Source organism: Drosophila simulans, chromosome 4, assembly GCF_016746395.2.
Source record: "Drosophila simulans strain w501 chromosome 4, Prin_Dsim_3.1, whole genome shotgun sequence".
NCBI classification, from domain to species: Eukaryota; Metazoa; Arthropoda; class Insecta; order Diptera; family Drosophilidae; genus Drosophila; species Drosophila simulans.
Window position 1 is genome coordinate 784,763 of NC_052524.2, and position 119,246 is coordinate 904,008.

At 35.4% G+C, this 119,246-nt stretch overlaps 6 protein-coding genes and 2 long non-coding RNA genes across 39 annotated transcripts; 3 read left to right on the forward strand and 5 right to left on the reverse strand.

The window, feature by feature from the left end:
- Positions 1–1,408: 1,408 nt before the first annotated feature.
- On the reverse strand, positions 1,409–10,855 carry LOC6724730 (GIGYF family protein Gyf). 3 transcript variants are annotated; one of them, XM_039296189.2, is made up of 9 exons: positions 10,766–10,855; positions 9,701–10,064; positions 9,472–9,642; positions 9,117–9,411; positions 4,803–7,406; positions 3,505–4,458; positions 3,372–3,446; positions 1,676–1,830; positions 1,409–1,625 (listed from the first exon to the last, which is right to left on the reverse strand). In XM_039296189.2, exons 2-9 carry the CDS (start codon positions 10,040–10,042, stop codon positions 1,500–1,502), a joined length of 4,722 nt encoding a protein of 1,573 aa, XP_039152123.1. In that variant the 5' UTR covers positions 10,043–10,064; positions 10,766–10,855; the 3' UTR covers positions 1,409–1,499. The 3 variants fall into 3 exon arrangements, with proteins under 3 accessions (XP_039152123.1, XP_039152124.1, XP_039152122.1); XM_039296190.2 differs by having other exon boundaries at positions 10,760–10,840; XM_039296188.2 differs by having other exon boundaries at positions 10,306–10,821.
- A 3,170-nt stretch (positions 10,856–14,025) lies between these two features.
- LOC6724731 (protein unc-13 homolog A) lies at positions 14,026–46,901 on the reverse strand. Of its 12 annotated transcripts, none has more exons than XM_016180553.3 (25): positions 46,658–46,867; positions 45,636–45,770; positions 45,122–45,581; positions 40,731–44,878; positions 30,085–30,216; positions 29,777–29,785; positions 27,871–27,945; positions 27,477–27,696; positions 27,295–27,415; positions 26,950–27,056; positions 23,035–23,176; positions 21,601–21,925; positions 21,245–21,517; positions 21,024–21,182; positions 20,846–20,971; positions 20,128–20,295; positions 19,788–20,069; positions 17,291–17,512; positions 17,039–17,205; positions 16,680–16,971; positions 16,261–16,618; positions 15,245–15,343; positions 15,016–15,178; positions 14,823–14,949; positions 14,026–14,757 (listed from the first exon to the last, which is right to left on the reverse strand). In XM_016180553.3, the coding sequence occupies exons 2-25, from the start codon at positions 45,639–45,641 to the stop codon at positions 14,596–14,598; spliced, it is 8,343 nt and encodes a 2,780-aa protein (XP_016037371.1). In that variant the 5' UTR covers positions 45,642–45,770; positions 46,658–46,867; the 3' UTR covers positions 14,026–14,595. The 12 variants fall into 12 exon arrangements, 11 of the variants coding, with proteins under 11 accessions (XP_016037371.1, XP_016037376.1, XP_016037380.1 ...); XM_016180558.3 differs by having other exon boundaries at positions 40,731–44,542; positions 44,603–45,581; XM_016180562.3 differs by having other exon boundaries at positions 40,731–45,581.
- A 6,187-nt stretch (positions 46,902–53,088) lies between these two features.
- Positions 53,089–68,454, reverse strand: LOC27207557 (eukaryotic translation initiation factor 4 gamma 3). 7 transcript variants are annotated; one of them, XM_039296178.2, is made up of 18 exons: positions 68,224–68,454; positions 67,796–67,847; positions 67,538–67,739; positions 65,101–65,862; positions 63,672–64,322; positions 63,574–63,609; positions 63,429–63,513; positions 63,252–63,363; positions 62,703–62,758; positions 57,040–59,333; positions 56,668–56,908; positions 56,455–56,612; positions 55,297–55,765; positions 54,881–55,104; positions 54,095–54,241; positions 53,811–54,033; positions 53,604–53,705; positions 53,089–53,540 (listed from the first exon to the last, which is right to left on the reverse strand). In XM_039296178.2, the coding sequence occupies exons 3-18, from the start codon at positions 67,613–67,615 to the stop codon at positions 53,479–53,481; spliced, it is 5,700 nt and encodes a 1,899-aa protein (XP_039152112.1). In that variant the 5' UTR covers positions 67,616–67,739; positions 67,796–67,847; positions 68,224–68,454; the 3' UTR covers positions 53,089–53,478. The 7 variants fall into 7 exon arrangements, with proteins under 7 accessions (XP_039152112.1, XP_016037386.1, XP_039152111.1 ...); XM_016183243.3 differs by having other exon boundaries at positions 63,429–63,609; positions 67,796–67,832; XM_039296177.2 differs by lacking the exon at positions 63,574–63,609 and having other exon boundaries at positions 63,429–63,573.
- Positions 68,455–70,123: 1,669 nt separating this feature from the next.
- Positions 70,124–83,998, forward strand: LOC27208170 (metabotropic glutamate receptor). 2 transcript variants are annotated; one of them, XM_016183782.3, is made up of 9 exons: positions 70,151–70,349; positions 71,452–72,231; positions 73,328–73,871; positions 77,849–78,102; positions 78,188–78,294; positions 78,614–78,739; positions 78,800–79,319; positions 79,372–79,667; positions 80,852–83,998. In XM_016183782.3, the coding sequence occupies exons 2-9, from the start codon at positions 71,547–71,549 to the stop codon at positions 81,245–81,247; spliced, it is 2,928 nt and encodes a 975-aa protein (XP_016037388.1). In that variant the 5' UTR covers positions 70,151–70,349; positions 71,452–71,546; the 3' UTR covers positions 81,248–83,998. The 2 variants fall into 2 exon arrangements, 1 of the variants encoding a protein (XP_016037388.1); XR_005544463.2 differs by lacking the exons at positions 78,614–78,739; positions 78,800–79,319; positions 79,372–79,667; positions 80,852–83,998 and having other exon boundaries at positions 70,124–70,349; positions 77,832–78,102.
- Positions 83,999–85,847: 1,849 nt separating this feature from the next.
- Positions 85,848–91,494, reverse strand: LOC6724732 (eukaryotic translation initiation factor 4E transporter). 4 transcript variants are annotated; one of them, XM_039296180.2, is made up of 9 exons: positions 91,366–91,494; positions 91,068–91,206; positions 89,611–90,952; positions 88,687–88,816; positions 88,255–88,629; positions 87,744–87,944; positions 87,237–87,623; positions 86,349–86,672; positions 85,848–86,288 (listed from the first exon to the last, which is right to left on the reverse strand). In XM_039296180.2, exons 2-9 carry the CDS (start codon positions 91,091–91,093, stop codon positions 86,050–86,052), a joined length of 3,024 nt encoding a protein of 1,007 aa, XP_039152114.1. In that variant the 5' UTR covers positions 91,094–91,206; positions 91,366–91,494; the 3' UTR covers positions 85,848–86,049. The 4 variants fall into 4 exon arrangements, with proteins under 4 accessions (XP_039152114.1, XP_044779451.1, XP_016037389.1 ...); XM_044923516.1 differs by having other exon boundaries at positions 91,274–91,466; XM_016180549.3 differs by having other exon boundaries at positions 89,611–89,996; positions 90,060–90,952; positions 91,068–91,466.
- Positions 91,495–91,672: 178 nt separating this feature from the next.
- Positions 91,673–94,391, forward strand: LOC27209365. 3 transcript variants are annotated; one of them, XR_001601337.3, is made up of 2 exons: positions 91,673–92,839; positions 93,887–94,391. It is a non-coding gene; the product is annotated as an uncharacterized LOC27209365 (long non-coding RNA). The 3 variants fall into 3 exon arrangements; XR_001601336.3 differs by having other exon boundaries at positions 93,904–94,391; XR_005544467.2 differs by having other exon boundaries at positions 93,907–94,391.
- On the reverse strand, positions 93,825–111,479 carry LOC27208511 (dentin sialophosphoprotein). Of its 7 annotated transcripts, none has more exons than XM_039296181.1 (6): positions 111,342–111,467; positions 106,026–106,084; positions 105,713–105,817; positions 95,550–97,017; positions 95,099–95,496; positions 93,825–94,231 (listed from the first exon to the last, which is right to left on the reverse strand). In XM_039296181.1, exons 3-6 carry the CDS (start codon positions 105,803–105,805, stop codon positions 93,872–93,874), a joined length of 2,319 nt encoding a protein of 772 aa, XP_039152115.1. In that variant the 5' UTR covers positions 105,806–105,817; positions 106,026–106,084; positions 111,342–111,467; the 3' UTR covers positions 93,825–93,871. The 7 variants fall into 7 exon arrangements, with proteins under 7 accessions (XP_039152115.1, XP_016037395.1, XP_016037396.1 ...); XM_016184068.2 differs by lacking the exon at positions 106,026–106,084 and having other exon boundaries at positions 94,098–94,231; positions 95,099–95,154; positions 95,220–95,496; positions 105,713–105,814; positions 111,342–111,479; XM_016184071.2 differs by lacking the exon at positions 106,026–106,084 and having other exon boundaries at positions 105,713–105,814; positions 111,342–111,479.
- Positions 111,392–112,292, forward strand: LOC27208843. Its single transcript, XR_001601072.3, has 3 exons — positions 111,392–111,481; positions 111,536–111,931; positions 111,998–112,292. It is a non-coding gene; the product is annotated as an uncharacterized LOC27208843 (long non-coding RNA).
- The last annotated feature ends 6,954 nt before the right edge of the window (positions 112,293–119,246 follow it).

Here is a 119,246-nt window from a genome sequence, read left to right on the forward strand (position 1 = left end):
TTTCTTACGATGCATGCACTTGGCGACTGAGAGCGTCGGCTTAGTAGTCGGCAAAAAATCAAATGGAAATTTTTTTTCCTGAAATATCATCGTTTATTCACAGCTATTTTTAAGCACATGAACAGCGCTTTTTCCTCGCTTTAAATTTTTGGGAAAAAGATCGCGCGCGAGGGAGTCGGTCTAATAGTCAGCTGTTCAGCCGAAGCAGTTAGCTCTGCTGGCGTAGAAGATGATTTGGTGACGGTTTTCGAGAGCGATGAATTGTGGAACTGCTGGTTGGAAATAATATTTAAAAATTAACTCCTTGACTATTATTTTTTAAAGTGTTTTTTAATTAATTAACTACCGTTCACATAGTTATATTTATAATTAATTATACGTAAAAATACTTAACAGGGGACTCTGAGCAGTATCTTTTTACAGTATTAAAATGAAGCATATCATTATTTCAACTAATAAATTAAACAAAGTTTCGATCTTGAATTGTTTTTATAACTTTTCTAATTTAAAACATAAATTTATCAAAAAAGGAGATTAAAAAAAAATAAATAGGGCGAATTTCTTGTTTGCATTTCCAGAAGCTGCATGACGGTTATCAGATCTCCAGAAAGCTCAACTCGAGCGCTCTCTCCGGCTTTTAATTTAAATATTATTACCGAATCTGGCTCCAATTCTTGTTAATTATTATCAACTTTTGTAAACAAAAAGCTTCCCACCACCCTGCCCTACCCTGGCGACGCCTTGAATTATAGAAAAAAACCAACATATGAAAAAGTCTCCCCTATTTTATAAAATTCTTGTTTAGTTAATTATAAAGATATGGTGACATTAGCTCTTAGGACCGATCAGCTTTGAATGAAGAAAAAAAATCAGCTATTTTATTTAAGTTGGCGCAATGAAAACTTTCAGCACGAACCAATTGCAGCTTGTTTTTTGTCTTGCACATAAAATTACAAATGTATTAAACGAAATAAAAGAAAATCGTGCCAAAGTGGTTAAAAAACAACAGAATTTGAAAACTTTACTATTTTGTATTATTTTGCGCTCAAGTGGAAAAAGACAAAAGTCGTTAATTTCTTTGATTTCGCACTGTATACCTTTTTGAGTGCACAAATTTTATACAACAACGAACAAATATTAAGCCCAATGACAAAGCCGGGAAAGGCGGAAATGGAACCAACAGGATGGTGCAACAAATGTGTATTTCTCAGTGCTCACCCTTGTGCTGTTGTTTTTTGCCGGAGGGTTCCAATACAACCCTGACGAGTATAATAGATATTGCTTCGACTGCTAAATAATATATTTGTAAGAATGATTGAGTTCAAGTAATTAGTATGTGGATATATATATATATATAATATATATATTTATTTATTTAGGTATATCAATCAGAATTTAACGCACATAATATTGTGACCTAAGTTTATTTCAATTCTGCAGTTCATAACATGTCAAATTTTATAGAAAATTTTAAGTTTTTGATCGCATTTTCGGAGTGGTTATGGTCCTTCGACATAGTCTCGAATGCCAACATTTATGCGACCCTCGGCAGCTGTTACTGAAAACCCAAGAATGCGGGCGTCCATCTTAGTCATCTTATTCTTTTTAATCTTCTTTTGCTTGCTCTTAAAAATGGTTAAATTAATACGATGTTAAATAAATATTCTTAAAGTACCTTGCTGTCGGCATAGTCATTCGCAGATGGCGTAATGGCAGGAGCCGGTTTGCACATATCGTCATTGTGTGCATTTTGGGCACGTTGCAAGCTTTTGTATTTGCTACGTCGCTCCAAAAACTGCTTTGCGAAATCCAAAGAATCTTTCCCATCACCTAAAAGATTATACTTGGTTATTAAGGCCAATATATTGTAGAAGGCTAAAATAAATGTTTGATTTTGTATAACGTAACTTTTTTATTTAGTCAATATACTTGTTAACTGAACAAAAATTGATTTATAGGCTTTAAAGGGGGTGTTGCCAAAATGATTTTGGCATTGAGAAAACAAATAATAGGGCATGCTCCGGTAATCAAATTCGTAAGAATTTTACGATTTCGACATGAAATCGCATAGTCGGTGATCCGGTTTTCGAATTCGTAGGAGTTTTGCGATTTTTAAAGCGGGCACTTTTGTCTGCCCGAAATTAAAAGTAAATGCCTTTTTATACTCGTTACTCATAGAGTAAAAGGGTATACTCGATTATATTCTTGATCAGGGTCAATAACCGAGATTTTTTTTGCCACGCCCACTCTAACGTCCTAAGGCCGCAAAACCGGTCACGCCCGGACTTTTAAACAAGCTTTAAATTGAAATCTCATTTTCTTCCCAATATCCATTGACATTGGGATCTGATATTCGGGGAACTCGATCGTAGCATTCTCTCTGTTTTATATCATTTCAGATCTTATTTACTAAGGGGAAAAAATAGTTCACTTAGTGGTCTAATTGATGTTTATTCCAATTCACCACACGATCATACAGCAACTTAGTTATTTTATAAAAAATATATTTCTGACAACAAAAAGATTCAATTTGGCAAGGGGTCGATAAGTACATTGTCAAAAGTTATCGCGAAGGTTACCATAATGTTGGTGAAACGAAATAGGCTACCTGCCTGTCTTATACTACTTATAAGATATAAAAGAAAAATTTACGATTACCGGAGCATGCCTGAGTAAAATTAAAAATATCAAAACGTTTTCAGTACGGGCGTGAAAACCTTTCGAAGCCAACTTCATTAGAATCTGCATGCTCAATAGAACCATTTCGCCGGACGCAGACAAAATGTCTAAATCGACTCGTCTAGTAATCCGAATCAAGGACTTGACGTTGCTTAAATTTGCAGAAATCTAGTTTACCAATTTACTCTACGAGAAACAGGTTAAAAAATTATCGTCCTTAACTTAACAATGCCTTTTTTTAGCTCTTGTATTAACCAAGATTTATTTATAATAATAAAAATATGAAAAAATATGAAAACGCTTTTCAAAAGTGTGGGCGTATCAATTTTGGTCGATTTGTGGGCGTGGTAAGAAGTTTTTGGCAAATCGATAGAAATTTACAAAACTAATATAAATATGAAATTATATCAAAACATTTTGCAGAAGTGTGGGAGTGGTAGTTTTGTGCGGTTTGTGAGCGTGGTAGCATGGGTCAACAAACTTCCGTTACGTCTACGTCTCTAGAATCTTTATGCTTAATCTCAACCTTCTAGCTATTATAGTTCCTAAGATCCTGACGTTCACACAGACGGACTTGGCCAGATCGACTCGGCTATTGGTCCTTTCTTCTGTCTGTAACATACTTCTTAAGGGATCTAGTATACCCTTTTACTCTACGAGTAACGGGTATAAATATGTTTTTTATTACTTACCAAGGTATATTCGGACATAGTCCTTTACCTCATATGGCGCTTCCAAGTCCTGCAAGAATGCAACGAACGTGGGTACTAAAAATATAATGAAAATGAATACAGCTAAAATGATAACAATTATGCAAAGATTTACCATCAACTTTGGCGGACATATTATCTAGGCTCTTTATGCACCAGCTAGTGAACTCGTTTTCATACTCATTAACCTTGCTAATGGCTTGGTCGGTGCTGCTTTGCTGAACATGGCTTTTTGCATTCGATTTTCTTTCTCTATCCTTTTCTTCAACTGAGACAGGTCCAACTTTTGAACGAGTTTGAGCCAATTTTTGTTTTTCTGGCCGTTGTCCTGGTCCATTTTTATTTGACTTTTCTGGGTTACTAAGGGCTGGCAATGTTTGACTCTTGCGCAAATTTCGAGGCGATGCAAATAAAGCCGACGACTTGTTTTGAGCTTGTAGAATGGTTTTATTAGCTGAGTTTAATCCTCCTGCCAAGACTGTCGCCGCAGTTACGGATATGGTACCGCTTGTTCCAGATCCATTAGAACCTAATGCGTTCGGTTCGTCCCACAGTCCAGTTCCAGGACTTGTTTTTAATGAAAGTGATTGAGCAGCGGACGAACTCCATGCTTTATTGGCGTTACCCCAGATGTTGGAAGTTGCACTCGCAACCAAAACCGCTGATGACAAAGGAGCTTGTTGGTGATGTTCCAGTTCTCGTCGACGCTGCTGATCCACAAGGTCATTGGCCAACCGCCTTGCCTCTTCTGCTTGAATCTCGGCGAGACTCATTACGGGGCCCGACGCTGGTGTTGACTGCCATTTAAGCAAAGCATCGTTGGCTTCAGCCGCAGCTGCGGCATTGGCACGCAATTGCTTATCTAATAGCTCTTGATGCCGCTGTTGGTCTGCGCGACGCTCTCGACGTTCTGCCTTTTGTATTTCTGCCAGACCAGGCGCCGATCTAATAGAATTTTGCGACTGAAAAGACCAAGGTGCTACGGATGTAGACGGCAAGCGCGAGGATACTGGGGGTTCTGCTGTTTTGACATCGTCGTTCTTCTTGCCTTGTGCAGACGCTAATGTTCCTATAAATAAAGCATCGGTTCAGTGGCAATAAGAATTTGAAATCTTACGTTTTAAAAACAAATATCAAGCATCTCGCTCGCAAAAAGACCAAAATTTAAATCTACCTCACGGTAAACGTTCTTTATAAAGCTTTTAGCTTTACTTTTTTTAAACCATTTTTCCGTCAAATAAAACTATCATTGGCATTTTTGGAGCAGATTTTCCGTTTTTTTTAATTTACCAGCTTAAAACCACTTGTTTAAAGTAGAATAACAGTTTGAATTCTAGTCATTCTATGTCAAATTAAATGGCGGGTATAAATTGCATATATATGTTAGTTTATAATTCAATTTCAAGTACTAACCTGACATCCCATTTTGAACTGATAGAGAATGAGCATTGCCCAACAATGCCTTTCGACGTTGGGCTTGTATTTGCTGTTGCCTCTCCTTTTCCTCTTGCATTTGACGGGTCTGTTCTTCAGATTCATTTAACGCCCGACGTTTATCATCTTCCAATTGCTGGCGCTTGCGTTCCTCTCGTTGCCTTTTTTTTTCTTCTGTCTGCTCTCGTTTGCGATCATTTTCGTTATTAATTGGCTTTAGGGCTGGCTGTGCCGCATTCTGTTTTGAATTCAGATTCTGCTTGTTAGCCTGCTTTGCCTGGTGCTGATGTGAATTTGGTTCCTTATTATGATTCTGTTGAATATCGGAAACAAGGGATTTGACTATTTTTTGATTATGTGAATCTTTTAAATTTTCAGGGGTCTGATCTAATTCGCCTGATGTGCTGTGGCTAACAACATTTCCTGATTGAACTTGAAATAATTGTGAAATTTTGACATCTTTTTCTGTATCTGCAAAGCACGCTTCAGAAGAATTTGGCATTAATAGTTGCTGATCTTCATTTCGCTCTTCATTTAAGTTGCCCACTTCCCATAAGGATGCTTCCGCATTAGACATTTCAGTCCATTGTTGGTCGGTTTGTTGTTGCTTATTAGGGGGTAACCAGATGGGAATCATCAAGTTTTGCCGCTCTAACAATTGTGTTTCAGTTAAGAAATCAACTCCAGGGTTATTTTCGTTAGCAGAGTTCTGCAGCGCAGGTGGTTGCTGTTGAGTACTTGTTGGTTGGCCACGCAACAGCATTCGTAAGTTGTATTCATTAATTAAGTCTAACTCATTCCTCGGCATTTCAATAGGCTTATTTAGGTCAGCTGCAGTTCCACCTTGCATAATGCAATCCACGGATGATACCAAGGGACCTACCTCTTGCTGCGATTGCTGATTTATTATTTGGGCATTTAGAATGAAATTATTAGCATCAAGTAAATTGCCCACTGAACGTTGCTGCTCGCTGTTGTTTGCAAAAATATGTTGCTGATCCTTCTTGACTTGCTCTACCACTGCACTGTATAACTGTCTACCGGCAACGGGGTTTAGTACGGACAAAGAATTGCTTAATCCGTTTAAGCTGATCAAATACTCAGGAAGACCCAGCAATTGAACTTTCCCACGAACAACTGTTTCTTGCTCGACAGCAGAAAGGCGTTGAAAGCATTCATTTTTGGATAGCTCAGCTAATATTTGGTATTCCTGGTGCTGTATGTACTGATCCTGGAGCATTTGAAACCGCATTGTGAGCAAATGAGACGTATTAGTAATGCTATTTCCGCCAAAACTTCCTTTTATTGCAGCACTTAAGGATTCAGCTGTTGCTGTTACATTTGCCTTTAGTTGTTCATCTCTTTGTTGCTGCAACTGCTGTTCAACAACAGAAAGTGCGATAGGAATCGGTGATGGCTTATGGGGTGTAATTGAAAGTGACGCCGTTAGAGGGGCTGGTATTTGTCCAACAGGAATGTTCTCTAGTTCTATCGGAGAAGGAAGTAGGTGACTGTGCGTAAATGGCATGTTACCATGACAAAATTTTATAAGCTCTCCCAGCGGTCTAAACCTATTATCAGAGTACCGGCGTACAAACAGGTTCTCATTAAAGTAGCCAGCGCGATACCATTCCGTCATCTCAACGGCACTGAACGGCCCCTGTACATTTGACTGCGGATCCCGATAAAACCATAATTCGTTTAGATTTGGAGTAATCATATGCGGTGTAGGTATCATTGGAAATTGTGGCAGGTGGTGCACGTTATGGTGTTGCAGAGTCTCATGATCCGAAAACGGCACAACTGGATGCTGATGGGATGGAGGAGCGACATCTGTAATTGTAGTGGCAATTTGTATAGGCATGGTGGAAGGTGCTTGCCGTTGCACTCCTGTAACACTCGGTTTCACGTTTAGTGCAGCTGTAAACCCGTCATGATTTTGATGTTGGCTTCGATTCGACGAGATTTTATGATCATCATCCATTATAAGTTTTTCTACTTCATCGGCGACCTCTTTAATCCGATCTGAAATATCTCCATGGATCACTTCCTTTGTCGTTGTTGAGCTTATTGGGGATAAACTGCTTTCAACTTCATCTTGCACAGCTATTGTATTGGAATCTTTCGTTAATGAGGTTTCTGAAGTTATATCGTTACCACTATCTGCATCAGACAGGTCTTTACTTTTCGGTCTTTTCACATCGTCATAGGAGTCTAAGCTTTTGGTTTTTAAAGTATTATGCGAACTTTTGTTAGGTTTTAGATCGGTATCTCCATGAAAGGCTCCACTAGCATCAAAACTGCCACCCAATTTTGATGGATTTTCCATTGCCCATTCGGGTAGATTTTCGTCGACATCAACACCGACTGCATTATTAACAGTCCATAATTGGGATATTTTAGAACTCGACAACCGTGGGTGTGATATACTCCCTCCTGCCTCTGCAGCTCCCATCCCAGATCCTTTACTGTTTCCAGTCCGGTCTCGATCTGTACCTAAAGTCCCAACTGTTGAAATTGAGCGTTGTAAACTCGCTGCATTGTCGACGCTAGGATCTTCATCACGCCAGCTTGTAGATCTTCCTAAAAAAAATTTAAAAAAGTTCTATACTGTTGATCAAAAATTTTGAGTATTTAAATTTTAACTTGGTTCATCTTCCTAGCAAATGTGTTAACTACTAAACAGAAAACCGTTATAGTCGAGCTATCGCAAAACGATTACCCATTTAGTTAGATAGTAGAAATGCAAACGATATTCAGATATGCAATTAGGAAAGCGAATATGTCAAAGATTGTACACCTGATCCACATAGCGGCAGTGACACTATCTCTTAATCACTGTACACGACAGAAACTTTATAAATACATTATATATACAATTTATTATAGTATCCAAGCTTCGATAGAAGATTACCGGGTGAAGAAGTATATTTTATCAAAGCGTGAAAGTTTGTTCATAAAATAATTATGTGGTTCGGACATAGGGTCGGGAATGCACCCTTAACATGTTCATACATTTATTTCGATCGTCTGTTGACATCAGTATCTAACTGTTCACTTCACTCCCAAAATGAAAAAGACCAATTTTAAATAACTTAAAAATAGAATTTAAATTAAATTCCGAAAGCCTAACAAAATTCGTACAAACAAAGAAACGAAAGACTGTTCACGTAAGTAGCAAGAAACTTGAATGTTGGCTTCCTAATCTGATTTCACACATTTTGAATACATTTTTAAGTTACACGTACATATCCGTTAATCTAAATGTTTACAGTTTCGGAATTATCACTTTTTTAGACTTGGTATACATATGTAATATTTTGACATCTTCGACGTTGCGAAATAAGCAATCCGATTGGCTGCTGTGTTGATTTTTTATGTTTTTTTTAATTTTCTCTTTGGTAAACCAACATAGTAAAAAAGTGGACAAGCAAATATAATTAGACATATCCTTATTCAAGTTTCACAATACCCACAAAGATTGTTTCCGGGTTTTTGTTACTTAAGCTTATCATTGGCCAAAGGTGTTTCTGTTTTCTCAGCTTATCTCTCTTTTCTCTTTACATTTTTCAGATAAAAAAATTAATAATATTCATTTACGTTTTTCTAGTCATGAACTATTATTTTAACCTTGCTTGTTTACCGTACTCCTACTTAAATACTTATTTGAAATCAGGAATACGCCCAGAGTCTATACCGACCTCAAATCATCGACCATTTCAAATTGTCAAAAGTATATTTTGTTAGATTTGGGAAACTTGAAATTTCCAAAACGTTCCGCAAGCACATATTTAAATAGTTTAAACTGTTAGTTAGTTAGACTTTGATACATAACACTTATAATGGGCTCGTTTTTTATTTTTCAACTTTGATAAATCAAGTCTATTCTGGAAAAAAAAATATTTATTCTTTAAAAACATACTAAAGCTACCAGCGATGTACGTTAAGAATTAAATAAAAAAAGGCCTGACGCATTGCATAGAAATTAGCATAAACTAGAGATTTTTAGCTTGTCTGTTGGCATATTTGTTCAAATATTCTCATATACAATACTTCTATAACTAAAATATTTGTTGTTAAATTGAATATATTTATGAAAATGTTTTTTAAAATACGTTTTAAAGAAACACAAACCTTACAACAGAGTGTTGCATTGTAGCAACTATATAGGCTGGGTAAAGTTTTGGAAAGTCAAATTTACATGACAGAGATGAGATATCAGTACATGTATTATTGTGTTTATATGTGTAGAAGTGAAAATGAAAAATAATAATATAAAGGTAATTGACTGACCCCAGCGATGGCTATTGGTACCAAAACTTGCGTTTGTACTTCCACCGACGACACCGCTCCGCCAACCAGCAATTTCGGGTCCGCCGATGGAACCGCTGGAAGCTGGACCATCTCCGGATCCATCTTCGTTACGTGTTCGTCGCCAATTTTCCAAGTTGCGATGATTATTAGAATAATCTTTTCGAGGACTTGAGCTTGGCGTTTCATTCCAATCTAGAGCACCAGAAACACTAGTGGAGGTGGTGGTCGCCGCAGAATCTCCAGTTCCGTTGCGGTCGCTCCATGTGCGTTCGGCCTGCCATAAAATAATCAGCAACGAATCGTACTACCTTATTTAAACCGTATTTTCAATTACCTTTGATATAACCGATAAGCTCTCATCATATAGACCGCTTGGGCGTTGGTATATTGGATGATAGGCCGATTTTCCGCGCATTCGTCCCCGGTCGACTGTTCCACCACGTCCAGAGCCTCGGGAGGCATTACCAAATCCACTGGGCGAGCGCTGCAACCAGGCAGGACGAGACTAGTTTCAAAGTAAATAAAATTATGTTCTGAAAATCATGTCAAGTTACTTCACATACGTTATTGCCAAGCGAGTTTTGGTTGATGTCCTCCTCGGAGCTCGGTGTCAGTGCAAGAGGGTACTGAACCTTTTCCACGAAGAGCTTTTTGAACGATGGCAGGATCTGCGGCAGTAGGCAGTTCCGATCGAACAAGGACAGCATTTCCTCGCGTCCGTACCGGTATTCTGGAAATAGATTACGGGAAGCGGATGCTGCCGTGTTGTTTCCCAGGTTGTGCCCTCCAATCGAATTGTTTTGAGCTCCATTACCAACGTTGTAGGTACTGATAGAGCTCGAAGGCTCGGCTGACATATTGCGCAACCATTCCGGGCCAAATTTCATTGAATCTGTCATTTTCATTTGCCTCTTGTTTAATGTTATGCTGACAATAAGTTCAAAAAAAAGTTTTTGTTTGATTTATTTGTAAGAAAGCCAATGAAATCAAATTTTTGTGGTTCTTGTTAAACTCCCAATGGCTTTATGATTCGCTGGACAATTGTTTATTTTTCAAACAGTTCAAGTTCTATAAATAAAGCAAACTGAAGTCTTTTTTAAAAGCAAACAGTACAACTAAGGATTTGTTTTAAAGCTTACTTCAGAACTAATGATATAAATAAACTTACCAGTGCTTTACCGAATGGATAGTAAAAGAAAAATATTATAATATAAAAAATAAAGCAACACAGAAACCTAACCTAAAATATCAAACTGATTGTCACACACGACCGCGAAATACACATGCACACACATCACACATAATTTTAATAATTAACATGTTTATAGAATTGGAATGTCTGATTCGAGCTATTTCATGTTTAAAATATAGTCTTTTCAAAATCACATCTGAAAATCAGAGAACTAAAAAGTCAAAAAAAATTAAGTATCTGGACGCATACAGACACACAGTTATGTATGTAGAAATGTTTCATTTTTGTGACTTTAGCGCACTGGGCGGGTAAGTTCGAGTTTAAAGATTGTTTAGTTAATTCTTCTGGTAATCTTAATAAAATCGACCCACTATAACTGCACACCCTCAAACCAATTTTTAACTGAATTTCGTATAAATATTCAACTTACACGTACCACCGAGATATCTTAAAATACCAACGCCAACATAAGATAGAGCAGGCCAGCGTGGCCGTTTTGCGAAATGTCAAGTAACCAATTTAATTTAAAATAGGGGTATTCTTGCTCTTTATGCTCCTTATACACTAACTCCACTATTACTAGCTGACACATACATCACCCTTTTTTTCACATTGGAACATCAAACACCTCTATTTAGGGAATACATGAGTGTCAATCCGTCTGTCTGTAAGAACATCTCGGTCTCAGGATTTGGTTTTAACCAAGCTGTCACGCATCCCTTTTGTCTTTTGTATAACTGTCTGTGCGTACGTATGAACGCCGAGATATTGGAAAGGAAAAGAGCTAATAAGGCATGATGCTCACGTTCTGAAGGTTTTCCTAAAAGAGTGTGGTGTTTTTGATAAGCCTAATTATATTTATCAAGTAAAAAAATAAAAGAAACATATTACTATTGCAAGAAACACATTAAAATGGTACCTTTACCTTTTACGCTCTTCCATTTGCTGAATATACCGTTTTTTCTTTTCACGTTTCACTCTCTTAGTAACGATCACTAAACTTTTTTCGCGCTATCATCATGTTTTGCTTATTTTCGGTTCCTTCAACCTGTGCAATACTTTTCAACGAATGTCGTGTACCCATTTACTCTTCGAGTATTGGAATAATATGGTTAAAAAACTATTAGTAAAACCTAAGAAGGGGAAAGGCCAAAAATCTGACAATCTAAAAAGTACATCAAAAACGAATCCGAATAATTTCGTTTTATTCTTTTATGGTAGAACTACACTTAAATATAATACTTATGAGTAACGTTTGCTGTGATATTTAACTATTGTATTTAAACTCTACGGAATGTTAGATTGTCCTATTACCGTTATGTTTTATGACATGAAATTTCGACTTCTTCCTGGTGCCTTCGGTGTGGATACTGAGCAGTCTCCTGCTCGGATGCCTCGAGAATTTGCTATGAAAATCATTTAAACCAATAAATAAATATTTTTTGTCTGGTGCAGTTTTGCGGAATAGAAATCGTTAGTTAAGTTTTGTATTGGGTCAGATGATTTCGAAATAATTGCTACACTTAAATAGTGTTGTAAAATACTCCGTTGTAGCTGCTGGCAAAAATTTTTGTTTTCAAATTGATAGAAATTAGAAATTCAAATCGTGGCAACACTCTTGCGCTTTGTCTTTAGAATCTGTATGCTTAATCTCAACCTTCTAGCTTTTATAATTCCTGAGATGTCGACGTTCATACGGACAGACGGACAATTGATCCTGATCAAGAATATATATACTTCATATAGTCGGAAAAGCTTTCTTCCGCCTCTTACATACTTTTCAACGAATCTACGAGTAACGGGTATAACTATACATATAAATATTTGCTACTATTTTTGCTTAAGCATTTCATTACTCTAAAGTTGTTTTTAAACAATGACACTGCATGTCATTACTCATTCCCCGTGGGAACGCGCCTATTATTTTCCTATCTTTTATAGGTAAAGAATGCAAGTTATTAAGTTACCAGTGGTCCTAGAACTAATTATTAATGACTTGCCACTTACTGATATCTTCGCTTGCTTTGACATAAAGAAAATCAATTGGAAAAAGTTTTCCCTCTTCTATAATAGATCTCATATTGATCCAAATACTTTATCCACCCCACATGATATTGATGCTATGATAAATGTCTTTTGCGAAGTCTTCCGCGATGCTCAAGATTTTAGTATTCCTAAAAAACGAATTAAATTCTCCCCTAAACCATTGCCTCAGAATATCCTTAGCCTCATAATAAGCAGAAATGTTCGGAGGCGAAACTGGCTAAGATATAGACAGTATACAGATCTTATACTCTTCAAGTGGCTTAACAAACTAGTTACAAAAGCGTTACTCGACTTTCGAAATAAGTCCTGGAATATCGCTCTCTCATCCCTAGATAAAGGTTTTTCCCCCATTTGTAAACTTTCCAAAATCATCAGGAAGAAACAGAGGAACATTGCAACCTTAATATCAAACAACAATACGATATAGAAATGGCTGAGGCCCTAGCTCAATCTTTTCGTATAAATCACAGCTTATCTGCAGGCCTTCGTGACCCTTTAACTAAAAATGCCGTAGATGCGTCAACGTGCATTAACACAGTTGCCAACTTCGTACCAAAATGACACCCATGTCAGTTATGGCGTCATAAAAGAATTCATTAAAAAGCTAATAAATAATAACTCCCCGGGTAGTGATAGGATTGATAATAATGGTCTGAAAGCACTTCCCTTAAAAGGAGTAAAATTTCTGACCTGTGTGACTTATAAATGCTTGGACCTTTGCTATTTTCCGTTTACTTGGAAATGTGCAAAAGTTATCCCAATTTAAAAGCTAAACAGGCCGGCAGATTCTTTGTGCACATATAGACCTATTAGCCTACTTTCCCAAATAAGGTAAATACGAGAAAGTAATAAAAGAAAAGCTAACCCTATTCATTGAATCCCATAATATTTTTGGTTTCCGTAGCGAGCACAACACACTAATTAGAATTAAAAAAATTATCAAAAACAACTTTCTTCGTTCCAACTAAACTGGTATGGTCCTGTTAGACATTAAAGACGCCTTTGACTCATAATCCATAAAATGTTATGTTTAAATTTTCACCCAGCGGTCATCAAAATTGTACCCAATTTCCTAGAAAACAGATCCTTTGTTGTCCATTTATGAAAAGCCACATCCACGACAGTAAATATTCCCGCCGGTTGTCCCCAAGGCTCATGCTTATCCTCAATATTGTATAATATCTATACCTCCGATTTCCCAACTTTAATCCATTGCACAACATCGATCTCTGTTGATGACACAGCTGTTATCTGCTCTGGATCATCATTCTCACACTCATTGGGTTAGCATTTACCCTCAGCAAGGATAAAACCAAGACTTCTTCAAGTATTATGTGCCAATGTGCCATACGATTTATGAGACTTCTCGTCCTTTTGGATAAGCTACCGGCTCTACCAAATCTAAGCTAGTGTCTGCATCTATTATTATACTATTATACGCCACCAGAGCTAGTTAAGAAGGTTTATATGTAATTATTTAGCCTCTGCCGAGATCAGGATCACTAGAAACGAATGCTTGAAGTCTTTAAATTTTGTGAGTCAACAAATTGGAAAATTTAATTTATTGATGTAAAAAAAAAGAGATTACTTTCATACTGTGAAGACCATCCACATGTAGAGGTTTGGTTAAGGGTCATCTTAACATGTTGATTATTATTTCCACGATTTACGTAATATACTTTATTTTATTGCAATAGAAAAAAATAAAGATTCACATGGACTTCTGTGAAGAATCTTTAACAAATGTTTTCAAGAATTACCAATTAATTATTATACAGGTACTTATTTACATAAATAGGAATGTGCGTGTTGTGAGTTTAGAATGTACAGATGATAATGAATTTAAAAATAACAAATTCAGTGTCTGCCCTGCATTATGTACAAATGTACAAGCGCCTAAAGACAGAAATAGTAGAATATTTTTTGAAAGTGTGTGAGTGCGCATTTTAAAATTGCTTAAAACATACATTTTTAACGTAATAAACGTATTATTTTTGTATACCTGACCAGACATACATATTATTTATCATACTTTAGGTTTTTAGATATATATTTATATTCATATGATTTCTTCTATTTGCATTGTTGCCTAGGATTTCTTGTAATAAAAACCTCTATAAAAAATAAATTCAAATAAAGTTGTTTTGTCAAATTAAACAATGTTATGTTGTATTTAATATTGTAGGAGTTTTGAGGATTTTGTAGTACGAGGTGCCCGATTTATGTGCCCATGGTTGGCTCCTGCCGTATTTCCGATTTCAGCTTGACAAATTCCTTGGCCACTTCATCATTATTTCGCTGTGACAAAATTCTTAAAATGGTCCAGCCTGTTTCGTCCATTTCAATTCGTCTCATTAAGGGTAGCCAGCATGCGACGGATCCCTATTATTTATAATAGAGATAAATGTACATTATTACTTTCGTAAGATTTTATTAGAACTGCATACCTTTTCCGATATATCTTTTAATGGAATTACAGCCACGCCTACAAGTCGGTCATCACGAGCAAAACAATAGTCCTTAACGCAAATGTGCAATTCAAAGAAGTCCAGCTGCTCCTCATTTCCAATGGTACTGGTATAAGTAAAATATATTATGAAAATTATGTTTTACTTTTTAACTTTTGATAAAGGGTCTTACAAGCTGAAAGATTCGTTGTATTTAGGCGACCAGTTGTTAGACTTCGACTTTGTAGCGAACTTTCTTTTTTTTTCTTGCAGGTGCGGTCCTATTAAATTAATGTCAACAAATGGTCTGAACATACCCGATGGTATTTGCCATTTAAGGTCATTAGCCGCAACAACTAAAGGTAAAAATGTAATGTCATATATGTGTATATGTATATATAATGACAATATTTTGAACTCACCTTTCACGTTTACTTTATGTTCACCGGTGCCTGGATGGGAAAATAAGTCTATTTGTACGGATATTTCCCCGACACTTTCCTCTGAGTTTTCTAGATCGACTACATATAAGTAATGAAAACAAAATAGAATTAACAAGATATATGAGTTCCTAGACATTCAGATACCCGATAATCAGCTTTTGCGAATGAGAGGGTGAAATTATAAATTTCTTTTGAAATATCGACACAAATTTTCATTTAAATACTATTTATTAAACATCAAAGCGTGACAGAATTTTTAGGGTTAAGAAATTAAAGCATTTTTAAAAGTATGGAACAATAAATCCCTAAGGTGAGTACGGGCGAAGTAAGCATGATTTTTGGCTCCCTCAGATGCAAAACCAATGTTTATAAAATTACATATAATGCGGTGGCATTCCTGAAGTATATATTGATCAGTCAATTTGTATGAAAGCCAGCGAAATTTATAAAGCGGATTATCCTGCGATTTATCACTAAGACAAGCATTTAAACATCATCTCATACGTTCATACACACAAAAACTAAATCGCACATGAATCCGCAAAAAGAGGCCGTGTCTCTCAGAAAAAAATCGTTGGCAAATGCCCCTTCCCCTTGACTAGGTTTCTTTTGGGATCTGCTGTGTAGAGAAGTCGCCGATGCAGCGATGCATTGTGAAATGGTTTAGAGTACGCTTGATCACAAATACGCTTGTGAGTTTGCAAAAAATGGTAATGTCTTTGGTATGACAGCTGGCGGCGGATTATGAGCCAAAGGGTAGACGTGGTCAAAATATCTTTGTTTACCCATAAAAAAAGGCAAAATACATTCTCAAATAAAAAATAAAATAAGAATCCTAAACTTTCTTAACCCTAACGTGGAAGTTGATGACGCATTCCCAGAATTAACAACGTAATTAATGTATTACCAAAAATTGTAAAAATTTTAAAAATAAAAGAGTTTTAGAAAAAAAATGCCAACAGTCATTATGCAGGATCACTTAATGTTTCACTTACCTTCGTGAACTTGGCTAGATATAAAGGTTTTGATTAGTGTGTCGGTCATTTGTGTATATAAACTGAGTGCGTAACGTAAACTCTGAAGCTCGGGCGACTTTTCGAGAAATGTCTTTTTCAGTCCATTGCCACCCGCGTGAAAGTATTGTTTTATTGTATCTAATGCAACGTCAAGCACTGCGCATTGCTTGGGTGACAAGTTTTTTTCAACTTCTTTTGATATGTCCATTACCCCGCTCAGAGCACTCTTAACATCCTGTTTTCCTGCCATATGTGACTTGAACAAACGACCCATGTCTTCAATTTTTGCATTGGATGCCAAGTTTTTTGCATTGTCAGTAAGGTGTTTAAACATCATCTATTTAAAAAAGTAGATATTAGTTACATTACATTAAATTCCATAGAGTTATATAACGAACAGTTTTATCAGTCATAGGTGGTAAAACAATTGTTTTCTCTAATATTCGCATTACGATCTTCCATAACTCCTTTAGTAACCTCTTTAGCACGGTTTTTTCACATGATTGCGCATAGAGAGTTAAAGAGCCATCAAGTAAATCCATAAGCGGCCTTAAAACTTCATCGGCCTCAACGGCGACCGCGTTCCTTTGAGCTGCAAGATTACCAGCAGCAAGGGTTCCACTGCCTCCCTTAATAGAAAGCAGCATGTCTCCAAGTTCTCGCACTGATTGAGTTATTCGTGGCTCCAAACTAAAAATGTTTAATTTAAAAATATATTTTGTTCTGTATTGTAACCTTGATGTCCAGTGAAACTAACCTGATAGCGAATTGTGAAGCTAAGTCGTCCAACGCAGAGTTAAGATTTTGCTGTAGTTCTTTCAAAATATTGGCTGCATCTTCCTCTAGCTTATCCCCACCCATAGACTCAAACATTTTTTCTAGCTGCACCCTTAGTTGCTGAATGTTGTTCATAAGTATGCAAGCCTATTACCGCAGAGGGGAAAAATGGGGGCATAATCGTAATGGATACATGTCATCTAAATAAAACTGGAATTATTTTTCAACTCACAATTCTTTCATCCTTCATATGCTCTGGAAACTCAAGTTTCACAATATCCGCATAGGCTATTAGCACTTTTACGATTGTTTTAGCAAAACGCCTCATGTAACGTTTCCAAATTTCTGGATCAGGACACTCGAGTTTGCTAACAACATCGAAACATTGCGTCAATTGCGTAAAAACGTCGACTACAGAATTTGAAAAAAGCGCGTGCTCGCTGCTCTTTTGAAACTACAATACAATGTAAATAGTTTTAATTTCGGAACTGTTTATAATATGCATTTTATTATTCAAAGACCTGCTTAAGTAAACAAAATATTCATGCGCTGAAAATACTAGTTAGTAAAGTAAGTAAAGTAAGTAAAGTAAGTAAAGTAAGTAAAGTAAGTAAAGTAAGTAAAGTAAGTAAAGTAAGTAAAGTAAGTAAAGTAAGTAAAGTAAGTAAAGTAAGTAAAGTAAGTAAAGTAAGTAAAGTAAGTAAAGTAAGTAAAGTAAGTAAAAAAAAAAAAAGTAAGTAAAGTAAGTAAAGTAAGTAAAGTAAGTAAAGTAAGTAAAGTAAGTAAAGTAAGTAAAGTAAGTAAAGTAAGTAAAGTAAGTAAAGTAAGTAAAGTAAGTAAAGTAAGTAAAGTAAGTAAAGTAAGTAAAGTAAGTAAAGTAAGTAAAGTAAGTAAAGTAAGTAAAGTAAGTAAAGTAAGTAAAGTAAGTAAAGTAAGTAAAGTAAGTAAAGTAAGTAAAGTAAGTAAAGTAAGTAAAGTAAGTAAAGTAAGTAAAGTAAGTAAAGTAAGTAAAGTAAGTAAAGTAAGTAAAGTAAGTAAAGTAAGTAAAGTAAGTAAAGTAAGTAAAGTAAGTAAAGTAAGTAAAGTAAGTAAAGTAAGTAAAGTAAGTAAAGTAAAGTAAGTAAAGTAAGTAAAGTAAGTAAAGTAAGTAAAGTAAGTAAAGTAAGTAAAGTAAGTAAAGTAAGTAAAGTAAGTAAAGTAAGTAAAGTAAGTAAAGTAAGTAAAGTAAGTAAAGTAAGTAAAGTAAGTAAAGTAAGTAAAGTAAGTAAAGTAAGTAAAGTAAGTAAAGTAAGTAAAGTAAGTAAAGTAAGTAAAGTAAAGTAAGTAAAGTAAGTAAAGTAAGTAAAGTAAGTAAAGTAAGTAAAGTAAGTAAAGTAAGTAAGGTAAGTAAAGTAAGTAAAGTAAGTAAGGTAAGTAAAGTAAGTAAAGTAAGTAAAGTAAGTAAAGTAAGTAAAGTAAGTAAAGTAAGTAAAGTAAGTAAAGTAAGTAAAGTAAGTAAAGTAAGTAAGGTAAGTAAAGTAAGTAAAGTAAGTAAAGTAAGTAAGGTAAGTAAAGTAAGTAAAGTAAGTAAAGTAAGTAAAGTAAGTAAGGTAAGTAAAGTAAGTAAAGTAAGTAAGGTAAGTAAAGTAAGTAAAGTAATAAGTTAAGTAAGTAAATTAAGTAAAGTAAGTAAAGTGAACTAAGAAAAAGCAAGTGTATAGGTGATATCCTCATCGGTTGAGGGATTTCCTACCAGCTGTTAGATCAGCCAATTTGAAAATATTAAAATAATTATAATTATATAATTATTATATTATAATTATATATTATATTATAATTATATAACTATCAGATACCCGTTACTCAAATAGTGGAAATAAGAACGCGAAATTTCATAAATAAAATAAATAAAATGAGAAAAAATAGTTTCAAATTGTTCAGAAGTGTGGGCGTGTTCGTTTTGGGCATTTTTTAGGTGTAAAGGGGGCGTGTAGTGTTTTTGGTATACCGACAGAAATTGGCAAGACGAACAATAAAACGAAGAAATTTCAAAACACATTTTAAAAGTATGGGCGTGGCAGTTTTCGGCGGTTTGTGGTTGTTAGTGTGGGCGTTTTAAGCATTTTTTGGCAAATCGATATAAATGAAGACCAAAAAAACTATCAAACAAATTTCAAAAGTGTGGGTGTAGCAGTTTTGGGTGGCGTTAGAGTGGGCGTGGCAACCTTTGGAAACAAACTAGCGCTGCGTCTATATCTCTGGAAGCGGCTCTTTTATAGTTCCTGAGATCGAGGCGTTTATACGGACAGACGGACATGGCCATTTTGACTCGGCTATTGATCCTGGTCCGAAACGCTTCCATATGCCTGTTGCATACTTTTTAACGAAACTAATATACCCTTTTACTCTACGAGTAACATCGTGTATGTGCAAGACCTAAGCTTTTGACTTGACTTGACTTGCATCAATATAGTTATATATCAGGCTTAGGCACTTAGGAAATCATATCTCGCACTCAGAAAACTCAAAAATTAAACTTTTTTTCCATGATGGTGAATGAAAGAGATATGGTTATAATTAACATAAAACGTAACAAGTAAATTATTGGGAGATTCTGCACAAATAGCACCCAACTATTCCCCAAATGATAAAAGAACTTAAAATTAAGTAATAAATAAATCTCATATCTTTATGAGATGCGTTCTCGAGCAGGTCTCTTTAACGTAACGAAAGATTTTTATCAGTCTTACCCCGTCTTTTTTATCCCTCTTAAATGCGCCATGAAGGTATTCCAATGACACATCGTCATTTTCATTCAGCCACTGCATCACAAAAGGCTCGAACCATGCTGGGTAATCGGGAACCGCTCCTTTGTAGGGAGGCACCTCTTTGACGTAGTTACTATATAGCCACTTAACTCGAAAATGAAGGTTCATATAAGCCGATGACTTGCACAGACGATGCTGCTCATGCTCCTCGAGGGCGTACTTCATGTCCACAGCAAAGAGATGCCACATTGAAGATGCTGATAACTGCATACGTGCATTAAGGTAAAATTTGTATTCTCACTAGCAACAAAAATAAGTTTACCTGTCCAATATTTAGCTCTTGGGGAAATTGATTTAAAACCGTTCCGTAACTGTTTTTGTCTTCATCTATTACCGATACGATTAAAGCTATTAGCTTATGCCAAAAGTCGACGCTATCAAGCTTGGGTTCATGATCATCTGGGGCACGTTTTGCTTCGTTGGGATCAACCTATGTTTTGTAAGACAACAAGTTGTTTAATAAATAATACGTTTTTTTTTAAGGGAAGGATTATATCTACCTGCAAATAATAGTTATCATAGCATTATAGGTACATAATGTACAATCTTCACCTAGCTAAACGTTCCCTAACGCCCCAACTTTTCTATGCTCTATTTTTGATTTAAATATGTTTTAGAAAAAGACCGAAAACAAAAAACAATATATTTATATTAGTTAAAATATTAACTTAATTCTAAACCGCTCCATGCTATGTTTTATAAGTACACTATTTAATGGCCTGTTTTTTCAAATTACAGATTTTATTAGTGTTCTTACCAATTTCTATACCCAAAATATTTTGAAATTTGGTGTGATAGGCGAAACACTCGACTATGGCGTTATTAAATTATTCGAAAATAATAACCGTTTTATATTCTGGCCATTACTACGGACCACATACGAAAGGCCTACGAACGGCATTGTCTGCACTTTTAAAATTATTTAAATTTTTAAATTATATTATATTTTATGCTTACCGACATATTTTATAAATTTTTACCTGAAATTCTCTGTTGTAGAGTTCATAACAATTTTCAAATAAAAATTGATAAGTGGATCTAAGGCATGCTTTAACACAATCCTTGACTACTGTACTTGCTCTCGGCGGGCTGGATAGCTCTTGTACCTAGGTTGGTAAATATATAATTAATTAGTATATATTTTTTATATTAAATTACCTTCATGCGGAAAAATGTTATGCTGGTCAATAAATCGACTGTAGATTTTAGATCCATTAGCTTTTCTGGACTCGATGCAGGAAAGTTATTTCTGTACATTGACAAATCGATCCTCAGTGAGTTGTGCAACTGGTCCAGCAACTTAACAAATTTTTCTTTCTAAGAAACAATAGGTTACCGTTTTAAATTAGTATAATTACTAATATTAATTCATTGATTACCCCAAAATTGCTGGCAGCAAATCTATCACTGGCCGATACAGCTGACGAAGCAGTCGTATGAGCATAATAAGCATTTATGTTTGCCAATAGGGTACTCATTACAGCGGGCACCCCAGGACATAGGTATTTAGCGGATAAGCAGTGGAAATGTGTCATAGCTTGATAAATATTCTCAATTCCATAACGCATAGAAAACTCGTCGACAATCTCTTCGGGTATTTCATCAAAATACAACTTCCAAGCATCGTCCCCTTTTTGAGTTGGCAACTTGACCTTTAATTTCGATTCAATTTGCATTACATGTGGTAGACAAAAACTTTATAATTAATAGATTACTCTAATAGATTATTACTTACCATTCCAGTATTTTCTTCACAAAGATAATGAAAGAGGTTCTCGTGTAAACAGGTATATTGTACATGGTAAGGAGCTACTTTTTCCTCGCCCTTTATTTCAACAGATATGTGAAGCCGTATCGCGCCTGACACGGCCGATTTATCTGTGCGCTTCTCCAAGTTGTACCATACATCCATTTCACCGGAAAGAGTACGAACCTCGATAATTGTTTGTCCCAAAAAGTCGTCCGACTCTCGAGTTAACTTCTGACGCAGCTTCGACTTTAGGTCATTGTCTTCGTCCCAAACACGAACTTTAATGCGGTCAGAGGAGTTGTGACACTCGCTACATCCCAATAAACAATAATTTATTTATTATAGTAATACAACATTTGGAAACACCTTATTATAATTTGAATATTTGCAATAATTTGGTAAAATGTATATTATAAATTCAAGAAAATTGTAAAACGGTGACCGGCTTGTAATTCCTTGGCATTTAATTAATTGCGCTTACAGAGCTGTCTGATAGGGACAGACGTGTTATATATCGTTGTCGCAAGTTATTCGTGTTCGAAATTCACTTACTGGACCTATGCTTCGTAACACGTGTTTTCTTTTCTAGAGTAGCACCTTTTACTCATCCCAAAGATCCATATCATCTTACTTTAAAATCATAGGGTAAGAATCTTGGATCTTCTTGTAAGTCTTCCTAATGGTAATTTTTCAAAAGTTGTGTAAAATTTCAACGATTTAATTTTCTATATTGTAAACATTAACTACATCTAAAAAGTTGTCAGAAAGTTTGTTTTATTTGTTTTTTAACTGACTTTCAAGAGTCCCTTTTTATTACAGAAATTTGTTAGGAAATTTCTTTCGAAACACCTTCGGTTTCTTCTTTTTGTTAAATGTTTTTCACCCTTCCACCACCTAACAGTATCGGTTATAACGATAAAAAAAATTGCTACGCTATGGTTTTGCCCTATTCAAAAAACAAATCAGGGTTCCACTTAATAGACATACATATGTATATTAAGACAGCTCTATATGAAACAAAGTATTTGTAGTGTTTGCTGAATGAATAATTTATACTGAGCCTTCAATTGGTATTTTATGTATTAATTCGAAAAAAAGGTTATGTATACTTTCACGTTTTTGGGCAATGTCAAGCCAAAGACGTTAGATACTATTCGTTATTCAAATATCTTTTTTGAAACTATACTCTTGATAGTAAACTTTTCACAATGTCAAAAATATTGATCATTACAATGTCGCCCTTGACTAGATTAATTCTTAATGTGAATTCAGCCATAAAAAACAATAGTGATCCTAATTTTAAAATATTTAGTATACATAAGTGAGAGTGCATTTTGGGTGTAATTATTGTATATAAGCATACACAATTCATATTGCGGAGTTTAAGGAAAGGATTCAATTTAGGGCACAAGTACTCACAAGTGAAACTTCTCGTTCCACACAGGGTTAAGTTCCTGCGGCATTGTTCGCGTTCGTTTTTTCACCTTGCTAACCTGCACCGTCACATATGGATCACTGGTACCGCTTTTATCCTTCGCTATCAGGCCTTGAGCACAAATCACTGCATCAAACCAGGTCAAATATAGTGGGTTCAACAATTCATCAGTTCATCGTTTCCAAAACCATAATCCGAAAACCAACAATTTGAAGTGTGGTTATCGAATATTGCATTACGATTAAAATTATGTTCCAGATTTTAGAGATTATCATTTTCATATAATTGTCGCCATTTTTGATTTGATGTTTGTGTTGATTGTAAAATAGTTACAATTTAAGATTTTGAAATTTTTTAATTTAATTTCAATGCGATTTTGGGGGTTGAAACGAAGAAGTATTATTATGTGCATTTTAACAATGATTAAATTTTGTTGGTTTTTATTTTCAGTGTTAGAAATTGATTTTCAAGGGAGAAAGAAGAAGAGAGAAAAACGGAGTCTTTTTAATAATGATCTTTAATAGCAGCTCAGCAGAAACAGTGCAGTGCTGCTGACTGGATTGCTCTGTCACATATACACATATGTATGTACATATACAAAATCACTAAGATAATATAAGTATATACATTTATGTACACATGATTGCTAGTCAGAAAGATGCAAGTGACATATGTACATAGGTAAGTGTTTAAGCTATGTACGTTGTATCGACAATATGCATGGTTATCAAACAAAAAACACTCAGTTCTGTACAAATACAAAAAATGAATTATATTAAAAGCACAATAGTTTAAAGCAATATGTATATCAAGTTAATTAATAATATTAGGTTCAAAAGATATAACTATTTAACATACACATGTAAAAAAAAGATACACCAACTTGCATTGAAACAGTGTACTATATGTATGTTTTAATATGTATGCTTTAGCAAAAACATACATACAAAAATGTAAATAACTGGGAACTGCACTGCGCTTATATGTACATATATATGTACGTCAAAAAAGGGTAGAAAAAATGGTTTATAATCTTAAAGTCAAAAAAGGAGAATATAACAAATTCAATAAATATTTAGCAATCCCTGTCTTATTTGCATATTAATTTACATATACATATATGTTTAGTAATCGAACAACAAAATAAATGGGACGACTAATTCCTAGTAATAAATAAAATAATAAAATAATTATATTTTCGTTGCTCTTGATCAGGAATGTTCCTATTCGGATTTGATTAAAAACGCATTATTTAATCAAAATCGTATTACAGCATGGACATATAAGTTTCGGTTTGCCGAAGCAAGGTTTATTTCTTGTTACATTAAAGAATGTATTATATTTTGTGCATTATTGTCCATTCTATTTTTCTCTAAAAATCCTATAATTATTAAATAGTTAGTAGAGTCAGGAGAGTTTTTTGCCAAATCATAGGGGATTCCTTTTTATGTCATTCCTATCCGCTTAGAAGAAAAAAACAAGAATTGGGCTGTGTCAGGAGCAAGTTTTTTTTTTACGCTTTCAAGAAATCATGGAATCTCATAGGATAAACGCAGTACAGAATAACATCAATCATTGAAATATTTATGGGCCAGTATCTAGTATAAATAATGCTTTAAAAATAATAACATAGATATTCTGACGCTTCTTTAATTTAAAAACACACAAAGCCGGAAGTGAAACCCGCTATAATTTTAAATACTTTAATACTTTTCCTATTCATTTAAAAATTTAGTTGTGAATAAAATATTACTATAGATATGAAAACATAACATCCAGTTTTTTTTAATTTTTTAAAAATCCATTTGCTTGTATGTTTTAATAATACATTTTATAGTAAAAGGAAAACCAATTCGAATATTAGTTTAAAAAGTTTGTGTGGAAAATGATAGCAACAGCAATTATGACTAAATGCCTTAAATGTGATTTGAAACAAAAATAATAAGCGTGTGAATAGACAATACATACATTTACAATTTTGCTGCGGGGTACAATAATACATAAAAGAATACGTATATTAATCAAATAAGCAGAAATTTATTTACAAAAAATATACGGAAAAGCATCAACCCAATACCTTTCTTTAGAAACCTTTAATTAAATATAGAAATGTAATGCCAATATCAGAAATAATATTTCAAGTAATGCACCGAATTTTTGGTTTTTATCTTGAAAACAATAAAACAATTTGGTCTTAATTGGCGTATCAAAAAGTTCTTTTACAAATCGACAGAAATTTTCAGACTAATAAGAAATTTAAAAAATATGAAATTATTTTCCAAAAGCATAGGTGTGGGTATCATGGGTGGTTTGTAGGCGTTAGAGTGAGCGCGGCAACATTAAGAAACAAAGGCTACTCCTATGTAGAGTAAAAGAGTATACTAGATTCGTTGAAAAGTATGTAACAGGCAGTAGGAAGCGTTTCCGACCATATAAAGTATATATATTCTTGATCAGGATCAATAGCCGAGTCGATTTGGCCATGTCCGTATGAACGTCGAGATCTCAGGAACTATAAAAGCTAGAAGGTTGAGATTCAGCATACAGATTCTAGAGATCCATATTGTCACGTCACAAACCGACCAAAATTTAGTCTTGTAAAGATAAACTTTTTGGCACGCCCACTCGAACGCCCTAAAACCGCCCAACACTGCCACGCCCACATTTATGAAACACAGTCGAGTAAATTTCCATCGATTTGCCAAAAAAATTTTTGCCACGCCCACTCTAAAGCCGCCAAACCGGTCAATATTCCCCAATATCTATCGATATCCCAGAAAAATTATAAAAATTTCGCGTTCGCACTTACACTAGCTGAGTAACGGGTATCTGATAGTCGGAGAACTCGAATGAAAGAAATTGTAAAAAATAATACAATTTAAATATCGTTTTCGAAAAGTACAGTAAGCTAGGTTTACCCTGTTTTCCCGTATCACGTAAAAATTATGCATTTATTTATTTTAATCTCAAGACCAAGAAAACAGACCCTTTGATTTAAAGTAATTGGTAGGAATTCAGTTTGTAGTGGTAAAATTGGAAAAAATTTAAGATGAAATAAAAGAATAAAATTATAAGACAACATAAAAATGAGGTAAGCAATGCCAAATGGCTTTGTTTGTGTACCTGTAATTGTTAGTTTGCATGACCACTTAGATGTTCCCTCAACTGTTGCGTGCTCAGCCTGCTCTAATGAATCTATATGTGTATCGGGATCCACACCGAATGTCATCCTTAAATTAAATTAGTTACATATATTTTTGATTTGGGTTTTTAGACTTTGCAAGAAAAATGTTTAAATATCAAAAATTTGTATTTGCCAGACGGTCCGCACACTTATTTACCCTGTACCCAGTATTAGACGTTAATGGAAGTCTAAATTATTATATCATAACACTAAAGAGGACTGTTCAATTTATATCTTAGTGACTCGATTTATGTGTTTACCTTAGCAAAAGCTGAAAAACTGAATCTTACATGTTAGGGCGAGCCCATACATAAAATTAGGCCGCGAGGCTAATAAAATACTGGCGCCATTTATAACCAAATTACAAGCTTTTGTTCTTTGCCACATACGATTATCGACTACTGAATAATAAATAAAATTGTACAATTTTTGAATAGAAATAAACTCGCAGCTTATTTTATATATGGATTCATGTATACATGTATGTAATGCGTACATGCATGTCACACACTTTTAAAATACAAAGGTTAAATACAGTTACACAAAATCGCACATTCCTTATTGTAAACCAATGTTGTATTTTTATATACATACCAATATAATAATAATGAATACAGCGTGTCATTCCAATGCGAATTGCAAATACATTCACATACATCCAACTTAAATTAAACCGACAACAGAAAACTAGGACGGTGAGAGGGAACTTTCAAACCTGTGATTGCTATTTTGGCCGACCACTTGCTTGTACCATCCAGGACGCTTTGCTTCACAGCCTTCATATGACCGGTATGACTCTTCTCCTCAACGCTGAATACGGCTCTAGTGAATGAATGCCATTTTAAAGTTAACTTTCTTTTGTGTGTAATAGTTCTGGCCGCTTGCCAAACTAGCTTACTTATTTTAGTATGTAAGATTTGGAGTTTGCATAACATCAAGTATTTTTTCGTTTAGATTATCTTAACTACCCCCACTTAAGGTTTTGAAATTAAAATAATTAAAGGCTTTATCACTGTAATTATACGCTCTAGTCAACTTGTACTATTGAATGTAATATTACCTAATCAACTCAAAAATTTCCGGCTTCTCTCGTTCACGTTGCTTCATACGATCTTTCATCGCTGTAATAATCGAGTTAGCCTTGTCTTCCGCGCCGTGCTTTGAGCTCTTTTCAGCGGCACCTTTGGTTGTAGGATACAATTTATAGATTTTTAATTGTACACGTGTGTTTAATATACTTACGCTGCAGGCAGTCCGCATTCAGCAGGTCCTTACACTTTTCATGACACTTTACACCGCACTCAGTGCATCGCACCCCTTGTCGTGCTATTCCCCACAAAAGACCCTCACACTCGTAGCAGTACGTTGGTGACGTGGCAGTCCATAACAAAAAATTATGGGGAGTTGTTGAGGATATAGGGTATATCAGGGCTTGTAGAGCTTTTTTGTACACGTGCATTTTCTATGGATTGGAAACAGATAACGATGGATTACAAAAAAATCAAAAAACATATTTTATGTAGTTAAATATTGTTTGGGGAAAATGGTACATCACGGAATTTTATTAAATTCCTTGCAGTGGTAGTTTTGTTAAAAGTTCAGAAATACACTTCAAAAATTAACCAAAAGGCCTTACCAGATCTTCGTCATTCAGCGTTGCACGTGGAACAGCAGATGTGAGTCCAGCATTTCGTTTTGTAGCGGCCATGGTCTAAAGAGACGTAACGAGGAATTTGACATCAATGAGTTCATTTTAAGGACTTGGTAAATTTTTTTTTTTTATTAATTAAAAGATCTCTATTCAATCTCGGCGTTAAAATATAATAGCCAAATAAACGTTCTTTATCGCAGCTCTACTGAAGATACTTAAGTATATTTAATTACGCTTTAAGCTTCAAAATAATAAGTAAAAGCGTAACAGGCAGAATGCAAACACAAATCAATAAAATAATGAGAGTTTTGAGATAAATACAATTAAAAGTGCAGGGATTTTCATGTATGAGTATCATTATACTTTCTATAATATTATAATAATTGTAAACGACTGTAATTTAAGATTTTTGTATTTTTGTAATGATATTTCTATGCTTTATAATAGATATACTTTCAAACGTGTACGTGTTTTATCTACCAACCGTAGTCTCGACATTTTCTTGCAAACTTAGGAGATTACATTGATCCATTTTCGCGGGCGCATTTAGATAATTTGCCTGATAGCCGGTGACCAAAAGAATCAAACATTATTAATTACTCTCGAATTACGTAAGTTGCAGCATTAAACATATTAATTTTTTAAATAAACAACGTCGTCAATTACATTATTTTTAATTTAAAATTGGGATTTTACTTAAGCAATTTCAGCTTCTGGGACGACAGATGTATATTTTTGTATGCCATTTAGTTTACTGGCTTCCGCACGACATCGAATTTAGTTAATCCTGAATTATATTCTACGCTACAATCGATTGGAAAGTTTGCAATAGAAGAAATGAATGAGGCCAAATACATTGGTACATTTTCCTTTTTTTTACGAATACAACTATTTTGACATTTCGTCCCTATATAGCAATTACCAAGATTTTGATTAAATTCTAAGCGTTTTTTTGTTTTTTATTTTGTTGTTTAAAGTAAAAGAAGATTGTTTTCTAAATCTCATTTTTGTTTTTGCAGTTAACAAAAACTTTAGAGGGCCTTACTAGTGCGATGTTAAACAAAATTAGCAATTTTACGGTGTTATGATGACTACCAAACTATTGTCTGAAATCCTGAATAAGCTACAGTGTATTTTTATACTCATGCATGAAATTATATATTAAATACTAAAATTTAATATTATATTAATAAATATTATTATTAAAACATTATTTATTCCTTGGTTTATTTTTAAAATGTATTTTTTTAAATGTATTCATAACCATTTATAGTTGGCGTCCTTCTGTATTTCCTTTGTGCTTCAGAGTACGTCAATGAGGTAAACTAAAATCCTAGAGGTCCACTTAAACAAAAATATAATATATTCATACTTTTATTGTGCTCGGTTTGTCTTTGTGACAATCTTCTGAAATAATCTTGCTCAGCACAGGCATCATTAGTATCTGAATGCTTTATCTAGGTCTTATAGTTTGCGAGCTCCCGACGTTCTAGACGGGCGGACAGACGGACATGGCCGGATCGACTCTGCTACTGATCCTGCTCAAAAGCTTTCTATACTCAAAATTGAGTAAAGACGCAATTCACCCTTACATTATTAAATGTTAATTTGGACTATTTGATTGCTCTTTATAATGGATTATTAATAGATTTCGTTCCACAGCAGGGTTTTTTTTATTTTTCGTTCGCATACCACACGGATATTAGTGGCTAATTCTTAAATTTGTGTTTTATGGAGTCTAAAGTGCTAAACTACATTTAAAATAAAGACAACAATACAATATTGCATATTTCAGTGAATTTAAAAGGTTAATAGAAAATATGTTTAATATAAAATGGCTAGTTAACATTTTGTAATAACTTTTTTTTTATTAAAAATCTTCAGTCTATACCTTGAGAACCTGCCGTCCATAAAACCATCGACGTAAGATACAACATTTTCAAAAAAGTGTGATAGAGTAAGCAGAGTCGTAAATTATAGGATTAATATATTGTCCTTTATTTTTTTCAAACATTATTTGAAATCAGTGAATGACCCACGAAACTTCAAAAAAAAAAAGAATAAACAAACAATTTGATGGCAAATCCGCTGAACGTACTCCTGGATCTGCCACTGTCTTAGTAAAACCTCTTTTTACAATTTGGCTGTTTAAATCCTTGCATCAAGAGAAACAGTATGGAACACTTTTAAAGAACTTACCAACTCAGACACAAGAGGAATGGATTTTCTTCGAGGCCTTATGTCCGGCATACTGTCAATATTGCTATAGAATGGATTGTCACCGGGATGACCATTCGTACGTAATCCCACTTCTCCAGGACCACCTCCATTCTGGAAAAGGTATTATGTGTTACAGAAGGTTGCATATACACAAGGCGTTCCTTGCCAGTGAACAAATAAATTTTTATTATAATTTAGTATCGCATTAAAGATATACAAAGGTTATATGCCGAATGGTCCCCTTTGAGACCATTTTATGATTATAAGTAATATAAATATGTAAAGTTTTACTAAGATTTCTCTTGGATTTCAAGATTCTTCTATATGGCAGCAATACGCAATAAGCAATACGCGATAGTCGTCCGATAACGCTCATTTTGTAATTCTAACATTTTAAATAGTATATAATAAGAAACAATAGAGAATGTCATAGTCTAGTTGCCCGACTATCAGATACCCGTTACTCAGCTAATGTGAATACGAACGCGAAATTGAATCTTTTTTCTGCAATATCGATAGATATTGGGGAATAAAATGAGAAAAAAATTTAAAAATTGCCTAAAATTTTCGGCGTGACCAGTTTGGCGGCCTTAGGGCGTTAGAGTTTTTTTTGGCAAATCGATAGAAATTTACAAGACTAATGAAATTACGAAAAAATATCCAAAAGTTGTTCAAAAATGTGGGCGAGGTAGTTTTGAGCGGTTTTAGGGCGTTTGAGTGGGTCCACAAACTTGCGCTGCATCTTTGTTTCTAGAATCTGTAAGCTGAAACTTAACCTTCTAGCTTTTATAGTTCCTGACTCGGCTTTTGATCCTGATCAAGAATATATATACTTTATATAGTTGGAAACGCTTCCCTCTGTATGTTACATACTTTTCAACGAATCTGGCATACCCTACGAATAAGGGGTATATATATATATATATATATATATATATATATATTACAAACTGCCGCGCCCACACTCTTGAAAAATGTTTTCCAATTTCTTTGTTTTATTGTTTGCCTTGCCAATGTAATAATATATATATACCGTATATATATATATTTAAAATTTTTTTCGGTATACCAAAACACTTTGGCAACGCCCCTTCTTAAAATCCTTAAATCGGTTCGGAAGGGTTCTGCTTCCAAGCGGTTCACAGACCTGGTTGTTAACATGTTTGAATCTTTTATTATCTTTTATTTGGAAGATTTGTAATTGATTTAATTACGAACATTTTAAAGTATGCCTAAAATAAATTTATGTTTTTTATAATTACCTTGTCCCTGTCCTTTATCATTTCATCTTCTTTTATTTTATCTTGATTATTTTTCTCCTCGATCTTGCGCTCTTTTAAAGTTTTTAACAATTTCCACTTGCTACTGCTTAGACCTTCAGCTGTTTCATTGCCTACAGCTTGGGATCCATCCGCAAGTGAGCCTTGACTAATTAACGTTTTCGAGTCAATTTGGCTCTGCGATGGAATTGATGCACTTGTAACATTCTCCAACATGTTCGTATTATACTGAGATGTTTCCAGAGGCTGGTTTATTAAATTGTGGTCAACATCACATTGTAATAGGTACTTCCGATTCACCTTTAAAACAGGCCCTGAATTTAAATGCATGTTATTTATATTCTGGCCGTCGTCAGCCCTCAAACCGTTTTCAGTTTCGCTTATCTCAACATCGCTAAGCTCTGCCGGCGTATCTGGTCCTGATGTCTCGCTAGAAGCCTCAGATTTATTTGATATATAGTTTTCGTCTTTTTCTGCCACCGATTTCTGGGTACATTGTCCAAGGGGTGTATTACATTCATTTTCTGAATGGCATGAGGAACTAGAACTGGCTGCATTGTTAGATATATTTATTTTACGATCGCGTGTTCTTTTCTTTAACCGTCTCAATTTTCGCTGTTTGTTATAAAATAGTGTTTCCTTACCCTTATTTGCAACTAGATCTTCATTAGAATCGATTTCTGAAGCTGCAACCTGTAAATCACCATTCACATCCTGCCAAGCACTATGCATGTCGGAGACTGTCCCAAGTTTTTCATATGTTGGTTTTACAATAGAAGCACCCTCAAAAGTCGCGACAGACACTGCGTATACCTCCCTGTCTTTATTAACGCTTGGGCTTAAACTAACCACGCTTTTCAGTTCATTAAACACTTCAGACATTCGGAACTTTACACTTTCACTTGGAGAATAAATAATATCGTCTTCCCCATCATTACAGGCATCAGAATGGCGAAAACAGTCTCCTCCGTTAACATCATTTTGAAGAAGTTGTCCAATTTGTGAAAACAACGCATCATCATCGTTTTGTCCTTCGCAAGATGAAATTGCAGAAGTGTGCGCTCTTTGCTTTTCTTGCTCTTCTAACTGGCGAAGCTCATAATAAAAGTATTCATCGTCTGTATCAATGCTATCCTCCGTGCTTTGTCGACGAGAAGAAGAGAGAGTGCGAGCAGAATGCTGACTGCGGTTATCGTCATCTTCTCGCGACCCCCACCCGGGATAGTTTGGAAGGTCTAAGCACTGCTGCGTGACCCATAAAGCGCTTGTGCCATTGGCATTTAGACTGCTGTTTGTCGTTGTTGCCGTAAGGAGTGGTGTCATCGTTGGTTCGGAAGTATCTTCAATTGTCTCTAATATACTAAAGGTGGGGGCATTTACATAGTCTTTGACCGAGTTTCCCAGTAAGTTCTTATCAACATCGTCGTCAGAATGTGCTAAATTGAGTTCTTGATTGCATGCCATTTCTAAGAGAATCTTTGGCATTTCAATGGGTGAATTTTTGATATTTTCGGATTTATTGCTATTTTCATCCTCATAAGGTGGAATTTCTGTTGAGACAGCCAGTGGTAAGCGGCTTTGAATTTTTTTTAGGTCACCTACAATGGGAAATAGATTATTTGTTAGGTTGCCATTTAGCTTCTCAATTGAACCACCCAACACACTTTTAGAGTCAAAGTCACACCCATTTTTATAATTAAAATCTTCTTGTTCATCTTCTACCTCGATCGATTGATTCAACAAAATTTCTCTTGTCGATATTGAACTTTTATCGTTACCCGATGAAACGAAGTCCGGCACCTCTAATTCCGAATCCGACATGTTACAGCCGCGGCGCAGGACAAAGCTGTGCCGTTTGTACTTCTTTGCCTTTTGCATTAAACTATTCATCTTGGACGAAAGTGTTTCTTTTTTGAAACTTTTTTCGCTTGAGAAGCATTTATCGGCAGCGGAATCTAATGAAAGAGCTGAGTCCGGGCTTGATAAACGCCGCACGAATGGTGCTCCTCTCGCTCGTCCTATAAAACGTATGGGAAGCTTTTGAATTCTTTTCGATAACTGAACCGGGCTTCCGGCAAGATTGGATCGCTTGTGGGAAATAAACGGACACGAACCAGCCTGGCCACGAGGCTGTCTCTGGAGGCCTTGACTTTGCACATCACCGGGTAAAGACTGTGATCTATTAAACTTTGATACACGCTTGAGCTTTAGATTATCTGCTAACATGGTATTTAGCCTTTTCCATACCTTTGAAGGCTTTGCTGGAGATGTTCCTGGAACAATCTTTTGTTTACAATAGCTAGAAGTATTAGGAGAGTTGAACAGTGACTCTGATTCATGATCGAATTCCAGGTGACTTGAGTTCGTTTCGTGAGTAAGGACCTTTGGCTGCGCTTTAGAATAAGAACCAGAAGTATAATCAAGATAGTTCGTTGAATCTTGATTCAAAGGTGCAGATCCGAATTCCTTAATAATCCATGTTTGATCCTGTTGACCCAAACCATTGAAATCATGGCTGCTATTGTGATCGGAAATAGAGTTGGATGAGGGATAAAATACGAGTTTATCTGTCAAACAAGGACTGCACATTTGATTTTCCGATTTTCCGTTATAAATATTTCTATGATGTTCTGTGAGGCTACGCCTATCCATGCTTTTATTTTCTTTTTGTCTAACATATTCAATGTTCACACTTGTGTTTTTATTGTGTTTTGATGTGGAATTCGGTATTTGCGCAGTCAAGAGATCTGGCATAAGGTTGGATTTGAACCGTTTCGAAGAAATGTTTTGTTTATCCGGTTCATTTTGCTGGTCCCATTCCAGCATTTCGTCCACAGTGGATACTTCATTCGAATCGGAAATTTCATATTTCATATCGAAAATCGATTTATTTTCATATGCAGAGCAAATAGGTAAATTTTTAGAAAGCTCATAAATATAGTTCAGATTTTCTTCTAATATTACAAACTCAGTTTGATTAGTAGTTTGAGCTTGTTCATAACTGAGTGGGAAACTGTGAAAGTTAGAATTTTCAGCCAAAGGAAATGAATGGTATGTTTGCAATCTTTCGCTACAATTATCCAAAATATTATTACATGTAGGATCGAAGTTTTGAAGTCCAACCGACACTTGGGAGTTGGCTGACCAGCCACTCATCGACGATAGGCCCGAGTCTGATTTTCCATTTCGTTGTTGATATGTAATTTGATTAATTGCCTCATTTAAGTTAACTGTATCGGTTGGAGCTGGTGGTGGAGGACTGAGACTGGCTCGATTTGAATCCATTTGTGAATCACTTATATCAGCCAGCACTTTGTTTATTTCAGGATTTTGCAAATGGAGTAAAAAAATCATGCTATTGTGGCGTTCTAGACTCTTTTTTAAAGACTTTATATATTCATCTTCATTGTAAATATTTTTTGAGAAGCCTATAATATTATCAGTTGAGTTGGTACAACTATTATGTCTTTTATATTCAATATCTGGGTAAAAAGTTTCTCCGGAAAGTCCGCTCACAATTTCGTCTATTTTCTTTTTCCGATGTATTTCAATCTCTTGAGTTTCAAGAATTTTCAATTGTTCATCCAGATTGGAGTTATTTCTTAATAAATGTGCACTAAAACTACTATCATTAGAATTAAGAGATGGATCAAGGCTGTGAAATGTGGCCATATTTGCATGTGAATTATCTCTTTTAAAATCATCCAATGAGCTGCCAACTAATTTTTTTAGTGTGTCAATATTTTTGTTTAACTTCTTCATTACCAGAACAAACTTTTCATTCGTGTTTAAAATGCAAAGCCTTTGCAGTTCTTCAGTAACAGTTAACGGATTAAGTAAGAGCAAAGTCAACTTTTTATCAACCTGGCTAATTTTTTGAAAAAATTTTTCCTCCGACCATACAGCATTTTTTAACTGACTCATTTGCGTTGCACTCAATGATTGTAAGCCTTTAATTTTAGTTATTTCCCCCAATAAGGTCTGCATTACGTTGTTTAACATTTTTCTTATATCATCTTTTAAATAGCTGGTACTACTATAGTTGTCTGATTTATTTTGTAGAGTTTTATTTTCCGTTTCAGTTTGTTTAACACACGGATCTGAAAGATTCGAACCCAATTCTTCAATGTCTCCCTTAATCTGTGTTGATTGTGCTTGTGCAAGAATACACTTTAGTTTATTAATCATATCCATTTCGTTTGTATGATGTTTTTTTTTTCTATGCTTTCTTGATTCTTTGTTAAAATGTTGGTTTGGCTGCGTTACGATACACGTCTTTGCAGTCTGTAAAGGTTGTATATCTGTAATATCATTCTCCTTCTGATTATTTAAAACTGGGGAAGAAGTTGACTGGTTTCGGATAGATGAGATTTGGTCATGTGTGGCCTCAGACTGATGTAGCAATGCATCAACCTTAAATATCTCAGAGCTTAATTCATTGTCACGATAAGCCTCATTTAGATTTTTATAGAAAGATTCGTCTACTTCATTAATATTAGCTGGACTTTCTGTTCCTCCGGTGTCTTCAATGGGTAAAACCTGATTTCCACCCTCGCCTGTTCTAGAGGCTGCTATTCGAAAAAAACTATTACTACTAGGGCTTTCCAGTTCACAGGTTGGCCGTCTCATGTATTTATCATCTTTCTCAAAATGCGAGTTGTCACTTAAAAGTGGTTCTCTAGCCTTTACAAGATTTTTATCCTTCTTAGAACTTTTTGACAATGCACCCGAGGATGCCGAAATCTCATTTAAAACTCGACGTCCATTTAAAAATTCTTTCATTAATTCGGCACGAGCGCTATGTGCTAGAAACTGCTGCCTCTCATATAACATAAGGTCAGGGTCTGAGTAAAGTTTATTTCTTGATTCCTTGAGTGCTTCAAAATCCGATTGATTACTTTTTTGTTTTGGCTCGGAGCCTTTTTCAAACCCAAATTGTATTATCCCAATGTCTAAGCTTTTGCCATTGAATTCAATGTTTTCAAAATTTGGATGGGAATCTATTGCGCAAGCGGAATTCATAAACTCTTCGGATTCAGTAGCTTGCGTATGTTTTGTTATAAAAGTTTTTTTATGATTTTCAAAAGTAAGTTTCTTATCAAAGTCACGATTAGATGGTTGTATATCTATATCCAATGTGTCTTCCATTTCCAACGGTAGTAATTGAACTTCATCTTGATATAAGGGTACTTTCATTCTTTCGATATCTACTTCTTGCAGTTCTTGTTTTGATGCGCCGATAAGATCTACAAGATTTCCAACGACAGACTGCTGTTCTATTGATATGTTTTCAAGCTTCTCCAAACGAATCCAAATCTTTCCGTACTCCGTAGAAAGCAAATCCAATGCACGCCAAGCAAACTTTAGCTCTGTCTCGAGTAAACTGATCCTTGTTGCAATTTTATCCATATAATCGGAGATAATGTAGTCAGAGTGTTGCTCCGAATTGTAGATCTGACACAACTGTTGTTCACTTTTAATCGATATCATACTTTCATTAGTATTTGTGCTTGGATAACTTAAATAAGAGAAATCCAATCCAATGGGCGACTTACTCATCGGTGGTTGCATTTGCGGCATTTGAGTTTGGGCAAGGTTAAAATCCATGTTGTGTTGGATAGAATTAAGGTGCTTTTGGTTTGAGAGCGGAGCTTTTACTGATCCGGCAGCAGAAGAGCTCAATAGTGACGACGCATAAATCGTTGATTGTTGCTGAAGTCGTAACTGCTCCTTTATTTTAATCTGGCTTTTGAGGGCATTTTCTGCAAAGATAAGCTTTTCCTGGGTGTTTATCATTAGTTCCTTTTTAAGCAACTGACTTTTTTTTTCCGGATTCCCGGTCACTTGCAGCTGAGATGTGTTCATCATACCGTTGTTTAGGACCGATTTTAAATCGATGGATTAGTTTTATTTTTACCTAAATAATTTTGTTTTAAAATATGTTTTAATGCTCTGTGTGGAATACATACGTTTATTCCAATAGCCAATTTCGTCTGAAATACTGAATTTTTATATACATATGTACCTAAAGCAGCGTTAAGTGGTTGATGAAAAAAAAATAAATACACATAACTATTAAAATTAGGTTCTTGTGTATTTCAAAACGTATTTAGATAAAACACGATTTAAATTTAACTAAGCACACTCAAAGTAATTAAAAAGGCTTTTTAAACATTAAATATTAATGTTGTAACAAAAAAAAACATGTCTGTAATTACATGAAATTTACTTCAACTAGAAATTTTTGCAATAAAATAAGTAGCACCAAGGTTGCCTAAAAATTTGTATATTTTTCAATTATGTTTGTATCTTCTTAAAGGGGATCCTAAAATGGATTCGTTTACTAATTATTTGGTATCTGCGATTCCAGCTTTTTTTTCTTTTTTATAAAAACACAACTGTTTTATAGTCTTTCTTTGCACAAAATTATGTATATGCAATTTTTAAATAAAAAGGTCTAAGCTTTTTTAACTGCCTTTCTTGATATAGACTGTATAAAACCACTACGAACAATTATTTGTGCTCTGCTGAGAAGTAAAAAAACGTTGAAATGCACACTCCAATTTATTAAATTCTTTGTTGCGCCTAGCTCCGTTTTCATGAAGCTACCAGCAAGTAAGCTTTGCGCGGATGACAGTTACACACTTAGAACTTTAGTTTTTAGTACACCATTGAAAAGCTTATGTATACAGAAAAAAGTCAAGTGTGGGTAAGATAGGAAAAATGTAAGAGAATATTTTTTCTATCTATTGCGCATGCCCTAACAAACAGTTCACTGACAAACATGACAAACGCTCTTAAAGTTTTTGTAATGAACGGAATTTGAACCTTTTTTAATAATGTCACATTAATTGACCGCTTACAGAATTGTAAACGGTAAGCAGGTTTTCAGAATAATAACAACGAACGGTTTTGTTAAGAGTTGCCTTTAAATATGTGAAATAAAGACCATTCAAATTAAAAGCTTTAGTCGTACTCACTAATCAATGCGGGTCATGAAACAAACTTAAGCTGTACCACTTTAGCTTTAACTTAGCCAAAAACTTCAGAACACCTGAGACTATAAACTTTTGCTACATTGAACTTTTGTCATTGAAAAACAAGATCATTGGTCAGTACAATATATACTTATATTTTTGTACAAATACATTCGTAAAACCAAGCGGACTATTAACCGGAGAGCGAAATTATTTTGAAAATAAACCGGAAGGGGCCGCTTCAATAATTGCGGTGTTGTGTTTTTGTAATTACATATAGGGCGCGACTAGTTAGTAATACAGAACAAGCCTGCGTTTCGAGAATCGGCTTGCTTAACTTTAAAACTTATAAGTTCCCGTGATCTCAACGTTCATGGTACGGACGGACAAATACATGGTTAGACTCTGCTAGTTATCCTGATCAAGAATATATATATGGTCGAAAACATTTTCTTCTACATGTTACATACTCTTTAACGAATCTAGTAACCATTTGATACGGGGAAAATTGTTTTTTAAAAAACAAAATTTTCTTAATGAAACCTTTTCAACAAGCCAACCGTTTCGCACACTGTAACCTTAACAGTTGTTATGATTCGCCCTAGAACCGAACCAAAGGCAATAAGAATCCGTTTACAACCCTGAAGAAAATTAATTTTTTCCACAATTGTTCCCCACTGTACCATAGATGATTTCGCCCAAAAGTCAGAAAAACTAAAGTAATTAGTATTTTACAGCACAGACTTACATGAAGAGTCTTCTCCTGGCACTTTAAAAGGTTGCTTAGTTTACGGGTTCGATCGGTAATAGATTGAATTCTTTTATCAACATTATGTGGGTGTTTCTGACTCCATAAATTGGACATAAAAGATGACGGTTTACAGTTTAACTGCACATAAACAAAATGCATCGAACTTTTGATGTTAACCAGTCACTTAACTCAAGCGAAATATATATTCGCCGAGGGCCTCACGTAATAAGCGGACTTAAATTATTAGTCGAATACCAGAATACCTGGTACAGTAAAACTTTTTTTGAGGAAGACGTATCTATTTTTTTAATAATTTTGCGCAGACAGAATTCAATAGACTGTTTACAGTACTGACTTGAATCCAAATGCTGAATTTCACCCATCGTGTATTATCGTTAAAATTAAGTTTTTTTGTTCTACCGCGTAAGTACGCTAGCTCGTATTTCTACAAATGCGGGCAAAAACATTTATATTTCCCATTCAAGTATTGGTTGCCCGCATTTAAAACAATTTTACCCCTTAAAACAAACCATAGCTGATTACGGAGGTCGGCTCAGTCTGCTACCATCGGAACATGATAACATACATTATACACCCCCTTACAATTAAACCTTATTTTGTGTCAGTGACATGTTTTTAGAAAACCACTTGACAGACAACGAACTACTGATATTTTAAGAATATATTTCAACAATGCTTTCTAAGTGCTTTTTAAATTAGCTGAACGTTAAAAATATGTAACAGCGAGAGTTTGATATAAAGTATACATATTCTTGATCACAAATATCTTAAACGCCATATAAGCCAGATAGTTGAGATTTAGTATGCAGATTTTTCAGATGCCTAACTTTGCAAGATTGTTTTAACTATCAGATATCCGTTACTCAATTTCATAATTTTCTGGATATCGGTAGATATGGGGTAATAAAATCAGAAACAATTCGAAAGTGTGGGCGTGGCAGTCCTGGGCGGCTTGTGGGCGTCAGGATAGGCGTAACAACAAACTTGCGCTGCGTGTATGTCTCTAGAATCTGTATGCTTAATTTCAGCCTTCTAACTTGTATATTGCCTGAGATCTCGACGAACATACGAACGGACAGACGGATGGACAGGGCCTGATCGACTATTGATCCTATGGTCGGAAACGCTTCCTTTCCCACCCTAGAAAGTATATATATCATACAATTGCCAAAAACTGTTAAAAATATTAACATTTTTGTTACCTGTTTTGTAAATTCAGCGTCGTCTTTGGTTTCTATTCAATAATTTTATCATTATAAACTAGTATTTAAATTGTTACTACAATTTTTTTTTGAGAATTTACGAAAAACTCAAGCAAACCCACAAACTGATAAAACCTTCACGCCTATACTATTGAAAAATATGTTGAGTTTCATAAATTGCATCGTCCGTGCGTTAAATGCACATATCAAAAAAATTACATTACACTTAAATGATAATATGTTTATAGGTATGGATAATCGGACCGAAAGTTTTAAACGATAATTTATAATTTACGCTGCCCCTACTTTCATTAAGGGCAGGTATTTAATAGTCGAGACACTCAACAACAACTATATTATATTAAATATTAAAAAATGTTTATTACAAACTTACATTAAGCTGCATAATTATTTTATTGTACGCCCAATGCCATCGTTGCCGAGCTGTAATTTCCGTTTGGCGTAACACCTGCATGTGTCCACCTACGACTTCTTCAGTTTCTCCTCTTAAGAGTGTTTTTTTTTTTTGTGATATTAGTTTACTTAATTCAGTAAGATCAGAAAGGTGATCGTTTAAGTTTTCATCTTCTTCGTCTACGCCTGGGCACATTTTTTCTGTGCTAAGGCGCGTAAGTTTTTTGGTGGATTCACCAATAACAGTGTCAAGCTTTTGAAGGGAATTGTTATTCGGTGTAAAAAAGTCACTCTTCCTGTTGAGCGAAGAAAACGAAGCTTCTACATTCGAGTCCACCTTTATATTTGGACCTTCAATAGGACCAACGCTTCCACTGGAGCTTCCCTCTAGGTAATTTCCGCTATCGTCATCGCTGTGGTAGTTGTCGTACATAAAGTCATCGTCTTGTCCTACGTCAATGAAATCTAATGATGGTGGCTGTATTTTTGATATTTTGGCCTGCTTCAGATATTTCTTGTTTTTCGGCTGATTATGTTGCTCTTGCTCCCTCTGCTGCTCGAGATACTTATATTCATCCTCCTCGTTAAAGTAATCCTCTCGGTAGTCATAGCCATTATTGACTTGTTCATAAAAACCGTTTGGCTGAATCGACGGTGTCGTTTGCTGAAGATCCATGTAGTAATCTTCCTGCTCACTATAAATGCTATAGCTAGGTACTTTTCCGGTTGATGTACTGACATCTAATTCATCTGTATCTGATTCATCGTCATATACCTCCGTCGGCATCTGTTTAACAAGTAACGCCGATTTACCATTGACGGTAGGAAGTTTTTTGCCGGTCGCTAGCGTAACAATCGGGAGTATGTTTGAATCAATTACTTGAGGTTGCCCAGGAATCACCGCGTCTTCTTTAAATTGGCTTTGATTGCCATTCGTATGGTAATCTGCGTATGGCCTATGATCGGCATATGTACTAAATTCATGCATTTTCATATTACTATTATCATAAACACCGCCAGTATTTGCGTAATGGCTTGATAGAGGCTCTACATTGGGCAGTTGATATCCATATTCTGAATCAAATTCTACTGAACTTGAATTTCTTTTAATCTCATTAGGTGAGGATACACTAGGCAACACAAGGACGTTGTTCGTTGTCGGTACGATTGTTGGCTTTTGTGCAACGACCGATGCCACAGACGACGCACTTTGATTGACTGCTTGCGTTGCTGATTGCACGGCTGCAGCGGCTTTTCCAAAAATTGATCCAAACATGCCAACAGTACTTGCTTTTTTCGTCGCAGGGTCATGAAAAGGCACTGTTTTATTTTTTGTATTTGCCTTTTCTATGCCATTATTTGGTACCTTTTGGGTCTTATTATACGAGTTAACACTGTCGATTTGCTCATTGCTTGATACCTGACACGAATAAGAATTTTCTATTAAGCCAAACTCAGATTCACTGTAGAGCATCCCTATATTCACAATTTCGTCGGTTAAAATCATCTCATCAAAGCTATTATCGTAATTGTCACAAACATTTCTGACTAAAATCGAACTATTTTCTCCCATTTCATCATAGTATGAATTCGATTTCGTTGACTTGTTGTGGACTGTAGCCGAATATAAATTTTCCTCTCCATTTTTTTGAGTACAAGATGGAGATGTCGTAGGTATATAATTACTGTTATCACTAGAAACATTTTCAGGTGAAATCAATATTAAGGTAGGGTTCGTTTCTGATCCTGTTTGTTTGATAGAGGTTGAACTTGTACTAGTTAGCAATCCACCGACACTTGGTACAATCTTTGATGCTAAGTTAAAGCTAAAACCTCTTTTTGAACTGGGATTTGTTTGACTGACTTCAACTGTTGAACTGACACCACTAAAAACGCCGTCTAGCCCTTCTTTTAAGCCCTTTGAAATTCCGTCTAGAACACTACTTGCTGCGGATGCGACTACACTTGCTTTTTGTTGTGCCTGAGATGGCTTATAATAACCGCATTCTCCTGAGCTCAAATTCTGATTCATGTCTATTGTATCTACGGTCTTATTAAAACTGACTTCAATTAAAGTGTTATCGCTTGGGAAATTGTATAAACCGTCTTCTGGGGCAACATGGTCAACAAATGCCGTCAGTTCTTTTATGTCAACATTAAAGCTGTCGTAAAATGTATCATCGAACGCTACATCATTACTAACTATTGATTCCGTCCCTGGCAATAATTTTGAGCAATTCAATGGGTTTTCTGAACTTACTAAGGTTTTTGGTGAATCTACGGTTTCAACATTTGATAGACTGTCCAGCTTTTCGACCCTTTGATATTCCTTGTTCTCAATTGAAATACTAGGCACACTATATGGATCAAATGATTCACTGGAATAAGAAGGTAACGGTAGACTACTTTTACTTGCTACATCCACCTGGTTGTAGGAATTTAAATTGTCAGCGTTGGTAAGAGTATTATTGATTACATTAAAGGAGTCGCTTTGAGTAACAGTAACATTTTCAGAAATATCCATAATGAGTTGCGGCAATTCTGGTAACTCAAATTGTTTCATATAATCCGCGTAGGATAATATTGGAGCTATTGATGGCGGTGACTTTAAGTTAGACGGCGACGGTGAAGAAGTTTGTCTCTCAGATACTGACACCGTTTCAAAATTGTTGACGTTAACAGTAGTGGTGAACGCGCTGTCGGGAGGAGAGCTTTTCCTTAAATTTAAATTATCGGATGTGCCATTAGAACAAATGAAAAGAGGAGGAGTGGAACATTTTAATGGTGTCATTAATAATTCAGACTGATCCGTGCCAGCGTTGACATTAAGTAAAATATTTAAACTTGATTCAACGCTTAATGGTTGAATATTAACGCAAGTACTCGTCCAATTGTTAGAATATGATGCGAATTCGTCATCTGATGTTATATTCAATGGCGTTGTACTGGCAGCATTGGTGATATGGCTTTTTTTTTCTCCGGACCAAATAGGTTTATTTAATGTATAAGGCTTCAGATACTCAGATATGTTAAATAAGGCTGATTCGGGCCCGCTATATGGATCGGCTAAGTTTTCACTTTCTGGAATCGTTTCGATAAAAGAGTCATCTGGTTCTCGTTCAATATCGGATCGTGCTGGATCGATTTCAGGTAAGCTTGGAAGCGCCACAGGCGGACAGGGACTTTGTTTTGATTGTATTGGCGATAATGGGGTCCATTTTGGCGAGGGGTCTGCTCCGACAGACTTGTCCGAAAATACTATATTTGGTTCTTTACTATCATACACATAAAGGGCATTATGTCTGGCTCCAATAAAATCTGTTCTAACCAGATATGAGGTGGTTTCTGTATCTTTTGTTATTGCTGTTGGTGGCGTTGGAGAAGATGCCGATTTATGGTCCAACGAATCAAATGGTAATGCATCTGTGGCAGGAAGGGTCGCCCAATTCGAATTGAGACTTGTATGATCATTGGACTCAGATAATGATATTGGCAGCCTAGGTAGTTGCTTTGGGCGATGATTCTTCTCTGGTAAGGGATCTGAAGTATATGATGAACTTAATGCATCGGTGGCTATGGTGATTGGATGACGAGATGATTTATACAGTGGCGATGGTAAAACCTTTGGCAATTTTCTAGTCTTTGTTATTGCGGTCACAGCAGGTGATGGGAAACTTGTGACGCTACCAGAGTCACCTGTATTGACAATTACTCCACAAGGTTCCGTCGCCAAACATCTGTCTAAGTCTCTTGCAGCGGCATTGGTACTGACGGTGTTTCCTATTATAGAGTCTGTTTGGATTTCAGTAGATTTCTTAGATTGCTTTGAGTGAACTGGGATTCTAATCTCACCAGATGCTATCACAGAAGCTGTAGTCATCGCCATCATTAACGAAATTTTCCTCTGCATTTGCCTCTTTAGTTGTGTATTATTGCTCGGCGGTGTGTCGCTGTATGTTGAAAGATTGTCGGTATTGTAACAACATTCTTGGTAATTACTGTAATCTAACGGCAACATGGATGTGTATGGCCTTTGCATTTTTTCATAAACCTCATATGTACTAGATCCAGAACCCATCGCATCTGTTTGATCTGTGCTGAAGCCGCGTCCATCCCTCTGATCCGCGTCTGCATTAAATCCAATTATATTTTGACCTAAATAAAAGGTAGACCGCAGGGATTGCGGTAAAACCCGCAATGGTGCCGCTGACACAGCATTGTCTAGAAATGTCGGCGAGTAGGCACAACCAGCATATCCATTGAGATGATCGCCAAGGATATTCTGGTAGTCACTAGGCGAAAGATGACCGACGAAGTCGTGTGCTTTGGCCATGCAGACACCATAGCTGTGGTCTATTTTTATGCACATACCTTTTGTTTTAAACTTTACATCCATTTGAGGGGCCCATTCGTTTGAAGAACCCCTTCCATTTTTAATGTTTGGCAGCTTAGGCAATAATTTCGATGAGGTACAATTTAGATTATTATGTTTTAACCCATATTGATCTGCAACAACTGAAGTGTTTTCGTTCCAATTGTCAACAGAATCCTCTTCCGGATCACACTGGATATCAGCTCCATAACATTCTAAATAGTCGTAGTCATAACTATTGTTGCTGTTGTCTACGGTTGTAGGTACTGTATCACTGTTTAGGTGGCTCACACGACTGTATTCTTCTGGTCCTTGATTGCTTAAAGCATATGACTCACTGAAATATTCTCTGCTAGTCGTCTGTGTGTCGTAAGAAATTTGACTGTAAGATATTCGGCTGTTGTCGGAGGATAAGGCACCGTTTTGGGTGTTATGAAAGTAATCATGCCTTGCGTAGTGCTGAAAAATAAAGCATATTATATAAAACCAACTCCTTGTGAACTAAATACTCACCGTCATGTTTTACGGTGTTATTATCCCGCACTGCTATCTGAAAACTTTATCTTCTACGTGATAATCCTTAAAAGTCATGCAGTCATGCTGTGACATTGTAGCGTCGGCCGAGCATCACCAAACAGTCAAAAGTAGCTTAAATATTTAAAAAAATTTATTTTATTTATTATTCTCTTTCTTAATACATAATTAAATTAGAGATTATAATTTTTATTTCATATTGGCTTTGCACATTAATTTTGCGAAAGGCTACATTGATGGTCATTTTTTGATTCTAAAGGAAATCTTCATTATATTTCCAAATCAATACATAAAAGAAAGCTAATGTCAAGTACTTTGACCTTCTGCGAACTTGCACAAGTTATCAAATTCTCCGTAGGGAAAGGACTTCTTCGTATTATTTATTAAACATCCGTTAATTTATCTACAAAAACGTATTTTTAATACAACTACATCGTCACAAAACAACCGATTTTTTTACAACATATACATAAAAACGAACTCAGAAAAATGATTTCACCTGCATTTCAGTTTAAAAGCATAAACAATTGATGTTGAAAAACATGGATATTTTCCAGCTCTATTTAATACAATGAAACTGTTTGTTATTGAATAGATGTTAGCCAAAATGAAATGACAGATACTGAGAATAGCAGAAAGGCAGACAGGACCGAATATTTTTCCATCCGAACAATGATCCTGATAAACAATTTGTATGTACGTTTCATATAGTCAGATACAACGGTTATGAACTTATTTCATCCAAACAAAAAATCTCAATTTGCTATTGCCTACACGATAAATTTTTTGAAAGGTGTAATGTATGCTTTAGCAATTGTTAAATCATAAAATATAAACAACTCGGAAGGAGTAATTAGTTGAAGTTGAACCTTGGAACAATATGGCATTAATATGTATGCTCATTGCGCTCATTTCACACATTTAAGAATATAATGCTTTTAAATGTTTTTAGACCAACCACCATATGTTAACATTTTTAATAGCAAAAAATACTTTTTTACCAGTTAAAACTTTTTAGTTGATAGGTCACTTTATTTTGCTTTATTTATACACATATATTTCCTTCTAAGGTGCCCCACAGTAGTGCCACATTTTATTAAAGGTAAGTATGCAAAACTGCAGTATTTTAAACTATTCCAATTTCTTTTATTAGTCACTTAAAACGCCTCTAATTTAGTACGCAGTGAATGAAAAATGGTTATTTTGTATTGTATAATTCCAGTTCCATAAAATTCACAGAGCATGCGCAAATCAAAGAGAGGATAACACACCAAGGGAACCCATTCCCGTGGTGAAATATGTTAAACAAGATAAATATGTGAATATAATATATTATCGAAAAATATAAATTTAAAAATATATGTATTTTGCATCTTTTTTGATGTTTGATATATAAGATTATCCCAAATCTTCCTTGTTACACGTATCATTCTGTTAGAAATGAAAACTGCTTCTCCTGCATTAGATAAGGCCTGTGTAGGACCATGTATCCCCAATTTCCTGATGTGAGTTTACTCAAATGTACATACACTATACATACGCTATTAGCTAAGATCATTAGCTAATCACATTATTCAACAAGCTTTTATTATATTTAATGTCCTCCATAGAAAAACGACAAGTCGGTTTAAGTATAGCTTCAGAGCACGATAAGAATATAATCTTAAGAGTAATCAATTGTATCAATTGTATGCACTCTTTTTAAGTATTCCATTTGTGTTGTCACCATAAGTTAAAAAAATGTTTGGCATACCAATAGCAATAATATAATGAAAAAAATTCCAACACATGTTTCAAAACTGTGGGCACGTAATTTTTGGGCGGTTTGTTTGCGTTACAGTGAAGTGGAAACATGAACGAACAAACTCGCGCTGTACCTACTCTGGAATCTGCATACTTAATCTGAATATTGTAGCTGTCAGGCCACTTGCAATTCCTAATTCATTTTTTATATGCTGCCAACTTTGGAGACACAATTTAGTTATACGGCACGTCAGCTCCCGAGATCTCTCGTGTACCCCGCACCTACACCTTTGGCTCAGCGTTCAGCTGATGACTTGAGTCGCTCTTTAGCATTCGCTTTCGTTATCTTGGACAAATCGCATCGATTCAAAATCTCGTTTTCTAAAACCAATAAAAACATATCGTTAGAAATCTCTAATTAAACCTCGTCTTTTAATTGCTCAAAAACAGCTAATAAAAAAACTTATTTGCTCAACATTTGCTGATGACGACACAATAAATAGTGCAAATCTTGCAAACACTTCAATTTATTCGCTACTGTTGTTGAGTTGCGTTGATGAACAACACGACATTTCTGTCTGCAACATTCAGACAAATTAAACGCAGTGAACGTTGAAAATAACTTCGTTGGTTACGCAAGATTGCATGTACATAAACAGTTATAATTGTAAAAATACTAATAAAGGAAGCGGCCGCTAATTCTTCTTTGCACTTATCTTCCCGCTTAAGCCGAGTTCCGAGTCGCTGTTTCTTCCGTTTTGAAGTGCAGGGCTTCCGCAATGTATATTTCGTTTAATGAGAGAGAACTTAATTCGGATGAAATCGAAAGTGATTTTGCTGAGAGATTTGTTGACACTTTCGAAAATCCTATATTTGCGCAAAGATCTTAAAGCGCGCCTCGCAAATGCACTTCCAATCAACTTTTGCTAACGGCATTTCTTCGTATGATTGTGGCCACCAGCAGCGTTTACTCAGGAGTAGGGCACCGACGCTGCCCCCTCTTGAGCTTCCAAAATTCGATGGAGGCAATGCTAACCTGGTCAACATGGTTCCACCCGCCAGCACGCGGTCAGGGACAGGGTGCCAGTGACGCACTGTAAAGCGGTTAACGGGAGCAAATATCGCAGGTCAACAGAATAAGCTCCTCAGGACCAGGCCAACAGAATAGGATGCCCGGGATACCGTCCCTGCAGCAGCAATCGCAACAAGTAGGAGTTCAGCAACCACCGCCGCAACAGGCATCCCACGGCACCGTTCCACCTCTAGGATTGCCACAAGTGGGACCCGGTGGAATAGTTAAACCACCTTAGACCATGCCACCTTCACAGTGTGTGAATCAACAAGTGGGCCAGGGGCCACTTAGCGGCATGATGTCTCAAAAGCCACCGCCGATCTCGGGACAGGCAATGCAGCAACAGCCCTTGCAGCAGCAGCCTCCCCCGCGTCAATACCCATATCCTCATCAGGATCCGCAGCACCAACATCCGCACCAGATGCCGACCAACCAAACTGCCCCGGTGGCTGGTGAGCTAATTTCGAATGACAGCGTGGAATCCACCACGCTTGTACTGTACCGAAGGAAACGAGTTACGAAGGCGGACTTATGCCAGGTGGATCCATGGCGCATCTTTATGGCCCTGCGATCTGGTCTGCTGACCGAGTGCAATTGGGCATTGTTGTTTGATGATTCTATGGTTCTTTGGCATGTCAAACCTGCCAGTCCTGTTGACTTTTCTGCTGGAACACTTTCTCGCGAGATGTTCTGCAAACAAAAAACTAGGAGCAGTCCGCTCAGCTGGCGGAAGATGCTGATGGCGACATCATCAAAAGGTACAACCGCAGCCGGCAGTTGCTGTGCTGAGGACACCAAAATGATTGACGAATCGTTCATACGGACGCATCGATGGACATGGCCAGATCACTTTGCTATTGTTCCGGATCAGAAATGTATATATGACCTTTATATGGTTGGAAAAGCTTCCTTCTACCTGTTACATACTTTTCAACGAACATAGTAGACCATTTTACTCTACGGGTATAATTATTACGACAGGTGGAAACTTTGTAACCCGGTATAGCAAATGTGTTACTCGACACATAAGAACACTAAGGAATTTTTATAAAAATTTGCCCCCATTAATTAACTTCCGAGTGAAAATTATAACAGTATATGAAGGACTAAGTTTTTTTATATATAAAAAATATATATTTCTTCGAAATACTATTGTCTATTGGGGAACTTATTGCGATCTTTCTTGTGTAAAATCAACTGGCTAAAGTATTATAAACTATTATTTATTATAGACAACAATAAATCATTAAGAGTTGGGGGTTCGTTATCGAAAGCCCAGTGAAACTTAAGAATGTTCTGTAGTTATTCCAAATCGGAATATGTTAATCACCACGGAGTATTGGAGTCTGCATGCTTTATTTTATTCAGCTATTATATGCCCAGATGAAGAATGCACATATCTTGAAGGGCCTTCTTCTGCCTGTTACATGCTTTTTTAACGAATTACTAGGGTCGTTTTACCAACCACAAGTTTGATTGTTTTTAATAACAATTCGCAAAAAAAAGTCCACTGTTCATCGGAGGTCTCTTCCAGGGCGGATTAACCGAAATGGCAAAGATGGCAAAAACACTTTAAAAAATTTAATCAATTAACTTGTATAGAAAAAGGAAAAAGTTACTTGACAACTCTAATATATGAAGGCAAATAACAAATTATATATATATATATATATATATGTGTAATATATATATGTATATAAGTAAGATTATGCAAAACTGCTCTTTTAGATGATTTTTGAATAAATAAATTTTATGCGAGAACGCATTCGAAAAATATAATACATTGAAAATTATTTGTATAATTCATTATGGTCCAGATTTCGTTTTTTTTGGCATAAAGTCTAAATTTTTATGTCAATATATCGTCCTTTAGCAATTATTTTCTAATAGAAAATTAATCATATAAATAAAAACCAAAAACAAAATTGACCGAAAGCTTCACTAAATCGTTTTATGAGCTTTTAAAGGTGAAGTGTTAAACAGCTGATTGAGAGAATGCAATTTCCGAAAAATTATTTGCTTACATTTGCATGTGGTATGATCGTTAATACGCATCCAAAAATTATAGTAAAATATGGTAAATAAATGCCAAGGTATGATGTTTTTAACTTATGTAGGTAATATATGTATAGTTGTACTGTTTTTATGTTGTGTGACATCCAATTTATGTGTATTTTAACAGAAAATTCTAACGTGTACCCTGTGTTTCGTGGAGTATAACTAATTTTCTGACAATTTCTGACAAAAGTTAAAAACGTCAGTTTGTACCTTTAACTATTGTCTTTCACGGTAAAGTAATATCTTTTGCCCATTTTTGCTCGTTTTCTTAAAAATTTGATTTTATATAGGCAAGTTCGAGTTCAGACATAGCGACCTTCTGAACATTTGGAGGCGTAACAATAGGCAAATAAGTTATTTTTCAGATTACGTTTATTCCGCAATCAACAACAATAATCAGGAATCGAAAAAGACAGAAGAGATTGACAAAAAAATAGTAAATTTTGAATTATTTATTAAAAAAAAACTGCCCGAGTGTAACAGACAACTAGACCGATTTATTTCCAAACATACCAAGTAGATGGCGTCTAAGATAAGAATTCTTGTTAGTGATTTTGAAAACTCCAAGACACCGAAGCAAATGGAACGCCGAAACTTATCTTACCAAAATGCAGGAGAAAGATTAAAAAGGAAACTGAAAATGCGAGTGAAGCCCGGAATAAGCTTTACAAAAGGGACCGACTATCACATGCAAGGAAAAATAGTCGGATCAATAGGATGAGTGATATTTTCCACAGAGCGATTGATTACTCGGACCCACTATTATTAACAATTAGTTTAAAAGAAAGGGAGAGAAAAAATAGGAAAAACCACTTTCGAAGGCAGTAATAAGTCTTTTGGAAATACAGTCTAATTTTAAACCTGATCCATGAGACAAAATATTGGATTCACATTCTGATTCTCATTCGAGTTCAGATTCGGAAATTTATAATGTAGAACTAGAAGAAGAAGAGGGTGATATGCCAAAAAAATCGAATTCTGGACCACAGTGTAATGTAAGGGGTCAGAGTTGAAACAGATGGGAAGGCTTAAAAAATTTTTTTTGAGGAAAATAAAAGCTTTTCCCACTGCCTAAACAAAGCCCAAAAAGTTGGCTTCAATATTTTTTATATTGCTGCCGTTACCTTCCTGTCCTGTGAATTTTATTACTCCTGTGGAGCCAAGCAAATCGGCACTAAAAGTGAGTAAAAGTCCGACTAAGTGAAAGAAACGGATTCACTGCAAATTAAACACGATTTGATCATCATAATTTTCCCAATGATATCTCTTAAATTTTAATTTTAATTGATCATTGCAGTATGTTTCTTCCTGTATCATAGCTACACTACACAACAAACAAGAGATATCGATTAAAAAACTTAAATTTTTTCCAAAAATGTGGGTGTTGCAGTTTTGGGAGGTTTTAGGGCGTTAGAGTGGCCGTGGCAAAAAGATTTTTTTGCAAATCGATAGAAATATATATAAAATAAAATCAACACATTTTTTAAAGTGGGCGTGGCAGTTTTGTGCGGTTTGTGTGTATTAGCGTGGGCGTGGTATCATGGGTCAACAAACTTGCGCTGCGTCTTTTTTTTTTTGTGTTTCTAAAACCATCGGAGGTTTTTTAATAATTTCTTATAAAATTCTATTTTGTTAACATAATTATTATTCTCTTCGCGGGTGAATTTCTTTTGATTTGTGCACTAGTTAAAGAAATAAACAAAAAATGTTGCTGTTCTGACTTTGTGTTTTGTTCGGGCGGTTTTGCCCGTAGCGTTCTTAAGAACCGAGCACGAGTGGTACTGGCGAGAATGGTCAGAGCAGGCATGGGGCTAACGCGTTGTCGTTTCGCCTGGCGGTAGCCAAGAAGTCACTACCGCGAGTCCGCGTACGAATGCAATTCCTAGCCCCCACCGTCCAGGATAACGACAGCGGTAGGAATGGAGGCCGTCTAACAAACCCATCTAAGTAAAAGAGAAAGGTATGTGGAAAGACTAGGCTGGCGGGCGATAGCACGGAGCGTCAGTAAACACTGAACAGGCGTCTGGCGGGACTTCTGAGCTTGCCGGTGCAACTCGCGAGTAGACCAACAAAATCAGTTCGTTACAGTCCGTTACTCATCTAGTGAAAGCACGAACGCGAAATTTCATCATTTTTCGCAAAGTGGAACGCGTATTTTTCATCATTAGATTAGCGCTCCCAATGCAGTTTTCATTATTAGATATAAATATATGTGGACGTGGCAACATGGGTCAACAATCTTGCGCTGTGTCTTTGTCTCTTGAATCTGTATGCTTAATCTTAAGCTTCTAGTTTTTATAGTTTCTGAGCACGACGTTCATATGGACAGATGGAAATAGTCAGATCGACTCGGCTATTGATCATGATAAAATCCTTTTTTTACTTTTTTTGTTTCTGCCAAAACCCTTATTTTTTACAATAGTTTTGCATAGGAAAAGAGTATCGTTTTTCCCATATCTGCTTCTTGCCATATATTGTAAACTTCAGAAATATAAAAAAAAATTAAAAATTTCAAAATCAAAGCATTTATATTTTGTGATGGTATTAAAAAATAAAATGTTTTTGTACAAATTCTTTATTGTTTTATTTATTCGACCTTTGAACGGAAATTCTAACCTAATCAAAACTTTAGAGATTAAATTATTTACCAAGTTGAAATTGAAAAATTAGATTATTCTTTTAACCTTCTTAAGAAAGCTCTCAATAATATGAGAAGTAACGAGTTATAACTATATTTTTTTTAGGTTCGCTTTATTTTACATATGTTATACACTTTTATATTGTTGCATATACTTTTAATGCATGAACCAGAAGCATAACGTTATTGAATAAGTCCATATCGAAATCGTATATACTTTTAATGAACTTTCTTTACCCTCCAACTCTGTAGTTAATTTTTTTTTTACAAATTTTGAAAGTTATGCTGTCTAGGTCAGAAACTTCGAAGTTTTAGTTGGCATCATCGTTTAATAACGAGTTAAAGAAAGGATTAAGACTTTTTACAGCCACGCCTAAAAATATAGAAAAGAAGGCGTTACATCTTGGCCACCTAAAAAGTGGTTTAAGAAATTTACCCTTGCCAGCAGACTGATCCTTTGAATCGCGCCATTTACAGAGCGATTCCTTCTGTATTACAAAGGAATCATATAGCTCGCCAATTAGTTCACTTAGCAATCCTAAAATGTATGAGAATTATGGCCTTTTAGTTAAAGAAAACATTGCGTGATATTAGACAGTAAATACGAAACGGTAATACACATTTTAGAGTTTAAAGTCCTTACCTCTCGGATGCTCCAATCCATGGACTAAAAGCTGCAAAGTATATAAACATTCAAGTTGATGGTCTTCATTTGAATCAATATATCTCTGCAAAACCGGTATGCAAAACTTTTGAAAGGTTTCCGACTCAAGCTTGTAACTGTTGTCTTTGTAGTGAATCGAGAAATTACTTAATGTTTCTGTCAATCCTCTGATAAATAACTTATCAACCACCATTATATTTCCCTACAGAATTGTAAGTGGATTTGAAATAAATAAACATCTATATTTGAATTGAATTCCTTACGTTACTGTAATCAATAATGCAGTCCGCAGTTGTTCCTTCCTTTAGTAAGTGCTCAATATGGTCTATCACATTTTTAACGCGCTTTTCTGGAGTCTCTCTTTGATCAATCACTGGAGACTTTGATTCGTTCTCCACATACTCCAGTCTCTGTAAATAATCCGTCAGAACATTTACAAAATATGTAAGGAATAATGTGTCCAATTAGTCATACACACGAGTTTTCGTCTTTACATTTTTTTCAAAGACATATCTTCACTTATTATACCGGTTAGTCGTAGAGTAAAAAGGTATACTAGAAAGTAACAGGCGAAGGAAGCGTTTCCGACCATATAAAGTATATATATTCTTGATCAGGATCGATAGCCGAGTCGAACTGGCCATGTCCGTCTGTCCGTATGAACGTCTCGATCTCAGGCAATATAAAAGCTAGAATGTTGAGATTAAGCATGCAGCTTTCAGACATGGACGCAGCGCAAATTTGTTTTCAAGAACTCGAACAAGTTTAAAGGCGTTAGAGTGGACGTGGCAAAAAGTTTTTTTTATTAACTCGTTAGAAAGACTAATAAAAATATGAAAAAATATCGGAACATTTTTCCGAAGTGTGGGTGCGTCAGTTTGTGGGCATTAGAGTGGGCGTGGCAAAATGTGTTAACAAACATGCGCTGCTTCTGTCTCTAGAATCGTGTATGCTTTTGCGTGAATTTTAGAACAGAAAAAAATAGTGCTTTTACTTGTTTTCAATTTAAAGGTCTTATAAAAATTGTTGTATTTACAAAAATAACTCACGTTAAATTTAATAAAGTCGGCAACTTCACTTTCAGGCATAAAATCTGACCATTTAAGGTTAAACTTGATCCACATATTCCGAGCAAAACTTGGTCCAACCTCATGTGTACAATACATTAAGTATGTTTTAAGGAACTTTTTAGCCACGTTTGATGGACTATTTTCTTTTAAATTGTTGTTCCACAAATCTGATATAGTCAATATTTTCTTTACAATTAGTGGCCCTGTAGAAGAAAATGTTATGAAAAAAAATGAATAAGGTGTTATGTTAGTAGTCGGTCAGCAAAAGTGTATCAATAACCATCGATTTTATATAAACGAATACATGTATCCTAAATCATAGGATATTATGACTACAGGAGGAAGGATGGAAACTAATACACAATGCAGTTAAACGTAATAAAGTACAATATTACCGGCAAATTGAAGAATGTATAGCCAAAGCTCTGGAATATCAACAATCAAATCGTTTGCATATACGGTAAATTCGTTGTAAGCCAGTCTCAAGTGATCGGCAGAGAGGTAATTCTGCTGAATAAGTTGGGACACGGCAATAGATAAATACCGCCTGTACTGTTTACCTACATTTGCTAAATGCAAATAATCTGTTAAAATATAATAAATGAAACTGCAGCGTAGTTTCTCTGGTAGTCGTTTTATGCACGAAACTGCACCGGGCGTGACTTCTTTAGATGCAGCTGATAGGTCTACAATTTCGGAGACAACAGATTTGATGAGTTTTATATCTGTCTCGCTAGCTTCGATGAACACTGCCACAGGAGCAACAGAACGGGTGGTCTGCGAGAAGGTTGCTGATGATTGCTGCTCACTACCACGGTAGAGTGGACCTGTGTTAACGTTAGAGCTGCCCACTGATGACTGGGCCTGAAAAAAATGTTTATGGATTAAAATGTATTACAATACTTAAAGGAACATTTTTTAGAAATGCGAGATTTTATTTATTATTACAATCAATTAGGGGGATTGTAAAACAAACAACCACATCTATGACCAGTGACATTCATTTAGAGGCACCCAAAAGGTTTAACGAGTAAATTATAGATAAAAACAATCAACGCTCCTGAATTAAGTATAATGTATTTAAAATTGTTTCGTTCGATCCTTATCATCCGACAACTACAGCACATTTATTATATCATTAAAATATTCTTGTAGGTTAAAAGCCGTTCCTGATAAAATAAAATAAAAACGACATAATCAGTGAAAATCTAGTGAAATACTGAATTTAAAATGCGCTTGTTGTTTAAAAGTTGTTTCTGATAAATTAAAAAAAAGAAAAGAAAATTTTAAAATTTAATTCATTACTCTATTTGGCTTAGTAAATTTAAGCTATACAAAAACCACGTACACAACGAAAAGGAAGTTAATTTGCGCTCTCCATAATCAATTTGTCTAGGACCTTAGTAAAAATACAATTTTATAGGATATGTGGAAACATATACCTTCAAAGTTGGCATTTTAAATAGAGTTAGAAAACACATTATACATTTCTTAAGAGATTGAACCCACGAGTTACTTATTTTCTGCATGCTTTCTAGGGAGCTGATACTCACTTTTACAGTATGCCGTGTAGGTGGTGCCTGTTGGGTGTATTTTGAATGACTAGCAGATTTTTGAACTGATGAACTCAATAAAGTTCGACCCTGCTGACCACCGCGGGAGGATGAGTTTTCTCGTGATCCCTGAGATGATCCAGTTCTCGAATGCATACCTTTTTAAAGTTTCCATATTATTATTTTAGGTAATTATTATAAAGAAAAAATTACCTCTATCATAACGATCCCGCTCCATGGAACCTTTGTTGTATGACCCTTTGTTTCTGGGTCCACTGCGATCGCGATCCCTTTCATTACTATTTTTATCGATTAGGGATGAGAGCACAGCGAAAGGATTGGATGGGGTTGGTGTCGGCGCCGACGATAGTCGTGTTGTGTCACTACTAATCCAAATGAATTGTGTCAACCCACCCATCTTCTTTGTTTCTAGATTTTGGTCAGAAAGTTTCGACTGAAATGTTAAAAAAAAATAAACAAGTTTAGCCATCCTAAATATACAGTGAAAAGGAATATAATAATTTTATGTGTTTTTTCTAAACAATTTCTGCTTATGTATATATGTATCACATAAATAGTTCTTACCAGGCCTTCCAGTTTATTGCTGTCAACCGCTAGAGAGCGGCTACCTTTGCTGGTTTGCACATGCCAAGTATTGTCATCATTGTTTCCATTGGAGTGTCCAGCACCACCAGAGACGTTGCTCCCGACGTTATTCTGCTGCTGGTGTCGAAGGTTCCCATTATCACCACGTTGACTGTGGCTACCACCATACGCGCTACCTGAACGAGATTCACCGTACCGAGAGTTTCCACGATCATCTCGTTTACCAGAGCCGCCCTGCGATCCTCCTGGTGTAGTACTGGAAAGTGTACCAAAATATTGTGCAGAAAGCTGCTCATTCTTCGCCTCCTTTTCAATTTGTCCCATAGTTTTGGGAGCCTCATTCCGAGAAGTTTGCCATTTATTCTTTCGCAAGTCAATAACGTCTTGAAGCATAAATCGTACTCTGGAGCTTACTTTGCCTCCATCTTTGTCAGTTTTCGATGCGATGGCCTGCATCCTGGTGATCGATTTTTCCAACGAATAACACCGACTGGGTTCTTTGGAATTTACTGGGGTCTTTTCAAATTTAGCACCCACAGTTGTAAGCAGCTTGCATAAACACTCAAGCATGTCTTCAGAATGAGGGTTAAGAAGTGTATCGATGCAAGAGTATATTATTTTGCCAGTCAACATAGATATCTTAAAAAGTTCGCCAATAAATCGTACTGTCCCTCCGGATCGTCTTCTTATTTTTCTTTCTTCTTCTTCCAAAAATGCCTCAAGTTCCGCTTTTTCATTGGCATCGGTACATTTCTTTATTTTATCCACAATTGGCTGTAATTTTTTTTCCTTTGCGGTGCTTTGTGAAACGTTTTGGGTGAATTCCTGTTCAGTTTTATCTAACAATGCATTTCGAAAGTGTGCCGAGTTAGATTTGATTTCGCTTTCCATGCGCTCGTCTATTACCTTTACTTCCGCAGCGAGTCGTTGACATAGTCTGGCATAAGACACAGAAAAGTTTGGCTCATCAATGGCCTTTTCAAATACCAACACAATTACTTCATCCACTTTGTCGGGTGTATCAATTTTCAATTTTATAATCTCCTCAACAAGTGTGTCAAACCTTTCTGGGGTAAGCTTATTTAAAATACCCCGAACACGACGTACCAATTCATCTTTTTCGAGTGCAGATTTCGCGTCGCTATCACCATCAGATTTATTTAACACTCGAGGGCGCCATGCATTTTCATTTTCACTTAGCTTAACATCTTGATTTAATGATAAATTTACGTGTATCATGCCTTTCATACTGCTTCTACCGCTGCTACTTTGCACGCCTGACATCGACATTTGTTTACCAATATAATTTCCCGCCGATTCATTGTTACGATTGCCAATCATACCAACCATCGATTGTACTCGCTTATTATTATTGTTATTTCGAATAAATGATGGCATTAAGTTTGGTTGAGGAAGAATAGACACATTTTTTACCTCTGGTTGTATACGTGAAGCCTTAACCTCGCGTAACTGTAATAATTGTTCTCGGTCGTATTGTTTTTTTCCGCTTGGATTGTTTGGTGACCATTGACCCTCATTATAGTTTATGATAGAGGACACTTTTGCAGACACTTTCACTTTCAGATCAGTAGAGTCCGGTTTATCGTCAAGGGTAGTCACTGACTTAGAATCTGATTTCAGATCTACATCTACTCCTGTATTGTTTGTTGAAATTGACTTTTTTGCTGACTCTCTGGAGGAAGTATCTTCTGAAACATCTACATTGAGTTTTGGCTTTGTAGGGTATGTTTTTTCAGTTTGGTGATTATCCAAACTATTCACATCTTTTAATGCCATTGCGGATATTTCAGTTTCATCTGTGGCCTTTGTTAAGCTAAGTTCTTGTTGAGTTGGCTTCTCTACGCATTGGCTATCATTTAATGTTTCTGTCGTAGAATTCTCTAATTTTTCGGATAGCTCAGTATTATCTAAAACTTCGTGTATAATAGGAGAAACTGCGTTTAAACTTGTAGGTGATGTTGTGCCAATACCACCAAATTCAGGATCTGCCGGAAAATCCGATGATTGTGAACTCTTATTGACATTGACATCTAGTATTCCAGCTGAATGATTTTCTGAGGCTACACTAGACTCCAACTCAGCAATATGCATTTCCTTCAAAACAGTAGGCACGTCTGTTAAAATCTCAGTATTTGATACCGATTGATTATGTTTTGATGAATCGGATATGAGTAAATTTTGATGGGGCTGATTCGGTATAGGTTCCTTAGTAGTTGCGGATATCGGTGTTGACCCTGCATCATCTGTTTCATCTGAAATTATAAAATTGTATTTAAAAAAGTAGTAGTTAATATTAAATTTGCAGTACATTAATAATGAGGACCAGGTATATAAACGATATTCAGTCTCTCATAAATTATTGATTATTTAAATTAAAATTATAAAGCTAAAATACATGAAATGGTTTTGGTTGGCTCGAAAAGCAGGATCAGCAAGATAGCAGCATAAACACAAGAGAATGCTATAGTCGACTTCCCCGACTATCAGATACAAGACAGTTTACGAGACTTTTAAAATAATGAAAAAATATCAACACACTTTTAAAAAGTGTGGACGTGGCACTTATGTGCGGTTTGTGGGCGTTAGTGTGGGCGTGGCAACATTGGTCAACAAACATGCGCTGCGTCTTTTTCCCTAAAATCTGTATGCAGAATCTCAACCTTCTAGCTTTTATATTTCCTGATGTCAATATCTATATATAAATTAATATTACATTTAATTTTTATATAAATAAATTAAATTTATATATATATGATATTATATTATATTATAATATTATATTATATTATTACATTATATTATATTATTATATTATATTATAATATTATATAAATATTAATTTAATTTAATTTTTTTTTTAATTTTAATTTAATTTATTTAAAATTTAATTTACAATTAAAAAATATGCTATTAAACAAATTATGTACCCAATTATATTGGTCTGTTGATAATTATTAGTACGATCCTTTAGGTGAGGAAACTAGATGAAACTTACTTGGAATTATAATAACCATATCTTTTTTATCAGGTATGCACCAAAACGAAAAAAACAATTTCTTTATTCAAAGGGAGCTAAACATCAACATGATTATTGAACATTTTTATTTATTGGTATTACTGTGCTAAGGCATATACTAAGGCAATTTTTACTAAAAGTACAAAACTGCGCGCGCCACAGACTTTAGAAATGTTTGTTTTAGTTCGATAATGATGTTATGATTATAATGTATACTTTTATATAATAATAATACTTGTAAAAATAAGACTATCGTCACTGAATAGACAATTTACTTTATTACATTTATAAAACAACATTTAAAGAAATGTATTCACGTTTTTCATTTATATATTTCTGACGTATGCTATCATACAAGTGTTTGTACTAATTTCATATAAGCACACAACGTCTTAGTGGCCAACTGTCGCTCTATTACCTAGTCGCTATAGATAGACACAGATGATTTCGTATCTCACTAACACTAACACCAAGGTGACCAGACGAACAGAAACAACGGCCGCCCATCAGCCAAAAGACACACTAGAAGTGAGTAAATAATGTCATGGCAAACGTGAAGTATTCACACACTCGTAACTAGTAACAATGCCAATAACCGGAATTGCACTTACTGAAACAAGATTTCAAAATTATTTAAAAATTACTTTAATTCGTATAGTTGTTTTAAAATTGTCACGCAATTACACATCGAGTCCTACATTATGGGTATATTAGATTATTTTTGAAGATTGTAAAAGGTATGCAGAAAAGATTCCTAGTATAATTTTTATTTTTTACGCGGCAACAACTGTTCCATGCATCGTTCTACGGTTAGCTAGGGTAGGTAAATAAATTTACATTAGTCTACTAGAATAAGGAGGTAATACAAGGTTTGCATATCCATTTAGGTGCCGATTAGGATCACTAACTGAGTCGAACTGGCCATGTGCGAACTACACTGTGATCTCGGGAACAACAGGATATATATAATATGCTGATTGCAGAGACGCAGACGATACGTAATTTGTTTTAGTTTTTATCTATTTTATTATTGTCTTGACCATTTTTATCGATATGCGAAAATAAATTTGGAGACGCCCACTTTACCGACCGCAAGCCGACCAAAAACAATTCATTTAATTTATAATTATTTTTCATTGTTTATAAAAAATTAATGATAAACCGCGGATTCAGCATGCCGGCGAGCTGGTTCGCGAATCAAAAACTTATCATTAAAACTGCCACGCCCATACTTGAGAAACTTTTTTAATTTTTTTGTTTTATAATTGTTCTCCCAATTTATATTGATGTGCCAGAAAAATTCATAAATGTGTCTTTATTTCTCATTTCTCATTAACGTTATGGAACATACACAGCCATAACGTTAATGTCGTTTAATAGTTATTATAAACTTTAGCGACATAACGTTAATATCGTGTCGATATAAATAATGAAAAAAATATACTAGTTATACACAAAGTCATGCTAATGACAAATATATTGACGCAACAAAATTATGCAGTTTGTGGGCGGTAAATAACTGCCAATCTGTAAATGCATTCGCCAGGTGAAATTTAGCCGAAATTTGAAGTAAGCTTTCATCTCTTTTCTGAAAAGTCTGTATGTCCAATTTAGACTTCCTAGCTTTTAAAGTTTTGTAAGGAGTTAAAACTCTGCACAAATGCAGATGTCAACTGCCTGTTGCAAGCCTGGCGATAGCATAGAAATCACTACCTCGAGTCCGCGTACGAATTCAGTTCCTCGCCCGTACCGTCCGGGATAACGAAAGCGGTAGGAATGGAGGTCGTCTAACAAACAGTAAAAGGGAAAGGTATGAGGAAGGGCTAGGCTGGCGGGCGATCGCACGGAGCGTCAGTGAACACTGGCGGGACCGACCGGGACAGAGCATGGGACAGGAGGTGCAGCTAGCACGGCGTGTCCCTTGAAAGCCCAGCACCTGTTCATTCTAGTTTGAAAACGGTGACGCTATCCTAACGCGTGGCAGCGGCAGTATCGTAGCAAGCTAACATTTCCCGTGCGGAGGAGAATCTAACTGCGGAATGCCAAATTAAAGTGTAAAACGCGACAAATAAAGAAAGGAAATAAGAAATAAGAACTGCTAAGTGCTGTTACTGGTAACCGAGTGAGTATGTTTACTATAAATTTGGTGGGACGACCACCAAATTCGGCTATTGATATTAAATATTTAATAGCCCAAAATATACTTTTTGAAAATATACGATTACTTTATGAGTTGCGGGTATAACATAATTTAAATGGAAAATAACATTTTCATCAATTTTCCAACGGTTGACCTTATGCATTTTTAAATTTATAAGTCAAAACAACCCCGAAACTCGACTTATATCCTTATACAATTAAATTGTATATAGTTTTAAAAGATAATTTCCTTTTACTCTGAGTTATCGATTTTTGACATTTTTCGAAGAAAGAAAAACAGAAACAGAAAGAATAAGTTACATTTTTTAGTATTTACTTTACATCAGTCACTAATGGTGCAATAATTATGAATAAAACATAATTTTTGCTAGCGACAAAAAAAGATCTCCTCATTATAAAATTAAACGTTAAACTGAACTACGAAAACAAGTATATTACAACTTACCAGTGATAGGTGCAGCTATGGACTCAGATACATTTTTAGGAGACACTATAGGAATTCTAAAAAAAGAACAATATTGAACATGGTTATTTAACAATACAACAAGACAGAATGCTATAGTCGAGATCCGCGACTTTTAGATACTCGAACTTCATCAAATGAAAGCAGAAAAGAGAGTGGGGCGGCAACCCTAAATTGAATACTTTAATTCGGCAATACGACTCCTTTAAAGGACTAGAAATCATGATCTGGAAGGATTATATCAGACTGCCTTTAACAAGTTTGGGCATAGATGATGAAGCAAATTAGCGCAGCTTTAGCTGCAATGGTGTCCCTAGGTTCTGTATTTTTAATCTCTATCTTTCCCGATATATCCACGTTTATACGGACCGACGACCACAACATTTTTAATTTGAATGCAACTGGAAGACTGAAACTCTTCGTAACACCTTAAACGAAATGTAATATGAAAAAATTTGATCTGCTTTCCTGAGTTTAAAATTAAGAATTTACTTTGAATAAGAAACGGCTCCTTAACAATGTGCTACTTACTTTTTGCTTCTCCCTCTTTGGGGCGTTGGTAATATTTCAACTGAAGGAGCATCAGTCATCGCGGATACGATTGGAGTCGGCCCAACATCTGTTCGACTTATTGGTGTTGTTTCTGCAAAATATTTCATAATAAAAACATATCGGAATTGTAAAATGTGACGTAAACTTAAAAATTACCAATGGGGATATAAGACGCGTTTGTCCGTGATTCTGATCCTTGTGATGATGTACTGGTCAAACTATTTAAACCAACACTATCTTGCTGTGGAATACGTATTGGACCTTCTGAAAGGACAGTTGCTGGTGTGTTTGTGGAGGTTACCTGTTCGGAAAATTCATTGTCTGTGTTTGATTTTGTCTTTAAAAAATTGAAATAAAAATATTAAATGACTTGAAATATAAAGTGCATGGATTACTTGCCTTATCAAAATCGTCTAATATATTTTTTTTAGTCGTCGGATCGATTATCTGCAATCGATGCTGATGTCGGCGCCGGCTTGCGGGCTGCACCTGCACAGATTGCGGTTGCACACTTGTTGGCATTACACCAACCCCAACCATTGGGGGCACACCCACTTGTCCCATTGTACTACCAGGACCGCCAACTCCCATTACAGTGCTGGCTCCAGGCTGCACTGTGCTTGTGAGCAATTGAAGTTGCGACGAGCTAGCCCCCGGACCAGGGAGAGGTCCATTGGGTCCAGACTGCACTGGCTGCAAATTGTTTCCCACATTAACGTTCGTATTTACCGTGACAGCACTACGAGTATGCGGCGGCTGTTGCTGAAGAGTTGGGACATATTGGTACTGGTAGTATGGCATGGGGGCGGGTGCGTATTGCAAATGAGAAGCTGGAAATGTTTGTTGTCGTGGGTTATATTGTGTGTATTGCTGTAGCACCATGTTCTGGTGAAGGGGTTGTGAGTACATGGGTTGCACATGGACATGCCGTGTTGCTCCGCCACTAGCACCTCTAGGGGCATTCGGCGTCGATGGTGGTCCTCGAAATATTGCGCCACTTTGTGGGTTAGAACGGGTATTCCCAGAATTGTTGTTTCCCGTTGATACATACTGAAAGTATTTAAAAGAATTATATATAGAATAATCAGTAAAAGAAAGAAATGGACTGTATTATAAAAATAATCCAAAGTGAAGAATGAAAAAAACGGAACTCTGATTATTTGTTTTCCACTAACTTAAATAATCAGAATAAATATATAATATATATTAATAGAGGAAAAGGTTATACTAAATTCATTGAAAAGTATGTAGCAGTTAGAATGCAGCGTTCCAGACCCTATAAAGTATATATATTATTATCTTCACTAGCCGAGTCGATCTAGCCGAATGAACGTAACGATTTTGGGAATTATAAGATAGAAAGTTAAGATCACGTAAGCAGAATCCGTTGGTTTTTTGTTGCTTTGTCTTGCCAATTTATATCGGCATCTCTTAACGACCGTAAACCGCAAACCGCAAAGGCTGCCCCCAATCTTCCAAAATGTTTATATGATTTGTATTTCTAAATTTTTTCTTGCCAATTTTTATGGCTATGCCAAAGAAATTTTTAAACATTTTTTTCGCCTCCAACTATCTAGTCTAGGAACTCGACTATAGCTGGTTTCTTGCTTTCTTTACATTACATTAGGCACTGTGAGTATGAGATAAAAGTATACATATTAACATTATAAGAAAAACTGCTCATTAAACCAAAAATCGTATTGACATTTAATAAATTTTGGGACTTATAATATTTAAAAACTAATTATTAAAAAAAAGGTGGTGAAATGAAGTTAGGAATTATTTTAAGTGAATCTCTTCCTGAAGTCACAGAATTTGCAAGGTTTACCTCTGCTGTAGATGCCCGGTAACTATTATTTGATAGCAAACTACTGTTATTGAAATCATACTTTTTACTAGTATTAATACAATTGACGCTAACGCCAACGACATTCTTTTCGTGCATGTAGCTTGTGCCTGCTGTATTCGTTCCAGGAGCTATACCCATAGATGTTCCTATGTGCGCATTAGGCAATACTATTTGGTTGTTAATACTGACTCCAGTACAAGAACTTTTTTCACTTCCGACTCCGGCGATGGACTTATTTGATACTACTGTCCCACTGATGTTGCCATTTTGTTTAATGTCCGGTACATTTAGAAAGCAAACGTTTCCATCTAGACTTCCAGTTAATTTTCGGTAACTAGATATGTTATAAATGGCAGTCGAATTCATATCACCCGAATTCAGTTGACTACTATTTACTGTCAATATGCTTGAACCGTTACATATAACCGATGACTGGGCTCTAACTGGTTCAGACGCAGATAAGCTTCTATTTACAACGTTTGTATAGCTTTGTTGATGCTGCTGTGTTTGCTGAGGGTGATGTATTGGTGGATGCTGCTGATTCGTCAAGTGTGGGGACTGTTGAGCGATCTGAGCTGATGCCTTAAGAATGGAGACCACATTGTATGCCTTATTTATCTGAAACTGAGGCTGAGCAGTGGGATGGCTATGCTGCGGTTGAAGAGGCTGATGAAGAGATTGTGGCTTTGAAGTTGGCACCTGTTGATCATACTTTTTGGTCTTTTTATTGGCTGGCAAAATCTACAACAGATCACAAGAGTGGGAACATTTTCGGACTGTAAAATTTAATTAACAATGCATATAAAAAAAAATTATTAAAAAAAAAACAAAACAAACCCTTTTCAAAATAAATTAAATGAAACTGAGAAATCAAGAATCTGAATTTTAAGTAGTATTACACTTCTGCACTATGATATTCGAATATTAAAATGTTGCTCTTTTTTAAAAAACTTTTCAGCCTAAAATATTGTGTTAAGTAACTCCAGAATTAACAAATACATATAAAACATGCATTGGCTTTGATAATTTTATTAGGGTTTTTAGGGGGCGTAGGACAAAAAATGTTTATAAGATGGAGCTGTCATTAATAAAAAAAAAGTTGTGTGTACAAATTAAGAACACCATATTATTAAAAACAATTAAACTATCGCCCTAATACCGAAGTTATACGTTGTCAAAAAAACGGTGTATATCAAGTTGTCATTTTATAAATAAAAACAATGCAACTATTCTATTCTGGACTATTTTTTATAGCTTACTTCTATGGCATAGCTATATGGACTCGGATATTGATATAGAATATATATAATTTATATGGTCGCAAATATTTCCTTCACTGCGTTTCAAACATATGACAATATCATACATATGACAATATCATCAAGCCATTTAAAAGGGCATCACTATAAAAAGAAATACAATATCAAGTTGACATTTTATGAATAATAATAACGAAACTATTATATTAGGGACTATTATATATGGCCTGCTTCTACGACTTGGATATATGAAACCATTAAACACTTTAAATCAATATAACAAAATACAATTCGTATAAAACAACCAAACGTCACAATTTTTTCCCCTTTGATAGATTAATTACACTGTATTTAGATTTTAGCTTTAAAATTATTAATACGTAGTTGAGTTTCTGCCAGTCGTCAACAAACAGGCTTCAGCATCCATTTTTGGAGACGCCGTTGAAATAAAATTAGTTTTTAAGTAATATTTTTACCGATAAAAACTATATGATTTGTGTATTTTTGGAAAACACGGTTTTTATAGTTTAGTTTTGAAATAAGGTACCTCATACAATACCCGGAAGAGGTTCATTTATGACTTATGTAGCTTAACAGGACTGGAACAAATATAGTTAATCAATCAAGTTCGTTAACATAAAAAATTTTAATTTTTGAAATAATTTAATAAGTAACTTAAATAATTATAATTACAAACATTTATTTTATACATTTTTTAATTGAATAATATACCTTTTATACAAACGCCAATATTTACCAAACTAATAAAAATAAAAACAAATTAAAATATACATTGACAAGATTTAAGTAGTTTTCTTTAATAATGAAGTAAATATATTAATACGGTTTTTGATATCATACCAGCTGTTGCGAGCCAGGATTTAATAATTCTACGAAAAAAACATTTTCCTTTTAACTTTGGTGTTACTGTACGAGAAGTGTGATACCATCTTAATAGAAATGTTTGTTAACAAAGACTACAGTCTGCAACCTTATAAAAAATAGGTTCTAGTTGTTTTCGGAACTAGGAAAACATATTTATTTAACGAACAAGAGCAAAATAATTTAAAACAAATGCAAGGAAAATAATACAGCAAATAATGTCAAAATGGATATATGTAAATAATTTTGGAGATGTTATTATTATATCGACTTACCATATTTTGTGCTGAATGGGGCTGCATGACTTTATCTATATCTGATTGTGTTGGTAAAGTTGGTATAGCGTGTTGCATTACGTATGTGTATTCCTAGAGTTAGCTCTGTAGGAAATCGCCAAACGGTTAGATTAGCCGTTTCATAGACGATTTCTGTGGTGATTTTGGACCCACAAATACGACGTCATTCAACCATTTGATTCTTTAATAAATATTAATGAATATTAATTGTCAACGTTTCAGTTCTGCATATTTTACCTGGAAATATATTGATGTATAGCTACCAGAGAGGTCTCTGAAATTAAAAGAACTGACACGTATAAAATCATTAAATATCACATATGTTTTCACCCAAATAATTCAAAAATATTAAGTATACATTTTGCAATTTAAGTCTATAGCTGAAGCCCAGAGATAATATCTATTATACATTTCCCAATCCATCCTGGAGCCTTACTTATTTGCCGACGTTGTCGTTGTGACTTTGGACGTTTAGTTCTCACAATCACAGAGGTGCATATGGTGAAAACGTGCCACGAATTCCAAAGTTTACATCATTTTCAAGACGTTAAGACACATTTCAAAGTGTTAGTGGTAAAATCTTTTTCCCTTAACTGTGCAAAGTCAACTTGCAAAGTATCATGTAATATTTGTTGCCCAGTGCTCATTATTAACCATCAATTTACCTGAGCAAATTTATGTTTGTGCCTATCCGATGTGATTATGTACAAAAAATACAAATGTTAAGAATTCCACTTTAAGTGTATTTTAAAAATGTATTTATTTTTATAAATGAAGCAGTAATTCCAGCTTTATCTTTACATTCAAAAACTATTTTTTAATAATTTCCACATGCAATGTGTTCTGTTCATAGGAACAGAGTTGCATTTATTAGTTGAAACATCGATAGCACCCAAGAAATAGTGGTGACTGAAGAATATTATTATTAACGATAGTTAAATCACATTCTTACACGCTTCAACATAAATAATTGAATTTTTTGCTAACCAGACGTTTTAAAAATAAACTCATATTTCAATGCCAACACTACTTGCTATTATAGTTTGCTCTTCTATTGAGGTTTGCCCAACTTATTCCTCTATATGTTGTGCCAGCGTTGCATTCTTGATAATAAGCCCTTTCAGCAACATGAAAAAATATATTATTATATCTTAAAATATAACAAATAGGCAACTTTAAAACAAAATATTTATTTCTTCGTAAATGGGGTTTCTTGAAAGACAAAATATTAGTAGTTAGTTTTCGCCAAAATAAGACCCTTTCACACAGACTAAAATACATATGACAATGAAAAAATTTGTGAAAAACGATTTTATATTGCATCGTAATATCAATAAATAAAAAATTGTAAGATTCTAAGATTTTCTAAGAGCGATATCCCGAATATCATATAGAAATCAAAACAAAAATAATCCGTAATTAAGATCCAATTATATTCCTCTATCACTAGGACTTTATTCTAAATATGTAAGTATATATATATATTCCATAGGTCTCGATATCTTGAGTCACGAAAGACATACACTAGTCTGTAAAGGTCCTTACTTAAAACTTAAAAAAATTATGTATTATGTAAATTTTTAATTTTTTTTGTAAGCGTTACAGTTTTGGCGGGTTTGTGGGTGCTAGAGGGGCACTGAGCGAAATTTACAAGACTTAAAATTAAATATATTATAGCTTAGGGCAGCTTGTGGGCTTTACCGTGGGCGTGCGGTGCTTGTGGTGCAAATCTCCATGCTTATTATTGTGACCTTTTTAGCTTTTATAGTTCCTGACTGATGAACTCGGACAGTTCGACTCAACTATTGATCCTCATTGAGAGGAAATATAAATTCTTAATATGGTCGAAATCTTTTTCTTCTAATTCAACGAATCTAGTATACACTTCTCATCTACGTGTATCGAGTATAAAATAAGTTAATTTTCTTAAAAGAGAAAGAGTTTTCCTATCTGTGCTGACGTACCTGTTCTGGATGATTGTTTTATATTTTGAGGATGGTATATAACGTATTTGATTTAAGATCGGAAATATATCGATAGTTCAATTTGCTGTAGCTATTATAAATAATATAATATATATACATATATACATATATATATATTTATGTATTTATATATGTGTGTATTTTGCATATGTATAAGACAAATAAAGATGATATAATCAAACAACGCCGAACAGATGATAATTATTTATTAATTTTAGTACATCGAACTAAGTAATAATGGATTTTCCAAAAGAAGTCGTGGAAAAGTACATTTCTATTTGACCAATTTAGACCTACAAAATTTTTACTTACATTCGAGCTCCAGAAAAAAACTGCTGGGGCTTATTGCAACATCGGTAGGAAAAGTACATTAGTGTGCCCGTCTAAAGCGAAGATGAGTATAGTGAAAGACCATTGTTAGACAGGTGGTAAGGACTACACAGCTCTCTTAAAAACCGTTATTAAATTTTAATGAGAGAGTATAAATGCTTTTTTCTCTTTGGTATGCTGCGGTAATGGTGCTTTCTCTCTCAAATTCCGTGAGAGATGGACAGTTAGAAGGATTGTTGTAGATTGCTGTTGCTATTGTTGTTCTTTTACTTGGCCACTGCTGCTGGTGCCCATTTCTTGGTTGTTGTTGTGCTGCTGCTGCCTCTACAAGAACTGATTTCGTGTTAGCTTATCATGGATAAATCAGTCAACCAACTGGTAATGGTAGGACAAGACGTACGCGTATTAGAGAAATATAAAGGAGGTTTTAAGAAATGTTGCGATAAAGTTGTATAAGAATTTAAATGAGAAAAAAGGTAATTAAATTGTGAATAATATAAATAATTTTTCTGAATAAAAAGTTCTGAGAGTGATAAAATACATAAATTATTGCAAATTTTAAAGTTATTTAACGTTTGTCATAAAACAAGGTATCTCGTTTACAAAAAATAAACACAATTTTATGAAAAAAGTTACATTTTTTCACACGTATATAAGATAGTTGCACAGGAAACCTATTCTAAAGGACTCAATATTTTACAATAACTTTTTACATATATGAAAATAACTGCAGATAAGTATGAGTGCCATTTTTTAGGGCTTTCGCTAACACATTGCTTTTGCAGCTTCAGAGCAACGCCATCACCAGTACCATTCTTTTTGGTACTTCTTGGCGTGTCCTTACATTCCAAAGCTTTTTCTGTTACGTGTTAATAGTGCTTTTACCACAGGCAAGAACCACAATATTATATAGAAAAGCAAGTATGATAGCAACGCCTGGTGTTCTGACAATCCCACACCTGTTGGAAGTGCCCAAAAATGTTGTCTATAAATAATGTTTTACCTGGTTTGCTGAGTATATACTAATTTTTCGTTTTAATACCCGTGCAGAGAGTATATTTATATCAATCTTAATGTTATTAGGTTTAGAAAAAATTTGACATGGTTTTAATAACGACCCTACTCGTGATCTAGTTACGTGTCTACGTGTCGATCTAGCCATGTCTGTCGGTCTATCCGTCCGTACAAAAGTCAACTAAAACTATAACTTGTTTTAATTTTTATTATTTATCTTTCCAAATTGTATCGGTATGCCCGTTACTCGTAGAGTGAAAATATGTCAGAAAAATTATTAAATTTCTCGTTCGCTTTTCCCCCAGCTGATAGTCTATCTATCTCTTCTTTTATTTTATTGTTTGTTTAGCTTAAAAACGCCCACTCTTACAGTTATGAACAATTCATGTTTTTTTTTTTTCATTTAATGATTTGATTTTTATGATTTATATAATAGGACAAAAAATTGTTGAAACGGGTATCTGACAGTCGATGAACTCGACTGTTTCATTAACTCTTGTTTCTGTTTAGATATGATAAACTTGTAATATATTTTTAATTATAGAATTTTCTTGGTTCCCTTAGATAAGCATCAACCAAGGACATGCAAAAACATGAACCTGTAATTTACGTTGCGGGCTTAATACATTAACCTAAATTATCCACGTGTCTTTAAAAAGATGAAACAGAAAAAAAATAACGGAACAATTTTAGTCGTCGTGATGGTTTTATCCTGGAGTCAAGTAGTAGACTTAAAAAGTAGTAACACACATACTCAGGATTCAGTGTCCGTTTCTCTGCCTGGCGACATAATACTTGGTGGGCTATTTCCGGTCCATGAAAAAGGTGAAGGTGCTCCTTGCGGACCAAAAGTATATAATAGGGGAGTTCAACGCCTGGAAGCAATGCTTTATGCTATAGATCGTGTAAACAATGATCCCAACATACTTCCGGGAATTACGATAGGAGTCCATATACTTGACACCTGTTCAAGAGACACATATGCCCTTAATCAGTCGCTTCAATTTGTCAGAGCATCCCTAAACAATTTAGACACATCAGTATATGAGTGTGCAGATGGGTCAAGCCCGCAACTAAAAAAAAATGCTTCGTCAGGCCCAGTTTTTGGAGTTATTGGCGGTTCCTACAGTTCAGTGTCCTTGCAAGTGGCCAATTTGCTGCGCTTGTTTCATATTCCTCAAGTATCACCGGCCTCAACCGCTAAAACGCTTTCGGACAAAACACGCTTTGATCTGTTTGCTAGAACAGTACCACCAGACACTTTCCAATCCGTAGCCCTCGTGGACATACTAAAAAACTTTAACTGGTCATACGTATCAACGATACATTCGGAAGGATCTTATGGTGAGTCTTAATCAGTCTTCTGCAAGCCGGTAACCTTTCGGTAATTATTTATCATAATTAAATTAAAAATCAAGAGAGAATGCTATAGTTCCCAAAACATTAGATATCCGTTGCTCAGCTAGTAAAAGTGCGAAGGAGAAATTTTAACATTTTCTTGAATACCGTTAGAAATTTGGAACGAAAGTTTAAAACAAAAAAACATATTCAACATTTTTTAACAGTTGAATTGTATAAGTTTCGTAGGCGTAGGAATTTTTTTTTTTAATATATATGTAGAAATTTACAAGAAAAATATATACAAAATATAAAATAATTTTTTAAAAGTTTGGGCGTGGAATTTTCGGTTTACATCAGGAAACAAACTTGCGCTTCGTCTATGTCACTGGACGCATGCTCAATCTTAACTCTGTAGCTTTTGTAGTTCCTGAGATCGAGGCGTTTATACAGATAGACGGACGGACGGATCAAATCGGCTATTTATCAACTCGGCCCTCTACTTCTTTCAATATTTTTAAAGAATTTCGTCTACGCTTTTACTCTACGAGTAATGGGAATAAGAACTAGTGTATCCGAACAAGATTTATATTTTTAACTAATGTTCTGACATTTGATTGGGCAACTATATTATATAGTATTATATTTACATTCAAACCGAATTTATATATTTATGATTACAAATAGCGAATTCTGATTTTTATACCCGTTTTATACACGTTAACATGACCATATAAAGTATATATATATTGTTAATCAAAAAGTCTAAAGCTGCCACGTCTACACTTCTGAAAAATGTTTTGAAACATCGGTATACCACTTTGCCCACTTCCCTCCTAACACCTACAAAACGCCCAAAACAACCACTTCCACGCTTTTGAACAAGTTTTATTATTTTTTTTTCCCAATCATATAATTTTGCGTTCACATTTCCACTTGCTGAGTAACGGGTTTTTGATAGTCGAGGAACTCGACTATAGCATTCTTTCTCCCACAATATATATACCCTCTCCAATGGAGGGTATTGCCTTTGTATAGCCGTGCAAAATTTAATGCAGTTTTTACGATTTTAACATATGATATTAATTGAACCAATAAATAGGTGAATATGGAATAGAAGCATTACACAAGGAAGCTACCGAACGAAATGTATGCATAGCGGTAGCCGAGAAAGTACCCAGTGCCGCAGACGACAAAGTTTTTGATTCCATTATAAGCAAGCTTCAAAAGAAGCCTAACGCTCGCGGCGTTGTACTTTTTACAAGAGCTGAAGATGCGCGTCGAATTCTACAAGCAGCTAAACGAGCTAACTTATCGCAACCATTTCATTGGATAGCAAGTGATGGTTGGGGGAAACAACAAAAACTACTCGAAGGCTTAGAAGACATTGCTGAGGGTGCAATAACTGTAGAACTGCAGTCAGAGATAATCGCAGATTTTGATCGCTACATGATGCAACTGACCCCAGAGACAAATCAAAGGAATCCTTGGTTTGCTGAATACTGGGAAGATACTTTCAACTGTGTTCTGACATCCCTTCCGGTAAAACCTGATGCTTCAAACTCGATTAATTCTACTGACAATAAAATCGGCGTCAAGGCAAAAACAGAATGCGACGATAGTTTTCGGTTATCTGAAAAAGTTGGGTAAGTTCCGATCAACAAGCTGCTTATTTTTAAAGCATTATTACTTATATATCAAAAGGGTATTCTATATCAGGATGAATAAACATGAATGCCACGATCTGAACTATAAGATCAGGATTCAATATTCAGCATCTATTATTTTTCTGAGGAGCGAATGCGTCATTGCTTGGCATGAATAATAAATTCATGGGATTTTCATCTTCATCTGCAAAGCGAACGCTCTCTGTGCACTTTTTAAGGAGTATTGGTATTTCTAATTAAAAACAAGATATAATGCTATAGTCGACTACGCCGACTTTTAGATCGCGAAATTTCATTATTTTTCTGGGATATCGATAGATATTGGGGAATAAAATAAGAAAAAATTATTCCAATTGTTCACATGTGTGGTCGTGACCGTTTTAGACGTTTTGAATGTATAAGCTGTAAGACTAATAATAACATGAAAACAAATTTTAAAAGGGTGGGCGTGACAGTTTTTGGACGTCAAAACATTTTTCAATAGTGTGGGCTTAACAGGTTTGGGATCAAGAATATATATACTTTATATGGTCGGAAACCATTCTTTCTTCCTGTATGTCCGGAATTTACTTGGTTTATAAGATTTAATGTTAAATACAAGTCTTTCTGTGTATTCGCTATGGAAATAAGTGATGATGAAAAGGAATGAGAAGAGAGAGAGAGCGCGTGTATGAGAGTTTCTGTATGAAAGCGCTGTGGGAAAGGAGAGCGAAAATCCCTGCTGAGCGTGGCGCAATGGGTGGTGAGGAGGAAGAAGAAACAGGAAGATGAAAGAAAGTTCGAATTTGCCTCCAAGAAGAAGAGAAGTGACTATTGCGACTCGCTGCGTGACAGTGAAATAAATCATAAAATATGAACGATGCTAACGAAAATCCATCCTCGACATCAGAAGTGGGATCACCACACCTACATGACAATTCGGAACAAAGTTTACGCGCGATAGTCGAAAGGCAAAATAAAGTGATAGCTGAATTATTAAAAGCGTCGGTGACTGGCGCACGTGCTGTTTCCGCGACTCTACCGACATTCAACCCCGAAGCAGCTGACGCCGGCGCAGCTGCATGGTGCAAAACGGCTAATATGATTCTGTGTGAACATCCTCAAGAAGGCGCATCTTTGGTGATAATGCTCAGCAAATCACTTCTCGGCAGTGCACCGCAGTGGCTTTCGCAAATTTGTTTTCCTGGAATGAGCTGGCTGCAGTTCAAGGAATTGTTCCTGGAACGCTATGAAGGCAACGAGACAACGGCTGCAGTGTTGCTGAACATGCTGAATGGACGCCCAAATCAACTTGAATGCCTTTCGGTGTACTCCAGCCGTTTGGTTACAACTTTACTGACCAAGTGGAAGGAAATGACACACGAAGAGATTGCGGTATCATTCGCCCTGGCACATACATCGCATATCGACCCCAGACTTCAGCATTTGGTTTTCCAAACGAACGTAAAGACACGAGCGGAGCTACAACAACAACTCAGAGCCCACTCGTTCGTCAGAAATGCCGAATTCGCTGGAATCGAGCAAGGTCCCGAAAAGAAGAGGCACAAAATGCAAACACCGATTAGGTGCCATAGTTGTGGTAAACTCGGACACAAGGCAATGGAGTGCCGAAAGAGAAGCGCAGAAGAAAGGAACGAGAGAAACAAGACGAGACCAGGCGATAGACGCCATAATCTTATTGTTTTGAGAGGCATAGGCGACAATGTTGTCAAGAGTAATTTGCAAATTCTGTCCACTGTAAAAAAAAAAATTTCTGAATTTAATATTGAATTGTTATTTCACGTAGTTAATAATAAATGCCTTAAATACGATATGATGATTGGGCAAGATATTTTTCAGATTGGTTTTGGAGTAATGTTAGAAAGTAACAGGTTCGATATTTACAAAACACAAACGGTATTATCGATAAATGACGATAGCATGTTAAAGAATTCGACTCAATTGCTAGTGATAAATCAAAACTTAATGCTATATTGGCCAAATATTCAAATAGGCTTTGTATTGACTATCGTGAGTTGAAGGCAAATACAGTGTCAGATAAGTATCCCTTGCCGTTAATATCAGACCAGATTGATCGCTTATGTGGCGGAAAATATTTTTCCAGTTTGGATATTTTTATCAGGTGCCAATTCACCCTGATTCTGTTGAGAGAACAGCTTTTGTGACCCCTGAAGGTCAATATAAGTTTTTGGCAATGCCGTTCGGATTAAAGAATGCGTCATCTGTTTTTCAGCGTGCCATAGTCTGGGCCCTGGGGAATTTAGTTAATGCCTATGCGGTGGTCTATATGGATGATGTGTTGATTGTCTCAGATTCTGAAGAGGAAGCGTTCGAAAGATTGGAGAAAGTGCTAAGCGTGTTATCAATGTCAGGGTTTTCTTTCAAGCCTTACCCTCTAAGAATATAGGCGTCCCAAGTGCTAGCCAAACGGAAGTATTCTTTGTGAACATATGTACAAGGGAACAATTGTTGTTGCATTTACTTTGCAATGCATACTTTTCGGCATAGGTTGTATTTACATCTAATGCGTTTTAAACAATGTTTATACATATGTTTAGAACGTAAATAAAGTGAATAATAATTTTTAGCTCATTGTGCGACAGATAATTTTTAAGGGCGTTATAATATTTGTCATTCATTCTTACATTCACATGCTTACATACATACATTACAAGAAAGGACTCAGTATTGCATCGCGGGGGAATTCTTGGCCCGTTCACAACGGGTTGATTCTCTTGGCTCTTTTGACCACAATTGTCGTGACAGCAGCAAAACTGTTAGTCGCTTGCCATGCCTCCTTTTCTTGCAGAGGCTCTTTTTCTCTTTTTTTTTTTTTTGGCTCATATTATCATATTAAAATGTAAAAGAAAAAAGCTGGGCGCGCCAGCTAACTATATTTAGCTGTTTCTAGTTTACAATAATAATACAGTACATAACAAACACATATAACAAATAGGTTTTATGATAAGTGTCAGCTTCTGCTGACCCTTGTCAAAGGAGATCGGGTACTGAGATCCCTCGGTTGCCTTCTATTGAGCCTCCTTGGTGGGCGAGATCTGTTTAAAGCGCTGGCCAGCCGATTTCTGTGGCGCTCCAGCCTGTCATGGTATCTGCTCGAGTGCTTGTTTATTTCGTCAAATACCGTTGCGAGTTTCAGGTCTCTGTGCAGGGTGGTGTTTCGAACAAACCACTCGCAGCCGGTGATGAGTCTTGCTACCTTATTTTGAATAGCCTGGATCCTTTTGATGTGGCTGTCGCAGGCTAAGCCCCATATTTGGCACCCATACTTCCAGTTTGGTGCTAGGATCTGTTTGTAAATTGTCAGCTTGTTGGATAGCGACAATTTACTGCGCGAAGAAAGTAGCCAGTAGTGCTTCGCCACCTTAGCACGTAGGCGCGTTCTGATGTCGGTCACATGCTTGGAAAATGTGAGTCTGCGATCCAGAAGCACTCCAAGGTACTTTGCTGCGTTCGGCTGTGGTACGGGGACTTCCTCGATGTAGACGGGCGGTGGCGTTCTCCGCTTTAAAGTGAAGCAGACGTTGTTGGATTTACTGCTATTGATGCCAATATTCCATCGTCTTGCCCATTCCGAGAACCGGTATGCAAAGTCCTGGATACCATCGGCTGCGTCGTGCTCGCAATGGGGACCTGTAGGTGACGCACACGTCATCGGCAAATGTGACCAACATTGACTTCCCGTAAAGGCTTACATCCGGCTGCGGCATGTCATGGCTATACAGGCAGTAGAGCAGGGGGCCGAGGACACTATCCTGTGGAACACCAGCTTAAACTCAATAAAAATACTTTTAAATATGATATATATCGTATAAGTGATATTTTAAGGATCTATCAAAGGTATGCAGAGAACTGACCACTCCCGACATGCTTTCTTATTGTTTCAATTAAATAAAAATTGATTTAGACGAAACAGAAAAGAATATGTCTCATTACAGATACGAACAGGAGTCAAAGACACAATTTGTTGTGGATGCCGTCTACGCATTTGCCTATGCACTTCATAATTTGCATAATGATCGATGCAACACACAAAGCGACCAAACGACAGATACAAGGAAGCACCTAAAAAGCGAAACTGTGTGGTATCGAAAAATTTCGACTGATACTAAGTCCCAAGCGTGTCCTGACATGGCTAATTATGACGGAAAGGACTTTTACAACAATTACCTTTTAAACGTATCATTCATAGGTTGAGTAGTTGATTTTGTCTAAATTACTTAATAATATACATAATAATAATCTTTATAATCCCATCTATGGTTCCTCCTGAATAGATCTTGCTGGCAGCGAAGTTAAATTTGATCGACAGGGCGATGGTTTGGCCAGATACGACATTTTGAATTATCAACGGCTAGAAAACTCTTCAGGATATCAGTATAAGGTACCATAAATCACACACATGCAAATTGTATGCAAAAATGATAAAAATATGATTAAAATGAGATTCCAAATATATAAATTTCTTTATTTGTTTATTACACGGACTCAACACAGACAACATTCTTATGTACACATTTAATTTATATTTTTTAAAAAACGACATAGACATAAACGACACATTAGAATATGTGTACTATTTTGTACAAATATTGTAAAAGAGTGTTCAAAATCGTATTTATTTTAAAAATTTGCTAAAACAAAAATATATATTTAAACGTGAGAACTGTAGTGCGTTTAACGATAGTCAAATTAATTTTCAGGTTATTGGAAAATGGTTTAATGGTTTGCAACTAAACTCAGAAACAGTTGTGTGGAACAAGGAAACCGAACAACCTACTTCGGCCTGTTCACTCCCATGTGAGGTCGGAATGATCAAGAAACAACAGGTAATTAGCATTTGAGTCAATTTAATTATGTAATTTTCACAAAGAATTGTATTGTTGTAGGGGGATACTTGTTGCTGGATATGCGACAGCTGTGAATCTTTTGAATACGTATATGATGAGTTTACGTGTAAGGACTGCGGTCCTGGACTTTGGCCCTATGTTGACAAGCTTTCCTGCTATGCTTTAGACATCCAGTATATGAAATGGAACTCGTTGTTTGCGCTTATTCCGATGGCCATTGCAATTTTTGGTATTGCAGTGACCAGTATTGTAATAGTTTTATTTGCAAAAAATCATGACACTCCATTGGTAAGAGCTTCGGGACGAGAGCTAAGCTATACTCTTCTCTTTGGTATACTGGTTTGCTATTGTAATACTTTTGCACTGATAGCTAAGCCAACAATTGGCTCATGTGTTCTACAAAGGTTTGGCATTGGAGTTGGGTTTTCCATTATATACAGTGCCTTGCTAACAAAAACAAATCGAATTTCACGAATCTTTCACTCTGCTTCTAAGTCAGCACAGCGCCTTAAGTATATTAGTCCACAATCACAAGTGGTGATAACTACCTCTCTGATCGGTAAAATATTAACTTTTATTAAATGGCCTTATTTAATATTAAATCCTTTCAGCAATACAGGTGCTAATCACAATGATTTGGATGGTAGTTGAACCACCAGGAACTCGATTCTATTACCCAGACCGAAGAGAGGTGATTCTTAAGTGCAAAATACAAGACATGTCCTTTCTCTTTTCTCAGCTTTATAATATGATTCTCATAACCGTTTGCACTATTTATGCAATTAAAACGAGAAAAATACCTGAAAACTTTAATGAGTCAAAGTTTATTGGATTTACCATGTATACCACATGTATAATCTGGCTTGCGTTTGTGCCCATATATTTTGGAACAGGAAATTCCTATGAGGTATGTATTTGTTAAATTAATGTTGTGACTTTATTAACATTAATACAATTGCAAAATACAATTGTACAAATGAATTACCAAACCACATTTTTATTTAATCTAGGATACTTCGGCAACCCGACGCATATATTCACTTGCAATAATTATATTCTGCGCTGACGCGCAGATTAGCATGGCTCAGTTTTTTTTTTATGTTCTGTGCTTTGTCATTGCACGAAAAATTATTACTAATTTTGTTGTTTTTTGTTCACTGATATACCCGCTCTCTTTGAAGATAAACAAGAGAGAATGCTATAGTCCAGTTCCCCGACCATCAGATATTGTGAATGAACGGGAAATTTCATAATTTTTTTGGGATATCTATAGATATTGGGGAATAAAAAAAAATTTTTAATTTATTCCAAGGTGTGGGCGTGACCTGTTCGGCGGCCTGAGGGCGTTAGAGTGGGCGTGGCAAAAAGTTTTTTTTGCAAATCGATAAAAATTATGTAAATTTTTTTGGTACGATAATTATGAGTGAAAAATATCCAACAATTTTTCAAAAATGTGGACGTAGCAGTATCGGTTTTAGGGCATTACAGGTGTGCGTGGCAATTTTTTTGCAAATCGATAGAAATTTACAAGAATAATAAAAATATGAAAAAATATCAACACATCATTGAAAAGTGCGGGCGTGGCAGCATGGCTCACATCACTATATCACATCAAAGAAAACACATTAAGATAAACAGAACCACCAGGCTACGATTTCTTATCTAAAAATATACGATCAATTGATTTTTATCATATTTAAAATTACGTGAAAAAACTGGTGTATACCGAAAAAAAAGCCCAACGATCAAGGCAAGGCAATTTGTTTCAGTGTTTTTTTCCGTTTTGTTCCAACGAAGAATATATGTATCTTCTTCACAAGGTTGCAAGCTTCTGACTGAAATCAATACTCTCTGCAAGGGTAAATAAATGGTAAAAATAGATTTAGATGTTTTAAAAATACTTACAACGACTTTTATTCCTTCATTTATTGATTTACTTTAAGGTATATTTTGCATATACATTTTGGTTTAAGTAAGACTTTCTTAATCGGTGCCAAATCAACATAAATGGAATCGTTTTGTAACTGAGCTGCTGGCTTCAAGCTAATTGTACTGTAAAAATAACTATAACAAAATATTTGCATTTTTTAGGTGCAAACTACTACATTGTGTATTTCAATAAGTCTAAGTGCATCAGTGGCTCTTGTATGTCTTTATTCACCTAAAGTATACATCCTCGTCTTTCACCCGGACAAGAATGTTCGCAAGCTGACTATGAACAGTACTGTCTACAGGCGATCGGCTGCGGCGGTAGCTCAGGGTGCGCCAACCAGCTCTGGATATAGTCGCACACATGCACCAGGCACTTCTGCCCCAACAGGAGTTGCGGTTGGAACAAATGCGTCTTCAAGTACCCTTCCGACACAAAATAGCCCCCACCTTGATGAAGCTTCAGCCCAAACAAATGTTGTTCACAAGAGCAATGGAGAATTTCTACCTGAAGTTGGCGAACGCTTTGAGCCAATCTGTCATAGAGTAAATAAGTAAGATTAATCGTAGACAGTATAGGTTAACACATGGCGAATCTGACTCCTGAACCAAGGACTTAGAGAAATACATAGGTCCTCAACATGATTGGACACGAGTAACATTAAACATTCAGTTACGTATTTTTATTTTATTGTAAAATATGTTATACGAATCCTACCCTCAGTGTGTGTATTCTTTAATTGAATTCGGTATCTGTTGATCATACTTATTAAAATTTTTAAAGGTTGCACAGTGATCGAATTCACGAAAATACATCCGAGTGCCTCAACTATCTGGTACCCGTTATGGAAATTAAAACCAACAACTCACTTTCTCAATAGACACTAACGTTATTTACAAGCCAAAACAGTATTTCAAATCATAGCTACCATATGATTTATAATAGAATTATGGAATTTTTTGGTAGGAGCACAGTTTTTGAAAGAAAGAGTAGACTGAAAAAAATATATGATGGTCATTGAAAGTAAACTTGATCTGGGGTCATATTTACGTAGTTAGAGTCTAAATCGTTAATGCTAACTATCATGCTATCATCATAACAGACAACAGTTTATAAATCGTATTCAGCTAAATCTATGTAACAGGAAGTTTTGTTACTTCATAAATTGCAACCTGTCTTCGAATAATTTGGCAAGTCAAATATATTATCTATATACCAGACCATTTTTATGTCGTCCAAATAAATAAATACAACTTCAATTTACTTCATCGAAAAACCATATTTTTTTCAAAGCAGAATTGTTTAAAGTCGTCCCAAAATATAAATATGGATTTGTGTCATTTTGCAACGCAACAAAAGAGACTCTTGCCAAAATATGAGGTATATTTAAGCTGAGTGATGACTTCTTTTTTCCTTTTGTCCTTTTTGACGCAAACTAGAAGGGTTAACGCAGAACGCAGACGGGTTCTGTAAAGGGTATCTGGTGGTTGTGCACTCGACTTAAGCGTCTTTAGTTCTTCCATTTTTAATAAAACCATGTCATTCACATTCCTATATCCTATCCAAAAAAAAAAGTATATAAGAATCAAATATATTATTACCATAAATAAATCTAATAGAAATTACGTAATATCGCTTACAAGTCACAACATATCTGCAAAATGGTAAAATACTTATGTGTGAACTACGTATCATAACCTTCTAACATTATTTTACAAATACGTATATGTTTAAAATTTGTTAGTTTGAAACTTTAAAATTGTACTTTAGCAGAAGTTTACTACACACTAAAACAGCTTTATAGCCGTAGAATACACTTTTGAATAAAATTATTGACAGATTACTGAAATAGTGGGCACTTAGAGTACTTCGTAAATATGGAGCTAGTCTAAATAAATGAATGAATGGACTTAATTTGTATTTACATACATAGTTAGAATCAACGTGTATTCCCATCTTTTATCAATAAATAGGTTAAGTTTAATTTTAATAATTATTTTCGGGTAAAACTTTGCCCTGGTCCGGTAAACATTTAATTATGTAATTGCAAATAAAAGTTAAACACCAAAAAAGAAGATAAGGTAATGCTCCAACGTTCCCGATCTTATAGATGCTCCAAACAGAATAACATAGAAACATACATACATACATAAAAGAATCGATAAACTTCGAATTACAAATTCAACGAGAGGCGATTGTGTTTTGTATTGAGGGTTGACTTTTGAAGGATAAGATTCTTTAGGCATTCCCCAAAACTCGTTTTACTCTACGACTAATGGAAATACTTATGTTATTCCATGAATATTTGTTTAAATATGTAAACATATAAACTTGCTTATCATTTTTTTCCATGTATAGAGAAATAGTAACATTCTTTAATGAGTTTAATTTAAAAGAATTATGTTTGCTCAATGGCCAACACTATAACAATGCTACCCATGAACCAAATTATTCTACATTTATTTAATGTTAAAGTTCTAAATTAAAAATCATAATATATTAATTATACATGTAAATCATATTAACATTTTATAGTCGTAGATAACCCGGAAAGTATCAATGCCAGTCATATACATATACATACATAGAGTAATTAATATAAAGTTCCTTTAACCTACTTGTATTAGAGTTTAATTCTTTTTTTACCAAAGTTGTCTAGATATGTCATTTTTAAAACATTGAAGTCCAAATACGTGAAGATACAACAAATTTAACAATAAAAAGCGATAAGGTGTATGAAATTGCAAGTTATGTATTTAGCACAGTTAATCATTATAAAAGTACACTATGAAATCTTAAACAGTATCTAAGTACAAATAAAGCGAATTAACTCTATAAACATTTCATGGATGCAAAACATAAATGATAAGGATAAGTAAACAATAAAAAGCCAAAGCAACGAAAAATTTTAATTTTGGCAATATTTTTTAGTTTTTTTTTTTCTAGTGGATTCTATATATATTGCTAATTTGTGTTGGTTTTATAAAGTTTCTAAGTACATTATGTAAGAGGTTTAAATAAAAAAACTGGCATGTCTCTGTTTTCTAACAGCAACCCCTTGATCAGCGAAATCAATCAAACAGGTCTACATATATGTATATATAAGCAGTATACGAAATAAACTTGCTTACCTTGGAAATACACGTGTACACTTTTTTTGCACAAAGTGTCGATTTAAAAGAATCTAAGCTTTGAGTTCTTTCAACTAAATTTAAAAGAATTAAGAAAGCTAGCTTTAAAAAGCCAAAACAATAAGGCCGTTTAACAATTATTTATATAATAAAAACAATAAAGAATGCTATAGTCGAGTTCCCCGACTATCAGATACCCATTACACTCAGCTAGTGGAAGGGAATGCGAACGCGAAATTTCATTATTTTTCTGGGAGAAAAAATTTAAAAATTGTTTAAAAGTATGTGTGTGTGACCGTTTAGGGTGCTTTGTAGGTGAAAGGAAGGCCACAGTGTTTTTGGTATACCGATAGAAACTGGCAAGACAAACGAAGAAAAATCGAAACATTTTTCAAAAGTCGGTGTGGCAGTTTTTGGCGGTTTTAGGGCGTTAGTGTGGGCGCTGCAAAAACTTGTTTGGCAAATCGATAGAAATTTACAAGACTAATAAGAATAGAACAAATTTGGCAACATGGGTCAACAAACTTTCTCTGCGTCTCTAGAATTTGTATGCTGAATCTCAACCTTCTAGCTTTCATAGTTCGACGGACAGACGGACATGGCTAGATTGACTCGACTATTAATATTGATCAAGAATATATTTACATATATATTGATCAATATATGGTCGGAAACGCTTCCTGCCATTACATACGTTTCAACGAATATACCCTCCTTTTACTCTACGAGCAACGGGTACAAAATAGAGTAAACCTAGTAAGAACATATGATTATTATATGATTATCTATTATGTTTAATTGAATTATCCTCTGTTTTTTTGGCAGCTGTATGATATAATTTCCCGATTTCAATAATTATTTAATGTACATCATATTAGAACGGTAGAACCACGAAACTTATATTTATTTTCTAAAATTTTACGATGTAATCGTTAGATTTTTATTCTGTTTAGAATTATGTAAAAAAACGGTGTATGCCGATAAAACGAAACCCAAATTAATTTGTTAATTTTTTTCCTTTTTGTTCCCACGAAGAATTTATATTCTTCACTTCCGACTGAAATCAATATACACTAAAATTGGCGAGAATTGATTATGATGTTTTTAAAATACTTAAAACTGCATTTTTCCATAACCTATTTATTTACTATAAGTTATGTCTTGTAAATACATATTAAATTAAGTTAGACTATCCTATTCGGCGCCAAATCAACTGTATTGTTTTGCTGTAGGCAGGCACTTCTGCCCCAAATGCGTCTTCAAGTGCCTTTCCGGCACAAAACAGACCCACCTTGATGAAGCTTCAGCCCAAACAAATTTTCACAAGAGCAATGGAGAATCCGAGGAAAAATCTGCCCATAAAGAAAGGACTTCGAGAAATGTATAGGCCAGCAAAGTTAGAATTTGGCTATTTCAATTTATATATAACAAATAAGGAGGTAGCTTCAACAAGACGTAGAACATAATAAGAACATATGATTAAAAACAACAAATCTATGATTTCTTATTACGTTTAATTGAATTACCGACTGTTCCTATGAGAGCTATATGATAATTGCCCAATCATTATTCGGTGTATATGAAATTAGAACGCTCTATGATCAATAACTAGTTTAGTTAATAATTCTCCGAGTTTTCCCCTGCCAGCTATAAATACACCGATTAGAAAATATAAGCTTTAAAATAGAGATACTTGTTTGACTTTCTGACCGACATGGATATATTGATTCGGAAGCTGATTCGACTGATCATAAATATATATACAAATGTGGGCCAATATTTCGCATAACTGTAAAACTATATAAACTGTATTGGGTCTGAACTGCTTTCTTTTTCCTGTTTACATACCCCTTTCCATTACGTGCAACGTAATCGGTATAACTATAAAGTTAATTCCCAGCGCAAGACCCTATTTAATATACTGAGATTTAAGAAATGTAACTTTTTTTAAACTTATATAATGCGTGTTATTTACAGTAAAATAATTTTATACAATATAATGATTACATTCTGCAAATACATTAAATAGTTTGAGTTAATGTATATTTATTTATAGAAAACTACTTTAATATGCTAAAAGTGTAATGTTTCCAGAATTATTTAATAGGTTTGTGCCTATACAGATATGCTCCAAAACATAAAGAAATAATGCATTTTAGACATGAAAATATTTGATTTCGGTGTCATTTTAAAATTTGCTGTATTGAACTTAAAACTATCTTCAAAAGTTAGTTATGCACAACGCCTGAGGAATGTTGAATGCTTCGTTCAAATTCTTCTAAACTGAGTGCTTGGTTCACATTTAAAAGTGGCAGTTTTCCAGCAGAGGCTCTTGCAAGAAGCTCAGGGGAAAACCATTGCGCCAATTGATTGGTTGGAGATGAAATCCTCTCATCTCTCTGGTAGCTAGGAGATGTGAGGCTATTAGTTTTGATCACATTACCGGAATCGGAGCTGTCAGAAAAACCTTAAATAAAGACAACTAATTAGATGATTTATAAAGCTAATTTTATTTGTAATATTCCACCTGGGACTGGCGGGGACATTTCTGTATTTGATTGCCGGTGCATTTCTCCATAAATCACCCTTTGCCTAGGCTGCTGTCGTGTGTGATGATGTTGTTGCTGATGTTGCAGATAAAGTTGATGCCATCCAACAGGAGATGCAATGTTTTGGTGAACATTATCAGTATTCAGATTTGATTCCACAGATTGATCTGCTTTAAATCGAAGTTGCTGATGCTGTAGATGAGGTTGATGAGTGGGTTGCATTTCAATTTTATGGGCAGTAAGAGGAAGTGCAGAATTGCAATGCGGCATTGAATTAAGACCTCCTTTCAGAATAGGTCGGCCTAAAATAAGAAGTAAAAATAAGAGCATTAATGTCCATTTGTACCTTTATCCGTGTAATTCTTTTAATCCATCAATACAGAAGTCGAAGATCTCAAGTTTATTATATCGCGCTGTTAACAAAGATATTGATTTCTAGAGAATAAAATAATGCTTTGCCACAAAGAGAACTACATTACAACAAAGAAAATGTCCACTTCAAAAAATTCCCCTAATTAATCGTAATTTCTATTACTCATCATTCTAATGTCTTTGGCACAACCAATTTATAGCCGTTGCGCATCTTGTTATTCTAATGTCTTTGCTTTTACTCTACGGGTAACGGTTATAAAAAGCATCCAGTTTTCCCATTTCAGGAAAATTGTCCTCTTTTAAGAACTGAATTTTGAACTTGCGTATTTGCACGCTTTTTATGGTAATTTAACCATTTCAATAGTTTCTCTTGAAATTCCTATACATATACATCAGGTTTATGAGAACAAGTAAATAAAACTTATACCAAAAAAACAAAGCTTCAACTAATAAATGTACCTTAATAATAGCTAACACTTTTTTGTGCATCTTACCAAATGTTTTTCCATGGACCATTTGCATATTGCCAGAAGTCCACTTTAACACTTGTTGATTGCGACTTTGTGACATGTTGGGAGACAATTGTTGATTGTTTTGGCCAATTGCAAAGTTTCCTCCGCCTAATATCATTCGGGGCTGTACAGCCATTGTTGCGGTCAGCTGTGGCTCAAGTACGCTCTCACGTGTACCAAGTTGCTTGGCATTTTGTTGGTGTACATGATATTGTGGGTTCTGACAATAAGTGCTTGGTGATTGAGTATCCTTATCGGCTGTCATTTTTCTTAAAACTGAAGTAGGAGTAAATGCCAAAGGAGTTGGAGAGTTACCGTGGGAAATTAGCTGATTAATCGTAGGGTTGGCAGTATTTTGCGAATGCAATTCTAGAATTATATTAAAGGATTTTTACAAATGATTTTAGTAATATATAAGGTACTTTAACTGAATCAAATATTATATTAATTGAATTTTAAAGAGTTACCATATAACCGAGAATTACTTACCTTGAGAGTAGTGCTGATGGACTGATTGAGGCTGAAATTGTTGGGTAAAAATATTGGGATCGCCTGTGACCACCGGACTTCTTTTAGAATGAGAATATTCACTCAAAACTGAGGCAATGACATCCTTTGTGGCTGCTGGGGTGCTGGGATTAGCTAACTCTTTTTCCAATAATTCATGTGAAACGTCTCCGCAATGAAGTCCTATTTATTATTAAAAATTTTTTGGTTTCATAATATTTATATAATAATTATAATTATTATTTTATAATTATATATATATATATATAATCGTCGTTATAATTTTAATTATATAATTTATATATATATATATAAGCATTAAAATAAGGACACGTAGTTTTTACCAGATATGCTTTACATAATTTCTCGTTCTGATGGTAAACGTGTATATGTAAACTATAATATTAATGCTTTATCAGCCAGAAACCTCATATTTTTTTACCATAAGGACCAGAAAAAGTGTATAGACACGGAACTTTGAAACATTTCTTACTTTGAATTAAATGTTGGATTTCCAAACGTTTTTGCAAAAATACATGACTACTAGTTGGCATGGTTGGCACGTTAACACTTAGCTCTGGTTGCTGCAAATGACCATCATTTTTTTTTTGATGTAATTTTGACTCAAGCTGTACATGATTTGCTATATTTGAGAGGTTTATGGTACGACAATCGTCGTTGCATGGATGCTGCTGCCTGGCTTGAGAGCCCAACTGTTGCAAAAGTTTCTTGAATGCCTCAGTGTCTCTAGCAATAGGTTTTTCCATTTGCACTGTCTGGCAGAATGACCCTGCTATTGGATTTATTAAATCTGTCCTCATATCCACTTTTGTCATTTGGGCTTCCAGATCCTTAACACTTGGAATACCTTAAGAACAAAGTGAACTTTAAGGTCTTTGATATATTAATAAAAATCATGACATACCACGTTTTTCTTGAGTATGCGATTCCCGAAACCCTGGAAACTCATTATTATTCGCAGCTTCTTTTTGTCGAAACCATCGGCTAAAACGGGATGTTCCTTTTGCCTCACTTTTTCCAGTTCCATCATTACTCTGCAAATGTACCATAAATAATGATTAGCTTATCTTTAAAATATAAATTCTAGGGTATTAATTATCTTTATACCTATCAGTCCGCAAAAGGAAGTGCAACACTTAGCGGTAATTACAGTTATTGTTATACCCGTTATTCGTAGAGTAAAAGGGTATACTAGACTCGTTGAAAAGTATGTAACAGTCAGAAGGAAGCGTTTCCGATTATATAAAGTATATATATTCTTGATCAGGATCAATAGCCTAGTCGATCTAGCCATGTCCGCCTGTCCGTATGATAGTCGGGGAACTCGACTAACGCACTTTTTTGGGATATTGATACTGGTGAAAAATTTACATAAAATTAAACGTTAGAGTGGGCGTGGCAACATGCTGCGTCTGTTTCTAGAGTCTGTAAGCTAGATCTCAACCTTCTAGCTTTTATAGTTCCTGAGATCTCGACGTTCATACGGACAGACGGACATAGCTAGATTGACTCGGCTATTGATCTATTGATTGATATTCTTGAGTATATACTTTATATAGTCGGAAACGCTTCTTTCTGACTGTTACATAATTTTCAACGAATCTTGTATATAGAGTAGAGTACCACGAGTAACGGGTACAAATATCATTTTTTACATTTTATTTGAATGCTATTAATGATCCGTCAAAAAAAGGTAACCCTGAAGTTGTCTCTTAACTTTATAAAACGCAGTTTTTTTTATATTTTTGTCTGCGCTTAAATGTTCATGTAAGGTCTGAATGGATTAGGTACTCATTCCTCATAAATCACGTTTTTGCAATATATTTACCAAAAGAGAATTATCCAAGGGATGCATGTTAAGAAAAGCATCAAAATTAAATTCACTTTCAGGATTCTGACTGGACTGGATCTGAATCGGTTTGTTTTTATTGGGATGGCCGAGATCCGTTGAGTTTTGAATAAAATTCACTATATTTTCGTCAGTGTGCTTAATTTCGTCACCTGGATTTACTTCGCGCAAATTTAAACTGTCATTGCTGTTTCTCATCGAAGCTTCATCGATGCTTGCTTGCGTAGCTAAATTTTTATGAAGTTGTTGAATTTGATCATTTTTATCTCCAACGGATCGCTCTTCGTTGTTTTCCAAGTCCTCAAACCCGTGTAGGTCAATAGTTTCAAGCTGTGATGTAGGTCCTGCACTGAACCATTCAGGTTCTTCGTGAATGAGATAGGAATTGGCACGCTTACTTCGGCTTTGAGTACTGAAAGGCTCCTTACCAGAAATGCGTCGATTATTAATTCCCTGACGATCAACAGACTTTTTGGAGTCATATTGAAAACGACGATCGGTGACTTCGGGAACACGTTCAACTAACCTTCCACTGAATGTGCGAGAACGATGTTGGCTTTGATTGTGCTGATTAAGACCGCTTGTACTTCCAGATCCATTTGGAGATGTTTCCTTTTCATTCTCAATGCTGGCTTCTACGGTCTTCTGGTTTTTGTAATCCCAATTATCACTTCTTGGCAACAGCCGACCGCTACCAATCCGCCTTTCTTGGCGGGATGTTGAAAATGTGGGTGAAGATGACATGCATTGGTCGTGATCCGGCTGAACAAAATTCAAACATGTCTCAGCAGTATCCAACTCGCTACCCTTACGACTAGGCGAACTGGGTGCCTTGCCCTTGCTTGCACAAGTATTTATCCCCTCGTTGCTTTCCTCGCTGTTGCTGCCTTTCGATATGACAAAACGCCTCTTTGCAAATGCCGGCATTAAATACGAAGATGATATGCTACGGTGATCGATGATATTCGACTTATAGGGCTGTCCATGAGAAGGCGCATCCTTATCTTTATCCTCCCCACTTATTAGAACAGAATCGGTAGGTACGAAGCGCTGGTAATAGTTGTTTGCCCGTTCTCGATTTCTCATAGCGCGACGTGAACTTAATGAGCTGCTATTGGAACAAATTAAGCTCGAGTTATCTGCTTCTGGAGAAAGTCGGTTCTTGTTTTGATTTGAATATGTGCTAGACACGTTTAACGCAGCTGTGTTCAGATTAATTTTCCAAAAACCTAGTGTCTGCAATTCAAGTCGAGTTGAACATTGCGGGCGCTGTCGACTTTTACCTTCATATCTTAGAGCTAACAGCTCTACTTTCGAGTACCTAATGTAAAATAGATTGTTAAAACAATATTAGTACACATACAAATTTTAAACACTACGCGAGAATAAGTATCGAAAAAGTTGACAAAATTTACCATTAGGCTGAATCCACATACCTGGCACTCAGTTTTGATGTATCCATTGCTGAGTATTATAATTCACAGTGTAACGGCCAACCTAACTTATTACGGAAAGTCGCAAAAGTTAAGATATCCAAAAAAAATAGTGCAAAACGATTAAGAACAGAAGACTCTCCTATATGAACGGAAGAAAACGTACAATGACTATACAAATAGTACACACCACTTATGCAAACACACACTTGGGAAAATGAATATATATATATGTATTTTAAGTCCATATATATGACTATGTTAAGTTTCCTGAGAAAATAATCCCAAGACGTTTACATACATATATACAAATATGTTAATGCTGACAATGTTTCGATTAGCTTTGCGAATATCACGTTAAATTGGAGTGGGATATAGACATTGAATATATTTTTTCTTATTGAAACTTAAGGAATTATAAATATTGTTATTGAAACATTAAAAGAGAAACACTGTGAAACAGTGGAATATTGAAGTGGTGACATTGTGGAAAAGAAATTTTAGGTTTTTCCTACTGGCGCTATAGCGATATTATGCTAGTCGTATGAGCGTCGAGTAGAGGTGCCGAATGTTTTCTAAAACGATTGATTTTAGTATTTACACTTGAAAAATACAAAATAAACGTATATATGTAAAGTCGATGTTTCCTAAAATAATTTATAAAATTATTTACACCTGAAAAATAAAATAAAAAACATTTATATATTATTTAAAAAAAAACAAACAAAACAAATCAAGAAATAATAATCAGGCATACTCCGGTAATCGTAATTTCTTTCCGAATTCGATTTGGTCTGAATCTTTCGATTTCGCAAAAGTTTTGCTATCGGAATGTTTTCTAAACAGTAAACAGCTGCTTTTCAGCGGCCACCTTTTTCACAGTTTTAGTTCCGATGTTCGCAAGTATTTTTTTACTGCATTACTTACGAACAACACTTTTGGCCCTCTTTTAATTTAAAATAGTGAATTCTTTTATATATTAGTAGCATTATCACCTGCATGTTTCACTTCACCAACAGTGGCAGCCTTTGGGGTAACTTTTGTGAACGTACGTGCCAATCGAAATTGTTGCCGACGGCAAAATTTTGTTTAAAAAATTTTTGGTGAAATAAAATTGTATATTAAATAACTAATAAATAAACATCATTAGACCACTGAGTAAACTATTTTTTCCCTTAGTAATATAAAAAATGGGCATATACTTTTCATTTCGGCCAGACAAAAGTGCGCGTTTTACAAAGCGAAAAATTCTTACGAATTCGAAAACCGGAGCACCGATCGATTACCGAAGCATGCCCGATAGATTGATTTTGAAATTTTTTGGAGGTGTACGCAGAGTTATACAAGGAATGTATAACGTTGGTAAAATATTCTGCCAGCGGTCTAACGAAATGCACGCAATAAGTTTTCGGTCGACTTCGGGAATGGTCTTCGTGCATAAATGTCCAGAAAAATAAGCGCAGCGTTAGGTCCCACACAATGTCATGTTCTATCAAAATCTATCCAAGTTTAGAGTTAAATAGCTATTTGTATGGACATAGTCCCTTTTTTTTTAATATACAGAAGTTTTGGTGTTGGTCTAAGAGTGCGGCACTCAGTTTCTATGTGCCGTCCTGTTAAATTGAAGTGTAGGAAAATCTAAAGACCTGGGAAGTGTGAAACAGAAAGAAGAAAGCTTTTCCGACCCTATAAAGTATATATACGCTTGATCAGTATCACTAGCCGAGTCAAACTGGCCAGTGCCACGCCTACACCTTTCCCATCATTTCCCATCGGTATGCTGAGTATCGAGTATCTAGGCAATAGGCGAAAAATACGGCTGATTTTGTTACTTAATAATTATTAATCATGCATTTCTACGGCATGTATTGTATTTTTTTACCCGGTGTTTTGATATTTTTTCATATTCTTACCATTCCTGAAAATTTCTATCGATTTGTCAAGAAACTTAATGTCACGCCCATTCTAACGCCCACAAACAAATACTGCCACGCCCACACTTGAAAAATGACTTAATATTTTTTCATTTTTTTATTGGTCTTGTAAATTTCTATAGATTTGCCAACCAATTTCTTTCCACGCCTACTCTGACGACCACAAGCCGACCAAAACTACCACGCTCACACATTTGAAAAATGTTTTGATTTCTCTTCGTATTATTGTTTGTCTCGCCAATTTCTATCGGTATACCAAAAATGTCCACGCTCCTCCTTAAGACCTCAAAACTCCCGAAACAATCACGGCCACACTTTTGAACAATTTTTAAAATTAAACAATATCTAAGAAAAATTATAAAATTTCGTGCTAGCATTTCCACTACCTGAGTAACGGGTATCTGACAGTCGGGAAACTCGACTGAGTTTCTCATCTCTTGTTGAAGTTACAACTTTTTAAAAACCTTGAAAATGACAGAAACCGTTAGACTTGCAATGTACAGTTTTTTAAGAACAAAAAATGGACTTTAAAATACAGTACACGGGCGAACAGACAAAGAAATTTGACTTACCATTGAAATTCCGCTACTGGCGCATCTTTTTCTAAACGAAGCTTTCTGGTTTGTTTTCAAGATAATTTTATTTATTCGGTTCTGAAAGCTAGCAAAGTGAGGCAATTTGAAATTATATTTTTGTATGTATTATAATATTTCAATTTATTTAGGCACCGTTAAAAACAATTATAAAATAAATTTATTTTTGCAATGCTTTTGCAAATTATTTTTATTTGTGATAAATTATTTATATTGAGCATAGCCTTAAGATGTCTTTGATCAATAAGATAGATAAATTTTCTTTATATTTCTTCAAAAATTACTTAAAATCTAGACAATTTTTATTTCCAGAAGTTTGATAACAACATAATGGTCCAATGTTGCCGACTGGATAACTCCATTTATTGGACTCCGCCACAGAGTTGGTTGTAAGGGATACCACCTGTTGAGCTTGTTGCGGACGAAAAGAATGCAATTGTGATTTTAAAAATACTGGAAAGTCAACATGCTGCTGAATTTGCAAGCTGGATGATAATTCATTAGCAGCTAAGCCCTTTATACGCGATTTCTCACTAACACATTTTGATAATGTCCTCTTGGAAAGACATCGATCCTTTTGAAGCTTATCTTTTTTTCGTCGAGCTAAAATTTTTAAATGTCCATTTATTCCTTTTGCGTCCTGAAAAGAAAGATTTAAAAAATAATATGTTGTAAACACAATGTACACAATTATATACCCCTTGCAGTCCAACTTATCATTTTTGTCATACGTTATTAAGCGTAAGTACTTGTTACTCATTGGTTGGCTTTCTAAATAAATATATATAAGCTTAAATAAACTCCAACACAATTTTTTTGACTGGCGTTGACGGAATTTAGTAAGAACTCTTTCTTTTCTCTGATAAAGCATTATATAATTCGGTATACACCTTTTTTGCTATATATAATTATAACCGTTAATTATACTCGTAGAGTAAAAGTCAGACTAAATAAAGTATATATATTCTTGATCAGGATCAATAGCCGAGTCCGGCCCTGTTTGTTGGTATGAACGTCGAGATCTCAGGAACTATAGGAGCTAGGTTGAGATTTAGCATACAGATTCTAGAGACATAGTCGCAGCACAAATTTGTCACATTTCTTCTCATTTCATTCCTGCAAATCGATCGATTTCCCAGAAAAATAATGAAATTTCGCATTCATACTAGCTGAGTAACGGGTATCTGAGTCGAGCCAATCGACTTTAGAATTCTTTCTTGTTTTTGGTTTAAATTGATCAAAGGAATAAAAATCATTGTTTTGTTTTTTTTTTTTTTTTAAATCATAAGTAATACCAAATACCAAGGAATGCTATAACCACACCTGAGCCTTGATCTTGTCCATTTCCGCAAAAGTGTTGCCACCAAATATCATACAAATAAGAAATGCAAAATGTGATTGTTTCAACGATAGACAGTCCCAATTTATAGACCCCTCACTTATTAAAAAGCGGTTTAAAAGTAACATTTGCGCTTTTTGCCTATTTCTAAGTAAGATTGTTACTTGCCTTTGGAGTGTTAGCTTCATTATCGCCGCTCGTCGTTTTTGTAGTGGGAGATAAATCTGAAATTTGTATTTTCTCAGTTTGGAATAATGATATGGAATGACTTGTGTTCTCAGTTGAGTACCGGCCAACATTTAACTCTAGTTGGTCCTCAGTGTCTGTTGTAATAATATCTACATCGACATCAGCCTCTACATCTATATTTGTACTGGTAGACGGAGAACGGCTGGTACTGTCGCTTCCGCTAATAGCGTCGTCTTGTGTTCTGGGGCTGTCAGCGTGTTGAACTGTGAATTTCCCTTCATCTTCAGTTGTTTCGATGTCTACTACTTCGTCGTCATCATCATTATCATCTGCATTTCTAGTCGAACTACTTGCGAAAACAGATACTATTGACTTCTCTGAAAATACGTTTATTATAATAAAATTTGTGCTACATGAGAATTTTGCTTACTTTCGGAATTAGAATGAATTTTTCCTAAAATTGGCGAAAAAGTCTTATGACCCACTATCTGGTGGGAAGAGGCTGAAATACTATTGTGCGTTAGAACCGTTGTGGTTTTTGTAGATTGTGCTGGGTTGTTACAATCAGTTCGTGTTGATTCATTGGATCTTGTGTACAGAGAAGTTGACACAATGGCTGTCGAAGCGACGACTGGCTTAAACGCAGAGCAATTAAGAATGGAAGGAATGTTATAATCGGACAGGTTAAGCCCGCTGCTTGCCACTCCAGAGAGCTTACGATTCTTTATAATGCCATAAATTGAGGAATGGGACTCGTTTTTAATATTCAAAGAACAATTATCCGACGTTCGAACTGAATTCGCATTCGATATTGGATTGTTTGAGTCTGTTTTAACCCAGGAATCAAAGTCTAGGCTTGAGTCGCTATTGTCCCCGCTAGGGATTTTTCTTGCGTAAGGCTGCTGATAATGTTGGTCCTTCTGCTGCCACATGTAGTCCACTACAAAGTTCCTGGAAATTGGCATTATAGAAAGATCACGTTCATTGCGAAGGGAATGCAGAGGTGATAGGACGGTTGAGCCATGTAAGTTAAAGGGAACGCCGACTGTTGCAGCTGCTACCGCCGTTACACCAACTACAGCAGCGGCTGCAGCTACAGTTCCGTAGTTGTACTGGCTGTCGATCTGCGAGCGTTGTGGGAGCGAGGACCCCGATTTCCCGTGGACTTCCTTGGCATCTCTTTCGAAATTCGTTGGGGAGCCACATAAACTGCTGCCAACTCCGGAACTTACCGCAGTGGATTGTGTTGGTGAGCCAGGACTTCGAGGATTATTGCTGCTTCCAACAAGCCGCTTTCTTGTGCCGCCATTAAACATGGCCTTGACATCTTCCCATGCATGAATTATTTTCTCATCGTAATCATTTCCACTCAGAGACATGTGTCGACGCCAGGAATTAAAGTTCGCTGCATCAGGCTGAACGTACCTGTCATTAGTTGTTATGCGATGTGAGTGAAAAATAAATTTATTTGGCGAGAAAAACATTCCACAATATGAACACTTAATGCACTTAGCCCTTGATGAGTTGTAGCGCGAGGGTAGAAAGGATCCGCGGCAGCCCCAAGCACATTTGTGCTGGACGTTGAACGCAAAGTCGTCAGGTAGTCGTGGTGGTGTATTGTCGCCCAAGAAACTCTTGCATAGACGCTCCGCTTCCCTGCGGGTAATCATGCCACATCGTCGGGAACTCACTGGCATGGCGCCCGCTCTCCTCAATATTTCCAATTGCACGGGTGTACATTGTACACAAGTAATGCCAAGAGCGACTCTCCTGTTGTGTATCTCGTTGTAACTGAATTGTTTTAGTAATGTATTTGATATTTGCGCCAAGCAAAGGCGCTCTTGACCTTCAATGTGCAAGGATACAATCTGCACTCCGTACAGCAAAACGGAGCTAACCTACAAATATTAAGCTTTTATTATTAAAAAAATACGAAATTATACAGTATATTTGATGATAAATATGAAAGGGTGAAAAGTATATATTTTCTGTCAGTCCGTTTGTCTATAAAACTATTAAAGCCATAATGTTGAGATTAGGAATGGAGGCCCCCCTAAGACCCAAAAACCTTATAAGACTAGCTCCCCATGCTTTTAAAAAACGATTTAATTTTTAATTTTAGAAGTAAGTTTATAAGGAAAAGATGTAAACAACATGTAAGGTCAGGTTAAGTGTAAGCCATGAAAAATTCCATAATTCTTTATTTATAGAATTGGGGCAAAGAAAAAAACCAAAGATTTAAAATTACTTTCTATCTACATGTTACACAGGTCTGTAACTGGAGGAGTTCAGGGATATTGCTGTATCGAACTAAACTATTGATATATGTTTTTGAGCATTTTTTTAATGTTGGAAAACCAAAATTTCTTTAATCGAGATATTTTGCATTATTAAAGTAGTCCATGAAACTCAAATGCCGTTTGGACATGACCATACAAAATAATTTGGTTAATTAGCTGGCTGTTATATCCTAGTATACTAGATTCGTTGAATAGTATGTAACAGAAAGAAGAAGGCACTTTCGACCATCCATACTTGCTCAAATCGAGCTGGCCATAAAAAATATTGCGATATTTTTTCATTTTTCTATGTCTGTTAAATTTTTCATTGATTTCCCAAAAAATGATCACAAACAGCCGAAAACTGCAGCGCCCACACTTTTAGAAAATTTATTTATTTTTTTTTTTTGTTTTTTTTTTTATTTATTGAATCTTCTTGTATAAGAACTAACAATAAGATTAAAAATCTTAACTATAACAAGTATTTTTTGAACAGTTGTATTATTTTTCCAACTATTCTATGATTAAACGGCCCTAATAATTTATTCGCTGGGTTGGTAGGTCCTTTCGCCGGAGACGGGAACGGCTGCTGAGCTGGATTAGATAGCGCGAGGTGGTTGGGGTGCGTGTAAAGCTTGCTATGGTATTTTTCCTTGAGTTCCGTGATTGCGTTGGTAACTGATGGGATATTTAAGTCTCTTTGGATGTTTTCACTCCGAACGTACCACGGTGCCCCAGTGATGGTTCTCAGAATCTTTGATTGTGCTCGCTGTATGATGTCAATATTGCTGTTGCTGGCATTGCCCCATAACTGTGAGCCATAGGTCCAGATAGGTTTCAATATAGAATTGTAGAGCAAGACCTTGTGATCTAGGCTGAGCGGAGAACCAGAGTTGATGAGCCAGTGTAAGTTGTTGGCTTTGAGTTTAAGTTGGGTTTTTTTGGCTTCAATGTGCCTGCGCCATGTGAGTCTTCTGTCAAGGTGTACTACTAGGTACGCTACCTCATCTGCTTTCGGGAGTGGTATGTTGTTCAACAAGAGCGGAGGACAGTCTTGTCTGTTTAGCGTAAACGTCACGTGCTTGCATTTTTGCTCGTTTACTTTTATTCGCCAGTCAGAGAGCCACTTCTCAATGTCGATGTGGTACAGTGCCAACTGTGCTGTAGCTTGGATAGGGGACCTTGAACGGCTAAGGATAGCTGTGTCGTCGGCAAATGTGGATACCGTTAAGCGACTATTTGTAGGGATGTCGGCTGTATAGATGAGGTATAAGGTTGGCCCAAGAACGCTGCCTTGGGGGACTCCAGCCTCAATTGTATGATCAGTGGAAGTGGCAGTGTTGCACCGCACTGCAAACTTTCTGTCATAGAGGTAAGACTTTAGAAGTTTGTGTGTGCTTTCGGGTAGGGATGTTTTAATTTTAAACATTAGGCCGTCGAGCCAGACTCTGTCGAATGCTTGGGATACGTCTAAAAATACTGCTGTACAGTATTCGCGATATTCAAATGCAGTTCTTATTTCCGTTGTAATACGATTCACCTGTTCAATGGTTCCATGGCTTTCGCGAAATCTGGGCTGGGGCAGTATACGGCCGCTAGTGTAAGGAGAGTGTTGTCATCCAGCTAAATGTTGATGGATGTGGCCTGAAGATGATTTTCCGCAAATTCTTTGTAAAAGTGGTGCTTCATACGGTTCCTTATGAGTATGGCGGTGCCACCGTGTGCTTTTCCGTCGGGATGATTTGTACCGTAGAAATGGTAGTCTCTTATTTGAAAATTGTATTTGCTTGTGAGATGAGTTTCCGAAAGAAGCATTACGTCGATATGCTTCTCATGCAGGAATTGATCTAGCTCAAGTTTGCGCTGTGAGACGCCATTGGCGTTCCACGTAGCTACAAGCATTTGTATCAAAAGGTTTTGATTACGCATCATGTCTTGAATGGTGGTCTTCATAAATGTCATAAATTCCATCATGCTCTGTTGTAAGGCTTGCATCATAGCTTCAGTTTTTGATTCCTGCTGCGCAGCTGGGTTATAGTTTTGTTGTGTATCTAGTTTTGTGTGCACTTCATGTGGAGTTCGGGAATTTTGGGTTGGAGGCGTCATACCTGATTTTAAAACGTTTGCAAATGTTGTCTTGTTAGTGTTGGATGTAGGCCAGGGAGCGAAACTTGCTGCTTTCGAGAAAATTACTTCAGGATTTGTCTCTGATGGTATCAGCGTAGCTGTTCCTTGGTGTGCTCGCGCCGTGTTCATTCTTTTGTGAAGGCGGATTTTCAGCTCTTTGTAGATTGGACAGCCTCTGTAGTTTGCTGTGTGATTGCATTTTTTCTCGCATGCATTTTTTTGTTAGTTTGACACTGTTTGGAGTCGTGGAGATCTCCACAGACTACGCACACCGGGCGAAGTACAATACGACCTCGTGTGGCCATACTCTTGGCAGTTTGTACATTGTACAGGAGCGTTACGTTTGTGCGGCTCTTCTACCGTGATCCTACGGTGCAGAAGGAGCTGGAGTTTGTAAATTGGGTGAACCTCGTTTTTTCTAGGAGGCTTGTTTTCTGGTTCAAGCTCAATCTTGAAGAGTGGTTGGGGCTGCCTGTTTCTGTTTTTGATATTGAACACGCTTTTGGCGTAAAATCCCTTTTCCTTTAGCGCCTCAGTTATCTCTTCGGGCGTAACATCAGACTCAATGCCCTTCAGGACTACTTGCAGGCCCTTGCTGCTTTTAAGCTGGTAGGTGTAGAAGCCTATTTTTTGTGCGGTAAAATAGTTTGTGACTTTTCTGTAGTTGTCCTCCGTTTTCGTCTGAAGTTTGATTTCGTTGATAGTACCTCTTACGAGGGGAATTATATGAAAGCTATCTTTTCCAATAAGGCCAATCAAAGTATTTACAAAACCGCTTGTGCTCTTCTCGCGGATGTATATTGGCGGAGGTTTTGTTTTCTTCGGTTCGATATCAACGGATCCCAGCGGTACGTCCTCAGCGGTATCTACCAGCAAGGCAAATCTGTTGGTATTTGCAGGGGCTACATTTTTGATCAAGGTAGAGTTGTCGCGTGTATTTTTCGGCTTGTTTTCCAGATCTGATTTTTCCGGGCTGAGCTTTCGCTTTATTGTAATGTAGCGGTCCATTCCAGTCTGCCAGGTCGACCCAGCTTTTTTGTTTACGTTTTCGTTTTGTCTTGCTGGTAGTGCAGCAGTACCGTTTATTGCTTGCGGTTTTGCTTTCGCTGACTCAGTCTGAGCGTGAGCGGGTGCAGCCGATGACGAGGTAGAGCGGGCTGTCGGTCTATCTCCAGCTGTTGTTGTTGGAGGTAACGGGGCTTCTGTCGGCGCTAAGAGAGCGGGGGAGCAGGAGCGCGCCCTTTCTTGATTTGTTGGTAGAAGAAGGTTTCTTGGGCTATGGGTTATTGACCGCTCGATGTCTGCGTTTGGGATTGTCGGTGAGACGTAGGAGAAGTACGCGTTGTTGCGTTGAATTGAGAGCCGACGTTCGTCTTGCTCGCGCTGTCGCTGAGCGCGAGTGTCGTTCTGACTCATAGTTTTATAATTTAAGATAACAAATCACTATATATTTAAGCGATTTTGCATCGCATAGAGCGTCTCTTTCGCTTTCGGATTTTTTATTTAGTTTACTTTATTTGGCGTTCACTTCACTCAAAACAACCGATTTTGTGCGGAGCTCGATAAAAAACGTCTTCACACTTCGGCGGTCAAACGCGATATTCGATATTTTTAGAAAATAATTTTATTTATTTTAATTTTTTATTGCCCATTTCTATTGATTTGCAAAAAAAAGAAATTTCTTTCTTGCAATCACACCAGCTAAGTAACAGGTATCTGATTGCCGAGATCCCTGCGTTCTCTCTTGTTTTAAATTAGTGCAAGTCATGTTTTCACATATTAAAAAAATTTAAACGGCAATTCTTACTAAATATGTTGATATTTAAACTATTGATAAATAGCAGCTATGAATAAAAACAAATCGTAGTGTATAAAAAAATCCAAGAAAAAGTGAAATAATATAATTTGTTTTGCTTTTGCGCATAGCATAGAAGTATTTGTAAAGCGAATGCCTTTTTAACGACATATAGTAAAGGTCTTTAACCCCAGGTGTTTATATGTCATCGGCGTAGGAAATTACACATGGGCTGTCAATCGATGCGTATTTATACCCGTTACCCTAGCCATTATAATAAAGAGACATATTGCAACAGGCCGTAAAACACGGAAGAATAGTTACTCTCTACTTTGCTGTTGTGAATTGACTGAATGGATAATTTAGTCAAATTGCACAAAGGCATAGGAACGAAAGACGAAAAGGTGTATTTAAGCCAACGGAACAACTTAGATTCAGAAAAGAGCCAGGTGTTAAGATGGAATACAAAATTCAATTCTCTTTTTACCAAACTCAAATTAATGTCTTATGGTGTCAAGTTCCACCTTGCAGATATTCGCTGAAAGGTAAAGAAGAAGGACGCTATTCTAACCATTTAAAGTATATAAAATATAATTCAAGATCTCTAGCCGAGTCGATCTGGACATGTCCGCCTGTTTGTTCGTCTATGTATAACCACTGAGGAGATCTCGGGAATTATAAACATTAAAGAGGTGAGATTAAGCAAACCGATTCGAGAGACGGATTGTAAGTTGGTTTCAGCTGATAGACATCCCCACTTTAACTCCTAGCAACCTCCGAAACCGTCAAATCTACACTTTTGGCAACTATTTATTTTTGGCTTGCCAATTTCTACCAATATGACAATATCATTTTACTCACGCCCACTTTTGAATCATTATCCAATTGATTTTTATTATGGGGACTATATAGCCCTCGCGAAAAGGACTTGACTCGAGTTTACAGCTTAGATAGTTGAATGTGATTGATGATAAGGAAATATATCTTATTTCTTATACATATGTATATCGTTTATTTTAAAGGTAAGCGCCAGGAGTTATTCTCAGAAGGGGCTTGCAACCCCACGCATCACAAAATTCTTAGAAGGGCCCCCAGACGAACAGAAAGTGGTTTCAGTTACTGGGTAAGGAAGGATGGTGGACAATTTATCAAAAAATCATACACACTAGCTGTCGCAGGCGTGAGCTGGGCCCTGGTTAACACATCCGAGATGTTAAAATGTTTTTACTGGAGTATTATTGTGAGAGACCATACTTCCCTATTGGTCCTCACATTTCAGCATCAAAGGCAAAGAGAGTATACAAAATATTTAATCGCATGAAAAAAGGATAACACTTTGTCTAGAAAGAGCAAACATTTTTTCGAAAAATGTGGTTGTGTACAGCATGGTACAAAAACAAAATAAAATACAATCAGATATCCGTACCTATCACACTGGGAGTACTAGTGGGAAATAAATACATATATTTTTAAAGAGTGCGTGATAGTTTTATGCGGTTTATGGGCGTGGCAATTTTCGTGATGCGCATTTCGTTTTGTTCTTCACACACACATTGAAGCGAGCCCGATACTTAACAATAATTAGCTCACGACATACTGATTCTTCTAGTGTCCATTTAACCTATTGTAAAGGGTTCAGTTCTATATTTGGTTTGCTAATTTAATCATTAATGGATCATTTTTAAATACATTTCTTAACGACTTTAAATTATCGTAGATACTCGTCTAGTGGTAAAGACTATATTCTTGAACTAGATATTTTTCAATTAATCTATTACATACCTTTACTCTACTGTGTTTTTACAAATGCGGCCCCATTTTCTCCGCTAAAATAGCGGCACTATTGAAAAGAATGTGTGATTCCCATTTATTTTTGAGCTACTCGCTCGAAAGTTTATAAATTAACAAAAAACATTTGCGGACGGTTGGATCGATCTATGGGGAGAAATTAATAAGTAGGGACATTTATAAGGAAATTCTTAATACCCTACATAGGGATATGACGCTCCAGGGTAGCTCTTTAGTTTTATTGATGTGGAAAGCTCGGATGTTTGAGCTTAGTTGATTCCAACCCACCATTACTACTTTTTAAGCAAAATTATGTTGGCGATTAATAAAATAACAAAGGGATAACTAGTTAATTTTTCTTCTGCCATTCAATGCATGACTCCTAGGTATAGGTTTTCATTTTTTAGTATCAGACAATTATTTAATTTCAATTTGTGTAGTCATAACAAATGGCGTGAGCTTTAATAGTTTATAACAATCAATAGTAAGAACAAAGGTTAATATATGTACATATATGTAGGTATAAAGTAAAGAAGAAATTTATATCATTATTCAGTTGGAAAACTTTTTTTCAAAGTGTACTCCTGTACAATTATATGTTTTATATAATTATAATTTAGTATTATTATTATTATAATATATATGGTCGCGTAATCACATAATTAGCACTGTCCACTGTGTTTAGCCACTCATTGTGTACAATCAATATCCCAAGCGGCGATATCACTCCAGAAATAATGTAAGCAAAACGCCAGTTTAGGAAAGATTTTTGTCACTAACATTTAGTCTTAAGCTGAGATGAAAAGAATAAAGACGTGAAAACTATTCCTGCAATAATTTTTTATTTCTTAGCGTTTTGCTTAGTCAACTGACAGGATATTAGTTCGACTCAATAAAAAAATATAACAACTATATGTATATGTATTATATATAAAATAATACGATTTAATATGTATATGTTCATCAAACAATACGCAAAAATAAAATAAAATCAATACCAAATTATAATGTGCGCAAAAACTAAACAAAAGAGGATTTTTAAAAATTCAGAGAAACGTTTAATTTAGCATCGCTAATTTTAATAATTATTTTATGGTTCTAATCATTAATTTATTATTTTCTCTTCACCGATTTTTTCTTATAATCATGTTTTTACTGGCACAATTATTCAATGAATAATAAAGTGTTTTTTTTAGATGACAGAATTTACATTGACAGAACAGCTGACTAGTCCTATGGCTCTAAAACTGAATGCAGTTAGAAATAATGTTTTTGAGTTTTCTTGATTTAATGTTTACTTTGCTTTCAACTGTTTTTGTTTGCATTCGTTAATTTATTCTGTTTTTTTGTTACCCCACCCTTAATTTAAATTCACTTATGTAAGAAGAATGAGTAAAATGAGAATAGATACATAGTATCTAGTTTCCCTACGACCGCAATATCTTTTCTGGAGTGAGGGTATGCTTCTTAAGTAAATTTTTATAAGGATATTTCAATAGTTTTTAAATTATGTGTTTTTTATGTTGTAGTTTTGTTTCACTTTTAAATTCTATTTCCTTTTATTAAATTTTTCTGCCTTTTTTACTTAACATTATTACATTACTCTATTTCACTTTTACAACAAGAGAATGCTATAGTCGAGTTTCTCGACTATCAGACACCCGTTACTCAGCTAGACTGATTGCGAACTCGAAATGATCATTTTTCTGGGATAATGGGGAATAAAATGAGAAAAAATTTAACAGTGGTTCAAAAGTGTGGACGAGACCGTTTTGGCGGCCTTAAGGCGTTAGAGTGGGCGTTGCAAAAAATTTATTGGCACATCGATAAAAATTTGCAAGACTAACAAAAATATGAAAAAAAACCAAACATTTTTAAAAGTGTGTGCTTGGCAGCTCTGGGCGGCTTGTGGGCGTGGCAACATAAGTCAACAAACTTGTGCTGCTGTCTCTAGAATCCGTATGCTTTATCGCTACCTTCTAGCTTTTATATTTCCTGAGATCTCGACTTCCATACGGACAGATCGACATGGCTAAATCGACTCGGCTATTGATCCTGATCAAGAATATATATACTTTATATAGTCGGAAACGCTTCCTTCTGACTGTTTAACGAATCTAGTATAACTTATTATTCTACGAGTAACGGTTATAAATTTGAACATAGAATATAGAATTTTATCTGATTTAAATATTTTTTAGTGCCAAACAAAATGAGAACAAAAAGAAATTAATAACCTTCTAAACGAATTTATTTTTTTGTTGACCCTGCTGAAGTTAACTGTATCCCACATTTGTTTTTCAAAAAGACGCATAAGACTTGCTGGCATGTGTCTATTTTTGGACAAACTTTCCTAAGGATTCTTATAAAGTTTTTAATCTAAATGACCCAATATTGCCCACCTTAGGAAAAATCATGGAAAAATACAATTTAAATATATTTTCTGGTAGTTCGCTAAGACGTTCATAGGGGAATTAAACTTTTGTCTCAGGATGCGTTTTTTTAAGGTTTCAAAACGAAAATAAAACTTTTCGAAAAGAAATAAAAGCGGGAATAAAACACCAACAAAGCTATTTTGAATACGGATAATATTAGCGTACGTACGTGATTTGACCTTTGAGATGTTTGGCTGTTTTCCATCCCATCAAAGTGAGCCACAGATATAGAAGCCATTTGAAAATTTTCATTTAAATACATTTAAAAAAGCTGCTGAAAATATTTTCAATTAAAATATGTTGTTAAAACTTTCTTAACAATTCACTTTCTTAGATAATATTGTTATATCAGTCTGTTTTTGGATTGCCGTTACCTTTACATAAACTGTTCTAAAACTCTCCATAAAATTATAGCACCTTACGACGATATTACAGTGTTATTGTTACATAGATAAAGAAATTTTAATCAATAAAATACCAACCACTATAAGACATCCGTTACACAGCTGGTGGAAGTGCTCAGGAGAAATATTATACTTTTCTGGAATATCAATAGAAATTGGGGGAAAAATAACAAGATAATACAAAAATGAAACCTTTTGCAAATGTTCGAAAGTTTTGAGCGGCTCATGGCCAGATTAACTTTTAAAAAATTTATAGCGAACCTGATTAAATATATATACTTTATAGGGTTGGCAGCGCTATCTTTTAACTGTTGCATACTTTTTAACGAATCCAATATACACTTTTACTCTACGAGTAACAGGTATAATGAAAGAAATCTAACCTTTAAAGAAATCTAATCTTTAAAAGAGTGGTTATTACAGTCTTGGATGGTTTCTCTATCATTAAGTTCCTAAGATCAAAGCGAGATCGGAACCGTTTCTTTTTACCTGGGTAGAAAGGGTAATAAAACTGAAAACTAAGACTAGAGCGAATAAGAACAATTTATAAACAACGAAAATATGATTTCATTTCTATTATTTTAATTCTTTTCCGACTATTACTACAGCGCCTGAATTATAAACCAGTCCATGCTTATGAAGTTAAAACCAAAATTGTGAATTGCCAATGACCGAATTATAAGTTTCATGCTGAAAACTGAGAAGCACCCACACGGACTTCACTGCGTTGCAAACTGACTGAAATCAATATGCCCTCAGCATTTGTATAAAGAGTGAAACTTTTCTAACTACATAAGTATTAACTTTTACTACAAATTTATTCGTAACGTGAAAACTCCCTTATTCAATTATAGAATGCGTGAGAACAGCATAATTGAAAAGGAGCCTGTCCCTGGAGACCATTTCGTTAGAGATAATAAGGTTAGCAAAAAGTTATAAAGTACAGATTGTTAAGCTTAATGCCTTTGTTACTACATGCCCACGGATAAATTGCAAACGGCAGGCGAAACAAATGATTACGGTGTTCGTTAACTTCTGGAGAATCCGAGGGTTGAACGAATTACAAACCAGTGAGGTAAATAATGACAAAATTATGTTAGTATTTAGAAAAACGGCAGATTGTTAACAATCTGGCAGATGTACTCAAACTTTCGATCAAAATCGAATAAGCAGGGACGAGTGCCTGAGGTTTAACGCACTGCGGGGTTGTTTGTAAGAGTAAGCTTCAAATTTTGTATTAACATTTTATATATTACAAGAGAGAACGCTATAATAGAGTCCCACGACTATAAGATACCCGTTACCCGGTAATGGACATACCAATAAAACTTAACAAGAGAAATAAAATGGAAAAATGTCAACACATTTTTCAAAAGTGTGGACGGTTTTGGTTGTAAGAATGCGCGTGTAAATATCAGAGAACAAACTAATCTAGGCTCTCGAGTTTTTATAGTTCCTGAGATCTCATACGGACAGATTTCATACGGACAGATCGACTCGGCTAGTTACCCTGATCAGGAATATTTGTTCTTTATAGTGTCGGAATCGCTTCCTTCGACATGTTTGTTTGAGCAAATTTTATTTTGGTAGTATGTTTTGATTGGCTTATCGGATTTTAACAATTGACAATTCTCACCTGCCTTCCTAATTAAACACATTTTTATCGGACAACAATATAAAAAAATAAATATTTTTTGGTGTAGGTAGACAAGATAATTAAAATTTAATTTGTAAGCTTCGACATTAAAAGGTGCAAACCGCATTTGCAATGTGAATTCAATTATCCCTAATTAATTTGAGTGGTTGTTTACGCCAGGGAGCGCCTCAAACTTTCACTTCAATTGATTGTCCAGGTTTCATATTTCAAATGGGAAGTGTGTACTCGTCATCCAATTGTACGTATACGACGGCCTATTAAAATCGAAAACGATTACGTTTCGGAAGTTCCGGGGGTTGATTTCAGAAGCATATGCCTTTTGACGATACATATTCAGATACTGGGGTAGATAAAAAATGGACTAAAATACCCACTGATGAGTTGGCAATAATTCGCTTGAGTGGGTACTGTCAACAGGCAAATAATAGGTGTTCTTTTTGGGGGCGGGCAAACTTTACAACACAGATTGCCGCTGCTGGTACCGGTCCCAGTGATGGCCTTTTGTTTACACGTAAAACATCATGCATTTTTAATTGGGTTAAATTGCTAGACGATTAACATTTGAAAATGAAATGTGCGGATAATTGAGTTTACCTTGACTAATTATTTTGCTTTTGATACAAACCGCTTGTATCCGTAGAAACAGTAAATTTACTAAATCAGTAACTCGCATGTGATCTCAATCGAAAAATTTTCGCTATTGCTTTAATGCGAGAACATATATTGTTTTAGAAACGCTTTCACTTTGCAATGAAAGTAAATAATATAAAAAATTAAACATCGTATATTCAATCAAAGAAAAGTTCGATTTTAAGACTTTTGATAATCCATTTGAAATCACTTCCCTAGTGTTTATAAATGTGTAGTATTTATACGAAACAGGGGGAACATATCTTTTCTAAACCGATTACTAAAACATACAAATAGCTTCCACCAGGATGATTACTAGCCGAGTGTGCTATCAACGCGCGTTTTTTTGTTTATTGGACCAGAAATCACCAGAAATCACAAGAGCTTTTGGATTTCATAGGATTTGGTGTTAGAATGAAAATATTCCTGTAGGATAAGTGGTATAAAGTGCGAAAACGACAAATTAAAGGGTTATACATTTTGGCAATTAAAGGCCCTTCCACATCCTGTAAGTAAGTATTACAATATTTGTGGCATCGGGTGCGTATGTAAGTATGTAAATGCATGTGCTTTACATTTGCGAGTATGTATGTGCATCTACATATATTAACAATAAGCCTTGAGTGGAATATTCACTTAATATAATTGATGTGTATGCATTTTATGTTATTTTAATTGAAAGTTCGACTTATTCACACATTTGTGTTTAAAGAAATTTAGTAAATAAATAAATTATTAATACACTTTTGTAATATTTCAAGAAGACCGATCTCCATCACAGGTTTAACAAGCCTCGCCACGAGCATTTTCAAAGTCACCCGGGGATGTACCACAAGGTTTGTTGTTAATCAACAGTCATGCTTTTTTTCTTTATAGTTAAATTATTGATTAATTAACTATGAAAAGAATGTTGTAAAAAATAGTGTAACACTTATTTAAGATAAATCTTTCCAAAAGCGAGATCGGTTCTCCTTTATACTGAGATCGGGTCTTCCCGATACCAATATCGGTTCTTCTGGATGGCGAGAAGACATTTTCTCAAAACAATTAAAGTATCGAAAACTATGTGTACGCTGAAAATGTTTCGATCTCGATACGCGTATGCTGATCATAAAAAAGTAAGTTTTTATCATGCATTTTTTTAAGCTGTAGAGCCTTGTAATTCCTTAACATTGCACGTTTAAGGCATCAAATACGAAAGAACTAACCCTTTTTATAACAAAAAATATTTCATCTTAAAATTTGATATCAAAACTTTTGTATTTTGAAGTTGCGATCATCTCCGTACATATTTTATATCCAAAGACGCCGCAGTCTGCGTTGGTAAATGCAGCTGAGTTTTATTCTTAAATCTATGTTTGAGGCCTATGACCGCGCTAATCATCTCCTGCGTGGTCATATCTCTTGACACTTCGGCAATAGGCCGCTGCAATCGTACTTATCTGTAGTTGCCACTTATGCTGTCCCGTGACATGTTTATTGCAGCCCATAAATATAACATATTTATAGTTTGCCTACTAATCATGTCTAAACACATATTTAGATATGTCTATGGCTATGGCCATTTCAGCTTACCTAAGGAAAACAAAAAGCCACCGAATGGGCATTATAAAGCGTAAATCTTTAATCAAAACATATCCAAAGTGGGAAAGTGTCAACTTTTTTATAAGGCTTATCACACAACGCATTTTTACAATTCCTTAGAAAAGAAACAATCTAATTACTAGTAAAAAATATATTTGGGGACATTATATAATTCTTAAAATAAGACTAAACAAAAGAGAATGCTATAGTCGAGTTCCCCGACTATCAGGTACCCGTTACTCATCATTTTAGGATATCAATAGATATTGGGGAATAATATAAGAAAAAGTTTAAAAATGGTTTCAAAGTGTGGGCGTGACCATTATGGGAGTTTTGTAGGTGAGAGGAGGGGCGTGGCAACAGTTTTTGGTATACCGACGGAAATTCGCAAAACAAACCATAAAACGAAAAAATATCTAAAAAAAATTTTAAAAGTGTAGGCGCGGCAGTTTTGGGCTGTTTTAGGGCGTATGAGTGGGGGAGGCAAAAAGTTTTTTGTCAAATCGATGGAAATTTACAAGACTAATAAAATTTATATTATAATTATTTAATTATAAATTATTTATAAAATAAACTTGGGCGTGGCAGTTTTGGCCGGTTTTGACTAATATTTCCTTTTACCCTATGAGTAACGGGTACAATAATATAAGAATAAATAAAACAATATATATTTTTTTAAATATAATTTAGATCGATATGCTCGATTACGTTTTATTTCGAGCTTAGTATACAATTTATACAACATTTTAGTCAGATAGTATTCAATTTACCGAAGCAGTATACAATTTACCCATTTACCGTATACAATTTACCGAAGAGTACAATTTAAACTTGTTCATGGTATAAGGAATATATATGCATTGGTTTTTACGATATTTTGCACTGTTTTAAGCGATTGTAAGTATTTATTTTTCGAACTAATGATGCACATTTCGTTTCATTTAATTTAAAATAAGGGTTTGTTGCAGACAGACTAAGAAACCAACCAAAATGTTTCACTATTGTCGTCACTATCTGGCCTTACGTCCGCAGTGATAACGTCCAGAGTATATTTTTTTTTTTAAAGAATTAACTTAATGAGAATCTTTGTAAGAACTTTGTTATACTTAAAAGTAATTGATGTTACAATAGTGTCTTGTATATTGTTTCTATGGCTTAAAATTGAAATATTTATGAAATCCTTTATGGTGTGGAGTCAGACGAACTTTGGGTTTTATGAACATTTGTTAGATAAATTGAGGAGAATACTGTAAACCCATTTTACTATACAAGTAAGGGGCATACAAATGTTTTTGCGCCGATTATTTGTAGGGACACTTACTGACGAAAATTGTATACTATATTTATATACATATATTATATATTTATAGATCACCGCCGTTTTTGACGAAATTTTTTAAAATTAATACACACATAAATATATATACTGAATTTATTGACCCATATTACGGTTTTAGTTTAATATTTATGATATTGTTTGATTTAGGGTATTACCCTCTTTGTTATGTTACTTGCTGACTTACGTTCAAGTTCCGTTTGTATTCATCTCGCAAAGTGTTAACACAAAGCATCACTTCACTGTTTGTGAAGTTTCGTAAAATGTGCGTTAAAACATATTATTTTGTTTGCTTCGAGATTTCTGTCCACTTTTATGATATATTTGGTATGTATATTGTATATACGTAATATTTCTCATTATTGAAGTTACATATTTTAGTTGGATAAAAGAAAGTATACTCGATTTTCGTTAAAAAATCGAACACAGTCGTTACTTTCTCTGAGGACTAGATTATTCCAACACGAAATGGGTGCGAAAACTGAATATGAAACACCATATTCGTTGGTATTGACATCGTTTAAAGAAAAGCAGCAGGAGTGAGAACCCGATACCGATACCATCAGCTTGTGAAATTCTAAGAACAAAATACTCCTGCCTATAGCCAATAAGAGACCGAAAGCAAATGATACACCACTGAAGAAGATATATATATATATACTAGAAAAAATAACCCAATAAGAATCCACTTTCCCAATTTCGGGGGCGTTTCCAAAAGTTCGCGCCTGCGCCCTTCTAAAAATAATAGTTTGTCGTATTAACCCTGTGTTTCTAGAGGTATGTAGCGAAAATTGAAATGTTAAATGCTGCTTTCTATTTAATTAATTTCACCAACGAATTTAGGTAACGATAATTGAATTTAATTGGCTAGTTAATTGTTGTGCGTGTAATACATGAGCTCTTTTCTCCCACAATTCATGTAAAACTGACGTTTTAAAGCAGTACTTAAGAGTAGGACTATTAATATTTATGACAATGTCAATGTCATGTAATATTCTATGAAAACCCGAGATGTAACACTATAGTCGAGTTTGAAATTTCAACATTTTTCTGAAATATCTATCAAATAGGAAAACACTACTATTAAAATATTTTAAAAATTTTCAAGTTTGAAATTATTTTAATTTTTGTCTTTCCATTTTCTATCTATATGCCAAAACGAATGTTAAACTTTTTCGTTCGTACTCTTACTAACCGAGTACGTGTATCTGTAACAGGTTGAAGGAAAAATTTCCGACCCTAAATGTATATATATTTTTATTCATGATCACCAGCCGAGTCGATGTGTCCGCATGAGCGCCTCGATCGCAGGAATTCTGAATCTAGAAAGTTGAGAGTAAGCATGCAGTTTGCAGATACATACATATACAGCTGTGTTCAAAAAAATAGCAGTGCTTGGGACCTGCGAGTTTAAGTTAAAAAATTCCTATGATTTACAATTTTAATGGTCAAATTTTTTTTTTAAATATCGTTAGGTATTTAATTTAAAACAATTTAGCAAATGTTTCACTTTTATTTCTTTAATAGTTTCGAAAATATAGATTAAAACAACATAATAGGCAGAAATTCAGGTGTTCTCTAAAATAGCAGTGCTATGAAAAAATAGTAAAAAAAATCAACTTGACTTAGAACGAACTTAGTTTTTCTTTTTAATGTGTTAATTAGGGCCTAATACTTGGTTGGATAGCCTTTGTTAGCCAGCACAGCCTTACACCACATGGAGTCCACCAGGTCCTGGAAACGTTTGGGGGGTATTTTTGACCATGCATCCTGCACAACTTGCCAAATCTGAGCCTTAGACGTCGGGGATTTCTTCGACACATATTGTTTAATGTCCCCCCACAGGTTTTCAATCGGGTTTAAATCGGAAGATGATGCTGGCCACGGCATTACATCTATTCTATTTTGGGTGAACCTATTCTTAGCCGATTTGCTTCTGCGTTTCGTATCATTATCCTGTTGGAATGTCTATTTTAAGGGCATATTATATTCAGCATATGACAGTAAGACATCACTAAGTATATTTACATATGCGTTTTGGTCTATAATATCAAAAATCATATGGTATGGACTCATACCATTGTAAAAAAAACAAGCCCATACCAGGATTTTAGGTCCACCATGATTGAAAGTCATCAGTGGGTGTTTTGGGTGGTACTCCGTGTTTGGAGGTCATCAGGTATACTGTAGTGAACCAGTTCCACCAAATAGCACTATTTTTGACCCATCAATCCAAAGGATATTATGCCATTTGGGGACTGGCCAGATTAGGTAGGTTTTAGCGAAGCTTCTTCTTGCCTTTATATGCCTTGGGCTAAGTAGGGGAACCTTTTGTGGACTCCTCTCACATAAATTATGATTCAGTAGTCATCTCTGAATAGTAACGTTGCTTATTCCCAAGTTCAGCTCAGACTTTATGTCCCCAAAGGATGCAAAAGGATAGACTTTGCTGTAACGAACTATGCGCCGATCCTCTATATCTGTGGTTTTAAGTATGGTACCACGGTTTTCGGGCTTCCATTCATATTTAATGGCATTGGATACCATTTTGGCAGAACATTCAAGGGTTTTTTGAATGTCCTTATATGTTTTTCCTTGCTTTCTAAGCTTAAAAATTAACATTCTTTTCTCCTGGGAGCAGTGTTGTCCTCAACCCACTAAAATAAAATTTTTAAATTTTTTTTTTAATTTATTGCCCTTTAAAATATACGAATTAACTTAACCAAAATCACTTTTTAGAAAATATTGATCATTTCGAGACTTTACAATGGACAAAACCAGAGACTGCTATTTTTATGAACAGCCTAAAAGTGGTGAATTTGCTCAAGAATGTAAATAAAAAAAGGATAACATGAAAAACTGACGCGATTTTCTTTTTTTCTATATCTATACATTCCATTTTACAAAAATATTTGGAAAAAAAAGTGGATTCCAAAAAGGGACATGGAGAAATACATTTGTGTTTCTTTGCTTCCATCGCACTGCTATTTTTTTGAACACAGCTGTACGTAGAGCAAGTTTGTTTCCTGATGTTGTCACGCCAAAAAAAAAAGGTAAACGCAGCCACGCCCACATCTTTGAAATTTGTTTTGCATTTTTTCATCACTTTATTCGTCTTGTAGCCCACGAACCACCCAAATCTACCACGCCCACACTTTTGAAACATGTTCTTTTAGTTTTTTGAGTATTTTATTTTCCAATTTCTATAGATGTAATAAAAACATTTGGGGTTCGTCCATAAACCGCCCAAAACTGTCACATATTTTAAAACATTTTACCCATTTTAATCGACATGCAAGAAAATTGTTGATATTTTTCGTTTGAACTTCCATTAACAAAGTAACAGGTATCTGAAAGCCGGAGTACTCGATTATGGCGTTCTCAGTTGCTTAATATGATTTGGCCAGAGCTTTTGATGTAAACAGATGTGCCCCGATGGTTGGAAAAATGAAAGTGTTTTACTGTTGATGTTATCAATGTTAAAATTTTAGCTACGACTCAAACCTAGTTAATTTTACTTGAAAATAATTGACATCTCAATTTCTACACATGTGTATTTAACTTTGTTGTAAATTTTTGTTATCGATTAGAATTGAGTACTTGTGTAGATTTCATAATGGGAACTCAAAACATCTCCAAAGAGCGGGATGGCAACACACAATATGTGTAGAAATAAGGATGGCAACATCGTTTAAAGTGAAGAACGATTTGCCTGCGGTGGGAAATTATAGCAGCCCTGGTATATGTTCATTTTCTACGTCAACAAAATTTATCCCATTGTTTTGTGTAGGACTTTCAGCTATTTTACCTTTATTTGTTAATAGGTTTTAGTCTTGTCATATACCCGTTACCCAAAGACTAAAAGGGTGATACGGTGAAATGGAAATGTATTTACCAAGGCTAGGATCAATAGCCGACTCGAACTGGCATTATCCGTCTGTCCGTCCGTTCTTCCCTTCGTAAGAGCGTCCAGATATCAGAAACTTAAAAGCTAGAAAGCATAAGCATATTCGTAAGCATATTTAAGCATCTTCCCAGAGGCATAGACGCAGCACTACTTGGTTTACTAATTTACCCACGCCAAGTCTAAACTTCACAAACCGCCCAAAACTGCCACGCCACTTTTAAAAAATATGTTGATAATTTTTCACATTTTTATTAGTTTTGTAAATGTCTATCCTTTTTCCAACAAAATTTTGGCATGCCTACTCTTACGCCCTATAAGCGCACAAAACTGCCACGCCCACATTTTTGAAAAAGGGTGGATATTTTTTATAATTTTATTAGTCTTCTAAATTTCTATCAATTTTCAAAAAAAAAATGTCCGCTCCCATTCGCCCTAAAAACGGCCAAAACTGCCACGCCCACATTTTTAAACAATTTTTCGATATTCTTTTATAATTTTATTAGTCTTGTAATTCTACCGAATTGCCAAAAAACTTTTTGACACGCCCACTCTAACATCTTAAAACCGTCCAAAACTACCATGCCAACATTATTGGACAATTTTTGGATATATTTTCATAATTTTATGAGTAGAGTAAATTTTTATCGATTTGCCAAAAAACTTTTTGCTACGCCCTCTCTAAAGACGCCAAGCCGGTCACGCCCACTCTTTTGAACAATTTTTAAATTTTCTCATTTTATTCCCCAATATCTATCGATCGCATTCATACTAGCTGAATAACGGTATCTAATAGTCTGGGAACTTGACTATAATATTCTCTCCTGCTTTTAATAAAATCTTACCGTAATGGTAGAGGTAGCTCAGCTCTTGAGTCTATTAAAGACGTTATACTAATACTTTTCATTATCTAAACGTTGACACAAATAATAGGGTCTCACTACTTGATAACAGCCGCTTAAAGTTTTTGATATTATTTAAGAAATGCCTAATTTTGAAGCTGGCTCAAAAAAAGTCGTCAGCCACAGATTTCATCCCGATTAAGGTAAGACAAAAAAGCAAGATGGATAACAATTGAAGATCACGAATGAAAGACGGGCCTGTGGTACAGCTTAGATAACAAAGAGTAGGATATTCTACTAGAAACCACAGCCGATGCCGACAAGGTTTTGTAACAAACAAAAGAGGTCAAAATCGTTACACTAAACACCCGAGCAGAGACGTGCCCTACATAGATAAATGGAAAAAATGAATAGTCCTTAGCCAACCCCTACTTAGGGATGTGTAGCGAGTAGAGTTGAGCGCTACCCTTGAAGCAAACAATTAAAATTATGCATTGTGTGTGGATTTGTGCATGAATAAATATGTACGATTTTTGTATTTGTATTCGATGCTTCAAGGGCGGGACGATCATACATATGTATGTACATATGTGCTGCACTTTTATTGGTATTGCATCTGCATATCTATGTATGATTTTATTTTAAATAAAATAAAAATATGTTGACCAAAGCTTTAATTTTAGTACACCCTTAGCTCGGTAGTTCCTTATTAAAGTACGAACAGCGTAGAAACTAAATAATATTGAAGATTTTCAAAAATAAGCACAAATTTGACTGTGAAACCCCAGTACTGTTGTCCTTCGGTTCACGAAGGCCTTTAGAAGAAACACGCGTTTCATATTATTTGCCGGATACGGAAATATTATTTTAAATAACTGCGCACCATCACGAAGGAAACATGTTCCCGTGGGTTCGTCAAGGGACTAAAAGTGTGTATCCTCGGATCTAACTGCTCTTGCCCTTATTAAGTGGTAATGGGAAGGGAAGAGTGTGCGTGTGCACGGGAAATTAATAAAGAAGCGTGCAGAATCTGATTCGTAATATTTGCTTATTCTCGCTTATTAATTTATTACTTAGATTATAAATATATTGAAAAAATGTCTTAGTAAAGCAAGTTCATAGTTTACCTCAAAACCAACTAATACCCAACAAACTAAAAAATGTGACAAGATTGAATGCTATAGTCGAGTTCCCCGTTACTTAGTTAGTGGAAATCCGAACGCGCAATGTGAGATAAATAGATATTTATTAAATCAGAGCAAATTTAAATATTGTTCAAAAGTGTGGGCGTGACCGTTTGTAGGTGTGAGGATGGGTAATCGATAGAAATTTACAAGACTAATAAAAATACGGACGTTAGAGTGGGTATAGCAACATGGGTCAACAAAGTTCCATTGCTTCTACGCGTCCTGAATCTGTATGCCTAATCTCAACATTCTAGCTTTTTTTATTTTCTTATTCCTGAGATCAAGGCGTTTATACGAACGACGGCCAGATCGACTCGGTTTCTGATCCCAATCAAAAATATACATAGTTTATATGGTCGGAAATGCTTCCCTCTACCTGATACATACTTTTCAACTTATCTAGGTATACTCTTTTACTCTACGAGTAACTGGTATAAAATTGTGAATGTATGGAGTCTTTTAGCTCTAGCATAGAACTTTTTGAGTAGATCGTACAAAAACATGCAAATTATACTTATATCGATGGGTAAAGCTAAGAGGTAAAAATGTAAAATAAACCATTCTTGTTAATTTGCTTATAAAATTGAAATTCATTGATTATTCAGAAAGGATACAGCTATGGAGCCATTGTGAATTCATTGTTTTACGTTGACGACACATAGCTGAAAAGTGGCCAACCGATAGCAGTACAGCGTTTAAATCTCTATTTACTGCACCTCTTCTCCAGCAGCGCGGGTGTGGAATTTGCTTGAGCTTCTGTTCTTGAATACGGCTGACGCTTTACATCATCATCACCGGCACACGGCCCTCGCCCATCCTCGTTTATAATCGATGCTCTTACACTCGTTCAACCACACTGGAAAAAACTTGAAAATTGAGTGTAAAAATAAAAACCAAAACTCTCCTTTGCCTGTAATAATTTTCATATATTGGAATATTTTCTCTTTATTCATAAAACTGTTCTGCGAAATTTCTATATCCTAAGAAAGTTTTTCTGAGTGTCTCTAAATCAGTGCGACCAGCCACCCACCACCGCCTGCTGTTGCCAGCAAACTCGAAAGGCCGCCCGAAACAGCGTTGTGCCACGTGGCGCTGACAAACTGCTTAAACACGCCATTGATGATTCAAATATAGTCTGGTTGGGTCTCTAGCCGCCGTCGTCAGACGTTCTCCCTTTTCGGGCTCAACGAATTACACACTTTGCGGCATTTTGCGCTTTTAACATTTTTATTGTTATCGATCGGCGGTCGCCAGGCTGCCAATTACCAAGTGCTAGAGCAGAGAAATTTCAATTGAACCAATGAAACTCAGAAATTATATTGCTATACATTGCATGCAGTTCGGCGTCTTGGTGATGCAATTTCGTTGTATTCGTCATTACGTATGTAGACTAATTGGTATTGGCCTTGACTATGTTTCCGAAAGGTGACCATTTGTTTACTTTTTCTCTTGGAAGTAAACTGAAATACTTACATAATTCGGTGTCAGGTGGTACACGTGTTGAGGGGGATTTAATGTGTGGTCATCAGCTCTAGCTGAAGAACAGGATAACAAGGGGATATCATAATTGAAACTTACTTCAAACATATTATGCTTTAAACACTTGATTTAATTTTCCAAGATATTTTTTAATAAAGCTCTCTTAATATTGTTTGTTTACAACTTTATTTACTTAAAATGGACATATTTAGCTTCCTAGGCATTGCTATCTTAAAGAGTTTCGCCACCATAATTATTAATATATTATAATTATAATTATATTATATATATTATTATATAATAATATTAATAAAAAATTATTATATAATAACATAATAATTATATTATGTTCAGTCTAAGAACAGCAATGCAATCGCATTCATGCCTCATTGATCTAACTCAATCATATTTATACCCAGATACATATGGGCAATATCGCATAATTATGCGATGTTAGCTATCACACATTATAAAAAAGTAGATGAAGATCGTCATTCATTGATGGATCAGCATATTCCTTTTAAACATGCTGGTATTATCATATACACACACTTTAAATTGATTATAAAAACACTTGCCCATAGATGGGAAAGTGGAATGCACCTGGAATCAAGTGACATAATTTGATGTATGCGTTTGTTGAATTTATGTTGTAATTTTGTAATTGTTACTCATAGAGG

What these genes read in the sequence shown, in the direction of transcription:
- LOC6724730 (XM_039296189.2), bottom strand. Translation starts at nt 10,042, where the DNA reads ATGAAAATGACAGATTCAATGAAATTTGGCCCGGAATGGTTGCGCAAT. An exon ending in TACCAATAGCCATCGCTGGG is followed by an intron (nt 7,407 to 9,116) that starts GTCAGTCAATTA and finishes AATTTTTTTTAG; the next exon opens with GAAGATCTACAAGCTGGCGT. An exon ending in CTATGTCCGAATATACCTTG is followed by an intron (nt 1,831 to 3,371) that starts GTAAGTAATAAA and finishes ATAATCTTTTAG; the next exon opens with GTGATGGGAAAGATTCTTTG.
- LOC27207557 (XM_016183243.3), bottom strand. Translation starts at nt 67,615, where the DNA reads ATGCAACACGCTATACCAACTTTACCAACACAATCAGATATAGATAAA. An exon ending in ACCGGGCATCTACAGCAGAG is followed by an intron (nt 64,323 to 65,100) that starts GTAAACCTTGCA and finishes AAATACTTTCAG; the next exon opens with TATGTATCAACGGGAAACAA. An exon ending in CAAAGAGGGAGAAGCAAAAA is followed by an intron (nt 62,759 to 63,251) that starts GTAAGTAGCACA and finishes TTCTTTTTTTAG; the next exon opens with AATTCCTATAGTGTCTCCTA.
- LOC6724731 (XM_016180552.3), bottom strand. Translation starts at nt 37,253, where the DNA reads ATGATGAACACATCTCAGCTGCAAGTGACCGGGAATCCGGAAAAAAAA. An exon ending in TGATAAAGGACAGGGACAAG is followed by an intron (nt 30,217 to 31,367) that starts GTAATTATAAAA and finishes TACCTTTTCCAG; the next exon opens with AATGGAGGTGGTCCTGGAGA. An exon ending in ACATAAAGTAAACGTGAAAG is followed by an intron (nt 15,179 to 15,244) that starts GTGAGTTCAAAA and finishes TTTTACCTTTAG; the next exon opens with TTGTTGCGGCTAATGACCTT.
- LOC27208511 (XM_016184071.2), bottom strand. Translation starts at nt 105,805, where the DNA reads ATGTATTTAAATGAAAATTTTCAAATGGCTTCTATATCTGTGGCTCAC. An exon ending in CATCTCAAAGGTCAAATCAC is followed by an intron (nt 97,018 to 105,712) that starts GTACGTACGCTA and finishes TAATATTTGTAG; the next exon opens with GTTAGCTCCGTTTTGCTGTA. An exon ending in AATTCATTCTAATTCCGAAA is followed by an intron (nt 95,497 to 95,549) that starts GTAAGCAAAATT and finishes ACGTATTTTCAG; the next exon opens with AGAAGTCAATAGTATCTGTT.
- LOC6724732 (XM_039296180.2), bottom strand. Translation starts at nt 91,093, where the DNA reads ATGGATACATCAAAACTGAGTGCCAG. An exon ending in CCATCAGCACTACTCTCAAG is followed by an intron (nt 87,624 to 87,743) that starts GTAAGTAATTCT and finishes ATATAATTCTAG; the next exon opens with AATTGCATTCGCAAAATACT. An exon ending in AATGTCCCCGCCAGTCCCAG is followed by an intron (nt 86,289 to 86,348) that starts GTGGAATATTAC and finishes TCTTTATTTAAG; the next exon opens with GTTTTTCTGACAGCTCCGAT.
- LOC27208170 (XM_016183782.3), top strand. Translation starts at nt 71,547, where the DNA reads ATGAAACAGAAAAAAAATAACGGAACAATTTTAGTCGTCGTGATGGTT. An exon ending in CGGTTATCTGAAAAAGTTGG is followed by an intron (nt 73,872 to 77,848) that starts GTAAGTTCCGAT and finishes GTCTCATTACAG; the next exon opens with ATACGAACAGGAGTCAAAGA. An exon ending in TTTAAACGTATCATTCATAG is followed by an intron (nt 78,103 to 78,187) that starts GTTGAGTAGTTG and finishes CCTCCTGAATAG; the next exon opens with ATCTTGCTGGCAGCGAAGTT.